This window comes from Malaclemys terrapin, chromosome 1, assembly GCF_027887155.1.
Source record: "Malaclemys terrapin pileata isolate rMalTer1 chromosome 1, rMalTer1.hap1, whole genome shotgun sequence".
Taxonomy (NCBI): domain Eukaryota; kingdom Metazoa; phylum Chordata; order Testudines; family Emydidae; genus Malaclemys; species Malaclemys terrapin.
This window is the reverse complement of record NC_071505.1, coordinates 37,998,794-38,142,972: the sequence shown is the minus strand read 5'-3', so window position 1 is coordinate 38,142,972 and position 144,179 is coordinate 37,998,794. Positions and strand designations below refer to the sequence as shown.

At 44.5% G+C, this 144,179-nt stretch overlaps 2 protein-coding genes across 12 annotated transcripts in view; both read left to right on the top strand.

The window, feature by feature from the left end:
• Positions 1-52,066, top strand: part of TTLL8 (tubulin tyrosine ligase like 8) — a 60,444-nt gene extending 8,378 nt beyond the window's left edge. For 6 of the 8 annotated variants that reach the window (XM_054022005.1, XM_054022020.1, XM_054022039.1 and 3 more), the window contains 10 exons: positions 4,885-4,952; positions 6,609-6,737; positions 21,060-21,174; positions 30,137-30,259; positions 33,456-33,645; positions 40,703-40,851; positions 41,578-41,824; positions 42,768-43,203; positions 49,730-50,228; positions 51,552-52,066. In XM_054022005.1, coding sequence (XP_053877980.1) covers positions 4,885-4,952; positions 6,609-6,737; positions 21,060-21,174; positions 30,137-30,259; positions 33,456-33,645; positions 40,703-40,851; positions 41,578-41,824; positions 42,768-43,203; positions 49,730-50,228; positions 51,552-51,760 — 2,165 coding nt within the window. In that variant the 3' untranslated portion in view covers positions 51,761-52,066. Of the gene's footprint in view, positions 1-4,884; positions 4,953-5,117; positions 5,222-6,608; positions 6,738-21,059; positions 21,175-30,136; positions 30,260-33,455; positions 33,646-40,702; positions 40,852-41,577; positions 41,825-42,767; positions 43,204-49,729; positions 50,229-51,551 lie in introns of those variants that run through there. The other 2 variants (XM_054022029.1, XM_054022047.1) reach the window with 2 other exon arrangements.
• Positions 52,067-79,061: 26,995 nt separating this feature from the next.
• On the top strand, positions 79,062-143,163 carry IL17REL (interleukin 17 receptor E like). 4 transcript variants are annotated; one of them, XM_054021911.1, is made up of 18 exons: positions 79,062-79,237; positions 104,957-104,984; positions 112,958-113,107; positions 114,695-114,804; positions 116,083-116,197; positions 119,226-119,270; positions 122,408-122,547; positions 122,733-122,804; positions 123,734-123,788; positions 125,573-125,736; positions 128,196-128,240; positions 129,953-130,010; positions 130,381-130,526; positions 135,691-135,756; positions 137,057-137,114; positions 138,329-138,445; positions 141,335-141,389; positions 142,181-143,163. In XM_054021911.1, the coding sequence occupies exons 1-18, from the start codon at positions 79,136-79,138 to the stop codon at positions 142,218-142,220; spliced, it is 1,566 nt and encodes a 521-aa protein (XP_053877886.1). In that variant the 5' UTR covers positions 79,062-79,135; the 3' UTR covers positions 142,221-143,163. The 4 variants fall into 4 exon arrangements, with proteins under 4 accessions (XP_053877886.1, XP_053877879.1, XP_053877893.1 ...); XM_054021904.1 differs by having other exon boundaries at positions 128,193-128,240; XM_054021918.1 differs by having other exon boundaries at positions 79,183-79,237; positions 112,974-113,107; positions 128,193-128,240.
• Positions 143,164-144,179: the final 1,016 nt, after the last annotated feature.

Sequence of the window (144,179 nt, the reverse complement as noted above, 5' to 3'; positions counted from 1 at the left end):
ATACAAGAAAGTTATTATAAAAGCATTCATATAGTAGTAGTAGGCATCCTTCAATCTCGAGAGACCCTGGGTATGTGCCCCGAGAGGTAAAGAATGTACTTAATTCGTTTTATGGCAACTGTGGCTGAAGTGACCCACTCGAGAGAGACAATCTCTGCTGCATCTGTCACATTTAAAGATGATGTTTCATCCCTTTGGGCTCTGCCTTCTGCGAGCTCTTTTCTCTGCTAAGCTGGACTGCTTCCTCTTGTAACTCGGGAGACCTTTATAGAGCTTTTCTTTCCTAAGGCTGCTGTACTGAGTGTGACCTTCTCAGTAATCCACATCCATGTCCATTTCTTTGAGGTCTCGCTTGCACACATCATTGAAACGCAATTTTGGGCATCCTTGGGTCTTTTTCCAGATGTCAGTTCGCCGTAGAGGATGTCCTTTGGGATGCGCCCATCATTTATTCGGCACATGCCCAAACTAGCAGTGGCATCTCTGAGGAGTGTTTGCATGCTGGGTATGCTGGCCTGCTTGAGCACCTCAGTGTTGGTGGCTCTATCCCTCCCGGAGAGTCCAAAGATTCAATGAAGGCAACGCATAGGAAAGCTGTTGAGCCTCTTTTCCTGATGAGCGTATAGTGTCCATGTCTTGCTCCCATACAAAAGTGTACTGATAACACATGCACGATACACACAGTTCTGTGTGTATTCTGTCAGTTTGCTGTTTTGTCATGCCCTCTTGCTCAGTCTAGATAGTGTTGCGGCAGTTTTTCTGATGTGGATTTTGAGTTCTGTTTCAGGTGAGAGGTTGGCTGCGATAGTGGCCCTCCGATATATGAACTTGTTCACCGTTTCGAGTTCATAGTGGTTGATCTTAAGAACATAAGAACAGCGATACTGGGTCAGATCAAAGGTCCATCCAGCCCAGTATCCTGTCTGCCGACAGTGGCTAATGCCAGGTTTCCCAGAGGGAGTGAACCTAACAGGTAATGATCAAGTGATCTCTCTCCTGCCATCGATTTCCACCCTCTGACGAACAGAGGCTAGGGCCACCATTCCTTACCTATCCTGGCTAATAGCCATTAATGGACTTAACTTCCGTGAATTTATCTAGTTCTCTTTAAACCCTGTTATAGTCCTAGCCTTCACAACCTCCTCAGGCAAGGAGTTCCACACATTGACTGTGCACTGTGTGAAGAAGAACTTCCTTTTATTTGTTTTAAACCTGCTGCCCATTAATTTCATTTGGTGGCCCCTAGTTCTTATATTATGGGAACAAGTAAATAACTTTTCCTTATTCACTTTCTCCACACCACTCATGATTTTATATACCTCTATCATATCCCCCCTTAGTCTCCTCTTTTCCAAGCTGAAAAGTCTTAGTCTCTTTAATCTCTCCTCATATGGGACCCATTCCAAACCCCTAATCATTTTAAAAAGCAATAGAGAGTCCTGTGGCACCTTTAAGACTAACAGAAGTATTGGAGCATAAGCTTTCGTGAGTGAATACCCACATGCGTCTGACGCATGTGGGTATTCACTCACGAAAGCTTATGCTCCAATACTTCTGTTAGTCTTAAAGGTACCACAGGACTCTCTGTTGCTTTTTACAGATCCAGACTAACACGGCTACCCCTCTAATACTAATCATTTTAGTTGCCCTTCCCTAAACCTTTTCTAATGCCAGTATATCTTTTTTGAGATGAGGAGACCATATCTGTATGCAGTATTCAAGATGTGGGCATACCATGGGTTTATATAAGGGCTATAAGATATGCTCCATCTTATTCTCTATCCCTTCTTAATGATTCCTAACATCCTGTTTGCTTTTTTGACTGCCACTGCACACTGTGTGGACGTCTTCAGAGAACTATCCACGATGACTCCAAGATCTCTTTCCTGATTAGTTGTAGCTAAATTAGCCCCCATCATATTGTATGTATAGTTGGGGTTATTTTTTTCCCAAAGTGCATAACTTGACATTTATCCATTTCATTTGACATTTTGTTGCCCAATCCCTTAGTTTTGTGAGATCTCTTTGAAGTTCCCTTATAATGGGAAGTGAAGGGCAGTCTTAATTATTGCTGCTGTTACTGGTGCCACCTATAATATTCTGTGCCAGGAACCATGCCTCTTCATTGGTTGTTTGAGATTGGACTATTTGAGATATTAATGTAGAGAAAGTACTATCTGTTGGCCAGAGCAAAAGACAGATTCCTGGGTTCTGTTCCTGGCTCTATCACTGACTTGCAATGTTACTATTTACAATTACTAACTGCTTGGGTTTATATATGAACTTCCCCCCCCATAGACATATTATAGCCTAATTGTCCATTATGAAGTATTTTACTCCTACCTCTGAAGCAACTGATATGAAAACTGTTACAGACAGCTTACCTTGCTAAATGGACCACTGGCCTGATCTAGTCTGATCATTTCTATGTTCCCATTACCTTGTGAAGTCACTTAACTGCTATGTGACTCAGTTTCCCCAACTGTATAATAATGATTATTAAATAATTATGCTGACCTGCCTCCAGCAGTGTTGAGGCTTAGTACATTATTATTTGTAAATAGCTTAATGTTTGTTGGATAAAAGGTGCTACAGATGTACAAACTACTTGCACCAGAAAAAGGGATGAGTCATACAATATGATTAATGGGATGTCAGGTCAGACTAAGCCTGATACTGTAATGAGAGTAGATGGTACTACCTGCAGCTCATAATTAAGACTACCCTTCACTTCCCATTATAAGGCCAGGTGTCTGCCTCAGGCTGCATTTTTGGGCGAGAGTTTCAACTAAAATGATTCTGCCATTTCTGAGAACAGGGTTAGGGGAAAAATGGTTTTGCCCATCTTAAAAACTATTCTGGTGACTTTTTCTTTGAGAAGGTCTAGCATCCCTATGGGTTGGAACAGAGACTTGAATTTTGGCAAGATGGTGGCCTTTTGGCAAGGTGCTGTCCCTATGAAAATCTGCCCATATATGGCCAAGTTCTAACCCTTTGAAAAATTGAAGTTCTGACATACTCAGGAGAGACTTCTTAGAAATGATGGGGAGACTGGGAGTAGTTGGTCAAGGAGACTGGGACCTGGGGGGAACAGTGGTGGGAGTAGGGTAGACAAATCCGATAGGGAGCTGACGTGCAGGGGGAGAATTGGAACTGGCTGGACAAAGAAGCTTGAACAAGGAGCCCCAGGGAGCGGGAGACTGAGATTGGATGAAGAGCCCAGGGAGGGAGATTGGCACTGGGAGCCAGTGGGTTCTGTAGTGAATGAGGCTGTTGTCTGTAAGGCCCCTACCTAATTTTTGGAGAAATTGAAAGCTGTCTAATGAATGAGGCAGGAAACGGCAGGAAGAAATAGGATGATCTCATGGTAAAGGCCATTTGAGGGTGAACTGGAGAACTGGATTCTATTCTTGCCCCAACCACAGAGTTCCCATGTGATGCTGAGCAAGTCACCTACACTCAACTTTTCACAGATGGTCACTGATTGTGTGTTCCTCATTTCTGAGTGCCCAACTTGATACACTATTGTCTAACTTGCAGAAGTGCTGAGCACTCGATTGTAGCTGAAGTCAGCGGGAGCTGTGCTATATAATGCTAAATACTCTGAAAAATCAGGTCTCAGGTGTCTGAAATTGGGCATCCAAAGTTAGTGGATACTTGTGACTTTAATTTCTCTGTGCCTCAGTTCCCTATTGATAAAATTGGAATAAATGACCAAGCTTGTGAAGGCCTTACACTCAACTTGATGGCATTTTTGTGTTTGTCTGAAATGTGATAATTTGTGAATGCCACTTCCAATTCCAAAGTTGCAGGGAGTGTTCCAAGCATCAGTGGACAGAAACCTATTGATTTTGAGGAAAGTTAGAAAATGGAAAGAGGGAAAATGGGGGACACCTGGAGCCCCTGCTATCTGGTTAGCACAACCACAGCTTCAAGCAGCTCTGCAGTTGTCTGGAGATCAAACAACTGGTTGATCGCTCCCATTAAAGTCTTCCAGTGTATCTGGGGCAAGGTGGAGGGACGACCCTGGTATGGGTGGAGAGGACAATGGGGAGCACTCAGAACCCATGTTAGGGTGGAGATTGCAGGGAGAGGCAGGGAGTCCCTGTCATAGAGGGAAATAGAAGGGTGGCACACAGGGAGCTTGTGGGGTGGAATAGAGGAATGCAAGAGCCCCAGCATGTATAATAAACTCCACCCACAAAAGCTACAAAGTGTGCAAGTGCAATCCTCTAATAATAGCCCCTCATCTCACAGGAGTGTTGTGAAAATAAAGTAATGTTTGTGAAGCAGTCAGATGTTATAGCGATGAGCACTGTAGAAAAGCCCACAAGGAAATTGATAATTCTTTCTTTAGAGCAGGATTTGAGTAGCATGCAGTACAGAAAGGATGGAGTCACTTAACAATGAGGATAAAACAAAATATTGAATAGCTACTCAGTTGGTGAGCACCATCTATCCTGATCCTCTGGAAAAAATAGTATGTTATCATGTAATTACAGACTGCATCATAATGCATATGCACAATGGGCAGAATTAGGGTTGCATGGGCAGCCTTAATGTGGGCATTTCCTAAATTTTAGTGTTTGATTTTGTAACCTTAATGTTCTGTTTACATGATTTTTTTGTGTAATATTCATATTAAAGAAAAAATAATAATTTATGGGTGCTAATGTTCTCAGCCTACAGATCGTGGGAGATAAAATAAATGTAGAGCATCTTTTATAGGACACATAGCTACTCTCACAAAATCTGTCTGGGACTGGGGGCTCTTGCCTACTTCTAGCCCTCTGTAGATGTGACTCCCTATTGCTCAAAACTTCTGTGGGCCTTAAAACAATATATTTATCTATGTTGTATTATTGTTACATGATTTTTTTAAAGGCAAAAGAAATGTCTTGTGTGAAGAAGTTTCTGGCCTTGACAGTTCAGATGACATTCATGAAGTAATGGTAGGATTACATATGAACTTATTGTTTTTCTTGAAGTATATTTTTAAAAATATGTGTAGGTTAAGTTTTGATTTTTTTTGTCTCATTTAATTCACTTCCTTTTACTGTCCAGCCACAGTGGGCCAAATTCTGCCTGGATTCAATGGAGTTACACAAGGCAAAAATTTGCTTGCTGGATAGCGGAAGGAAATGCCAGCTAAAGTGCATTTACAGTAGGAAGAATTTGGCCCAGTATCAGCATGGGATGTATTTTGTGGTCCAGAAAATTGGTATGCAGTGCCCATCAAATGTATATGCAACCCCTACTGAAGTAATTTATACTGTGTTATACTGTACATCAAATTAACTATGCACTGGCCAGTCTATTACAGATGCTCCCCAACTTACGCAAGCATTCCGTTCCGGAATGCCTTGCGTAACTCGAATTTTGCGTAATTCGGAAACATATACCCGACAATTACGCAAAAAAAAAAAAAAAAACCCCAAAAAAACCTCCTATTTCTAGCTTACAGAACTTTTTCCGTAAGTGCAGTTTTGCGTAAGTCAGGTTTGTGTAATCCGGAGGGTATCTGTAATTGATAACAAAATCTGTGGTCTTGCCATTCAAGGAAGTTGCTTGTCTGATTTATTAGTTAATCATTTAACTTGTATTTACACACCACGCACGCCAACAATTTATTGCACGTACTTAATCCTATAGCATACCAAGTGAAGCCACTGGCAGTCTACGTGGCCATTACTACCTACTCATACCAAAGCTTTACCAAGTTCTTTTGGCCATCTATTATGTTGCACTTTCACTGATCATATAGTTCTGGAAGACAAGGATGACTGTCTCTACAGCAGCTCACACATGTCTCTGTGTGTTCAAGATATTAGTGACGCAACCCCGTGAACAAATGAGCAGACTAGAAAATCACCCCATGAGCCAGTCAGTCACCCAATTAAAAAAATGGGGCTTGAGCAGATGACACAAGGGCCTCCAAAGCAACTGTAATTTTTACTATTTTCTTTGGGACTGGGAGTTTCTCAAAAATATATACATATGTTCTGGAGCCTTACAATTCCATTTGTCCTGCAGGCAGAAGAGCGTATGTGCATATGCACGTCAACAAGCCCTCATTTGTTATTCAGAGGAAGTCACTTTGGAAATGCTCTAAGGAGCAGATAGAATTAAAAGGCTCTGTGACTATACATGTTCTCCCAACTAAGGGTACACCTACACTACAGGGGGGAGTCGATTTAAGATACGCAAATTCAGCTACGTAGCTGAATTCGACGTACCGCAGCCGACTTATCCCGTTGTGAGGACGGCGGCAAAATTGACTTCTGCGGCTTTCTGTCGGCGGCGCTTACTACCACCTCCGCTGGTGGAGTAAGAGCGCCGATTCGGGGATCGATTGTCGCGTCCCAATGGGACGCGATAAATCGATCCCCGAGAGGTCGATTTCTACCCGCCGATTCAGGCGGGTAGTATAGACCTAGCCTAAGTTATCACAGCTATGCTAGTGCACAGCTTCCTGGGCCCACAAAATGGAATCATGGGTATAACTTTGATATACTGCAGAAAATTAGCAGTTGATATTGGATATGTTAATAAAAGTTTCCTGGGTCTTAAATCTGTGGAATCATAATGCAGGTACTTTTTTGTGCCAGTCTAGGTTGGTAAGAAATGAAGAGACATTCTTTTTTTGGACTATAAAAAAGGATGCAATTAATTACCATAACCTACATTGTGATCAGATGCTGAATCATTATGCGAAAACTGGCTCCTTTACAACTAAAGTAAGTAGATAGTTAAAATCACTTGGCCTTTGGTATTATTCCCACAGTGCACGTGGGGAACTTTATTGGTATTAGGTTTCATGAACAGATTATACAAGGTGAAGGGTTAGTGAGTGTTAGTGGTTTTTTAAAATTTATTTTCATATAAATGTGACCAACAGTAACCGATTATAAGAAGTCAAAGCTAAAGGCTTTCCATATATGGGACCAAATTCATCCCAGGTTATTCAGCAGGATGAATTTGGTTTTCTATTGATATGTAACCACAGTGGCATGGCGGATTTTTGGAAATTCTAAAGGAACAATATCCACGTTCTCAGCTCTAAATATATGAGGCCCCAACCCTGCAATCAGATCCACATGTGCAGACCTTTGCACCATGTGAAGCCCTGTTGATATCATTGGTGTTCTATGTGGCATACAAGACTCTGTCTGTGTGGATTCTGTTGCAGAGCCCGAGTGACCTGTCTGGTTTGTTTGTTTGCTAAGTACATTGTATGATAGTGAGCGTTTCAATTGCGGATTGATTTCTGTAGGTGGTGGTGGGGAAGGGTTGAGGGAAAGCTAGTTATTGGCTACTATTTATTATTTGTTTTTGTGATCTTATGTCAAAGGCACCTAGGGCTTTTAAGCTAGGCATGGTACCATTTGTTATAGTAATATTTTTAGCATCTAAATAGATTGTTGTGCTATAATTAATGTAATTCTCAAATCTGTTTAAATTAATGAATGAAACACCAATGAAAGGCTTTACTGTTCTTTTTCGAGTTCTTCCTCATGTCCATTCCATGCTAGGTGTGTGTGCGCCACATGCACAGTTGCTGGAGATTTTTCCCTTGGTGGTATCCATTGGGCCGGTTCTAGCGCCCTCTGATGTTATACACATATGCACTGGTATAATGGGTGCCCCTGGCCCTGTGCCCTCTCAGTTCCTTCTGTGACAGTTGCTGGAATGACCCTTCTTGCTGTAGCAAGGCTTCGTTCCCTATGGTTTGGACTTTCTCTGTTCATATTTTGTATAGTTATTGTAGTTAGTATATATAGTTCTTAGTTAGAGTCAGTGTGGTGTTAGTAGCTGTCTCTGTTGTTGAGGGACTTTTTGCCCCAGGGGCTAGGCATGCTCCAGTCTCCGGGCTTCAAGCTGTGTGCCCTGTGAGGCAAGCCGATGCCAGCGAGAGACCTGCATTCTAGCCATCTAATGTGTCTGGGCAAGTCTGACATTAAAGGGAAGAGCCAGATCTGCAGGGCCTTCAGACCTCGCACGAGAAAGGATAGGGACATTCAGCTGAAGGCCATTCTTGTGGAGGAGACCCTGAGACCAGCCTCAGAGTTCAGCCCCTCTAAATCGGTGCCAAGCACCTTGAAATCCGTGCGGAGTACTCCCCTGGCACTGTGTTCTTCCCAGCACCACTCTCCATTCTTGGTGCTGATGAAAAGGCATAAGAAACAGCCACCCGAGATTGAGCAATAACAGGTCTGTGATGCCCTTAGATGTCCGGGGCTGCACGCGCGCTACACTGACTGGCTCAGCATGTGTCTACCCTACGCCGACACATGCGGGTAACCCGTTGAACCCCATTCGTGATGGGGATCGGGGATTGCAATTAACTTCTTAGAGGGACAAGTGGCGTTCAGTCACCCGAGATTGAGCAATAACAGTGCACTGAGGGGGCATTCTCTGGTACAGAATAGGGACAAGCAGGGAGTGCCTAGCTCAGTGAGACCCATATCGGGCCACTCATCCTCCCCTGAGCCTCTGATTGCACTGCTGACTCTGCCTAGAGAGCTGGGTCCGATACAGAAATCACCACTGACTCCCCAGAGCAGCCATCGGGTCAGGTGTCTGCTGGCCTCTTTGAACCCCAGAGGCTTTCCAGGGGACAAAAGACCTGCTGTCCCTCCTGATCCCACTGATCCCTCAAGTCCCCTCATCAGCCAACGTGACTGGGAACAGAAGGGAACAAGGTGCGCTGAGTTCCACTATGGCACCGAGCACTGCAGTGCCGTCCAGGGGCAAGCCCTCCATGGTCCCGATGCAGTGGTCCCCAGCCCGCCACTGGTCCCCAGTTCCCCGGTATCGCAGAAGCAGATACTGCACCGCAATGGTGTTCAGGGGAAGAATTCTCTTCGGAGTCAAAAGGGGAATCCTTTGCTCCATCAAAAACCTAATGGTACCCAGCCTACACACCAGACTACGGTACCGGCCCTTCTGCCAGCGCCTGGGCGATGTGTGGCAGTACTGGTGTCCTTGGGGGTTTCCCCCATCACCTGCCCCCCCCCTTACCATTGCTCATACTCAGCGGTGTCAGAAAGGCGAGCTACTGTCTCTTCCCATCCCATCTGGTACTGACCCCAGTGCCCATATCCAGGAAATGGCCCAAAGGACCTGGTGGAAATAGAGGAGGAGGAGGGAGACCCATCTCTGGCTCAGGCCTTCTCCTTGTCATCCCCGGACAAGGCAGTCATAGGCCCTAGTAACCCGCTCCCTCAGGATGACTCCAGGGCCCACCAAGAGCTTCTGAAAAGGGTAACTGCGAACTTGGGCTTGGAAGTTGAGGAGTTTAAGGAGTCAGCACACAGCCTAATCAACATCTTGGCTGCAGCTCCTCCCTTCAGAGTGGCCTTGCCTGTTAACGAAGTGGTGATGGGTCTCGGCAGAACACTGTAGCAGACTCCTTCTTCTCTGCCCCCGCACATCAAAAAGGGCAGAGAAGAAATACTATGTCTCAGCCAGTGGGTTTGAGTACTTTTATTCGCACCCCTATTGTGGGGGGTCTCTGGGAATGTCAGTGATGAATGAGCGGGACAGAAATGGACAATTGAATGCTACCCCCAGAAATAAAGAGGTCAAGAGACAGGACTTGTTTGGACATAAGGTTTATTTAATGGGCAATCTCCAGTTACACATCTCCAACTAGCAGGTACTGCTGGGGAGGTACGATTTTAATCTGTGGGACTCATTGTCCAAATTTAAGAATTCCCTACTGCAATAGTCAAGGCAGGAGTTCATGGCCATCTTAGAGGAGGGCAAGACTGTGGCCAGGACCTCCCTTCAGGCGGCTCTGGATGCAGCTGACTCAGCAGCCAGGACTATGGCATTGGCAGTCATCATGAGGCGCTGTTTGTGGCTCCATTCCTCTGGCCTCCATCACGAAATTCAGCAATCCATCCAGGACCCCCTGCCTTTGAGGGCACCTCCCTGGACTCGGAACAGACAGACTCGAAGCTTCAAGGACTCAAGGGCCACTCTTCGCTCCTTGGGCCTTTACATAGTTCCAGCTTCCAGGAAGCACTTTAGGCCTCAGCAGCCCCCCCAGGTTCGTGGCGCCTTCCATGCAGGAGCCCTACAAAAGAAAAGAGAATGGTTTTAAGCAAAGCCAACCCTTCCCTCCTACCTCAGCCTCCCAGTTGGGCTCTCACAGATATCTTGGAACGGCCAGGCAGGCTTTTGAAGGTATGTCCAAGGGCAATATACCAGTCTCAACACCAGATCCACCCCCCCCCCCCTTTGTTTTTGGACCACCTGTCACCCTTCAGCCCAGGATGGTTAAATATAACATCGGACCATTGGGTACTGAGTACAGTAACAATTGCTTACACCATCCAATTTTCATCCACCTCTCCCTCCAACCCTCCACCCTCGTCTCTCTTCAGGGACCTTACTCACAAGCAGCTTCTTGTCCAGGAGGTGCAAGCCCTCCTACATGTGGGGCCATAGAGGAAGTTCCTCGAGACTTGAGAGGGAAGGGGTTTTACTCACAATAATTCTTAGACTGCCCTTGGCCTTCAGAATTACCACTCATCCTGGACCTGCATCGTCTCTACAAATATCTCAAGAAACAGAGGTTCCACCTGCCCTCCCTGGCCTCCATCATTCCCTCCCGGGATCCAGGAGACTGGTATGCCTCCCTCAACTTAAAGAACGCTTATTTCCACATCTCTGTCTTCCATGGGAACAGAAGATTTCTCAGGTTTATAGTGGGTCTACTACCAATTCACCGCTCTTCTCTTCGCCCTGTTGGCAGCCTCACGGGTCTTCACGAACTCCATGGTGGTGGTAGCAGCCTTCCTCAGGCATCAAAGCATACAAGTCTATCCATACCTCGACGACTGGCTGATCAAGGGTCAGTTGCAGGCTTAGGTACAGCACAGCATCAGTACAGTCTGGGCCACCTTCCAGGTCCTGGGTCTGTTGATAAACAAGCAGAAGTCAACCCTTCTGGTTCAGAGAATACTATTTATCGGGGCAGTGCTTGACTTGACCCAGGCCAAAGCCTCCCTACCAGAAGCCCGATTCCAAGCTATGTCGGACCTGATTTTGAAAGTCACGATCCACCCAATAATGATTGTTCGGATCTGCCTCAAACTATTGTGACACATGGTGGCATGTACCTACGTGGTGCAGTACACAAGGCTGTGCCTCAAGCCCCTCCAGATGTGGCTGCCGTCAGTCTATTCCCCAAGTAGACACCACCTGGACTCAATACTCAGGATTCTGTCTCTGGTCCTCACTTTGCTGACCTGGTGGAGAGACCCAGAATCCATAATTGAAGGGATACCCCTTGCTGACCCTCAGCCATTGATAACCCTAGTCTCGGACACATCAGGCCTGGGGTGGGGAGCCCACCACAGCAATCTCAGGACCCAGGACCTCTGGTCCCAGGAAGAACTCTCCCTGCATATAAATGTCAGGGAACTCAGGGCAGTATGCTTGGCTTGCCAGGTGTTCCTTCCCCAGATCTTAAGCAAAGTGGTGCAGGTCCTGATGGACAATAATGCATCAATGTTTTACATCAGAGGTGGGCAAACTATGGCCTGCGGGCCACATCCAGCCCGTGGGACCGTTCTCCCTGGCCTCTGAGCTCCTGGCCCAGGAGGCTAGCTGCTAGCCCCTTCCCTGCTGTTCCCCCTCCTCCGCAGCCTCAGCTCACTGCGCCACCAGCACAATACTCTGGGTGGTGGGGCGGCAAGCTCCTGGAGCAGTGCAGCTGCAGAGCCCGGCCTGACCCGGTGCGTGTGGCTCCAGCCGGGCGGCGTGGCTGCCTATCATGGTGCAGCTGTGCCGCCAGCCACCGGTGCTCCAGGCAGCGCGGTAAGGGGGCAGGGAGCAGGGGAGAGGGGTTGGATAGAAGGCAGGGGAGTTCGGGGGTGGTCAGGGGCCAGGGGCGTGGATAGGGGTCGGGGCGGTCAGAGGGCAGGGAACAGGGGGGTTGAATAGGGGCAGGGGTCCTGGGGGTGGTCAGGGAGAAGGGGTGGTTGGATGGGGCAGAGGTCCCGGAGGGTGGGGAGGAGGCAGTCAGGAAGGAGAAGAGGGGTTGGATAGGACAACAGGAGGCAGTAAGGGGTGGGGGCTCCGGGGGTGGTCAGGGAGCAGGGGGGGTGGATGGGGCAGGGGTCCCGGGGGACAGTCAAGAATGAGAGGAGGGGTTGGATGGGGTGGCTGGGGGCTGTCAGGGGTGGGGGTTCCGGGGGCAGTCAGGGGACAAGGAGAAGGGATGGTTGGATGGGGTAGGGGTCCTGTGGGGGGGGCAGTCAGGAAGGAGATGGGGTGTTGGATGGGGCGTGGTGGGCAGTTAGGGGTGGGGGGAAGTTAGGGGTGGCAGGTCTGGGGGCAGTCAGGGAGAAGGGGTGGTTGGATGGGGCAGGAGTCCCTGGGGGGGCAGTCAGGAAGGAGGGGGGGTTGGATGGGGCGGCGGGGGGCAGTTACGGGCAGGGAGTCCGGGGTTGGTCAGGGGACAGGGAGCAGGGGGGGTGGATGGGGCAGGGGTCCATGGGGGGGCTGTCAGGGAACAGGGGGGGTTGGATGGGGCAGGAGGCCGTCAGGGGCGAGAAGCAGGGGAGGTCGGATGGGGGCAGGGGCCGGGCCACGCCTGCCTGTTTGGGGTGTCACAGCCTCCCCTAACCGGCCCTCCAATTCTGAAACCTGATGCGGCCCTCAGGCCAAAAAGTTTGCCCGCCCTGTTTTACATCAGCAAGCAGGGAGAGGCTCAGTCTACAGCCCTGTGCCAGGAGAACCTCCAGCTGTGGAACTTCTGCATGAAACACACCATTCACCTCAAGGCATCATCTCCTGGGAGCCTGAAATGCACTGGCAGATTGCCTCAGCAGATCCTTTTCCTCTCGCCACAAGTGGTCTCTTTACTCAGTCGTCAGTGTCATCTCCCCAGGGGGACCTGTTCACCGCCAGACAGAACAGGAAATACCATCAGTTCTGTTCGCTGCGCAGGCACAGCATGGGCTCCCTCTCCATTGCCTTCCTGCTCTTGTGAGCAGACCACCTACTGTACGCCTTCCCACCAATTCTCTTGGTTGACAAGATCCTCCTAAAAATCAAACAGGACAAGGTGAGGGTTTTCCTGATAGTACCAGCATGGCCACGCCGGCATTGGTTTGGCATATTTCTGGACCTCTCAGTGGTTGTTCCGCTCATGCTTCCACTCCACCCAGACTTGATTTCACAAGACCACGGCCAGTTGTTTCACCTGAACCTCACCTCTCTGCACCTGACTGCATGGTTGCTGTACAGCTGAATACTGAAGAGCAAGCCTGCTCGGTCAGGTTCAACAGGTCTTGCTAGGTAGTAGAAAGCTTCCCACCAGGGCAACCTACCCGGCCAAGTGGAAACATTTCACATGTTGGGCCTCTGAACGGAATCTGTCTCCATTCGAATCTTCTCTGCAGTCTGTCTTGAACTATCTGCTCCACCTAAATCATCAGGGTCTGGGTTTCTCATCTATTAAGGTTCACTTGGCACCCATCTTAGTCTTCCACGCTCCAGTACAGGGCAGATCAATGTTCTCCCATTAGATGACAGTCAGGTTTCTCAAGGGTCTCTAGGGTTGGGAATCATCAAGAAAGGGATAGATAATAAGACAGAAAATATCATATTGCCTCTATATAAATCCATGGTACGCCCACACCTTGAATACTGTGTGCAGATATGGTCGCTCCATCTCAAAAAAGATATATTGGAATTGGAAAAGGTTCAGAAAAGGGCAACAAAAATGATTAGGGGTATAGAACGGCTTCCATATGAGGAGAGATTAATAAGACTGGGATTTTTCAGCTTAGAAAAGAGGCGACTAAGGGGGGATATGATAGAGGTTTATAAAATTATGACTGGTATAGAGAAAGTAAATAAGGAAGTGTTATTTACTCCTTCTCATAATACAAGAACAAGGGGCCACCATATGAAATTAATAGGTAGCAGATTTAAAACAAACACAAGAAAGTATTTTTTTACGGAATGCACTGTCAACCTCTGGAACTCCTTGCCAGAGGGTGTTGTGAAGGCCAATACTATAACGGAGTTCAAAAGGGAGCTAGATAGATTCATGGAAGATCAATGGCTATTAGGCAGGATGGGCAGGAATGGTTCCTAGCCTCTGTTTGCCAGAAGCTGGGATTGGGTGACAAGGCATGGATCACTTGATGATAACCTGTCTGTTCATTCCCTTTGGGGCACCTACCATTGGCTACTGTCAGAGGACAAGATACTGGGCTTGATGGACCTTTGGTCTGACCCAAATGGTCTGATGACCGTTCTTATGTTCTTATGTTCTCAAAAGACTCTACCCTCAGGTTGGCGAACTAGTCCCCCGACAGGAATTAAACTTGGTCCTGTCAAAGTTCATGGGGCCTCCCTTTGAGCAGTTAGTATCTTGTTCTTTACTGCTTCTCTTTTGGAAGGTCACCTTCCTTGTGGTGATCACCTTGGCCAGAAGGGTCTCTCAGATCAAAGCCCTTATGTCAGAACCCTTTATACAATGTTCTTCAAGGACAAGGTCCAGCTGTGCCCCCATCTGGCCTTTCTACCAAAGGTGGTTCGCAATTCCACAGCAACCAGGATATTTTTCTACCTGTCTTCTTCCCAAAACCTCACAAGAATGCTGAGGAATGTTGGCTTCATATGTTGGATGTTAGGCAGGCGCTCGCCTTTTATATTGAGAGAACTAAGCCCTTCCGCAAGTCCATGCAACTCTTTGTAGCAGTAGCGGAAAGGATGAAAGGGCTACCAATATCATCCCAAAGAATCTTATCCTGGATAACCACCTGTATCTGAGCTTGCTACAAGCAGCGAAGGTTCTGCCTCCGGCTATTGTGACCACTCATTCCACAAGAGCCCAGACTTCTCAGCAGTATTCCTTGCAGTTATCGATTCAGGACATCTGCAGGGCTGCAACTTGGTTGTCGGTGCATACCTTCCCATCCCACTACGCCATCATCCAACAGGCTCGAGATGATGCCGGTTTCAGAAGAGCCGTGTTACAGTCAGCACGCCCATGAACTCCGAGCCCACTTCCGAAAGTACTGCTTGTGAGTCACCTAGCATGGAATGGAGATGAGCAAGCACTCGAAGTAGAAAAAACAGTTGTTCTTTGAGATGTGTTGTTCATGTCCATTCCATGACCCACCCTCCTACCCCTCTGTTGGAGTTACCAGCGAGAAGGAACTCAGAGGGTGCGGGGCTGGCAGCACCCCGTATCATAGAATCATAGATTATAGGACTGGAAGGGACCTCGAGAGGTCATCGAGTCCAGTCCCCTGCCCGCATGGCAGGACCAAATACTGTCTAGACCATCCCTGATAGACATTTATCTAACCTACTCTTAAATATCTCCAGAGACGGAGATTCCACAACCTCCCTAGGCAATTTGTTCCAGTGTTTAACCACCCTGACAGTTAGGAACTTTTTCCTAATGTCCAACCTAGACCTCCCTTGCTGCAGTTTAAACCCATTGTTTCTGGTTCTATCCTTAGAGGCTAAGGTGAACAAGTTCTCTCCCTCCTCCTCATGACACCCTTTTAGATACCTGAAAACTGCTATCATGTCCCCTCTCAGTCTTCTCTTCTCCAAACTAAACAAACCCAGTTCTTTCAGCCTTCCTTCATAGGTCATGTTCTCAAGACCTTTAATCATTCTTGTTGCTCTTCTTTGGACCCTTTCCAATTTCTCCACATCTTTTTTAAAATGCGGCGCCCAGAACTGGACACAATACTCCAGCTGAGGCCTAACCAGAGCAGAGTAGAGCGGAAGAATGACTTCTCGTGTCTTGCTCACAACACACCTGTTAATGCATCCCAGAATCATGTTTGCTTTTTTTGCAACAGCATCACACTGTTGACTCATATTTAGCTTGTGGTCCACTATAACCCCTAGATCCCTTTCTGCCGTACTCCTTCCTAGACAGTCTTTTCCCATTCTGTATGTGTGAAATTGATTTTTCCTTCCTAAGTGGAGCACTTTGCATTTGTCTTTGTTAAACTTCATCCTGTTTAACTCAGACCATTTCTCCAGTTTGTCCAGATCATTTTGAATTATGACCCTGTCCTCCAAAGTAGTTGCAATCCCTCCCAGTTTGGTATCATCCGCAAACTTAATAAGCGTACTTTCTATGCCAATATCTAAGTCGTTGATGAAGATATTGAACAGAGCCGGTCCCAAAACAGATCCCTGCGGAACCCCACTCGTTATGCCTTTCCAGCAGGATTGGGAACCATTAATAACAACTCTCTGAGTACGGTTATCCAGCCAGTTATGCACCCACCTTATAGTAGCCCCATCTAATTTGTATTTGCCTAGTTTATCGATAAGAATATCATGCGAGACCGTATCAAATGCCTTACTAAAGTCTAGGTATACCACATCCACCGCTTCACCCTTATCCACAAGGCTCGTTATTCTATCAAAGAAAGCTATCAGATTGGTTTGACACGATTTGTTCTTCACAAATCCATGCTGGCTGTTCCCTATCACCTTACCACCTTCCAAGTGTTTGCAGATGATTTCCTTAATTACTTGCTCCATTATCTTCCCTGGCACAGAAGTTAAACTAACTGGTCTGTAGTTACCTGGGTTGTTTTTATTTCCCTTTTTATAGATGGGCACTATATTTGCGCTTTTCCAGTCTTCTGGAATCTCTCCCGTCTCCCATGACTTTCCAAAGATAATAGCTAGAGGCTCAGATACCTCCTCTATTAGCTCCTTGAGTATTCTAGGATGCATTTCATCAGGCCCGGGTGACTTGCAGGCATCTAACTTTTCTAAGTGATTTTTAACTTGTTCTTTTTTTATTTTATCCGCTAAACCTACCCCCTTCCCATTAGCATTCACTATGTTAGGCATTGCTTCAGACTTCTCGGTGAAGACCGAAACAAAGAAGTCATTAAGCATCTCTGCCATTTCCAAGTTTCCTGTTACTGTTTCTCCCTCTTCACTAAGCAGTGGGCCTACCCTGTCTTTGGTCTTCCTCTTGCTTCTAATGTATTGATAAAAAGTCTTCTTGTTTCCTTTTATTCCCGTAGCTAGTTTGAGCTCATTTTGTGCCTTTGCCTTTCTAATCTTGCCCCTGCATTCCTGTGTTGTTTGCCTATATTCATCCTTTGTAATCTGTCCTAGTTTCCATTTTTTATATGACTCCTTTTTATTTTTTAGATCGTGCAAGATCTCGTGGTTAAGCCAAGGTGGTCTTTTGCCACATTTTCTATCTTTCCTAACCAGCGGAATAGCTTGCTTTTGGGCCCTTAATAGTGTCCCTTTGAAAAACTGCCAACTCTCCTCAGTTGTTTTTCCCCTCAGTCTTGATTCCCATGGGACCTTACCTATCAGCTCTCTGAGCTTCCCAAAATCTGCCTTCCTGAAATCCATTGTCTCTATTTTGCTGTTCTCCCTTCTACCCTTCGTTAGAATTGCAAACTCTATGATTTCATGATCACTTTCACCCAGGCTGCCTTCTACTTTCACATTCTCAACGAGTTCCTCCCTATTTGTTAAAATCAAGTCTAGAACAGCTTCCCCCCTAGTAGCTTTTTCAACCTTCTGAAATAAAAAGTTGTCTCCAATGCAGTCCAAGAATTTGTTGGATAGTCTGTGCCCCGCTGTGTTATTTTCCCAACATATATCCGGATAGTTGAAGTCCCCCATCACCACCAAATCTTGGGCTTTGGATGATTTTGTTAGTTGCTTGAAAAAAGCCTCATCCACCTCTTCCACCTGGTTAGGTGGCCTGTAGTAGACTCCTAGCATGACATCTCCCTTGTTTTTTGCCCCTTTAAGCCTAACCCAGAGACTCTCAACACTTCCGTCTCCTATGTCCATCTCTACCTCAGTCCAAGTGTGTACATTTTTAATATATAAGGCAACACCTCCTCCCTTTTTCCCCTGTCTATCCTTCCTGAGCAAGCTGTACCCATCCACACCAACATTCCAATCATGTGTATTATCCCCCCAAGTTTCAGTGATGCCAACAATGTCATAGTTGTATTTATTTATTAGCACTTCCAGTTCTTCCTGCTTATTCCCCATACTTCTCGCATTTGTATATAGGCATCTAAGATACTGGTTTGATCTTTCCTCCCAGTTTTGTCCTGACTCTCCTTTCTCTCTGCCAGTATAGCCCACACTCCCTCTTGTTTCCGACCCATCTCCCGGGTCTCCATGTTCCCCACTTACCTGTGGGCTTTGCTCACCTGTCCCCGTCGAACCTAGTTTAAAGCCCTCCTCACTAGGTTAGCCAGTCTGTGTCCGAATAGGGCCTTTCCTCTCCTTGAAAGGTGAACGCCATCTCTGCCTAGCAGTCCTTCCTCAAATAGCATCCCGTGGTCTAGGAAGCCAAAGCCCTCCTGGCGACACCATCTTCGCAGCCAGGCATTCACCTCCATGATGCATCTGTCTCTGCCCGGGCCCCTACCTTTGACAGGAAGAATTGAAGAGAATACCACCTGCGCTCCAAACTCCTTCACCCGTACTCCCAGAGCCCTGTAGTCACTCTTGATCCGCTCAGTGTCACACCGCGCAGTATCATTTGTGCCCACATGGATGAGTAGCATGGGGTAGTAGTCAGAGGGCCGGATAATCCTCGACAATGCCTCCGTAACGTCTCGGATACGGGCCCCCGGCAGGCAGCATACCTCCCGAGATGAAATGTCAGGGCGACAGATGGGCGCCTCCGTCCCCCTCAGCAGAGAGTCTCCGACCACCACTACCCTACGTTTCCTATTCGCAGTGGTGGAAGCAGACCTCCCAGCCTTAGGGGTACGAGGCTTCTCCTCCTTTACTGTAGGGAGTGATTCCTTCTTTCCTGTATCGAGAAGAGCATAACGGTTACCTATAACCACGGCAGGAGGGTTCGGAGCAAGGGTGGAGCACTGCCTGCTGCCAGAAGTAACCAGCTGCCAGTGTCCACCCTGAGCCATCTCCTCCTCCACCAGTGGTGTATCAGCAGTCCTGTGTACTGGGACAGCTACCTCAGCTGTCTCCACATGGACACTGTTGAGGAATTGCTCGTGGATACGGATGCTCCTCAACCTAGCCACCTCCTCCTGTAGCTCTCCCACCTGCTGCCTGAGAGATTCCACCAGCAGGCACCTCTCACATTGGATGGTCCCCCCAGCCTGGATATCAGTAAGTGGAAATTGCAAGTTACAGTCTTTGCAAAACCACACCAGGATCTGGGTAGAGGCATCCATGCTTAGGCACTCTATCTGGCTACAGGCACAGGTGGAGGAGACAGCAGCAGTGCTGGCACAGGTGTTGCGGGTCTTCCTAACCATCGTAAGCCTCCCTCTGTCAAACTCCCGTCTGCAGCCCCCTGTCAGCTGAAAGGGTTGTTTAAGCAAAAAGTTATGAATGTAGTTGCTTTATAGGTATTAAGGGGAATCAAGAGAAAACAGATGGAACTGGCAAGGGACCCTCGCCCCCTTCCTAACTCCCTTGTGAAACTCCCTGTTAGCAGCCCCTGTTCGCAAAGCTCCCTGGTCGCTTGTGCGCTGCTTTATAAAGCCCTGGCCTGTATGAATGCCCCGCCCACTGATGAAGGCTCAGCCACTTACCAGAGGCTTCTAGCTTTCAAACCTTCCAACTGCCAGCCACAGCACACGGTCCTTCAAACAACCAAAACAAACAAACAGACTGACAAACACAAGCGCATATACTATACTAGCATATACTATACGCGTATACTAGCGCATATATGCACAATTCCAGAGAGCGCTAAAGTGGGCCCAACGGATACCACTGAGGGAAAAATCTTCCTCAAGTGTGCATGCGGCGCACACACACCTAACGTGGAATGGACATGAGCAACACATCTCAAAGAACAACAGTTATGGAAGGTTAGTAACCATTTTTTCCCTCACCAATTTTGTTGTGTCTTACAAAAACAAAGGAACTGAATATGTGCAACAAGGTCTAAGGTCTTTATTTAGAATTGGTTTCAGAATTCAAGGTCAAATTTACCATTCCCTGTGTTGCACCCTGACAAAGGGTGATCTCCTAAGTATTGCAGGTGAATGGGTGACAATTGCACTACCCAGCAAAGAGCTGTTCATGTGGCAATAGCAGGGGAAGAAAGAGGATAGATAGGGAGAGGGAGATATCCAGAGGTTAGCTATAATTTTTAAAAGTCCTAACTGGCTTGGGACTTGGTTACTTGAGAGACATCTTCCCACCCCGTGCCATACTGCTACACATACAACCAGCAAAGATGCTAGAGCTTGAGCTCCCTTTTTCTCTGAGGGTAGGTTGGTGGGGGGGGAGGGGGGGAGATGTCCTCCATAAAGGTCCCTCAGCTCTGGAACTTGCCTCCTTCGTCTATCAGAGCTCAGATCTGTTGACCTTCCTGTCAGGCAGGAAAGCTTGCTTTTCCTTCCAGGTATTTAGGCTCCAGTTCAGCAAGATACTTAAACACGTGCTTAAGTCCAACTCCATTAAGGAAAGCACTTAAGTATGTGCTTAAATTTTAAGCAGATGCTTAAATACCATTAAAGTCAATGGGACATAAGTGCTTGCTTAACATTAACCAAGCACTTAAGTGCTTTCCTGATTAGGAATGGTTTGCTGGGCCTCAGGGAGGGGCTCAGTCCCTGCGAGGGCGGCAGTCAGGCAGCCTTCTGCGGCTTGCCTGCGGGAGGTCCGCCAGTCCCGCGGATTCGGTGGCATTTCGGCGGCGGGTATGCCGAATCTGCGGGACCAGCAGACCTCCCGCAGGCATGCCGACGAATCCGCGGGACCGGGGACCTCCCACAGGCATGCCGCCAAAGGCAGCCTGCCTGCCGTGCTTGGGGCGGCAAAAAAGCTAGAGCCGCCCCTGTCTGTAATGGAGTGAGCAACCTATTATTTGTTATGTTGAAGAATGATGTGTGGTTGCAAATGTTAATTGCAATGCAGGATGGGCACCTGTTAAGAAATTACGTCCCTTTATAAACAGAAGGAATAAATACACAATTTTCAATAGAGGTCAAGACAGTGCTATCTGTCCTCTTTATCAGTGTACCAGGGAAAATGCCAAACCATCATCTGATCTCTTCCTTACTCTCTTTAAGATTGGACTTTGTTTGAATCTGAGAAATTTGCCATGGTATGTTCCAGCAAATCCAAATACCTTTTTCCCCCGCTGCTATGGTATTTGCATGGATGATGAGAAACATGATTTTATAGGTAAGTCATTTGAGTAGCTTCTATGTTCAATCGCAGGCATTTCTCTATACTGATAACTTGATCTTGAAAGCAAAGGTCTAAGCAGTGTGGCCTGGATCCAGCAAAGCACTTAAGCACACTCTACTTTAAACATGTCAGGAGTCCAGATGAAGTCACTAGGACAACTCACATGCTTCAAGTTCAAACTTGTGCTTGTGTTTTGCTGGATCAGAGCTAGAATACTCACTACCTGGCATCCATACAGAGCCAAATTCTGCCCTCAGATTACTCCCACTCAGGTCCCAAAGAGCCCCACAGCTTCTCTGAGTGAAACATCTTTGCAGAATAGTTTTAGTTCATACATGTTTTCAAATTAAGGGCTAGTGTCATGCACTAACTTGCCCATGTGGACCCTGCTGGCATGTTCCTTAGTGTATATTAATGGTGGTACTGTTTGAGAAAGGACTACACTAAATGCGCACTAGGGAACTTTTAGTGCACTTCAGCAGTGGCCACACAGGTGAGTTAGTGTACAGCACCCTAGTGTGCACTAGAATTTACACCAGGGGTCGGCAATCTACGGCACACGTGCCGATTTTGCCTGGCACACGGCTGTCAGCCAGGGTCCTGGCAACCGGCCCCGCTCAGCCTGCTGCCGGCTGAGTGAACGGAACCCCAGGCCAGCAGGAGGCTGAGCGGGGCCAGCGGCCGGGACCCTAGACCGGCAGCAGGTGCGCCCTCCGGCTCCCCCCTCACTGCGCTCGGGTTCTGCGGCTCCCGGAAGTGTGAGCCGCCGCAGCTGCCGCTCCCGGAGCTCCCCCCTCCCGCTGCCTCAGCACTCTGCGGGGGAGGGGCTGTGCCCGCGGCAGCCCAGCAGCATGTTTTGCCTCCACGTGGAGCCTGCGTCTGACTGGCATGGGCATGGTAAGGGGAGTCCCGGGGGGCAGTCAGGGAGCAGGGAGAGGGTTGGATGGGTCAGGAGTTCTGGGAGTCCTGTCAGGGGGCAGGGAGTGGTTGGATGGGGCGTGGGAGTCCCGGGGGTCTGTCTGGGGGCGGGGGTGTGGATAAGGGGTGGGACAGTCAGCGGACAGGTAGGGGGTAGGGTGCTAGGGTGCGGGGGTCTCAGGAGGGGGCAGTCGGGACAAGGAACAGGGAGGCTTAGGTAGGGGGTGGGGTTCTGGGGGAGAGTTAGGGACAGGGGTCCCAGGAGGGGGCAGTTAGGGGACAAGGAGCGGGGGGATTGTGATTTGTGAGGGGGGCAGTCAGGGGGTGGGAAGTGGGAGGGAGTGGATGGGGCAGGCCTAGGGCGGGGCTCTCCCCCCCGTCCTCTTTTTTGATTGTTGAAATATGGTAACCCTAGGGGAGCGGGGGGCGCATGGGGGCTGGTGCTCGCATGCATCCGCTGCAGCCTGCAGGAGCCCCCGGGGGGGTGCCAGACCGCAGCGTGGGCAGGAGAGGCGGGGGGCGCGGCTAATCCCCACTAGCGGTGCTGCCGCCTTTGCAGGGCTGCTGCCCCCCTGCACTGCGCCGGCTCCTCCATGGCTGGGGCTCGCTGCCGCTGTAAGCAGGATGCTCTGGTTCTCTGGTGCCTCCGGAAGGCGGCTCCTTCCTGCCGAGCTGCTGCAGTGGCCCAAGCCTGGCAAAGCCAGTGAGTGACTCAGGATGGGGGCCACCAGGGTGGGGTGGGGAGGGCTTGTGGGCAGGGCTGGCTCCAGGCACCAGCCCACCAAGCATGTGCTTGGGGCAGCACCTGGAGGGGGGCGGCGCAGCGCTCCAGCCCAAGAGCGGGGCCGCGACTGGGCTCACCGCCCTCCCCGCGGCGCTCTGGCCGCCGGGGAGAGCGAAGCCGCAGCGGGCTCTCCGCCCTTCTCCCAGTGCTCTGGCCGCCGGGGAGAGCGGAGCCCCGGCCGGGCTCTCCGCCCTCCCCCCAGCGCTCTGGCCGCCGGGGAGAGCGGAGCCGCGGCCGGGCTCAGCGCCCTCCCGTGTCACGCTCCCTTGTCTGGGGCGGCAAAAAAGCCAGAGCCAGCCCTGCTTGCGGGGGGGCTGTGCACCCTCCAGGGGAGTTCAGGGGGTGGGGAGGGAACCTGGTCTGGGGAGTAGCCCCTGAGCATAGCTGGCCCCTGGGCAGGCTGGCCCCTGGGGTCTATAAAGGCTCATTGGGATTTGCCCCTCAATGAACCGATGTGCACGGGGGGGGTCGCAAGGTAGAAGTTTCGCCGAAGGCGCAAAATATCCTTGCACTGGCCCTGCCCCAGGGGGTGCGTGCACCCGAGGTTAAGAACCACTGCACTAAACTGATAAGATCTGCATTTTAATTTAATTTTAAATGAAGCTTCTTAAACATTTAAAAAAACTTGTTTACTTTACATACAACAATAGTTTATAGACTTATAGAGAGAGACCTTCTAAAAACATTAAAATGTATTACTGGTACGCGAAACCTTAAATTAGAGTGAATAAATGAAGACTCGGCTCACCACTTCTGAAAGGTTGCCGACCCCTGATTTACACCCTTGGAGTGCAGACTAAATCACAGTGTAGACAAGCCTTTTGTTTGAAAATATGCATGAACTAAAACTACTCTGCTCCCAGTTACACTGGTGTAAATGCAGTATAGCTGCATTATTCGATAATAGGAGGAACGCAAGGTTGTTTACCCTAAGGTAGATCATTTATTTTCTAAATCTTTATTTTTTCTGAATTTCTCAGAAACTTAAAGTAGATCAATTAATCATTCTTCTGTCAGATTCTAGCAATTAAGGCATAATTTTCATAGCTGAGGAGTTCTGCCCGAAAGCAATTTTTAAACCTTCCTGGTGCATGAAAGAAGAGGATTAATTAAATAATTTCTTAGTTGCTTTTTAAATTGAGCTTCTGTCAATGAAGTTCAAACTAATTTATTGCCTAAATCTAATACTGCTAGAATTTTTTTAAAGTCTTTTAGAGATGTGTGGGTTAGTGACAGGTCAAGTTTATGAGCTGTTTGTTTGAAAACAGGAAACTATCTACTGTTTTGTGAAGGTTCATCATTCTTATTTCACTCCACTGAAAATTTTATGTTGCATGACTGCAATACAAATTGAAAACAAAGTGTCTACAAATTTTCAAGGCATCAGAAACACCCTGCAGGCATTATAAACTGCTCTTGAGAGCCAAATATTTCAAGCGTCATAAATAAGTGATGTAACAAAAATTGTATTTTCAGTTAATGCTACAAAGTAAATTTAAAGTAGTAGTATATTACAGAGTGATCTAAAAGGGATCTCGATATTTGACTATGACTATGGAATGTACAGTGCAGCTGGGAGGAAGTGAAAGGGTTTAAAGGTGGTTCTTGTGCTCCCCACTTTGTGATGCCAGTCAAGTGCCTGGCCTGAAGGCTGCTTTATTATATTTGCTACCAATTGCCCAAAGTGACTGGTAAAACAGTTGGTGTTCATGAAATCCTTGGCCATACCGAACCACAGCTGTGTACCTCCAGAGGATTCCTATATGGTGGGGTGATCTAAGGGCAGACATTTTGGATTGAAGTCGGCCCTGCATTGGTGGTGCAGTATAAAATGGTCGCAGTGCATGGAAGAATCTGAGTTAGGATGTGCATATGACCTGTTCTTTTTACGGAAAATAATTTCGGTCTGGAGTAATGAGTCATTTCATTGAATGTATTACTTCAAAGGCAAATTTCCCGCTCTGTTAATTTTTAATGCCAAGCCTCTTAAAATAGATGACATTATACAATACACCGTAGAAAGAACAGTAAATGTATGTATTTGTGCATATATTTTGTATATGGAAATATGTAAAACCACAAATTATCAAGAACGCTTTTTAGTGAGTTTTCAGACTTTCAAGATGCATTTTAAAATATGAGTCTACCATCTTTTAATGAGCTATTTAAGATGGACGAATGTTGATACTGCGATGGACAAACTTCATAAGATTTTGATGTGTGGTTTGGTTCAGTTCAGATAAAATCCACAAAATCTAGGTGTTGGTGAAAATTTATCTGAACTTTCCAAGCCCTGCCCACACAAACCACATTCTTCAGTAGACACACAGTCCCCAGCCAACCACTGGTCCGGACTTTCCTTTGCCTCGTTATAGGTTGTCTTTGTTGAAGAGGTCTGACAGTCTTCTACTCTGTCTTCTCTTTACATGGCAAACAGGCAGTAGACTACTTTCAGGTTTATTAAGGGGAATAGCCAGTCTCATTATTTGTTTTTGAAGGGACTGCAACTTGGTTCTTTCACTGCTGTGGGGTATTCTGGGACAATGCAGCTATTTTGTTGTTCCCTGGGATTTCATCAGGGTCAGTCAGGTTTCCTGCTAGATCCTCTGTTTGAGGGCTGACCAAGTGGCCTGCTGCCCCCTCAAATTCCTGGTATTGACAATCTTCTGTGGGCTGGCAGCTTGACAAAACCCATCCTATTTTTCTTAAGTAGGACCCAGAAATGTTTTGCTGGTTGCATGTTGCTGTCTCTTTCAACTCTATAGTGCTGTGTGATGGGGACACTTTATAGTCCAATAAATGATAGAATTAGGATTTCTAAATAGCACATTGCACACTGTGGATCCAGCTGTGATGGGTTCCTCCCGGGGTGCCACCTGGAACGGGGGTACCACTGAGCCTCCTGACCCACCAGCCTGGGCTCCCTCTCACACTGTACTGTTGTGACAAACTGCAAAGCCCTTCAGCCTGCATTTTCACCAGCATTCACACAGGTAGGGACACACCCAGCTGCAGTTACACAGAGGCTCTCAAATTACCAGCTTCCCAGCCTCGGACCCCAGAGCAGTACTGTTCTGCCCTGGTCAAATCTGGCCAGTCAGCCTCTTCCTCAATGGGAAGAGAACAATGTGAAGAGAACAATGCATACTTATGACAATCAAGCAGAGATTTTCTGCAACCACTCCAGTCAAAGTTCACTGGTTTAGAGTAAAACATAAAATAAATTTATTAACTACAAAATATAGATTTTAAGTGATTGTAAGTGATAGCAAACAGATCAAAGCAGATTATCTAGCAAATAAACAAAAACGCAACCTAAGCTTGATATACTAGACAGATTGGATATGAATAGCAGATTTTCACCCAAACTGATGGTACAGGCAGACTTGTAGATTCTTCAGGCACAAGCTGCATTAGCTTTACTGCTTGGGTTTCTCAGGTCTTCATACACAGGCTAGAAATCCCTTTAGCCTGGGTCCAGCACTTCCCCCAATTCAGTGTTTGTTCCTCAGGTGTTTCCAGGAGTCTTCTTGTGTTGGGAGTGAAGCACCACAGATGATGTCACTCCCTGCCTTATATAGCTTTAGCATATGGCGGGAATCCTTGGTTTCAAAACTTGGTTCCCAGACTGGTTTGTGGAAAAATACTGACATCCGAAGATGGAGTCCAGAATCATGTGGCTTGGTCATATGTCCTTGTAGAGTCATAGCAGCTATTACTTACAGGCTGGCTTTAGCATTCTCAGGAAGGCTCACCAGGTGGGGGATAAGCTTCTTCTAAGGCCTGTTGTTTTTCCTAATGGCTCATTGTCCTGAATAGGCCCTTCCCAACCAGCTATCTAGACTGAAAACATCTTGTCTAGTGGGCGTCACCCAGGTGTAACTACATTTGAAGTACAGATACAAAAGTCAGTATTTATAACTTCAGAAACGTATACAAAAAAGATACGTGATAATCATATTAAGCAAATCATAACTTTTCCAATTACACCTCACATGACTTATCTTGCATAAAATGCATCATACTTATGCTATAATAATATCATAATAATATCACAATGAAGAATATGGGGTGAAGTGTCGCACCAGCATCAATATTCTTTCACAACATCCACATCTCAGAAAGCCACAGATAAATGTGCTGGAATCATAGAATCATAGGACTGGCAGGGACCTCAAGAGGTCATCTAGCTCAGTCCCCTGCACTCATGGCAGGACTAAGTCTTATCTAGACCATCCCTGATTGGTGTTTGTCTAACCTGCTCTTAAAAATCTCCAATGATGCGGATTCCACAGCCTCCATAAGCAATTTATTCCAGTGCTTAATCACCCTGACAGGAATTTTTTTCTAATGTCCAACCTAAACTGCCCTTGTTGCAATTTAAATCCATTGCATTTTCTCCTATCCTCAGAGGTAAACTAGAACAATCTTTTATGTACTTGAAAACTCTGATCATGTCTCCTCTCAGTCTTCTCTTCTCCAGATTAAACAAACCTAATTTTTTTCAATCTTCCTGCATAGTTCATGTTTTCTAAACCTTTAATCATTTTTGTAGCTCTTCTCTGGACTTTCTCCAACTTGTCCACTTCTTTTCTGAAATGTGGCGCACAGAACTGGGCACAGTACTCCAGTTGAGGCCTAATCAGCGTGGGGTAGAGTGGAAGAATTACTTCTCGTGTTTTGCTTACAACACTCCTGCTAATACATCCCAGAATGATCTTTGCTGTTTTTTGCAGTATGGTTACACTGTTGACTCATATTTAGCATGTGATCCACTATGATCACCAGATCCTTTTCCGCAGTACTCCTTCCTAGGCAGTCATTTCCCATTTTGTTTGTGTGCAACTGATTGTTCTTTCCTAAGTGGAGTACTTCACATTTGTCCTTATTGAATTTCATCCTGTTTACTTCAGACCATTTCTCCAGTTTGACTCAAACATTTTGAATTTTAATCCTATCCTCCAAAGCACTTGCAACTCCTCCCAGCTTGGTATTGTCTACAAACTTTATAAGTGAATTCTCTATGCCATTATCTAAATCATTGATGAAGATATTGAATAGAATTGGATCCAGAATTGATCCCTGCAGGACCCCACTTGTTATGCCCTTTCAGCTTGGCTGTGAACCACTGATAACTACTCTCTGGGAACGGTTTTCCAACCAGTTATGCATCCACCTTATAGTAGCTCCATCTAGGTTGTGTTTTCCTAATTTGTTTATGAGAAGGTCATGTGAGACAATATCGAAAGCTTTACTTAAGTACAGATATACCACATCTACCACTTCCCCTTATCCACAAGGCTTGTTGCCTGTCAAAGAAAGCTGTCAGGTTGGTTTGACGTGATTTGTTCTTGACAAATCATTGCTGACTGTTACTTATCACCTTATTACAGTAAAACCTGTGTTATCTGGCACTTTACCAACTGGAAAGCTCTAGAAACTGGCATTTTTGATATCCATTAAAAGTCTAGTTGGTGCAGGGCTGGCAGGCTCCCTACCTGGCTCCGCGAGGCTCCCCAGAAGCGGCGACATGTCCCTGCTGCTCCTAGATGGAGGAACGGCTATGGGGGCTCCATGCACTGCCCCCGCCCCGAGTGCTGGCTCCGCAGCTCCCATTGGCCTACCATTGGCCTCCCAGGAACTGCGGCCAATGGGAGCTGCAGGGGTAGCGCCTGCGAGCAGAGGCAGCACAGAGAGCTGTCAGGTGCCACGCCTCCGACTAGGAGCAGCAGGGACATATCGCCACTTGTGAGGAGCCGCCCAAGGTGAGCGCCACCCGGATTCAGCTCCCCAAAACCCCTCCCGTGCCCCTGCCCCGAGCCCCCTCCTGCACCAAAACTCTCTCCCAGAGCCTGTGCCCCAACCCCCGGCCCTGAGCCCCCTCCTACACCCAAACTCCCTCCCTCCCTCCAATATAAGTCTCAGTTAACCAGAATTTTTGACTTACCAGCACTCCTCATTTCTCCAACATGCCAGATAATGAAGTTTTTACTGTATCTTCTAGGTGTTTGCAAATAGATTGCTTAATTATTTGCTCCATTATCTTTCCAGGTATTGAAGTTCAACTGACTGGTCTGTAATTCCCCAGGTTATCCTTTCACTTTTTATAGATTGGCATTCTATAGTGGACCTAACACTGGATTACCACTTTGTAACTGGTAAAGATTGATTTTCTGAAGTGATTACAGTAACTCCTCACTTAACGTCATCCCAGTTAACGTTGTTTAGTTGTTACATTGCTGATCAATTAGAGAACATGCTCATTTAAAGTTGTGCAATGCTCCCTTATAACGTTGTTTGGCAGAAGCCTGCTTTGTCCACTGCTTGCAGAAAGAGCAGCCCATTGGAGCTAGCTGGTGGGGGCTTGGAACCAGGGTGGGCCGGCAGCCCCCCCCCATCAGCTCCTCGCGCCCCTAAGTTCCCTGTGCGGCAGCCGCCCAGCAGGCTATCAATTGCTGGGCAGTTCAGCTGTCCCTCCCCGCACTGCTGTGTGCTGCTCTCGCCCTCTGCCTTGGAGCTGCTCCCGGGAGCCTCCTGCTTGCTGTGTGGGGAGGAAAGAAGGGTGCTAATGTCAGGGTGTCCCCCTACGCCCCAGCTCCTGCCTCCCCCTGCTCCTTTACCCCATTTCCACAGAGCGGGGGGGGAGAGGGGGGCGGAACACAACAGGGTTCAGGATGGAGGGAGCTTGCTGGCAGCAGCTGCTGTCTCACCTTGCTGATCTACTTAAAAAGGCAGTGTACTTAGAGTGGGGTCAGCATACTTAAAGGGGTAATGCACGTCTCTCTCTCTCTCTTACACACAAGCTGTGTGCGTCTGTCTCTCTCTGCCATGCTATCTCCCCTCCCTCCATTCTTGCTGCCTTGTAGGGTATGAGGCTACATTAACAATAACGGGTTAACCCTTGAGGGCTCAGCCGAGTGCTAGTTCATCATTTAGCAGTAAGACATCTCCTGGGAAATATCTTGCCCTCTTCCACCCTCTAATTTCCCTGGAACCTAACCCTCCCCCCCATTTACATTCATTCTTATGGGGAAATTGGATTCACTTAACATCATTCCACTTAAAATAGCATTTTTCAGGAACATAACTACAACGTTAAGCGAGGAGTTACTGTACTAGGTTTTCTACTTTTTATAAAAGACTGATGTGTGGCGTGGAAAATAGTATTTATGCTTAGTAATGTTAATGGATTATCCCTTTGTGGGCATTCTGTTTAGTGGATCAGAATCTAAAATAATATGTTATGTGTTTTAGAAGACTTCAGGAATACAGCAGCGTGTAGCATACTCAAATGGGTCATCAGTCTTAATGCTTGTGATAAAACAACACAGAAGTCTAAAGGAAAAATTAATAAAGAAGATGTAGGCCAGAAGAAAGGTATTTCTTAAATATCAGTGTTAACATTACAATTATTGGTGTCGAAAAAGGGCCGAGGAATATCTTGTTCATCTGTAATTAAACTGCATATTTTTAGAGGACAAATATTAGCTTTTTCCTGTAATAACTACAGTGGCCACCATTTAAAAAGTCAATTTTTATCAATAGTTATCCCAATGGTATTTGACAGACCATATTAATTTCTGACATCTGTAGATCTGTGATGGATAGGATCTGTTAAAAGACAGTTTTAAAAGGACTTGTTCTCTACTGGAATCGAGCCATATATTAAAACTTTATGCATCTGAGAGTGCAGGAACATTTTATTTTTGCCTAATGCTTCTTTGTGTCCCTCAAAAGTAGCTTGTAAATTCCCCTTCAATTTTTATATATAGCTAAATTTCCTCCAAAGCCTATGCACTGAAAATAGGTTGTAATTAAGCAAAGTTATTAATAAGGTTTTGTACGAATAGTCTGGGGCTCGATCCTGGTCCATCTGATGTCAGTGGGAGGTTTTTGCCATTGACTTCAGTGAGTTAGATCAGGTGTGATGGCTGGGCTTTCAGGGTTGAATAGACATGTAACTATGGAGTTATGCATCTAACCAGATGTGCATGGTTACTAGGTGTGCCTATGGAACTTTCATACAGGCAGCTGAGCCTGCTGTAAGGTGGCTGTGGACTTTGGGGGAAGTTAAACATTTGGGAGCATTTTGGGAAAGGCTAGGAATTAAATGCCATACAAAGATTTCCACAATGGTGGGGCTGGAGCTGAAAAGTCAGCCATCCCAGGCTATGCGTGGGTGGACACTGGCCTGGGTTGCTCCTTAGTGCCGGTCAGTGCTGCAGAGGCTAAGTGTGGGAAACTGCAGAAAATACATACAGTGGTTGGAGCATTGGCCTACTAAACCCAGGGTTGTGAGTTCAATCCTTGAGGGGGCCATTTAGGGATCTGGGCAAAAATCTGTCCGGGACTGTACTTGGTCCTGCTGTGAAGGCAGGAGACAGGACTCGATGACCTTTCAAGGTCCCTTCCAGTTCTATGAGATAGGTATATCGCCATGTTAAAAAAAAATCTATGGGAAATCAGATGAAAGTGTGGAAAGCTAAAGTGCTGTTTATCTAATAAAAGTATAAGGAGGAAGTACAGACAGAAGAAAAATATGAGAAAACTAGACACAGTCCCAGCCCTGTCATACATTAAGTACACACAAACAGACTGCTTGGGACCTAGTCATGAGGCTAAACATCCATGTCATCCTGTTCATATTGCAAGGCTTCTGCCTTACACTGGAAATGGAAAAGAGGATTGACAGCTGTAAATGCTGTCTTTCACCTGTGGAGTTGAAAATATGAATATACAGTAAGTTGCACATCTGATACACTCCACTAATAGTCATTGAGCCAGTCATTGAGTGGGGGCATCAGGAGTAGCAGATGGGAGAGATACATTTGTAAGTTGCTAGCAATAAAACAGTGCAATAAGATACAACCCTTGCACATATAGCTTATGAGTGATATCAAGTTGCCCTATCTCCTGGGTAACTTTCTTGCATGATTACTCCTGGGGGAATTATGCTCCACTGTGTGTGCGCAGAATTCATGTCCCCCACAGATTTCTTTGCTTCCCCACAGAAAAATGACTTTCTGATAGGGAAGTAAAGGAAAGCTGCAAGAGAAGTCACGCACCGTTCCTTAACTTTGCTGGTACATCCTTTCAGACACCTGGAGCAGTCGGCTGAGAAGTAAATCACCTCAGGGCTGGGGACATCTCAGCCAGTGGCTTCTACCCTGAGCCAGGATCAGCTGCCAGTACTGGCTGGGCTGGAGGCAGGAGAGGACAGGACTTTCCCTTCCCCTGCAAGGAGTGGCTGAGGCTGTGTCAGACCCACCCCCAGAAATCTCCCCCAGCTGCAGGAAGCTCAGCATCCTCCCCTGCTTCCTGCCCCCATTGCTCCTCAGCTGTGGGGGTAGGGATCACTGTATGGGGATCTGCTCCCCCGTCCAACCAACCCCGTGCATCTGGACCTCCCATATCTAGACACCCCCACCAAGCCTGACCCCATACACCCAGAACCACCCAGCCCTCCATACCAACCCCACCCCATTGAATCTCAACCCCTGCATCTGGAGCCCCCTGCCTCCAGACCCCCACCCCTGTACCCAGATCACCCCCGCTCACTGAGCTCCCTGCAGTCAAACCCCCACCCTGATGAGCTCCACCCCCCTGCACCACCCTGAGCCCCCACATCCAGACCTCCACACCACTGACCCCCAATTAGCTGCACCCAGACTCCCACCCCACCAAGCCCCACTCCCCCAGCACCCAGACCCCCCCATTGAGCCCCAACCACTTTCACCTAGCAGCCCCTGCAGAGTCCCGTTGCCTCCTCACCTGGAACCCCCCCCAAAGAGCCTCTGTGCATCCAGATCCCCCCACACCTAGACCTCCCACTGAGCTGCCCGCACCCAGATTGTCCCACACAGAATCCTCTCATCCCACACCTGGATCCCCTATGCCCCTCCACACTTCGATCTTGCCTGGTTGAGTCTGCCTGCCCCACACCTGATGTGCCTCACACAGAGGGGCAGGGCCCAGGGTGTTTCTGGGGCAGGCCCAGGCCTTGTGCTGTGTCAGGGTCGGGTGTAACCTGACCACTGATTCCGTGTCCCCGGCGTGGGGGATGGGGAGGCTGCAAGGTGATCTCCTACATTAGTGCAGCCAGTGGCCTGTGCTCCCCACTGCCATGCTAGAGTCTCTGCATTTATTTATTGACAAATAAAACTTGCAGAATTTTGCAGAATTTTAAAATATTGTCCACAGAATTTTTATTTTTTTGGTGCAGAATGCCCTCAGGAATAATCATGATGGACTAGACTAGAGCACCACTGTCTCTTCTTGGCAGGGGTCCTGTCACCCTCACACTGGGCTTTTAGTCCTGCTTTAAGTGGCAGTCTCAATGTAACTTCAGCTAGGGAGTCATTGCAAACACCTTTGTAACATATTCATTTTTCCTTTCTCATTTTGTTTCTGTTTTACAAAACAATAAAAACTCTCAAACTGAAAAAAGAAATCTATTGCAAGCCAGAAGAAAGCCATCCTCATACGTTGGGGAAGACTTGCTTCTCTCATTGTACGTATGTTCCAGAAATGTACTTACCTCACTGACATGTCCTAAATCATCTGCTTTTTTTAGATCCTGTAGATTCTGATGAAAAGGAAATCAAGCAACTTCCTGGAAAACTAATAGACATGGCTTGCCAGGTTTGTGAAACCTACCTTGGGCAGATGGAACACGAGGACATTGACACAGCAATGGATGCTTCTGCAGTTCTTAGTGAGGAGGAATGGAAAGACTTAATTGAACAGTACTACTGTCTCATTCAGTAAGATTTCACAACTCCAATTAACTGTTTTGAATTAAAGTCCTGATTAAGGGTTAGGTTATAATTCCCTTACTCATAATGAGTAGTACTTTACCCCACAAATAGCCCCATTGTAAGGGGTGTAAGATAATCTTCATTGTGAGTAAATGTATCACATTTTGGCCCTAAATGTAAATTCAGATTAGAAATAGACCCTTAATTCCAATAAGAAATACTATAATCATAGACTCATAGAAGATTAGGGTTGGAAGAGACCTCAGGAAGTCATTCCGTCCAACCCCCGTATGTTGTCAAGTATCAGAGGGGTAGCCGTGTTAGTCTGTATCCACAAAAACAACGAGGAGTCCGGTGGCACCTTAAAAACTAACCGATTTATTTGGGCATAAGCTTTCATGGGTAAAAACCCACTTCTTCAGATGCATGGAGTGAAAATTACAGATACAGGCATAGATGTACTGGCACATGAAGAGGAGGGAATTACCTTACAAGTGGAGAACCAGTGATAACAAGGCCAATTCAGTGAGGGTGGATGTGGTCCACTCCCAATAATTGACGAGGAGGTGTCAATATCAAGAGAGGGAAAATTGCTTTCGTAGTGAGCCAGCCACTCCCAGTCCCTGTTCAAGCCCAAATTAATGGTGTTAAGTTTGCAAATAAATTGTAGCTCTGCAGTTTCTCTTTGAAGTCTGTTTTTGAAGTTTTTTTGTTGAAGGATGACTACTTTTAAATCTGTTATTGAATGTCCAGGGAGATTGAAGTGTTCTCCTACTGGCTTTTGTATGTTACCATTGCTGATGTCTGATTTGTGTCCATTTTTTCTTTTACGTAGAGACTGTCTGGTTTGGCCAATGTACATGGCAGAGGGGCATTGCTGGCCCATGATGGCATATATCACATTAGTAGATGTGCAGGTGAATGAGCCCCTGATGGTGTGACTGTGGGGACAGAGTAGGCAACGGGGTTTGTTACACGGATTGATTCCTGGGTTAGTGTTTCTGTGGTGTGGTGTGTAGTTGCTGGTGAGTATTTGCTTCAGGTTGGGAGGCTGTCTGTAAGTGAGTACTGGCTTACCTCCCAAGGTCTGTGAGAGTGAGGGATCATGTTCCAGGATAGGTTGTAGATGGTTGATGATGTGCTGGAGAGGTTTTAGCTGGGGGCTGTATGTGATGGCCCGTAGTGTTCTGTTGTTTTCTTTGTTGGGCCTGTCCTGTAGTAGGTGACTTCTGGGTACCTGTCTCGCTCTGTCAATCTGTTTCCTCACTTTGCCAGGTGGGTATTGTAGTTTTAAGAATGCTTGATAAAGATCTTGTAGGTGTTTGTCTCTGTCTGAGGGATTGGAGCAAATGCGGTTGTATCTTAGGGCTTGGCTGTAAAATCCTCCTTCACATGGGTCCATATGATGAAGATGTCATCAATGTAGAGCAAGTAGAGGAGGGGTGATAGGGGACGAGAGCTGAGGAAGCATTGTTTTAAGTCAGCCATGGAAATGTTGGCATACTGTGGGGCCATGCAGATACCCATAGCAGTGCCGCTGACTTGAAGGTATAAGTTGTCCCCAAATCTGAAATGGTTGTGGGTGAGGACAAAGTCACAAAGCTCAGCCACCGGGTGTGCCATGGCCTCATCAGGGATACTGTTCCTGACAATTTGTAGTCTATCCTTGTGTGGAATATTGGTGTAAAGAGCTTCTACATCCATGGTGGCCAGGATGTTGTTTTCAGGAAGATCACAAATGCATTGTAGTTTCCTCAGGAAGTCGGTGGTTCTCAAAGATAGCTAGGAGTGCTGGTAGCGTAGGGTCTGAGGAGAGAGTCCAAATAGCCGGATAATCCTGCTGTCAGAGTGCCAATGCCTGAGATGAGTGGCTGGCTCACTACAAAAGCAATTTCCCCTCTCTTGGTATTGACACCTCTTCATCAATTATTGGGAATGGACCACATCCACCCTCATTGAATTGGCCTTGTCAACACTAGTTCTCCACTTGTAAGGTAACTCCCTCCTTTTCATGTGCCAGTATATCTATGCCAGGATTTAAGGTGCCACGGGACTCCTCGTTGTTTTTGTGGATACAGACTAACATGGCTACCCCTCTGATCTTTAGTTCTATTCATCAAAGGAACTCAAGCATTATACAAATATATAGGGTCAGATCATCTGCTGGTGTAAATCAGTGTATACTGATTTTAATGGAGTTACTAAACTTCGCACATGGAAGGCCTAACATAGCACATGGCTTAGCAGTGCACAGCCGTACTACACAACCATTCAGGATGGAAGGACAGGACACTGTTTACATTTGAAACTACAGCGAGAACTTATGTAGGAACATGGAATTATCTGAGGTGCACTCTGGCCAGGACAGTAGGGTTTTATCATGCCTATTTTTACGAAAAGTGCAATGGGATTATTCTATTCAGGTTTTTATGCGGCACTTATACCATAGTATCTGAGTGCCTTCCAGTAAACTAGACGATTATACATCTGTCATGTGATGTTTGTTCTCTCATCCACTCCCAGAGGGAAAAGTGTGCACAGCAGAGTGCCTTGTTTTGATAGTGTGTGTCCTTTTATTTTTTTAAAATAAATATGCCTGTTGCTATGTGTTCATATTAGAGAAGGCAAGGTCAATGAACTGTGCCTTTGATTTGATTTAGAGCAGAAAGTGGAAAGGTTTATGATAGATCTTAGTGCCTGGGGGAGTTCATACCACATTCTTGGACCGTCCCCAGGGAAAGTTCTGTCTCCCACACAGACAAGTTTTACTGTTGAGAATTCCATTGTTCCAGAGGAGTGTAGTTGTGGACCACAGTCTTTGTCCTGAAGTTTTAAATGGTCTTTTAGATATCCTGGGCATGGAATAAGGTCCAGGACCTTGAACCTGATTCATTATTCTATGGGATGCCAGTATAGGGAGTGGAGGACAGGTTTGATATGTTCCCAGTAGCCTGTGTTGCTGAGGATAAATGCTGTGGCATTCTGTACTAGTTTCCTAAATACTGATGTCTTTGTGCCCAGATAGATTGCATTGCTGTAATCCAGCCAAGAGATGATGAAGGCTGAATAACTGAGGCAGGTCTTTGCCCACCAGGATGGGACAGTGTTTCCTAGCCAAGCAAAAGATGGTAGAAAGTGTTACTAGTGTATACTGCTACGTGAGAGCTCTGGGTCAGCAAGGCATCCAAGAGTACAGGCTGAATTGACCAATTGTGGGAGTGTATCTTCAACCAATGTGGACTGCACTGTGGCTGTAAGATCTTCAAAGCTAACAGAATGTTGGGAATCATTAAGAAAGGGATAGATAATAAGACAGAAAATATCATCTTGCCGCTATATAAATCCATGGTACGCCCACATCTTGAATACTGCATGCAGATGTGGTCGCCCCATTCAAAACAGATACATTGGAATTGGAAAAGGTTCAGAAAAGGGCAACAAAATGATTAGGGACATGGAACAGCTTCCATATGAGGAGAGGTTAATAATACTGGGACTTTTCATCTTGGAAAAGAGGCAACTAAGGGGGGATATGATAGAGGTGTATAAAATCATGGTTTGGAGAAAGTAAATAAGTCAGTGTTATTTACTCCTTCTCATAACACAAGAACTAGGGGGTCACCAAATAAAATTAATACGCAGCAGGTTTAAAACAAACAAAAGGAAGTATTTCTTCACACAATGCACAGTCAACCTGTGGAACTCTTTGCCAGAGGATGTTGTGGAGGCCAAGACTATAATAGGGTTAAGAAAAACTAGACAAATTCATGGAGGATACGTCCATCAATGGCTATTAGCCAGGATGGTCAGGGATGAAGTTCCTAGCCTCTGTTTCCAGAAGCTGTGAATGGGTGACAGGGGATGGATCACTTGATGATTACTTGTTCTGTTCATTCCCTCTGAGACACCTGGCATTGGCCGCTGTCGGAAGACAGGATACTGGGCTAGATGGAACTTTGGTCTGACTCAGTAAGGCCGTTATTATGTTTGTCTTATGTTCTAAAAGGCTTTCCTCTGCCCACCAGCATCACCTCTGTCTGTCTTACGTTCAGCTTCATCCAAGAGCTGAACTCAATCAAGCTCTAGTGGTAGCGATGTGGTGAGTCATCGGAAGAGCTCTGTATCATCTACATATTGCCGGCACATGAGTCTGTGTCATCTGACCAGTTCACCTAGTGCTTGCATATAGATTTTGAAAAAGATCAGAGAGAGAATTGATCCCCGTGAAACCCCACAAGTCAGGGGTCTAGTTGTGGAGGTGCAGTTTCCCATCACTACTTTCAGGAAGGACTCAAACCATTTTAGCATATTACCATGGATCCCTGCCACCTGTCTCAGGCAAGATAGTGGAATCTCATGGTCAGCAGTGTTGAATGCTGCACAGAGGCCCAGGAGAATGAGAATAGATGTCTGTCCTCTATCCATTGACATTTCACCCATGAGTGCCACAAAAGTGGGTTCAGTTCTGTGTCCTGGGCTGAATCCAGATTGATCCAGGTCTAGAATGTTACCTTCAATTAAAGGAGCTCATTGTTGGCCTTTTGGTAGCTTCTCTATGAACTGCTCAGGAATGGGTAGATTGATGATGGGTGGTAGTTGGCTAGGACTAAACTATGCGAGGTGGGTTTCTTCAGTGTAGGTTGGACTATTCCATGTTTGAAGGAGGAAGGAAAGATTCCTTCTCTGAATGAGGCATTGGTTCATTCAGTTGGAGTGGCACCAGTTGTTCATGACTTTCTTTCACAAGCCATGAAGGGCATGGGTCAGATTCACAAGTCTTGGGTCAAGACTCCTTTAGGGTGTCCAGAACTTCCTGCTGAGTGAATGTCCTGAATGCTGGGAACGCAAGTGAGCTCTTGGTTAGTGGAAGTAGAGCAGATCCATCCTGTTTGAGAAGACTTCTCGAATGGGTGTGATATTTTCAGTGAAGTAGGATGATAGTTCTTAGAGTGCTTGGTACTTGGCTCTGATAAAGGTTGCAGGCATTCAGGATTGATGTGGCAGTTTATCACCCTGGATAGCTCCTTGGGGTGGGATTTGGCAGCCTCAGTGGAGGCTGATAGGAAGGTTCTCTTGGTCTGTAATACAGCTCAGCATAGGCTTTGAGGAATTCATTATGTGTCACCCTCTCTGAATCAGCCTTTGTTTTCTTCCATTGGCACTCAGTTTTCCACTCTTGTCTTCATCCAGCACAGGGTGTCAGAAAACCAAGGAGGACTGTGTGTTGATGGGGAGAAAGGGACTGTTTGGGGGGCAGCATATTAATGACTGCAGCCAGTATAGAATGGTAATGATTCACCAGGTCCTTGACTTCTCATTCTGTGGGTTGGGTCTTTTAGCAGACTTCAAAATTCATTGGAGTCTATAAGTCATCGTGGTCGGATCAGGATAATTGGTCTTTCTTGTTGTCTGAACAATGGAAGGTCTCTGACCACTGCCTTGATGATGTGATTGTTAGTGTCCAGGAGACTGACATCTTGATTTTAAATCTCATCTATTAGATGATACTTCCAGCAACACAATACTTCCTAAATCATATTGGGTGCATTGTTTTAGTACTGGTTTGGAGGGGTATCCTTACAACCTCTTCTTCCAACAGTATCGAGGGGTCTGAAGACCTACCATCTAAGTACTGATTGAGCCTGACCCTGCTGAGGTAGATGAGGTATGACAGGTTCACAGAGTGGCACAAAGCCGGTTGCCAGGCATAAAAATTATTTACCACCTTTTCCTCCTCTCCCCCAGAATGTGAAGGCTAATATTCTCAGGAGGCTGAAACCACAACTTACTTGTATTCGTAAGATTTGATGTTTTTATATGTTTGTATACAGCAGCTATGATCTTACCCACGCCATCATTTTGATAACTAAGCAATTAATAAATGTAGATTCTGATCCTGCAAGATGCTGACACCTCTCGAGAAGCATCCACCCTTCCTCAACTCACATTTGATTTAAGCACGAGTTGAGTGGAGTGAGCACCGTTCAGAAGGCACTCAGCACCTGGCAGGATCAGAAGAGCATACAGGACCAGAAGTTTTACAGGGAGAAGGAGCTCAGATAACTCAATGCCCATGCACATGGGCCAAGGATTACATAGATTGCATTCTCAGGGACTCTTTTTGTTCTGTCTTTGTATCTAGTACAGAGGGTTCTTGGTTTATGACTGGGCTCCCAAAGCACTACCACAATATCGATAATAAACAACAGTATTACTATTTATTCATTGACCATCCAAAAGTGTGCTGGGTACCATACACATGCACAACAAAGACACGGTCCCTGCCTCGAAGAGTTCATATTCTATGATTTTGACGAGACACAGTTTGTGAAGACATATATTCCTTTATGTTTTATGCTGTCTATGCAATTAAAAGGTCTAGAAAAGAAAGGTGAGACTAGCCTTGACTTTCCCAGTGTTCAGATACTGGGTGCCAGCTCTTCTCATGCTGTCCTGCCTGCCCAGGGCTGTCTGCATGTTGGATCTAACCCCTCTATATGTTATTTAAAGAAAGAATTCCCCCTTCTTTCAGCCTGCAATTAACCTCACTCCTGTGCTTTTCATAGTTCACGTTACCCCATTATTGCAAGTTTTTATAAGCAGATTATTTCCTTAATAACAGAACTTTCCTGACACTAAGGTTCTAATTGACTTTGAAAGTAATCTTAGGCTGATATTCAGAACATAATAGCAATAGAAATAGCATAATAGCAACATAATAGCACAATCTAAATAAAGGAAATGTATGATGTAGTCATATTGCTATTTGACTGTACAATAAATCTGTATCTTGTTATACGGACTTCACACAATTGCTCTCCTAGCCTGGGGGTAGGAGGAGGAGAAGAGACAATACCCAAAATAAATGAGCTCAGTAACCTGTGAGACTTATTTCTGTAAATCCATAATCTAATAACTTCTATCACTGTAGCAAGAAACACTTCACACTGTACTTTAGAAAAACAAAACAATATTGACAACTATATAAGCTAAGTTCATAAAATGCTTCTTCTAAAATAGTTATGCATAAAGTATTACCTTTTAAAATTTTGTTTGTTTGTAGTGAAGGTGCTGTCATTTGTAGTGCACATAATTACATTACACAATGTCAAAAGATTCTGAGCAAAATCATGTCTACAAACCCACAGCAAGACATAGACGGTAACCACAATATCTGGATTATTAAACCAGGAGCAAAATCTCGTGGCAGAGGTAAGAGCTTCTTTTGTTTTTTTTTTAATTTAAAGTGTTTATTATTACCCAAAGTTGTAGGATATCATCTGGAGAGGCATCTTGTAAATGTACTGTGTACATCTGCAGTTCGTTCCACCAGGCCATTCATAACTGCATAAACATTTCCAATCAGAACCTTTCCCATTTTCTATGCAAGAGTCATTTTTACATGGTTTTAAACATCTTACCTCTATTACTTTGTGTATCTTGGGGAAGGAATAGCAGAAGGGAAACTTGTCAAATCCTGCAAAGAACTTTAAGTATGTGCTGAAGTGCAAGCATGTGAGTAGCCTTGTTGTCTTCAATGAAAGTCCTTTCAGTTAAGGTCAGTGGAACTACTCACATGCTTAAAGTTGAGAACATGCTTAAATGCTTTGCTGGATTGGGCCCATAATCACTAGGTTACAGGTAAATCTTTCAGGGGTCAGGTAAAATATATGTCTTTGTTTGTCTGAACAATGAAGGTTTAAAAAACATAATTAATGCAGGCAAACTGGGGGGTTTGTTTGTTTGTTTTTGTTTAATTCTACCATAACAGGTCTTTTCCTGATGATCTATCAATACTCCACTATTGTTCCTGCATGCATAAGTAGGATAAATGGAAATTCTCTTTCATGTATAATCTCTCATTTTCGTACACTGTCAGCTACATACATTATTATTAGACATTAACATGCATATTATTTTAATTTTTTTCTCTTCCAGAAATAGTGTGCAAAAATAGACTGGATGATATTCTGAAGCTAGTAGAAGCAACAGATCAATTTCCAGTAAAGGACCACAAGTGGGTGGTACAGAAGTACATTGAGACACCATTGCTAATTTATGATACTAAATTTGATATTAGACAGTGGTTTCTTGTCACTGACTGGAACCCTCTGACTATATGGTTCTATAAAGAAAGCTATCTGAGATTTTCTACACAACGTTTCTCCTTAGACAATCTAGACAGGTAACCAAGGAAGTATAAACAAATATTTTGCTATACAGAATAGTGAATGAACAGGCTAAAAAATTCTGCAGTACATCAGGTCCCTGAATTTTGACCATGGAATTATGGTAGTGTTAAAATTTCATAAAACCAGTCTATGCTAATGCTTTGACTTTCTGATGATTTTCTGAAGTTGCATTTAGTTACAGTGTGTAAACAGGGGTCATGGTGATATGCTTTAATTAGACTCTTAGTGTCAGTCAGCAGTTGTCATAACTTAAAATAGTGATTCTTACTGTGCCCTCATCCATATGAATATTATAGAAAACATAATTTTAGAGCATTTTAGAATATTAGGGGATGTTTGTTCTTTTATGTATGTTGTAGTCTGTTTATCTAATATTCAAGAAAAGCGATAGGCACACTGTGGGAGTTTTTGGGGGAAATTCTATACAACTTATTAAAATTGAACAAGTGTTAAATATCTCCATGGGGACATATTTTTAGCAAGGGCCATACCAGAGATTGGGAGTGGCAGGATATCTGGTAAATTAATCCCTTGTAGATGCTCTATCAGAATACTTACATGGCACCCATCACAATGCCTAATGACCATTAACAAATGTATCTTCACAACACTCCTTTGAGATAGGGTAGCATTATTATCCCCATTTTATAGACAGGGAACTGGGGCATGGAGAATTTAAGTGACTTGCCCCAAGACACGAAAAGAGAGTGTGACAGAGCTGAGACCTGAACCCAGTTTTCCTGAGGCCCAGGCCAGTGTTTTAACCACAAGACCATCCTTTTGTCTTACATTAGAGGGGAATTAATGAAGGAAACTGAAAATAGGTTTAATAATCAAAACCCTGAGATTTTAATATGAAGATAATTTGTTCTAATGTAATATGTTTCTTGCATTTTTTCAGCTGCCTGCTATAATTGTGGTGTCCTCTCTTCACAGCTCCATTCATCTTTGCAATAATTCTATCCAGAAACATTACAAAAATGCTGCAGACCGGAATCCTCTGTTGCCATGGCACAATATGTGGACAAGCACCAAATTTCAGGAGTACTTACAAAAGAGAGGTCGAGGCAATATGTGGCGAAATGTTATCTATCCGTCCATGAAAAAAGCCATTACCTACACAATGAGGATGGCTCAAGAGAGCGTTGAAGCCCGGAAGAGCAGTTTTGAGCTATATGGGGCAGACTTTATTCTTGGAGAAGACTTTAAACCATGGTTGATTGAAATCAATACTAGCCCAACAATGTTCCCTTCTACACCCGTCACAGCAGAGCTGTGTGCGCAGGTACAAGAAGACACAATTAAGTTAGTTACTGAGAAGAAACGTGACAAAATCTGGGACACTGGAAAATTCGAACTTCTCTGGAGGCAGGTACGAATAATTCTACATCATTCACTAATCAGATGGAATTTAGTTTGGTGATTGTTTTAAAATCTAATTAACTTAGGTGTGTGGAGAAGTAGCTGGAGAATTTTGCCTAGCAGTACCTGTAGAGGAGTGGCACTTGCACTTTGTGGCCATAGCCCCTCCCTTGGCTACATGAGGCAGCACCACCCCGAACCCCCTCAGTTCCTTCTTACCTCCTATGGCGGGAGTCAGAGCTCTGTGTGGTCTTAAATTCACATTCTGTCACTAGTTTAGTGTTTTTTCTAGCTGTGTATACTTTGTAATACCCTTAGTGCTACTTATGTTTAGTGAAGTATTCTCCTGTGATGCCCTCACCATTGTTTAAACATTGTCCGTCATGTGGGGGAACAGTCCCTAAGAGCGATTCCCACACGTGGTGCTTGTTGTGCTTGGATGAGGCTCATGTCAAGAAATGGTATTCAATCAATAGATCGTTTATTAAATTGACTCAAGTTGCAAGCAACCGTTGCCTAAAACAGCACCTGCTTGAACAAGCCATGTGGCCTGTTTCAGCACCAAGGTCCTCATTGGTCAGGGGTCGCCCTCAGGTTCCAAGAATCCTTCTGCCTTGCACTCTGGAGCAGGCACCTCTCCAAAGAGACTGAGGAGCTGTTCCCCATGTAGCGTGCTGAGGAAAAGGTCTCATAAGACCAATTGAGACTGCTCCTGGTCTCATGTGGACTCTCCCGTCTCTCTCAAGAAGAGCGTGGACCGGCATGGGGTTAGTGCCAGTATGCAGGATGACGCGGGTGCCTCTAACCCCTCCCCAGTATCGAGTACGGGGGCTATAGACCCTGTACCATCGATTCCAATTCTGGCCCCACGGCATTCGTTGAGTCCGGTACCGATGAGGGTGGCACCAGCACCAACTGTTTTGACATCGGCAGCATACTATGTGGATACAGATCTCTTCCAACTTTCCATCATGACCTCTCCTTTGGCCCAGGACTTGGTCAGTGTTGCGTCATTTATAGCCCCATTGGCTGGAGGGATTGCTGAACCCTTGGGTTCACCCTTCCTCACTCTGTGGAAGCAGAGCCAATACTGGGCTTGGTACCTGGGACCTCAGCACCAGGAAACTCCATTGCAGTTGGCACCGTGGATGTTACCGTGGCAGCTTTCACTGCCCTTCACTTTGGCACTGTCAGCTGTTTTGTAGTGCTGCTGACTTCAAGGTCAACACCATTTCTGGCACCAGCGTACTCGCTGCTGGTGATACCTCTTCCATCATTCACACTGGTCTCTGACTTATTTTGGGCAACGGAGGAGTCAGACCAGTTACTTGCTCCCTCAGGACTGTCTCCTCCTTTATCCCGGAAACCCAAGGTTCCTTGGCATCGAGGTCGGGATCTTCCTCCTCCCGGTTTCCATCACCCAACCTACATTGGGGACCATTCATGGAGCGGTTGGTATGGGGCTTCTATTGGCCACTAATGCCCGACCCTTTTCAGTAGCTTCCATATAATCCATGGCATGCTCCTCAGTTGCAGAGGTTGCACTCCTCAGCTTGCTCTAAGGCAAGGTTGCCAGGCAAATCAGTGGCAGGTTCAGGCACCAGTGAGTCTTTCCTGTGCAGAGCCCATGGAGCTGTCCCTTCCAGCTCTGCCAGTCCAGGAATGGGAGCCAGCCTTGATGCAGTTAACCACCTCTTCTTCGTCCCCAGATGATTCATCAGTGCCTGGTTCTTCCTGTCCTCCAATACCAGAGGATTTCAAGGCCTGTCAGGACCTTTTGCGGTGCGTGGCTCCTTTCCTGGGCATTTGGGCAGGATTTCTGCGGAGAACTCCCATAAGTTAGTGGATATCCTGCAGCCATCTGCTCCTGGGAGAGTAGCCCTCCCTACTAATGATGCATTCCTAGAGCCTACACAAGTCCCCTGGAGCACACTGGCTTCAATACTGCCTACTGCAAAGTGCACGGTGAAATGCTGTTTCATCCTGGTGCAGGGATTTGAGGGTTTGTACTCCCATGTGGCCTCAAACTCCCTAGTCGTAGCTGGAGTGAATGACAGAGCCCAGCAGAGCAGGTTTAAGTCCACTCTTAAGGACAAGGACTCCAAAGAGATGGATTTAAGGTGCAGGAAGATCTCCACCCTGCAAATGCAGATCACGAACCAGCAGACATTGTCCAAGTATGACTTTGTAAATTGGACAGATATGTCTAAGTTAGTGGGCCAGCTGCCTGAAACCTCCAGAGAGCAATTTTGGGAGTTTGTCAGCGAAGGCTGTTTAGTGGCCAAGATGTCGTTTGCAGTCTGTATTGAACATTGTGGATACTTTGGGCAGAGTTTTGTCCTCTCCGGTGACCATGAGAAGGGCGTCCTGGCTGCAGAATTTGGGCATTGCTTCTGATGTGCAGCAAAGTATAGAGGATTTGCCCTTCTGTGCTGGGTGTTGTTTTCAGACAACATGGACAAGTCCCTGCACTCCTTCAAGGATTATAGGGCCACCCTATGTTCCTTGGGGGTGTATACACCATCAGTGCAGACAGCAAGAGTACTGTTCACAATGCACCTTTTGGCAGCCTTTTTTCTCTCAAGACAGTTGGATTACCCCAGAAAGGGGCATAGATCCCAGAGGAGGAGGCATTTGAGTCTGGGTTTCGACCAGTCAACACACCCTCCCTTGGCACTCCCCAAGCGCCCATTTTGACTCCTTGGAGCAGAGCAGAGGTCCAGTCATTACTCCCTTTACTCTGCCTCTGTTTGGGGACAGGCTAGCTCGCTTTTACAATGTTTGGGGCTAGATTACAAGCTGGGTCCTAGCATCATCAAATTGAGCTAAGCTATTCAGTTCCTCTCCACTCCTCCCCCACCCCCATCTGCCCTTCCCACCCCTCTTCAGGGCCCCCTCTTATGAGATACTGCTCCTCAAGCAGTCTTCTCTTTACTGGCTATGGGAGTGCTGCTGGAAGTTCCTCTGGAACACCAGGGTCAGAGCTTCTATTCCTGGTACCTCCTGGTTTCCAAATCCAAGGGAGGAGTAAAACCTATTCTCGACTTCCGCAACCTCAACAAATATATCAGATACTTGAGGTTCCATATGGTTGCCCTTTCACCTATCCTCCCCACATTGACTCAGAACAACTGGCTTGCTGCTCTGGACCTTCAGGATACTTACATCCATGTGGCGATTCTCCTGAGCCACAGAAGATTTCTCTGCTTTGTTGTGGTGAACCACCATTTTCAGTACAGTCTTTCCCTGGGCATCACACTGCACCTACTCAACTGCCTGGGTCTCATCATAAACACAGGAAAGTCAACAATGGTCCCCACTCAGAAAATCAATTTCATTGGGGCCCTAATAGACTCTACGAGTTCAAGGGTATTCCTGCCCATCAACCGTTTCTAGACAATTTGTAGCCTTTCTCTCAGTCTGCAGTCCCAGCCTTCCATGACAGTTCACATGTGCCTGAGGCTCTTAGGCCACATGTCTGCATGTATACAGGTGGTTCAATTCACAAGGTTGTGCCAAAACAGGCTCAGAACTGTTTTCCTTCCATCCCTTCACCCCTGGACAGGTTAGTGCTCCTCCCTCAGTCAATCCTGGACTCCTTGCAGTGGTGGATGGTTCAGGGGAATGATGTCAAGGCATTTCCTTGATCTGGCCCTTACCAACCAGGACTGCTGTCACGGATCTAGAATCATCTTGCAGACCATCTCAGCAGGAATTTTTCCCTGAACCATGAGTGGTCGCTGAAGCCCAGTGTTCTGCAAGTCATCTTTGGAGTTCAGCCAATGCTGGCTAGTATCCAAAACATCTTGGAGTATTTGCTGCATCTTCAATCATCGTACCTTAATGCTTAGCTCTTTAAGGGTGCGCCTGGTGGCAATCTTAGCTTTTCATGCTCCCATTCTTGGAAGATGGTGGCGAGGTTCTTGAAAGAAATCCTTTGTCTTCATCTGCCCGTGATGAACTAGCTTCTTTGTGACACCTTAACATAGTCAGAGTGGCTCTCATGGGACCTTCGTTCGAGCCTCTGGCATCCTGCTCCTTTCCTCTCATGTCAAAAAACTTCATTCCTCATGGCGATAACATCTGCAAGGAGAGTGTTTGAGTTGCAGGGTTTGATGGCAGAGCCTCTGTACACACAGTTCTCCAAAAACAAAGTGACATTGCAACTGCACCCGAAATTTTTGTCGAAAGTGGTCTTTCAGTTTCATTTAAACCAGGTGACATATTTGCCTGTGTTTTTTCCTAAACTGCATTCATTGCCAGAGGAGCATCATCTTCACACATTGGATGTCAGACGATGGCTGGACAGGACTAAACCCTTTCAGGCTTCCTCTTGTTTGTTTGTGTCATATGCAGACCATATGAAGGGACAGGCAATCTCTTCACAGACGATCTATAAGTGGATAACTTCCTGCATCAAGACTGCATATGAAGTGGCTTCGGCTATGCCCCCTTTATGGGTGTGAGCTCATTCTACAAGAGTGCAATAGCATTCTTAAGTTATGTCTCAATGTTGGATATTTGCAGGCTCATTTATCTCACCATTGAATTTTGGCCTTTGTGGGTTTGAGGTCATTTAAACAAAACACTTCCTTTTCTCAGTGTTAGCCACCTTTAATGAGTAATGGCTATAACTTTATTGCTTCAAACTGATGGGTTAGTTGGTAACTAAACAGTGTGCTAATCTGGTTCAGAGTTCTTACAGTGGAAGGAACAGGATGCTGTATTCTAGAGTCATTGCAACTGACTGAGGCCAATGTTAATCTTCATGTTAATTAGTAAATTATTTTAGTGTTCTTTTTTTATACTGATTGATATATCTAAAGTGAAGAAAAACAGAGCACAATAAATTAGTTATTCAGTTAAAACAAATTAAATAAGATGCTTGCTGCACCAAGGGTGATTATGATGCAAGTTCTGACTTGCTGTGCCCCAGAGGGGAACATACTTGAGGGAGAACAGATGGCAGTTTTACTGTGTGCTGTCTCTGGGACTTGAACCAGTCAGGTATGACTTCAGGCTCTGATCCTGCAAACACTTATGCATATGAGCAATCCCATGTGTATAAAGTTAATCATGTGCATAAGTGTTCACAGGATCATGGCTTTGATCTATGCTGGTTGCAGTGGAGGCTGCAGCAGACGTACAGAATCAGTTAATTCCCTGGCTTCTTAGGCCATCCTCTGTTCACCTCACATAAATCCAGTTTTTGGTATTGCCAATTTTGATTGGTCAGTTTAGTCACAAGGTAATGTTTTATGAAATAGAAAAAAAAACTAAATTTAGAAAAATTCTGATTTCATCACCAAAAATTGAGTTTAAAAGAAACATTCTGGCAGAATTCAGAAAACAAAGAAAGGACTGTTACAAAAGCAATGCAATTAAAACCCTTTTGAATATGCTGACTTTCCCCTCATATTTTTATTTTAAATTTTTTGGCCAGCTCTAATAAATACCTGCTTTCTTAGCATTATTTTCCAGGAAGTATATTACACCTGTACTGGCTTTGTTTCTGGGTACAGTTCAAGATGTTGATTTTGAGCTGTTAAGCTCCTTTTGTGGCTTTTGTAAGTTTTTTGTTTCTTAGAGGGATAGCTCAGTGGTTTGAGCATTGGCCTGTGAGTTCAATCCTTGAGGGGGCCATTTAGGGATCTGGGGGGGGGGGGGGGGAAACTGTCAGGGACAGTACTTGGTCCTGCTAGTGAAGTGACCTTCAAGGTCCCTTCTAGTTCTATGAGATAGGTATATCTCCATATATTTTATTTATTTAGAGACTGTGTTTTACCCAGAAAGTAGAGATCAGCTGGGATGTTCAAGCTAACAATCCCTAGAGTCGGTTACTGTGTTTGGAGCAGGCATTCTTAGGGGCCAATCCTGGAGATGGTCTGTCATTCTTAATTTCAACCTACAAGGCATGCTGTAAGGCTTATGCTTTTACCCCATTTTTTTCTGAACAGTGGGTTGAATGGGGAGGATTTTAATTGTGTTGAAAAGTTTTTCACCTTATTGATCATGATTGTTGTGGTAATATATTATTTCCAATACCGTAGCACCAAGGAGCCCCAATCAAGGGTCAGGGCCCTGTTGTGCTAGGCACCGCAGAGACAAGTATCAAAGAAGAGGGACTCTCACCCAGCAAGTTTACAATGTAGGTTTCAGACAGGGTGCAACAGTTGGGTGATACAGACAAACAAGAGTGACGGGTTTGATAGGCTGAAGTAACCATAAATCGGAGTTTAGTATAAAAGCAGAAGTCTCAGTAGTTTTCCATTATTATTTTGTTCATTTTCCTTGGCCAATGTGTTAGGCCCATTATATAAAGTGGAAAAATAGACAGCATGTAGAAACTAGTAGCTTTAGTAAGTTCTAAATTATGCAGTTTTGGTCACAGTGGTGTGGAATCCTTTGTCACACAAAGTGCTGTATGATCCCATTTTATAAATAGATGTAACCCATGAAGCAGTAGTGTCTTCATTTATAATTTAGTAGTACATGATTCTGTTGAGAAATTTAATTTCTTTTTTGTGTCTCTCAAGCCTCTTTTGGATCTGCCGCCGTTCAGTGTTACAGACCTTTTTGTGGAAGGAGTTGGTATTAAGAGATCAAGGCAGAAAGCTGCTCCCATCACTAATTTGAATTTTCTTGACACATTAGCAAGAATACCACAGACAACTGAGTGTGCCTTACCCAATCATGAAAAACAAGGAGAATCAATAGGAACTGTAAATAACAAGCAAAACATCAAAATTAAAATTGAAAAAGCTACTTTTTGCACTTTACCTAAGCCTCTCAAGAGGCCACCAGGGAAAAGTTGTAAAGTAAGGGATGCACATGTGAAATCCACTGGGCACATAGATTTTCCCAGCTTAGTTTTACAACCTACACAAAGCATCACAGAGATGAAACATGTGCAGTATATAAACAAGGCAAAAGGAATAACAGATTCAAGCTTTCACAGAGTAAATCAGACTGCCTCTACCTTTCAAAATATGAATCCCTTGGACTGGCCTTTACTTCAGCCTTCCAAAATATCAGGTAATATCTGCTGTTTAGCATTATTTCACTATAAATTACATAAAAATACATTTTAGAGGGAAAGTAGAAATTAGGTATACAGCATAAGTTTTTGGATTGCTTAGCTAGCTATTTGTATACTAGTATTGTATTCTAGTTATTTGTCTCTCTAATAGAAATAGCCCCAAACTTTTCAGTCTCTCCTTTGGAAATCTCTCCATGCCTCTAATAAGTTTTGCTGCTTGCCTCTGAATCCCCTGTATTTCTGCTGTATTGTTTTTGAGAGAGTGATCAGAATGGGACACGGTATTCTGGGTGAGGGCATACCATTTGTATATATAATATAATGGCATACTATATTTTGAAGATTATTTTCTAATGCATTTTTTATACAGCATACATCTTGTTTGTTTTTTGGACTGCCGCTGCCTATTGAGCACAAGTTTTTATTAAGCTATCCACAATAATGCCCAACTCATTTTTCTTCTGTACAGAGGTCACAAGTCCTTATTATTTCTGCTAGTGATAGCTGGCTAGTCTCTTTCAACTTCCTATTATCTCTGGATGGCTCAAGGGATTGGTACTGGAGTACAGAGACTTTCACCTCTGTATCACTAGTTCACATGTAATCCAGGTCAGTAGTGACCATAATTTGTGGGTGCTGGTCGTGGCTGCCAGATATGTGGGGACTATGCACCGGTTCCAGTGGACTGATATTCACATTACAAAATCACCATCTTTTAGCACAAACTGGAACCTAATGGGCAGAGAGGTCAAAGACTAAGCAAATATGGATACTGAACTTCAATAGTTCTCCAGGTCAGTTTTGAAACATCATCAGGGCAACAGGAACTGCAGCTGCTGTCATCTGTACCTGTTCTGTGGATAAGAAGAGGATTTCAGTTTAAAGGCCTATAAGCCCTAACATTTCATAAGTTCTAAATTCATTAAAAGGGATCCTCTTCCTACTGATACTGCCAGTGTGTTTTAAAAACATAGCATAAGGATGTGGTATGTGGTGTTCAGTTTGCCAAGAGTTGGATGAATAGGCATATTTCACTGTCAGTTGAACTCTTGCCTACAGGCTTACACACACATCCAACACTTACAGAATGGTCTGCTTGTGGTATCTACACAGTCCTTTTCATGTATTAACAGATTTTGCATTAATATCTAAGGCTCACGGTTTCCATGTAGTCCTGTTTTACTATTGAAAAAGTGCTATATAGTCTAACTGAACACAGTTTTTGAAGAGTTTATTATGATTTTGCATAATAAGGACTTTTAAAATATGGATTTCAGTTGAAATGTGGGTTAATTAATTACTGCTTTATTTTTTTGAAGGTTTGCAGAACAGCAACAAGAAAATTCCATGCTTAGTTTGTGGAGACACTTTCCAGTTGGAGAAAACTTGTAAACACTGCAGCTCCTTTTGTGCAACAGTACTGCAAGGAAGTTCATATTTACCTATGAATGAATGTTCTACCCCCGAAAAGAAGGTGACCAGCAACAAGATAACTGTTCATAGCAATGTCTTCCCTGAAAACATATGAGTCCATTCTGAGTACTCCAGTCTTTTAAAGGCGTTTTTTGAAACAAAAATAGAACTGTACAAGCCTTGCATAAACCGATGTTGAAGAAAAATTATTTACCATGAGCAACTCAAAGATAAAATTTAAAGGTCTTGGGCTGCAAGAGTTGGAGATTTTTGTAAACCATGGCTGTGTCGGAGACTGACTGATTATATTGAAGCCAATTAACAAAGTTTACTATTACAGCAGCTCTGTGGCCAATATGCTGAACCCAACTGTGTGGAAAGTTCAAAGAAATACAGTGAGCTCTCTTTTTATGTCATGCAATACTCCCTCCATTTTTGCATCTGCAGTCCCCTGTATGATGGCCATCTTGTAAACAAGAGTTTCATCAACTGTAAAAACTCTTGTGTGTCAGTGAATGGGAGTGGAAGGGCTTGCCAACCTGTCCACTGGCACATAGTGTAGTGTAAAAAAAACACATTGTGATATCTTTTTCTTGGAGACACCTGGGGAAGAAAGGAAGATTGCTTATGATCAGTACCTTTTTACAAAATATCTTCTTGGGATATCCCCCCGTACTTTGGGCTATGGTCCTTTACTGCTCTTCCATGGTCCACATGTCAATTAAGTCAGACAAGGTGAACCAGTTAAACCAGCCATTTATTTCCCCGCCATTAATACGAGGATAGTAGTGTCAGTGATTCTATATTCTTAGCTTTTCTTCCTGAATTGACCAAGGAATTGACCTCATCTGTGATCCATGGAATAGCCTATCTTCCAACGGTGGGCTGTGGACCCTTTAAAGATGTCTAGCTGACAGACGCCTGTTCTATTAGTCAGGAAAGAACCCACCCTAATTTAGAGCGTCTTGGGGATTCCTCAGGGTGCTTATTGGAGTTTCTTTACAATACCTGTCAGAATCCAGTTCCCATTTTGTCAGGAATAGCCAGTGCAGAATTCCTAATAAGTTATTCCACAACCCGGGGCTTAAAATCAGAATTAGCCTCTACATCTCCGAAGCTCAAGAGGAACAAAGAGTTTCATAGAATCAAAATGTAAAACACACTAGTGATAGAAACTGCCTGTTATACCAATCAATTCATCTTACTGCTACTGCAGGGTTTTTTATTCCAGTACATTTTCTTTTTGTTCAATCTATTTCAAAAGTCAGGAGGGGTTGGTTTCACCACTACTCCCAAGAATAGACCCAGTGGTTTTTGTGATAGTTCTGGCACCTTGTTTGAATGACAAGGGTACATCACACTTGAGTGTGACTGATCTTTAACAACTGGCTTCAGTCGTGACATAGCCTAGCATTACAGAAAGTTAGCACGTTCTGACTCTAGTGGCCGCTCATACAGTTAGGAGCAAGTTGCAAGTGGCTGAATAAATCTATTTCAGTTAATTGTCTGAGACAGAGAATGTGGGGGTAGGCTCACAAGGCCCTGGAAAAATGCTGGCAATCTGATTGTGGTTACACATTCCAGGTTGTGAAATACTGACCTCCTCTAGAGATTTTTTTTTTCCTACCCAAACTATTGAAGATGCCAGATACACCCTTTTCATGCAAAAAAGCAAGCATGAGTGCATAGGAGATGATAAATTAAATCCTATTCTTTCATTAAAACAACTTGTATTTGCCATAAAAGCAGCAGACAGTGGGTGGGACTGCAGGAAAAAGAGAGCCTATGCATAAGACATGCTATAAAAATGTCCAAGACCAAGCAAATCATCAGGGAACCATAATTTGAGCCTATGTGAATGATCCTTATTATACCAAGTACAGACATCTTTTAAGGTCACCTGATATCAGAAGAGACATGCAAACAGACTGCATTAATAAATATGAGAATGGTAATCTTGAATCCCAGTAAACAAAGTATCCTGTATGTCAGTGGTTCTCAAAGCCGCTCCACCACTTGTTCAGGGAAAGCCCCTGGTAGGCCGGGCCGGTTTGTTTACCTGCCGCGTCCACAGGTTCGGCCGATCACGGCTCCTACTGGCCGTGGTTCGCCGCTCCAGGCCAATGGGGGCTGCAGGAAGGGTGGCCAGCACATCGCTTGGCCCGCACCGCTTCCTGCAGCTCCCATTGGCCTGGAGCAGCGAACCGCGGCCAGTGGGAGCCACAATCGGCTGAACCTGCGGACACAGCAGGTAAACAAACCAGCCCGGCCTATTAGGGGCTTTCCCTGAACAAGTGGTGGACCGGCTTTGAGAACCACTGCTGTATGTGACAAGGTGCTGAGTGAGAAGCACTTAATCAGCTCCTGCCACTCCAGCTCCAATCAAGGGGAATGGATTGGGGCTGGTTGGATAGTCCTGTGTCTGCCTCGTAATGGGCAACACCTGCCAGCCTCATTAGCCAGAGCTATAAAGGCTGGGAGGAAGCCAGGGGAAAGGTGGGAGAGGCCAGGCAGGCAGGCACGCACGCACGCACACACACACACACACACACACGCACAGAGGGAGGTGAGAGCCTTCTGGTCTGTTGCTGGCCAGGCCTGTACTTGACAAAGTTGCACTTGCACCTGTACATAGGTGGAAAGTGGTGGTGGGAAAAGAACTGTAAATAAAGAACACTGGTGTTGCATCAAGTTGAGGCGTTCCTGACTGGTTGGAGAGGGCATCAGGGGCTGAAACCAAAGGGGCCCAGCTTGCTCCTCGCTACACTGTAATAAGTAAATGATCAACAAGAATGGTACAAGATATGGTGAGCTGACTAGGATTGACATGTGCACCAAAACCACCTGCTGTATAGCATGCAATGTTTTTATTTGAGGTTAGATGATCACCTTCCACTCAGGCCCCTTTTACACTGTGTAAAAGGGCTGGAGTGGCATAAGAGGTCCTAAAAGCCACATATCCAGCCAGGGAGGATTCCCCCTGCCCAAGCTCTGTGTAAGGCTGCCTTCTGACTTGCCAACCCTTGCTTAGGGGCCAGGGGTGGGCCACAGCACATGGTGCTGCAGAGGTTCCAGGCAGTGCAGTGGATCATAGGACAGCCTTGGGGTGCTGCTGTAATTTAGACAGGCTCCTAGGACTATTTAAGTTATGCTGGGGGGTCTCCATCCCACAAAACAGTCCAGGATTGGGAGGGCACAAAGGTGGCTGAAAACCACCTTTGCGCCCCCTGCCTCTGGGCTGCAAGTCGTACATTGCACCCAGAATATTTCGGGTGTACTGTCATCTCTGCAATGGTGTTTTTATTGATGGACATGCTGTTGTCTAATTTGAAATATGAACACTTGGAAATGCAAAAGGATAAGCCTATTAGCAAGACAAAGGGAAGAAAGATCATATCCATAAGATTGGTTCAGAAACAGATCTCTCTGACAGTTTCCCCACACTCAGTAATGAAAATCCACTGCCCAGATCATAAGGATTCCAGTAAACGCACATTGCCAGTATTATACCAGTAGAGCATCATGTATATCACATGTAAGTCCTGATTTGTGTTTATTGTGGGCTGTGACAAGTTGGGGGCTCTGTACACAGGGCTGGCTCCAGGCACCAGCGCTCTGGCCGCCAGGGAGAGCGGTGCTCTGGCCGCCGGGGAGAGCGGAGCCGCGGCGGGCTCGCCACCCTCCCCCCGGCGCTCTGGCCGCCAGGGAGAGCGGAGCCCCGGCCGGGCTCTCTGCCCTCCTCCCAGCACTCCGGCTGGTCGGGGAGAGCGGCCCGTGGCCGGGCTCGGCACCCTCCCCTGCTGCACTCCCCGCCGGGGGGAGGGTGGGCGGGGGCGGCGGGAGGCTTTTTTGCCTGGGGCGGCAAAAAAGCCAGAGCCGGCCCTGTCTGTACAACTTATGAATTCTGAATGATATGTAATACAACATACAATTACTGTGTTATGAAATGCCTGTATGTATGTAGATCCAGTGTTGCTGACAGGACATGCAGCAGGTATACTCCAGACTGAGGACAATGAGAAGGGACTTAATATTTAATGATTGTGCTTTGACCCCAATGGTTATGTGTAAGAACCACTGATCTGAAGGGAAAAAATATGTTCTCCTCTGTCTGAAGAGAGCCGGTGGGGGAAGAGGAGAGTGGTGGAAAATTACCAAAAGACAGGACCAGTGGTGCCAGGTATTGGAAGTGAGCGTGTATAAATAAGGAGAGCCACATTGGGCAGGTGAGAGGACAGTCACAGAGGATGGGTAAGAAGTCTCCATGATGAAGCAGCAATCCAGCATGTAGCAGCTTCATGAGGCAGGGGACCTTACCTGCTTTCCTGAACACACACGGTCTCCCAAGGGAAGAATAAGGTAGTGAGGGACATTACATCAAAAATGTTTGTTTTCTAAATTATCTGTACTCTCTCGTGCTTCATTTGATTAAGTAAAGGAGCATTAGGTTGTTAGAATCTGTGTGAAGTGTGTGTGAGTGTTTTATATGCTTCAGAATTACCACAGCCCTCCCAAGAGAGCTAAACAGTAAACCACAAAGCTTACATCTTAGGGTGGAACTCTGGGAGAGGTGTGTTTGAGTGCGAGCAAATCTACAGGGACACCACTGCACCCAGGGGCTTGGCAGCAGCACAGTGGATTCTAGCTCTCAGAAAGAAGTGTTAGATGGCAGGTCTGCACCTTGAGACTCCAACAATGGGGCAGTGGCTGGGCTTTGTTCAGGCTACAAAGGCTATAAACTCCTCTGGGGGATCTAGGGATACTGAGGCTTGGATTCCTCTCACAGCAGTTGTCTGATGGGTGGCCAGCAGGGGGTGCCTGACTGGATCTGTGACATGGGTCCCATTCCTGAAGGAGCCATGAGTCCACATTGGCACCAATACATGACTGCTCCTATGTACAGAGAGGAAAATTAAATCTTGCCTTGGGCAGGCTACAGAAAGTGGCTAGCTGACTAAATGCATTGGAATGGTTCAGTTTTTGGTGCTTGTTGAATGGGGCCATAAAACTCCTCAGCCTCTGTTGATGTTGTAGAGGTCAAGTGCCCTGTGCAAGGGAGGTACTGAGCTCTCTTGAAGCCAACCATCATTGAGAAACCTGGCTGCTGAAGCAGAAGTTTCCCCTTTCTTCTCTTATGGAAGGGAACTAAGGCCTTGTCTATACTAATGGCTAAATCTGTACTGCTGCAATTGATTCAGCCGTGTCGATTTTAGTGATCTGGTGAAGACAAGCTAAGTTGATGGCAGAGCGCTCTCCTGTTGACTTCTGTACTCCACCTCCCTGGAAGCCTAAGGTAAGTCGGTGGGAGAGCGTCGCCCATCGACATAGCATGGTGTAGACACTGCTGTTAGGCCTTGTCTACACTACGAGAGTAGTTCGATTTTACTTAAATCGAATTTTTGGAATCGATATTGCAAAGTCGAACGTGTGTGTCCACACTAAGGACAGTAATTCGACTTTGTGAGTCCACACTAACGGGGAAAGCGTCGACATTGGAAGCTGTGCACTGTGGGCAGCTATCCCACAGTTCCCGGAGTCCCCGCTGCCCATTGGAATTCTGGGTGGAGCCGCAAATGCCTTCTGGGTAAAAAAAATGTGTCCAGGGTGCTTTTGGGTAACTGTCGTCATCCGTCCATCACTCCCGCCCTCCCTCCCTGAAAGCGCCGGCGGGAAATCAGTTCGCGCACTTTTCTAGTCAGTGACAGCGCGGACGCCACAGCACTGCGAGCATGGAGCACACTGCGACCATCGCTGCAGTTGTGGCCGCTCTCAACGCCTCGCAGCTTATCATACACCTTTCCCTGAGGCAGATGCAGATAAGTCAGGCGAGGAGGCTACGTCACCGCAGTGATGGCCTGAAGTCTGAGAGTAGCACAGACCTCTCAGAAAGCAGGGGACCCAGCGCCGAGGACATCACGGTCGCAATGGGTCATGTTGATGCCGTGGAACGGCGATTCTGGGCACGGGAAACAAGCACTGAGTGGTGGGACCGCATAGTGCTGCAGGTCTGGGATGAATCCCAGTGGCTGCGAAACTTTCGCATGCGGAAGGGAACTTTCCTGGAACTTTGTGAGTTGCTGTCCCCTGCCCTGAAGCGCAATGACACCCGGATGCGAGTAGCCCTGACTGTCCAGAAGCGAGTGGCCATAGCCCTCTGGAAGCTTGCAACGCCAGACAGCTACCGGTCAGTCGCGAACCAGTTTGGGGTGGGCAAATCTACTGTGGGGGTTGTTGTGATGCAAGTAGCCAAGGCAATCGTTGATGTACTGCTGCCAAAGGTAGTGACCCTGGGAAACGTGGAGGCGATCATAGATGGCTTCGCAGCGATGGGATTCCCAAACTGCGGTGGGGCCATAGATGGAACTCACATCCCTATCCTGGCACCGGACCACCAGGCCAGCCAGTACATTAACAGAAAGGGCTACTTTTCCATGGTGCTGCAAGCACTGGTGGACCACAGGGGACGTTTTACAAACATCTACGTCGGATGGCCGGGCAAGGTTCATGACGCTCGTGTTTTCAGGAACTCTGGTCTGTTTAGACGGCTGCAGCAAGGTATTTACTTCCCGGACCACAAAATAACTGTTGGGGATGTGGAGATGCCTATAGTCATCCTCGGGGACCCAGCCTACCCGCTAATGCCCTGGCTCATGAAGCCCTATACTGGCGCCCTGGACAGTGAAAAAGAACTCTTCAACTACCGGCTGAGCAAGTGCAGAATGGTGGTGGAGTGTGCTTTTGGCCGTCTCAAGGGGAGATGGAGAAGCTTGCTGACTCGCTGTGATCTCAGCGAAACCAATATCCCCATTGTTATAGCAGCTTGCTGTGTGCTCCACAATCTCTGTGAGAGCAAGGGGGAGACCTTTATGGCGGGGTGGGAGGTTGAGGAAAATAGCCTGGCTTCTGATTACGCACAGCCAGACAGCCGGGCGATTAGAAGAGACCAGCGGGACGCGCTGTGCATCCGGGAGGCTTTGAAAGCTAGGTTCCTGAGTGAGCAGGGTAACCTGTGACTGTAAAGTTTGTGTACAGAGAAGCCGAACCTGCCCCCGTTTCTTTACCCAGTTAATGTTGACTATCCTCTCCAGTTACATACCCCCTTCTCCCCCCCTTCCAACACACGTTTCGAAATAAAATCAGTTCTACTTTGTTAATGAACACCGTTTTCTTTACTACTGTTTTCGTGGGAATTTTTTAAAACTGGGACGCGGATTGTGGTGCGGAGCGGGTGTAGTGTAGTGACGCAAAGAAAGCTTCTAAACTCAAGGATTGACAGGCTCCGCTGTGGTGGGCTGGTTCTTTCAACGGAGCCTGTCACCCCTCCTGATCGGGACTGTGTGTATGGGGGGGCTATGTGACTTTGTGGCAGGGGGAGGACGGTTACAGATCTCCTGCTGTGTGGCTCTGTGATCCTGCATAAGGACCGCCGCTTAAGATCTGTAACTGCCCTCCCCCGCCACAAAGTCACAGAGCAACCCACCCCCCACTACAGAACATGAAAACCACCTCCCAGACTGACCAGGGCAACTAGTCACTGCACTGTGTATGTGCCCTGCTGCTGTACCTGCCCCCGCCTATGTACCCTGCCAAAGGTGACTGTCCTGTCCAATTACCATCCCCCTTTCCCCCCCTCCTCCAAAAGAACATGATGGAAACATTAGTTAACAGAAACATATTTTTTATTATCAACTACACATGGAACTGGGAGGTGAAACTTGGACGGGGGCTTGTGTCAGGCGGGAAGGAAAGAACTTGTCAAATTTTGGGGAATGAGAGCCTTCTGCTACTAGAGCTCTCTGCAGGGGTGGAGTGAGAGTTGGCGTGGACTCTGCCGCCTCTCCTTCTGTGCACTTTGGGTGAGGGGGGTATGGGACTTGGTGGCGGGGGAGGGCGGTTAGAGATGGACTGCAGTGGGGCTCTGTCCTCCTGCAGAACATCCACAAGGCGCCGGAGCGTGTCTGTTTGCTCCCTCAGTAGTCCAAGCAGGGTTTGAGTCGCCTGCTGGTCTTCCTGCCGCCACCTCTCCTCCCGATCCATGTTTGCTTGCTGCATTTGGGACAAGTTCTCCCGCCACTGGGTCTGCTGTGCTGCCTGGGCTCGGGAGCAGGCCATAAGCTCTGAGAACATGTCCTCCCGTGTCCTCTTCTTCCTATGCCTAATCCTCGCTAGCCTCTGGGAGTGTGATGCCAGGCTAGGTTGTGAGACAGTCGCAGATGGGGCTGTGGGAATGGGAAAAAGGGAGTGAATTCCTCAGAAAGATAAATGTAGTTGTGAACAAAGAACATAGTCTTTCTCTGTGAACAAGACCATGCACAGCACCTATCACATGCGCACTCAGCACAAGGTCGAATTCTCGGCCTTCGCATTCAGTGCCTGGGGTCTTGCACAGCACATTTGAGAACCGTGTCAGGACAACGGAATTTCTGTTGCAGGCAGACATGGTAAGCCGTAGACTCGTGGCAGCTTAAAACTTTAATATTAGCAATGGCCTCATTTCACATTGAAATCAATGTCGGTCCCTGCTGCCAGCAATCCGGCAAGCAGGAACTCTGCTCCTGTCCCACACCCTCGCGGCTGTCCCCGGGAACGATCCCTTTCGGCTGCCCCTCTCCCGCCTCCACCGCGTGGCTGCAAACCAGCGGTTACAGTTCTGTAAAGGAACGGTAAAGCAGTCCCAACACTAACATTCCCCTACCTCATTCAAAGCAGGTCACCATGAGCGACATCACCCTCATGAGGATCTCTGACAGCGAGAAAGAGAGAATGCTCCGGGAAAGCCTCCAAAGACCAGGGCCGTATGCCGCCCTGCTGTGCAGAGCAATGATTCCCGAGTACTTGCTTGTCTCGTGGCGCGGCAACGTGTCGTACTACGGAGGACCCAATAAGGCCGCTCTCCCCAGGAACCTAATGCAACGGATTTCCAATTACCTCCAGGAGAGCTTCCTTGAGATGTCACAGGAGGATTTCTGCTCCATCCCCGTACATATAGACCGCATTTTACTCTAGCTGCTGTAGCAGTGACTAAACAGTAGAGCGGCTTGGGCAGGACAATCATGCAAAACTGGACATTGCTAGATTTTTTTTTCAATAGTTGCACTGCCCATGACTGAACCGTTAAGCGCCTAGGGCAAACTAATCATGAGAAACCCATTTTTTTAATTGTTAATATTCCTGTTCTGTTAAAAATAAATGTTTAGATGTTTACAACACTTACTGGCTGATCCTTCCCCAGATTCTGTGTCCGGGGTAATGGCTGGGGACGGTTGGTAGGGGATCTCTGTAAGGGTGATGAAGAGATCCTGGCTGTCGGGGAAACCAGCGTTGTGAGTGCTGTCCACTGCCTCGTCCACCTCTTCTCCTTCCTCATCTTCCCCGTCCGCTAACATGTCCGAGGATCCGGCCGTGGACAATATCCCATCCTCAGAGTCCACGGTCACTGGTGGGGTAGTGGTGTCGGCCGCACCTAGGATGGAATGCAGTGCCTCGTAGAAACGGGATGTCTGGGGATGGGATCCGGAGCGTCCGTTTGCCTCTTTGGTCTTCTGGTAGCCTTGTCTCAGCTCCTTGATTTTCACGCGGCACTGCGTTGCATCCCGGCTGTATCCTCTCTCTGACATGTCTTTAGAGATCTTCTCGTAGATCTTTGCATTCCGTTTCTTGGAGCGCAGCTCGGAAAGCACGGACTCATCACCCCACACAGCGATGAGATCCAAGACTTCCCGATCAGTCCATGCTGGGGCCCTCTTTCTATTCTGAGATTGCACGGCCATCACTGCTGGAGAGCTCTGCATCATTGCCAGTGCTGCTGAGCTCGCCACAATGTCCAGACAGGAAATGAGATTCAAACTGGCCAGACAGGAAAAGGAATTCAAATTCAAATTTTCCCGGGGCTTTTCCTGTGTGGCTGTTCAGAGCATCCGAGCTCGTACTGCTGTTCAGAGCGTCAACAGAGTGGTGCACTGTGGGATAGCTCCCGGAGCTATTAGCGTCGATTTCCATCCACACCTAGCCTAATTCGACATGGCCATGTCGAATTTAGCGCTACTCCCCTCGTCGGGGAGGAGTACAGAAGTCGAATTAAAGAGACCTCTATATCGAACTAAATACCTTCGCGGTGTGGACGGGTGCAGGGTTAATTCGATGTAACGGCGCTAACTTCGACATAAACGCCTAGTGTAGACCAGGCCTAAGTCGACCCAAGTTATGTCAGCTTCAGTTACATAACCTATGTAACTGAAGTAGCGTAACTTAGGTCGACTTACAACTTTAGAGTAGACTAGCCCTGAGAGAACACAAAGTGGCCTCTGTCTCCATCGCCTTCTTTAAAGAGAGGCCTTTATTCTTCTTCGAGTGATTGCTCATGTGTATTCCACAATAGGTGTGTGTGCCTGCCACATGCACCGGTGCCGGAAGTTTCCCCCCTAGCAGTACTCATAGGGGAGCGCCCTAGCGACCCCTGGAGTGGCTCCTCCATGGCATGGTATAAGGAGCACTACGCGCTCCCCCCACTCTCAGTTCCTTCTTTCCACTAGTGAAGGTGCTTCGGAACTGCTCTGCTCCAGCTTTGCTGTAGCTCATTCCCAGATCTCTTGTTCGTTCAGTGTATGGTACCTGTAGTTAGTTAGCTTGATTAGTTTAGTTTAGATTAGCTAGTGTGCCCAGGCCGGGGCATGCCCCATGCCCTGGGTTTTAAGTCGTGCAACACTTGTAGGCGACCTATGCCAGTGAGTGACCTGCACGCGGACTGTTTACACTGTTTGGGGGAAACCCATCTCAGCGATCACTGAAAGATTTGCAAGTCGTTTAAGCCTCGAACCAAGAGCGAGGCATTAGGCTCTGGGCTATCCTGATGGAGTCGGCGTTGACCCCGACTCTGGCACGCCGCTCTGAGTTGGCACTGGGCATCGCGGTGTCAGTGTGCGGCGACCCCTTGGCGTCATCTACTAGTTGGCACCACTCCCCATCCATGGGGCACGCCAAGAAGGCTAAGAAGAGACCTTCTCTGCTGCGGCACCGGAGTAAAACGGGGGCAGAGGCTAGACCTGTCAGGACTGAGATCCCCACTTTGAACTTTAGGGTACAAATGTAGGGGCCTGCGTGAAAACTTCTAAGCTTAACTACCAGCTTAGCTCTGGTTCGGCTGCCACCATCAATGGATTTCCTCCCTGGGAAGCCTTGAAAAACCCTCACCAAATCCCTGGTGAAAACAAATCCAAAACCCCTTGGATCTTAAAACAAGGAGAAATTAACCATTCCCCTCCTTCCTCCCACCAACTCCTGGTGAATTAGTTCCAACCCCCCCCCGGGATCTACAACAGGGAGAAATTAACCATCCCCCCTCCTTCCTTCCACCAACTCCTGGTGAATCAAGATCCAAAATTCCTTTGGATCTAAAACAAGGAAAAATCAATCAGGTTCTTAAAAAGAAGGTTTTTAATTAAAGAAAAAGGTAAAAATCATTTCTGTAAAATTAGTATGGAAATTAACCTTACAGGGTAATCAAACTTAAAGAGCTCAGAGGACTCCCCTCTAGTCTTAGGTTCAAAGTACAGCAAACAAAGATAAACACTCTAGTAAAAGGTACATTTACAAGTTGAGAAAACAAAGGAAAACTAACACGCCTTGCCTGGCTATTTACTTACAAGTTTGAAATAGGAGAGACTTGCTTAGAAAGATGTGGAGAACCTGGATTGATGTCTGGTCCCTTTCAGTCCCCGAGAACGAACACACTCCCAAACAAAGAACACAAACAAAAACCTTCCCCCCCCAAGATTTGAAAGTATTTTGTCCCCTTATTGGTTCTTTAGGTCAGATGCCAGCCAGGTTACCTGAGCTTTTTAACCCTTTACAGGGAAAAGGATTTTGGAGTCTTTGGCCAGGAGGGATTTATAGTACTGTACACAGGACAGCTATTACCCTTCCCTTTATAGTTATGACACGCCCCCCAAATCACAGATAGTGTTGGATGTTTGGTTCCACACTGGCTGTGATTTTTCCCTGGAGTTTTAGGAGAAAACAGAGTTAATAAGACACATGTACCTTTAGACATTCTACTGATTATATAAAAACTAACAATATGTTTTATTTCAAAAACAATTGTTAACCAGTTAACTCTGGGAAACTTTCCCGGGAGAGTGCATTAGCCACTTTGTTAGAAGCTTCCGAAATGTGTTGTATTTCAAAATTAAAATTTTGGAGAGCTAAACTCCACCGAAGAAGTTTTTTGTTATTTCCCTTGGCGGTATGAAGCCACTGTAGCGCAGCATGGTTTGTTTGTAGTTGGAAACGCCGTTCCCAAACATATGGGCGTAGCTTTTCCAGCGCATACACAATGGCATAGCATTTTTTTTTGCTGATTGACCAATGGCTTTCCCTCTTAGACAGTTTTTTACTGAGAAATACGACAGGATGGAATTTTTGATTCGGTTCTTTCTGCATTAAAACTGCTCCCACGCCTCGCTCGGACGCATTTGTGGTTACTTGGAACGGTTTGTTAAAGTTTGGGGCCCTTAGCACAGGGTTAGACATGAGTGTTGCCTTAAGCTGGTTAAAGGCCTTTTGACATTTATTAGTTCATTGAACTGCATTTGGCTGTTTTTTTTTGGTTAGGTCTGTTAGCGGGGCGGCGATTTGGCTGTAGTGGGGTACAAATCGCCTATAATATTCAGCCAAGCCTAAGAAGGATTGGACCTGTTTTTTAGACTTTGGAACCGGCCACTTTTGGATAGCATCCACTTTGGCCTGTATGGGATTTATAGCTTTTTGACCCACCTGGTGCCCCAGGTAAGTTACTTTGTTTTGGCCTATTTGACACTTTTTAGCCTTAACAGTTAGCCCTGCCTGCTGGATGCGCTTGAAAACTTTTTTCAGGTGCTTCATGTGCTTTGCCCATGAATTAGAAAAAATGGCCACATTGTCGAGGTAGGCAACTGCAGATTTTTCCAATTCCGCTAGGAGACCATCTACAAGTTTTTGGAAGGTGGCGGGTGCATTTTGCAACCCGAAAGGGAGTACATTGAATTCATACACCCCTGCCTGGGTGACGAAGGCTGACCTTTTCTTAGCGGGTTCATTTAGTGGTACTTGCCAGTACCCCTTGGTTAAGTTTAAAGTAGAGATGAATTGGGCATGTCCCAATTTCTCCAATAGCTCATCTGTGCGTGGCATTGGATAGTTGTTAGGACGAGTTACAGCATTTAGCTTACGGTAGTCCACGCAAAAGTGTATTTTCCCATTTGGTTTGGGAACTAGAACCACTGGAGATGCCCATGCACTCTTAGAGGGGCGGATTATACCCATCTGTAGCATGTCCTGGATTTTCCTTTGTATAGCAGTTTTGGCATGAGGTGACTTCCGGTAGGGTGGGGTTTTAATAGGGTGAGCATTACCTGTGTTAATGGAGTGGTATGCCCGTTCGGTCCATCCTGGAGTGGCTGAGAAAATTGGTGCAAAGCTTGTGCACAGCTTCTTGATCTGCTGTCGCTGCAGACGTTCAAGGGTTATGGAGAGGTTCACCTCTTTTACGCCACCATCCTTTTTTTTTTTTGTAGTAGACACCTTTAGGCCACTTTGCGTCATTTGTTTTCTGGGCTGTAAACTGGCAAACGTTTAATTTTCTGGAATAAAAGGGCTTAAGAGAATTAACATGGTATACCTTAGGCTTTATATTGGAGGTGGGGGAGGCTATGAGATAGTTAACAGCTCCTAGGCGCTCCTGGACCGTGAATGGTCCTTCCCACGACGCTTCCATTTTATGGGCCTGGATTGCCTTTAAGACCATGACTTGGTCTCCTACTTTGAAGGACCGTTCTCTGGAAGGCTTATTATACCAGGCCTTTTGCTTTTTTTGAGCATCCTTTAGGTTTTTTTTAGCAAGGGCCAAAGAATGTCGGAGGGTGTTTTGTAGGTTGCTTACCAAGTCTAGGATGTTTGTTTCTGGAGAAGGCGTAAACCCCTCCCATTGCTGCTTCACCAACTGTAATGGCCCCTTAACCTTACGGCCATACACAAGTTCAAATGGTGAAAACCCTAAACTGGGATGTGGTACAGCCCTGTAGGCAAAAAGCAACTGCTGCAACACGAGGTCCCAATTATTGGAGTGTTCATTTACAAATTTACGTATCATGGCCCCCAAAGTTTCATTAAACCTCTTCACCAGGCCATTGGTTTTATGGTGGTAAGGGGTGGCAACCAAGTGATTTACCCCATGAGCTTTCCACAGGTTTTTCATGGTTCCTGCCAGGAAGTTAGTTCCCGAATCTGTAAGGATGTCGGAGGGCCAACCTACCCTGGCAAAAATGTCTGTTAATGCCTGGCACACACTTTTAGCCCTGGTGTTGCTTAAGGGTACTGCTTCCGGCCATTGGGTAGCAAAATCCATGAAAGTTAGTACGTACTGCTTTTTTTTGGGTGTCTTTTTTGGGAAAGGACCCAGAATATCCACAGCTACGCGCTGAAATGGGACCTCAATTATGGGTAGTGGCTGGAGAGGGGCTTTAACCTGGTCTTGGGGTTTTTCCACTTGTTGGCACACCTTACAAGACCGGACATAATTAGCAACGTTCTTGCCCATTTCCTCCCAGTGGAAGGACTTTTCCAACCGGTCCTTGGTTTTGTTTACCCCAGAATGGCCACTGGGATGATTATGGGCTAAGCTTAAGAGCTTTACCCGATACTTAGTGGGAACTACCAACTGTTTTTGAGGATGCCAGTCTTTCTGGTGCCCACCAGAAAGAGTCTCCTTGTATAAAAGTCCTTGTTTTACAACAAACCGGGATCGGTTAGAAGAGCTGAGAGGCGGTGGGGTGCTCCGCGCCGCCGCCCAAGCTTTCTGAAGGCTGTTATCTGCTTTCTGCTCGGCCTGGAACTGTTCCCTTGATGCTGGAGACATCAGTTTCTCCTTGGACTGTGGACTGGGGCTTGGTCCCTCTGGAAGTGATGCAGGTGCTGGGGCTGTTTCCATTGACTGTGAACCGCTGTCCGCTGGTGCACTATGTGGTAACTCAGGCTCTGGCTGAGCCTCTTGGGTAGGGTTATTTGCTGCTTTTGCCAGTTTAGGCTCGCTGGTGCCCTCTGGCATTGGAGTTGTAGACGGGTTTGCAAGCGCTGGACTCAGGGCTGGCAATGGTTCTGGTGCTGGTTGCGTTGCCAGTTCCGGTTTTGGGACTGGCTTTGGCTGGGTCTTTGGGATTGGATCCACTACGGCTGTTGCAGTTGTTGGCAGAGGATTCAGTTCCACCACCTTTGTTTGGGTCTCCGGTAACACAGACGGGGCCCTGGTGGACGGCTTAGGAACAGGGATGGGGGTGAAAGCTTGCTTAGCCTTTGCTAGTTTTAGTTTATGTTTTCTTTTTTTTTTTTTTTTTTCCATTTTTTTTTTTTAGCTTCATTTTTTTTTGGTGGGCCTTCTTTTTGGCCTTTTTTTTTTTTTTGCTTTGTTTTGAGTTTTGTTAATTGAAGCAGTTTTTGATGTTTTTTTTTTATTTTTTTTTGCTTCTAGTTTGGCCAGTTTTATTTTTTTAGCTACTTTTTTGGTAGTTATTTTTTTGTTTTTTTGTGCTGGGTAACCCCCTCTGCAGTTGTTTGAAACTGGGAAGCTTTCAGCTCTGGCTGCTGCTGAGTTAACAAACTTTCTAACTAGCTACTTCCGAGGATGTAAAAAGAAAAAAAAAAAACAATTCAGCTTGTAAAGTTTTTTTACCAGTTAAGTTTGCTAATTGAATCCTTCTCTTAACAAAGGACCTGTTAAAAAAACTTAACACCTCTGCCTTTAGGCAAGGAGAGATAAGATATGCATCTATCTACTTTTAGCTCGGCTTTTTAAGCAGCTAGAAGAAAAAAAAATCTCACTGGCTTTTGGGTTTAAAATGATCCCACCGCTGCCACCATGTCAGGACTGAGATCCCCACTTTGAACTTTAGGGTACAAATGTAGGGGCCTGCGTGAAAACTTCTAAGCTTAACTACCAGCTTAGCTCTGGTTCGGCTGCCACCATCAATGGATTTCCTCCCTGGGAAGCCTTGAAAAACCCTCACCAAATCCCTAACCCTTCTGCCCATCTAAGTTGGCAGCAACAAGGGCCGGGTTCTGTATCTAGGGTTCCGTTTCAATAACACAGTGCAAAACCGGCTCGAGCCCCCACCCAGTGACCTGGGACAATTATATACCACCCCCTGGGCGCCTCTAAGAGGCAATACTTCCCCTCTCGCAAGCACAGAGTCTGAGTGTAACAGAAAATGTTTAATAACATGAGGTAAACGATATCAGCGTTAAATTGGAAAAACACCACAAACAGGCTTCATGAGCAAAAACTCACCCCAGCAAATTGGGCTGTGTCCTTTCCCTTTGGTTCTTGAAACCAGCAACCCAAGGATCGCCAAAGTCCCAAAAGTCCAACAACCCCCCAAAGTCTCTTGGGTCCAGCAACCCAAGGATCACCAAAGTCCCCAAAGTCCAACAACCCCCCAAAGTCTCTGTCCCTGGTCAGTGCAGCCCCAGAGTTCAAGCGGGGGAAGGCACGCAGGGTGTTAAGGGGCACCTTACGTGATCCAAGGCCGACCGGCTGCCTCTCCGTGGGGTTCCGCCGCAGCCTTCTCCACGAGCCGCTCCACTCCACCAGCTGTCCCATGAGCCGCTCCCGCCATCCACGAACAGCTCTGGCAGCTGCTCCGCTCTGCTCACCGACCTGTGAGCCACTCAGCTCTGCTCCACTTTAGCCATCCCTTGGGCTGCTCCCACAAGGCTCCGCTCTGCTCACTGCTTCTCCAGCCGCTCCGCCCTGCTCACCGACCTGTGAGTCGCTCAGCTCCGCTCCAACCGTCCCCGTGAGGCTCCACTCTGCTAGCTGCTTTGCCAGTCGCTTAGCAATATAGCTTCAGGCTCCCCCACTAGTTAACACAGCCTCAGTGATCTCAGCTCTTTTGTGATTTCAGCTCATAGTAGGGGAGCCCCAGTGCTAGTGCACAATTCACCCAAAGTGAATTCAGCTCAGCAGTCTGTAATTAGATTTCTAATGGAATCAAAGTTAGCTCTGACATTCAACAGTGGAGAGAGGAGGTAGTGCAATTGGTGTTTCAACCCCTCGGGGAGAGGGCCATACCATCAGGTACAAATACCTGTCCCCATCCTCTCTCTCTTCACTGGGTTTTGTAACCCATGCCCCTTGTCAAGCAAGTGCTACTTAGGTAATGGTGATGGACTCACTCAGTCCTTCTGTCATACAACAGGTTCACTGCCCTTGATTCACAGAATCAGGGTAACAAAACTTTATTCTTCCTGCCCCAATAACAAAGAAACTGGGGATCCCACACCAGCCAAAGTAACCACTTTGAGTTGCTGTTGTTTCATGCCAGGCGAGTGGGTGTGCCTATGCAAACAAGATCAGCCCCTGGAGTTCTTTTCCACACTCGCCATAATTCACCACCAGATGTCAGGGTAGAGCTCATCCTGACTCTGCTTACATCCTCCCCTCTAGTCTTAGGTTCAAAGTACAGCAAACAAAGATAAACACTCTAGTAAAAGGTACATTTACAAGTTGAGAAAACAAAGAAAAACTAACACGCCTTGCCTGGCTATTTACTTACAAGTTTGAAATAGGAGAGACTTGCTTAAAAAGATGTGGAGAACCTGGATTAATGTCTGGTCCCTTTCAGTCCCCGAGAACGAACACACTCCCAAACAAAGAACACAAACAAAAACCTTCCCCCCCCAAAATTTAAAAGTATTTTGTCCCCTTATTGGTTCTTTAGGTCAGATGCCAGCCAGGTTACCTGAGCTTTTTAACCCTTTACAGGGAAAAGGATTTTAAAGTCTTTGGCCAGGAGGGATTTATAGTACTGTACACAAAACAGCTATTACCCTTCCCTTTATAGTTATGACAAGACCCATGTTGGGCAGTCCTCGATCCCCATCGGCCTCTAGGCCTCTGACTCAAGTCGAGCGGAGTAACCCGGCACATTTGGAGCAGGCTTCCCCGGATGCCCTGCACGCTGGAGGTCCTGCAGGCAGCCTGGGATGTTATGTCCATGCCAATACCAGGAGCGCCACTAATGTTGGCCCCGTGGTCCAGAGGCAAGCTGCTGCTAGGATCTCCGCAGTCGCCCCCGACTTGGTACCGGTCTTGGTTGAGGGAATGTTCCCGACGCCGTTCGTCACTCGGCAACCATTCCGTGCGTAGTCCACGTGGGTCGCCGTCGACTCCCACCAGGTTGTCTGGTTGGGTTCCGTCTGACAGAGACTCCTGGCACCACTCTGCCTCGTGGAGCGAACACTGATGGGACCGAGGCAGACGTTGCCATAGGTCCTTGTCTTGGAGGGGCTATTGTAGCCAGTCGCGATGCAACATGAACTTTGATGCCATTCTCGTTCATTGTCTCGCTCCAGGACCCACCATGGCACCGCTCCTGCAGCCCCTGGTGTCGATTGCCAGTGATTTGCCATCATGGATCAGCCTGCCGGAGCCGATGGCCAAGCAGCTGTTACCGATGGTACCGGTCCTCCATGTCGAGGTTGCAGACTAGAGGTTAGCACCGCTCCTCCTGGTCCAGGGACAGCGGAAGGTCATACATCAGCCCGGCCTCCCTTCATAGCCGTCCATCGATGGGTCAGGCCAGCCAGGCCGAACAGCCTGCTCCGCCAGTTCCACAGCAGGTGCAGTGGCTCCAAGCCCCGTGGCCGGCACAATGATACCAGTGGGTACCATGGCCCCTGACGCAACCCCCGGTGGGGGCTCGCTCGGTGACCGGAGCCTCAGAACACCCGTTGGCCTCCCTCTCCTGGCTTCCAAGGAAGGAGTTGGTGGGACGAACATCCTTGGTGCTGTGTCTGGAGACCGATCAGGTGGTGGATCCTCTGGTGCCGGTGGACATGCAAAGTACTGCGCCTGCCTCCTCACCCTCCCCTGATGAGGCGATTACGGCCCCTCCTCCCTCAGTCCCGCACGAGGACTCTAAAGCCCACCAAGAACTATTGAAAAGGGTGGCATCAAGCCTCAACCTTCAGACAGAGGAGGTGGAGGAGCCCTCGGACTGCCTGTTTAACATCCTGTCCGCCTTGGCACTGGGCAGGGTGGTCTTGCCTCTCTATGAAGGGGTGGCGAAAATTTCAAATGCCCTGTGGCAAACCCCAGCCTCATTGGCTCCCATCTCTAAGAAAGCGGAACGCAAGTATTTTGTGCTCACCAAGGGGCATGAATACCTATATACCCTCTCTGCCCCTAACTCCCTGGTGGTCGAGTCGGTCAACCATAGGGAGTGGGAGGGCCAACCAGCCCCTACTCAGAAAAATAAAGATTCAAGGAGGCTGGATTCATTTGGAAGGAAAATGTGTTCATCCTCGAGTTTCCAGTTACGGGTGGCGAACCATCAGGCTCTCCTGGGCCGGTATGAGTTCAATCTGTGGGGCTCTTTGCCCAGGTTCGAGGACTCCTTCAAGTGTGACAGGAAGGAGTTCAAAGCACTGGTGGAGGAGGGTATAGCAGCTGCCAGGGCAAACCTTCAGGCAGCATCGGATGCAGCAGACATGGCCGTGCGGTCCATGGCCTCTCTGGAGTTCATGAGAAGCGTGTCATGGCTCCTGCTCTCCGGGCTGTCCAGTGAGGCACAGACCTCCTTGCAGGGCCTCCCGTTTGATGGCAAAGCTCTGTTTGCAGAACAGATGGATATAAAACTGCGTGGCCTGAAAGACTCCCGCACAAAGCTTCAGACTCTGGGCCTCTATGTTCCGGCTCCAGCTAGACCTAAGTTGAAGCCGCAGCAGGCTCCCGCCCAGGCCACCCACTCTAAATATGAGCCCCCTTATAAAAAGTCACGGGATTATAAGAAGCGCCCACAGAGGCAATCTCTGCCTGCCCCTCAGCCTGGGTCTTCCAAGGGCAAACAGACAGGGAAATGGTGGTTTTGACGGGACGCCTGGGGGTGCCCTACTAGTTCTCATCAGGGATCCACCCACAATAAAGCTTCCCTTCTCCAACCGGTTGTGTGCTTTTCTCTTGGAGTGGTCGCAGCTGACCTCGGACCGATGAGTCTGCAACACCATCTCCCGGGGTTACTCCCTCCAGTTTACCTCCACCCCGCCTAACCACCCTCCGCCCCTGTCTCTCCTGGGAGACCCTTCTCATGAGGCTCTGCTCGAGCAGGAGGTGGGGTGACTCCTTGGCCTAGGAGCGGTGGAAATGGTGCCAGCGGAGTTCAAACGCAAGGGGTACTGCTCCCGCTATTTCCTTATCCCAAAGGCCAAAGGGGGGCTCAGGCCCATCCTGAACCTGTGAGGCCTGAACCAGTACATGGTGAAGCTTAAGTTCCACATGGTCTCCCTGGCCTCCATCATTCCTTCCCTGTAGCCCGGGGACCGGTACGCCGCCCTCGATCTGCAGGATGAGTACTTCCACATCCATATATTTGAGGGGCACAGATGCTTCCTCCGTTTCATGCTTGGTCAGGAACACTACCAATTCACAGTCCTCCCGTTTGGCCTGTCCACTGCCCCCAAGGTATTTACAAAGTGTATGTTGGTGGTGGCTGCCTACCTCAGGTAGCGTGGGGTCCAGATCTTCCCCTATCTGGATGACTGGCTGGTTAAGGGCAGCTCCCCATAGCAGGTGCGGGATCACGTGGTGCTCCTTCAGGCCATGAGTGCCACTTTGGGCCTGTTGATAAACGACACCAAGTCCATATTTGTCCCGGCACAATGCATAGAGTTTATCTGGGCGGTCCTGGACGCCACGTCGGCCAGAGCCTCCCTCCCACTGGACAGGTTCGAGACCCTGAAAGGGCTCATCGACACGGTCACAAGGTTTCCAGTGACAACAGCCAGAGCGTGCCTCCAGCTCTTGGGTCACATGTCAGCGTTCACATATGTGGTCCGCCACACCAGCCTCAAGATGAAGCCCCTCCAGCTCTGGTTGGCCTCGGTGTTCAACCAGGCCAGAGACAAGAGGGACAAAGTCCTCACTGTGCCCGAACCGGTGATTGCCTCCCTACGATGGTGGTCCTCCCCCAGGAACATGCTCCACAGGGTCCCGTTCAGAAGCAGACCCCTGTCGATGGAACTGGTGTCCAGTGCATCGGACCTGGGGTGGGGAGCCCATGTGTGGGACGTTCAGACCCAAGGTCTGTGGTCTGTGCATAACCTGGCCCTCCACATAAACGTCAAGGAGCTCAGGGTGCTGCGGCTGGTGTGCATGGGCTTCTGGTCGCACCTGGAGAGCCGGGTGGTCAGGGTTCTCACGGACAACATGGCCTCGATGTTTTACATCAACAGGCAAGGCAGGGCCCAATCCTCTGCCAGGAAGCCCTCAGGTTGTGGGACTTCTGTATAGCCCACAACATTTACCCACAGGCCTGCCACCTACCGGTTGCTCGGAACTCACGGGCAGATAGCTTGAGCAGGGACATCTCCTCTCAGCACGAGTGGTCTCTTCACGCAGGGGTGGTGTACAGACTTTTCCAAGAGTGGGGAACTCCCCAGGTGGACCTGTTTGCCACCCAGCAGAACCATCGCTGTCCCTGGTTCTGCTCTGGGGGTGGGGGAAGAGGCTGGGGGGGGCGCTATCTCCGATGCCTTCCTCCTGTCCTGGTTGGGCCGGTTTCTCTATGCCTTCCCCCCATTCCCACTGATAGACAAGGTCCTGGAAAAGATAAAGACGGACAGGGCCCGGGTCCTCCTGATTGCCCAGGCATGGCCCAGGCAGCATTGGTATGGGACCCTAAGAAGCCTGGTGGTCACCCCGCCATGGCCATTGCTGTCCTGCTTGGATCTGCTCTCCCAGGACCAGGGCTGCCTCCTCCACCCCAACCTAGCAGCACTCCACCTCACTGAGTGGCTGCTCAATGGTTAGACCGGGAGGAGAGGACGTGCTCAGAAGGGGTTCAGCGCGTCCTCTTGGAAAGCAGACAACCCTCCACGCGCCGAGCCTACTTAGCAAAGTGGTCGTGGTTTTCCTGATGGGCGGATGAGCGTTTTCCCCCATGGCTGCCCCGATCCAGCTCATTTTGGACTACCTCCTTCACCTTAGAGCCCAGAGCCTGGTGCCCTCGTCTGTCAAGGTGCACTTGGCGGCCATATCAGCATTCCACCCACTGGTGCAGGGCCCCATGGTATTCTCCCATGCTATGACTGGCTGATTCCTTAAGGGATTGGATTGTCTTTTCCCGTACATCAGGCCCCCAGTCCCATAGTGGGACCTGAACCTAGTGCTGGCCCGCCTCATGGGCCCCCCGTTTGAGCCGCTAGCTACGCGCTCCTGGTCGCACCTCTCGTGGAAGGTAGCCTTCCTGGTGCGATCATGTCAGCTAGGCGGGTCTCGGAACTCAGGGCCCTGACCTCTGAGCCCCGGTATAAGGATAAGGTCCAGCTCCGCCCACATCCTTTATTCCTCCTGAAGGTGGTCTCTGACTACCACATGGGTCAGAACATTTTCCTGCTGGTCCTCTGCCCCAAGATCCATGCGTCCAGTGAGGAGTGCTGCCTCCACATGCTCTATGTGAGATGGGCTCTGGCCTTTTACCTGTAGTGGACTAAACCGTTCAGAGAGTCCTCACAGCTGTTCATCGCCTTGGCTGAACACATGAAAGGTCGGCCAATCTCCATTCAGCGACTTTCCAACTGGATCACTTCATTCATCCGGACCTGTTATGACCTGGCAGGAATCCCCCTGCCGTCAATTGTGAGGGCACACTCACGAGGGCGCAGGCCTCGTCTGCTGCCTTTTTGGCCCATGTCCCCATTCAGGACATTTGTAGGGCCGCCACGTGGTCTTCAGTTCACATTTTCACCTCGCATTATGCGATCATCTCCCAAACAAGGGAGGACGCCGGGTTCAGCAGGGCGGTGCTCTGTCCTGAGAATTTGTGAACTCCTACCCACCTCCAACAGATATAGCTTGGAATCACCTATTGTGGAATACACTTGAGCAATCATTTGAAGAAGAAAAGACAGTTACCTTTTCCGTAACTGGTGTTCTTTGAGATGTGTTGCTCATGTCTATTCCACATCCCGCCGTCCTTCCCCTCTGTCGGAGTTGTCTGGCAAGAAGGAACTGAGGGTGTAGCTCCCCATATACCGCGCCATGGAGACGCCACTCCAGGGATCACTAGGAGCACTCTCCTATGGGAACTGCTAGGGGAAAAACTTCCAGCACCAGGGCCCATGGCGAGCACACACACCTACTGTGGAATAGCCATGAGCAACACATCTCGAAGAACACCAGTTACGGAAAAGGTAACTGTTTTTCTCAAAGAGGTTTCCCAGTGTCGGGAATTGTCCTTGAGCTTTTCTTGGTCAAACCTAGAGTCCTGCAGCCTACCAGACCTGCAAGTGACAACATTTGTCTATCTTAAGTACTTGTTGGCACTCATCACCATAGTATCTGAGCATTTTCAATCTTTAATGTCTATATCCTCACAACAGCCCTGTCAGGTAGGGTAGTACTATTAGTCCTCTTTTTTTCAGAAATAGATAACTGAGGCACAGAGAGACTAATTGACTTCCCCAAGGTCACACAGGACGTCTGTGGCAGAGCAGGGAATTGAATCCAGTCTCCCAATTCCCAGGCTAGTGCCACTGGACCATTCTTCCTCTGAGGAAGCAGCCCTCACTATTTATCACTTGCACCAAAGGTCATCCCACACCCAGTGCTGGTCATGCCCTATATTTTTGAGCTGGGATAGGTATCTTACTAGAACAGAGGCTTTTTCTCTCAAAGCTCGACCTCCCCTTTGGGTATGAAGGCCTGGTAATGTACAGCATGAATGGCTGTAGCTGAGCACTAGTAAATCTGACAAAATGAATCCCAGCTCTAAAGCTCAGCCTGAATGTTGGTGGATGTCAGCCGTCTCAACCACTAAGCTCTCCTATTGGGGCACATGGTAGGAAAATAAGGAAGGATATATGTGGTCTCAATAGTGTGTGTGTGTGGGGGGAACCTGAGGTGTTATGCACCTTAACCAGTGGCCCAAAACAGGATGCAAGGACTTGGAAACCCTATTGAACAGGCTTCCTTATGGGGGGGCATCTCAGCTGTGGTCCTTGTAGATACGTGGGCAGGTATTGACTTCAGATCTGCCAGTTTAGTCAGCTTTGTAGGGAAATCGAATCTTTTGCATGTGGTGTCGCTGTCCTGCTGCTCCCCTGTAGTGAAGATACACTTAGCATCAGAAAAGTTTTCCAAATAGTGCCACTGTCATCCTGATCTTTACCCTGCTTTCATTCAGGTGATTGAGCAGATGAGGGAACATGATGAGTCAATTTTGTTTTGAAAGACATTGACAAGTTGTGCTGAGGCTTTCTACACAGGGGAGGAGGATGTCAGGGTATCAGTGTTGAGACCAGTAACTCATGACATAAATGCCAAATGCTGGGGAGCAGGCATCTTTCTTGGCACAGAAAGGTCTGTGGTTGCTCTCACAGATTTTGATGCAAGGGTCTGTGGTAATTATCAAAGATATTACCACACCCTTGGAGCTGACTAGGACACACCACTATGGATGGTCTCTGGATAAGTCTCTCTGTTCTGAACCAGGATGGAGAGGGAGCCCCAGAGGTCTCAGTGGGGAGCAGCCTTGTCATGTGATTCTCTCACCAGTGTGGTGCCTCCTGCTGGTTGTCTGGGGGATTAGCTCGCTCAGCCAGTGCTCCCTCTCCTGGTGGTGCGTCACCTGTCATCGTCAGCATCTGCAAAGAGGATTACCAACTGTCTAATCGCACAAACCCAAACACCATTTCCCCGCCCCCTGTCCCGCCTCTTCTCCAAGGCCCTGCCCCTGACCCCATGAGAGCAACCACGCTCCTTCTTCGAGGCCCCACCTCCCGCTCACTCCAGTCCCTTCCCTCCATTACTTGCTCTCCCCCCACCCTCACTCACTTTCACCAGGCTGGGGCAGGGGGTTGAGATGTGGGAGGGGGTGCAGGCTATGGGCTTGGGGGGTGGGGTTGAGGGGTTCAAAGTGTGGGAGGGGGCTCTGGGCTGAGCCTGAGGCAGGGTGTTGGGATGCAGGAGGGGTTGCAGGCTCTCTGAAGGAGTTTGGGTGTGGAATGCAGGCTCTGGGCTGGGGCAGGGGGTTGGGATGCAGGAAGAGGTGAGGGGGGCAGCGCTTACCTCGGGCGGCTCCCGAAAGCGACTGGCACATCCCTCTAGCAGTGGTTCCTAGACAGGGACGTCAGGGGTCTCAGTGCACTGCCCCTGCCTGCAGGCTCCACCCCTGCAGCTCCCATTGGCTGTGGTTCTTGGCCAATGTGAACTGCAGAGTTGGTGCTCGAGGCGGGGGCAGTGAGTGGAGGTCCCCCCCACTTCTGGGAGCGGTGTGAGATCAGGGCAGGCAGGGAGTCTGCCTTAGCCCCGCTGCATCGTCAGACTTTTAGCACCTTAAAATCTCCTGGTTTGGTGTCAGTAGACTCCAGGAGATAAGGCCTGATTCCAGAAGACTCCCGGTGAAACCAGGAGTATTGGCAACCCATCTGCAGACCCACCTCGATCCAACTGCAGCATCCTTTTCATAACTCAACCTTCTGGCCGTGCCACCATCTGTGTTTTCCCCCTTCTGGGGGTGGAATATCTCAGTTCTATAGTCTAGCCACTTCCCCAAGTGGTGAATGGGGGGGACGCAGGCCTGCCTACTACTCGAGGTCCCAGCCCAGGGACCCTGCGGATCACAACCTCCTGCTGTGCCCCTTTAACCTCTGTCTCAGTTGCTTACATTCCTGGCCCACTTCCCCATGGCCCCAGCACCTTCTTTGCCCTTTTCTCAGGGCCTCAAGCCTGCAAATCCAGCAGCCAACCAGAAGCGCTCTCTAGGTCCCCCGGTCCCTGCTAGCAGCCACTCTGTCCAAGATATTGCCCTCTTGCAGTCCTCTCTCTTGGATTCCCTGCAGAAACTAATCCTGTTCTGCCCTGCAGCTCCCTTTTAGGTAAGCCTGGAGCTGGGGGGTTCATCACTGGTGAGTTGGAAGGCAGCAAGTACTCTCTCAGTGCCTCCTGCCAATGTGTGCATCTCTTATAGAGGCAGTACATGATCTGGTTACTCAGACCACAGTATTACTAACTTCACTCACCAGTCTCTAGAGTATACCTGGGACTTGGCCCTTAGCAGAGCCCCTCACTCTCTGGGGAGCAATACAGGATACCTCAGTGATGAAGCTACCTGACTTAGTGTAGAGGGAAGATGGTTCTGCACAGATAGAGGTGGTGCTGGTACTGTGTCCTGGTGCTCAGATATCAAAGCAGACTCAGGTTTATGTTTTGAGGATTTCTCATTCGAGTACCCCAAGCCAGCCTTTTGTCAGACTATGGGAGTCTCTGGAGGCATTCCCTATGAAGCCCTATGAAGCTTGGGGAGACATCTGCAGGCAGATCTGACACTCCTGCACAGCAAGCCCAACTCCAAGATTGAGGTGCAATGAATGTGATGTGACTGACATCATTCTGCTGCCATGGAGCTGACGAGCTGTGGAAGGGTGTACACGTGGTACTCCATCTACAGGTAGTAGCAGATGTGTCCTCCCTGTGCACCAAGGAGTGCAAGTGAGGCATTGCACCAATCCTTGGCACAATTCTTCCTCGAGTTCCCACTAGAGTGGTTCTTCTTACCCTCACTGCAGGGCAGTGCCTAGAAAGGTGTTCCTGAACCCTTTGTTAAACTGAAGCAGTATTTATGCATCATGACTCACCTAAGATCTGCTTTCAGAGTTGGGAAAGTGGGTGCACCTCCTAATTTTGTGTAAAACCTGAAATGTTGAACACAGACCATAGAACAAAGGGTTTCTACTAAGGGCAAATAGTACTTACAATAAATTCAAAGCTCACATTTATTTGGTGGGAAAAAAGTCTTGTCTTTCCCAATGAAGGGAAGCAAAAGTCAGTCTTGTGATGCTATTGCTCCATTGTGCTACATCACTTGAGGAATCAGACTATTGGAGGGATTGCCTAACTACCCTGTTTTCTCTGATTTCTACACATTGGAAATCTCTGCTCATCGAAAACTCAAGAATAGAATAGCAAAGGGTGTAGCAGGTCAGGATGACATTGCATTAACAATGACCTTGCACAGTGTCATCCCCCATCTGTCTGTCAGCAGCTGATGTTAGTCCTTAATTTTCATGAATATCATATTTACTTACACGCACATTTCTACAAGGAACAAATGTGCCAAGACCCATTCAAATGTAAGATACTGAAATCCAGAAGGAAGGTGTTTGCTGTGATTATCCAGGTCTGAAAGTGTATTTCACTAGCTTTCACCAAAGAACATAAGTTTCTAATGAGTAAAGTGAGTAAAGCTTACTTCATAGACAACCAGCACATTTCACTACGTTAGAAATACTTTGAAATGTTGACTTGTAGGAGGAGGCGGAGTTTAGCTCAGAGGTACTGTGGGTAGGACTCATTCATATCACAGTATTTAAGTTTTGGCATGAGAGAAAGAGTTGTCAGAGTTGAAGGTCTATTTCTAAAGGATAAATTGAAGAGTGGGGGTGGTTGTTTTTTTTTAAATTTAAGATGCTAGCAGTTGATCTTCAGATTCTTCTTGTAATAATTTTGGGGACTTCTGATTGCCAGATAATCCCCAGGATTGAAAAATGTGGACTCTCATGTTCTCAGGTAAACTATAATTTGTTTGTAGCTGCTATCTATGAATGTAATACTTATATGCCACTACAATATTTATAAATGACATTTGTATTTGTGTGGTTTGTCTTTGAGTATTTATAGCATCAAAACAGGAATTAAAATGTTCAAGCCTTCCTTAGACATCACTTTTATACTGCTGTAATTTTGGTATGAGTAAAACAATACAATATGACAAAGATGACAGTATATAAGAATACATCAGAAAGAAACTTTATCTTAAAGCAACTTCCAGGGTGGTATTTTTTTATCTCTTATGTATTTGGAGGTTAGAAATAAAAAGTATTTTATTTGTGGCCATTATTTTGGGGATTAAATTCTTACTATAACTGTGTAAGTTTTATAAGAACTGAGGGTGGTGCGATTTTCAAGTGTCAAAATATCTTAGGAGCACAAATCCCATTAACTTGTACTGAATTGGAAAGCTTGAAGATGAAGAGTAAAACCTTTTTGCTAGGAGGTGCAAATGTAACTCCTAATTTTAATGAGCTACATGTGTGCACAGAAGAGAGAATGTACCATGTCATTTCTTTAAGGGAATTGAATTTTGTATTGTTTTCATATATTTCCACATGGGGGCAGTATAGAGATGTCCTCATTTACAATTTCAGAGTAACAGCCGTGTTAGTCTGTATCCGCAAAAAGAAGAACAGGAGTACTTGTGGCACCTTAGAGACTAACAAATTTATTAGAGCATAAGCTTTCGTGGACTACAGCCCACTGTAGTCCACGAAAGCTTATGCTCTAATAAATTTGTTAGTCTCTAAGGTGCCACAAGTACTCCTGTTCTTCTTTTTGCTCATTTACAATGATTCCTGAAAACTAATAATAGAAACAATAAAACAAATCACTGAATAATTTATTATTTAAAGTTTAAACTAAAAAAAGATTAAAAAATAAGGATGCTGTGATTTTTCAATCTTAATAGAAGACAAGCTTGACATGAAATATTTAGCTGCTGTTAAGAAGTGGAGCTGATGGTATGAAATGACAGTTTGGCTATATGTACAGAGTTCTGCTTGAGAATGTCATGGGATTGTGAAGCCCTTAGGGGTTGGATTGAGACATATCCTAAAAAGCTGCTTCAATGTGGCTGAACTGTACAGATACTACAAAAGCACAGGCTTCTGTATATTACATATATGCCACAGTACTTTGTTTTAAATTTTGAGAGGCTGACTATACAGTAGAATATATCAATGCTACAGAGATAAGCAACATAGAAATGCCTGGAAGATGAAATATTTTATTAAGAGTAAAATAATAAAATGGTGTATTTACATTTGTGTGTGTTTGTGTTCATGAATTCAGATCATATATGATCTCTATGTGCTTAAATATTATTTTACCATTGTGTTTTATTGTTCTGGAAAGAGAAAACCCCTTGTTATATTTTGTCCATTTGTTCATGAAGTTTTATATATTTAAAGCCTATAAAATATTTTAAAAATCATATGAGAGGCCTGATTTTCCTTTACACTAAGGGTTGTTTACACTTCTCTGGCAGAATAAACATACCTTAAAGTGGGTATAAATTACACTGGTATTTTGCACTCACTTTAAGACTTTTACCCTGCCCCAGTGTAAATGAGAATCAGAGCCATGGTGTGTAGAATAATAATAGCACTTCGTCTTCAAAATATCATCCAAAAGTTTTCTAATTCTGAAGGCTAGGATAACTTTTAAAATACACAGTATACTTTTGTTCATTATGCATACTAAAATAGCTTCCTCTGATATAACAGAACCAACTGTAAAGTAACTTGAAATGCTTAAAAAATATGACTGCGTACATGTTCTGCATGTAATTTTTCTGCTGTATTTAGTAGAATCCTGAATTCATCAATTAATTTCAACAGAAAGATGTTTTCTTTCTGTGAAAGATAATTATCCAAATTATAGGACAAATTGGCCCAGGCTTTCCCCTACAGTGTAAAGCTTATGTAGCATTTTCAACCTGCTGCAGGGAGTTTTTGTTGGAGGATGCACACTGATGTTGGAAAGTTTCCTGAGCATCTTGTTAGACCAAATCCTCTTGCTCTTTTCATTTGAATGTTTTTTCTGCCCCAAACACACTTTCACTGGCATTGCCTTAAATGGGAGCAAGTTCCCTCCTGTGGAAACCTGAGTAAACTGGCTTTACATGGGACATTTACCAGGGGATAGAATACACCCTTGAATCTATGAGCAGGCCCAAGGTTCAGCACAGCTCCTCCCTCCATGGCTGCTAATCATGGGTGGCGGGTGACCCCCATGCTTTCTGCCCAAGGCCCTGCCCCCCCTCCCCCCGACATACACCGGAGCCTTGAAACCCCCTTCCCACCATGTAAAACGAGAAGCCCTGACTCTGAGAGCCCCCCCACGACCGGAGGAACCTCAGCCCGCCGGCCCCAGCCACATCAGGCTGAACTGCTGCCGCCACCCCCACCCCAAGCACCAGGCTGAGCCGCTGACCCCCAGTGCCGGGCAAGGCCAACCCGCCAGAGTTGGGCCAGGCCGAAATGCTGTCCTCCTAGCGCCAGCTCCTCCTGCCCCCGAAGGCTCCACCTCCTCGCCAAGCCACCGGCCCCAGCACCCAGCCAAGCCTGCTCATTCTGCCAGCTGCTGGCTCTTCGCGTCCCTCCTCACTCCCCCTTCCCGAGGAGGAGGGATGTGGCAAGCAGCAGGGACGGGGTGTGGGTGTGGTGTGGTGTGGAGTGGAGGAGGCGGTGGGGGTCTCCGGGAAGGGCCGCAACCACCGCAGCCCAGGTGTCCGGCAGTGGGTCGGCGGCAGCGCCAGGGAAGGCAAGGCCTTCCATGGCCTATTATACCTGCTACCCATGCTGCTAATTATTCCACAAACTAGTGGAACTTGGCCTTTGAGGCTAGCAATTTGCAGGATCAGGCCCCTAATTAGACACCATCAATTAAAAATCCACATTTCAGTCTGAACATTTTTTAATCTGCTATTGTTAGAAGTAGCATCCATAAAATCATGGAAATACAGGGCTGGAAGGGACTTTGAGAAGTCATTAAGTCCAGCCCCGGGCTGAGGCTGGACCAAGGAAACCTAGAATATCCCTGATAGGTGTTTGTCCAACCTGTTCTTAAAAACCTTCAAAGATGGGGATTCCATGACATCCCTTGGAAGCCTATTCCAGAGCTTAACTACCCTGATAGTCAGAAAGTTTTTTCTCATATCTAACCTAATTCTCCCTTGCTGCAGATTAAGCCCGTTACTTCTTGTCCTACCTTCAATGGACATGGAGAACAATTGATCACCATCCTTCTTTATAAGAGCATTTAACATATCTGAAGATTGTTATCAGATCTCCCTTCAGTTTTTTATTCTCAAGACTAAACCTGCCCAGCTTGTTTAACCTTTCCTCATAGGTCAGGTTTTCTGCTCTCTGGACACTCTCTAATTTGTCCACATTTCCTAAAGTGTGGTGCTCATAACTGGATGCAGTACTCCAGCTGAGGCCTCACCAATGCCACATAGAGCAGGACAATTACTTCCAGTGTGTCACATACCAAACTCCCATTAAAACACCCTAAAACGATATTAGCTTTTTTTTGCAGCTGCATCATATTGTTGACTCATATTCAATTTGTGATCCACTACAACACCCAGATATTTTTCAGCAGTACTATTACCTAACCAGTTATTCCCCATTTTGTAGATGTGCATTTGATTTTTCCTTCCTAAGTGAAGTACTTTGCACTTGTCTTTATTGAAGTTCATCCTGTTGAATACTGACCAATTCGCCAAGATGACTAGAACTAAGATTACAGAAAAATATTGTTTTTTCTTATGTGCATTTGACACCACTTATTATGATTAGTTTCACTGTTTCCCTGGGATGGATAGTTTCTTCCCCTGATGTTTGTGTGGATCTTTCACAAGCAACAGGGAAGTGAAAAGCATTTTAAAAATAAGAAAATGCAATTGCAAAACCACAAAAATTGGCAGGGGGATTCAGAGACCTGAAACTACTTTTCAGTAGTTTTGGAAGTTGACTAGATTTCAGTGTGACTATATCTTTGAAATATTTCTAAGTTGTTCTGAGATCCTTTGGGAGATGTGGCAAAAGAGCAAAGTATTGTTTTTACTTATTAAGAGGGATATGACAATTATCTGTTTTGAGGTAAGTGATGCTGAAAATACACTATAATGGCAGTTTAGGATTTTGATTTTATTACCATTTAATTAATCACTATTAATTTACAATAGATATAAGGCACCACCCATTGTTGGATATATTCCATGTTTCATAATTACTGTGTTATATTAAAAATGCTGTATGCCATCTGGATCCCAGAAATATAAATGTAAAAGGACATTACATATTCTTCAAATGTGATGTGATAGATCTGCACAGCAGGGGATTATAACTCCCAGTACTCTCCTTCCCACTGCACAGCCCCTTTCTCTGGGCTAAGCAGGGACCATGTTTCCCATCAGCCCCTTCACCACAGCACATCCCCTTTCCCTGTCCAGGGAAGGGAAAAGGTCCCTGTGCGGGAAGTGGCTAGGTTCTGTTTGGGAGTGGGAGCCAGATGACAACAGGGAGCTGCAGAGAAGTCCCAGGAACTGTGGACAGAGCTGCATGTGGAACAGGCTATGAGTGCCGGACATCACAGCTGGGTGCAGCGCTATATGGGACTTATGGTGGAACTGCAGTGGCTGGGCAGGGACCCAGGGACCCAAATAGGAACTGCGATTGCTCACTTTGAACTGTAACTGTTAAAGCCCGTGTTCCTGGAATATTTGTAACCTTTCCCCAGGGGTGCTGGAACAATTTTTATAGTGGGGATGCTGAGAGCCATTGAACCAAACTGAAAACTTTGGATATAATGGAAACCACTTCAAGCCAGGGGCTGCTGCAGCACCCCCCCGCACCCAGAGTTCCAGCACCTATGCCTTTCCCCTTTCCTGCCAGTCCTTCCCCTTAGCCATGTGTCTGAGTGGTTATTGGGACCCACCAGGGCTAGCGCCTACAAGGCCTAGCTGCTGAAGCACCTACAGTGCTTGCCTCTGAGACATAGAAAACCTGGCACACTCCTGGCATCCTACTCCTGGCAGAGTAATTATAGTTCCATGAACTCTTAAAAAACATCATGAAAATGTTCAGCTGTGGGCTTCGTGCTGGACAAAGGAACAAATAGGCTTTTGTAGTATATTATGATTCATCTTTCCTCCCTTGTTTAAAATAGTTCGGCTTCTCAGTTCACATGACTTTCTGGCACTTAAAGGATAAACACGATGGCCTTGCCCTGCATGTGTATGATAATTGCTTATATTGTTATCTAATATGCTTCAACTGTGAAAGTCATAGGGGAATCCCAGACTATGATTGTAATTGTGTCCACGCCTCAGTAATCTTGCAATGGACACCGCCTGTAAACTGCACACAGAGAATTAGACTTTTGCCAAATTCTGCTCCACGGCTAGTAAGAATCAGGAACGTTACATTAAAAAGATACTAAAAACTGAAAATCTTGAAATCATGTTTGTGTTGTCTTAAGTGAATTGCAGTGATGTGTCCAAAGTTCACAGGGAGAAGGGATAAAGGAGGAAGCTTTAAATTCCACTCTGGGATTTCCCTGCAATGATAAAGGTTAAGTGATAGCCAATGAATCAGGAGTGAGTTATTTATTTATCTGATACTGCTACAACTTGTTAACCTCATGCAAAGTTCACTTTAGTAACACTGTGTGCCTTCCTGGAGCACCATGGATCAGCCCCTCTAATCAAATCAGTGTTGTACAAATACCATAATACAGCCCTCGAGCCAGATCTTCAGATGGTATAAATTGGCATAACTCCATTGTTTGCTACAGTAAGTAATCAACATTTAATAAAAAGCCTTTAAACCCCCTAACCATTAAAAGGAATGGAAATGAGAAGCGAGGGTAACGTACATAAAGGATTACATTCCCTGAGAGTTCAGTTGTTCTCTGACAAAAATCTACACTTTTGAAAATTAATCTTAGACATTAAAAATGTAGACCAGAAATCAGAGGCATGGTTTTATGAGGGGAGACTTATGGCAGCATGAAATGAAAGGAATATGGGGACTATTTAGTGCATACTTTTTTGTGTGTAGAGTCTGATATTTGGAGGAGTCGTTTCACTTAAAATACTTTCTCTGGTGAAACCTGCCGGGATGCAGCATGGTCCAGGAGATGGGACAGTGGATTAGGAGTGGGGAGGCCTGGGATCAGTTCCCAGCACTGCTACTAACTTATGCGGCTGTGGGCAAATCACCGTGCCTCTTGGGGGCTGAGTTTCCACATTTGTAATAAAAGGATATTATGGCTTACGCACCTTGCTTTGAGATGTACAGCTGAAAAGCGCTAAGTAAGTGTTGAGTATTATTCAAGTATTCACTGACCAAAGACTCATATATATGGTGCTCAGTCAAAATGTGTCATTGTACTAAACACACCTTACCTCAGTGGTTTGTATTAGTTTCCTCGGTTTCCTTTCTTGTGGTGACTCATCATTTCTGTCTGAAAGCTCAGTGTTTTGATGTTTAGTGGGTTTAGGTGACTTGGTTCTCCAGCCATGTCATAAAATCCACCCCTTCCAGGGTCCAAGATAGTCCAGTGAAACAATCTTTGTCCTAACTGAACCACATTGATCAGCCTCATTGTGCACTGACCTGGGCCTCTACTCCTTCCAGGTAGTGGGGCCCCAATGTAATGAACTGGCTGGTCCAGCCACCAGAATGCAAGAAAACTCAGTGAGCAGACAGAAGGCCCAATTCTGAGTTCTGGCCATATGCTTGGCTAGCCACATCCCTGCCTCTTCCACAGGCGCTGTTGTCAGCTCTCCCAATTTCATCACGAGTAGCAGGAGTTTGGCCTCTGCTGCAGCCAGTCTGGTGATGACAACACGAGAAGCTCTAACCTTCACAACATTTCCAGCCTTTCTCAGCAGCGCTGATTTCTTGTCTTCCCCATTTTCCCGCTGCCTGGTGAAAAACAGTCAATCACAGCTGCTGCAGAAGACAGGCAGAGCTCTCCCCTAATCCCCAGGAATTGAGAGAGGTATTTGGGCAGGGAGAGGGAAACAGAGCAGCTGATACCATTTTTGCAGTAGGGGAGAGGAAGGAGCAGAAAGAGCCCAGAAGCTGAGGGCTGCTCAGTTGCTCTTGCCCCTCTTGTGAAAAATGAGTCAGCTGTTCCCTGCTTCTCCCCCTGCCCATCCTTTATCTTGCAACCTCTCCGACCTGAGAAGGAGGAGAAGAGCTGTCCCCGCAGCTGTTCCTGGAAGCTGGGAAGACTTTGGAGGTGACGAATCTCAACAGCTGCAGGAGGTGCACTGGGGGCAAGAGGGAGATGTGGGGCTGGGCACAGAATTGATGTATGTCTGGGCGTGGGTGGGCAGAGTTCATGTGGGACTTGGGGCTGGGCATCTCAGGGTTGGGGCAGAATTAATTGTTTGTTGGTTTTGGGCGAAGCTGGAAGTTGTGCCCCATCAGGTGACATGCAGCATTGCCAACTCATGATGTTTTCGGGAGTGGTGGGATTTCAAAGGGTTCTGCAGCCCATCTTGTGATGACATAAGAATCTTCAGCCCCCTAGTGAAGTTCAGCCCTGCTGGAAGCTGACAAAAATCTCTCTCTTCTCCTTGCTGTTCTCATGGAAAGAGAAGGAGGATGGTGAGCAAAGAACCCAGCAGCTCAAGACAGCTCTGCTCTCTCCTTCCCCCTCCCCTCCTGTGAGAAACCTGGATGGGACAGTGCCTACTCCCTTGCAGCATCCAACTTGGGAATAGCCAGAGTCAGTGCCAGCCCCAGGCCAAATGGTGCCCCAGGCGAGGAGCATCTTTGGCGCTCCCCCTCCATTTATTAAACTTTTGAATATCTTATTTTTATTGCATTTGTAGCCCATTTCATGACTTTTCTGCATGATTTGCATGCATGATTTATCCCTGTCATATAAGATGATAAATTTGCACACTAGGATCTGTAAATCTGTATTCATGCTATATATAAGCAAATAAAATAAATGTTTCCACTAAGCTCATAGAAACTTTTTAATTTTAAGAATAACTGAAATGTACTAACATCAAGAAATTGAACTGTGCACCAACATTGGGTGGACCGGTATTAAATAGTGTTACAGTAGGTGACAGCCTTAGAATGTTAACCCTAGTCCTGTAGTTCAAAAGGTCGCTTTTCTCGCCTTTGCCCTCACGAGCTGAAGCTCAGCGTCAGAGAGATCCAAAGATTGGCCAATGGCATTTTCAAGCGATAAAATAGCAAGAAAATGTCAGTCTGTTGTTGGCCGTCGTCGATGTTTTCATGAGCCTGAGCTTTGAAAAGCTGCACTCACCACTCGTGACTGTGACCAGCAGCACGAGCAGGATCCTCAGAGCTATCCACACTTAAGGAAGTGTTGCTAACAACAAAAACAGCACCCTGAGCCCGGTGCCCCCCAAGCCCAGCATCCCAGGTGGTCGGCCGGGTCACCTGCCCCTAAATCCCCCCCTGGCCAGAGCGTGGTGAAGAGCTCCTGGAGCTGCTCTCCCCAGCTTGGGAAAGAGGAAGAGGAGGTGACTGTGCTGCAGCACCCCCAGGCCTGGGAGAGGGGGATGGAGAACTCCAAGAGGAGCAGTGGTGATGCCAAACTGAGTGGGCTGGCGGCTGATGGAGATGGGAGGGAAGGTTGCCAACAGTCCCTTGGTATAAGGGATGTCCCTTATTTAAATAAAAAAGTGTCTGCCCCTTGCTAAATCAGTATGGAGTACCTTTTATCCTGTATTTCAACCTGGTGCACAGGGTCGCAACACCACTCAAATTTGGCCTGGCCACCCCTCCATGCCAGATGGAGAGGCAGCTGGACAAAATCTGAGTGGCTTTGCTGATGGAGGGGTAGCCAGACCAAATTTGAATGGCATTGTGACCTGGTGCACAGGGTTGCGATGCCACTCAAATTTGACCCAGCTTCCCCTCCTGGCATCTGCGTGGAACATAAACAGGAGCTGCAGCGGCTGCCAGGCACAGCACCCAGACCTGGGGAGAAAGAATCCCTAGGGGAGATGGGGAGAAGAAGGGACTTGTACCCAAAGGCTCAAGTCAAGACTGGGGACATCTGAGGCTTGTCCAGTATTTTTGAAATACAATGTTGCCAACCTTAGTGAAGAGCTGAACTGAAATGGAGGCTGAATTGAGAAAGTGCGGGCGGGGGAAGGGGGAGTGCTGAACTGATGGTGGGGCCTGGTGGGGACTGAGCTGATGGGGATGGGGAATTGTGAGTAGAGCTGCTGGTGGGGGCTGGACTGACAGGGGGTGGGGCTGATGGGGGCAGGAGAGGCTGAACTGATGAGGAGGCTGGGTGGGGACAGAATTGAAGGGGAACCTGGGGGACAGGATTAATTCCTGGTTAGGGAATGGGGAGATGTGGGGGTGAGAGCTCCTGCAGCAGGGGCAAAAATCACCTTACCTAATGCTTTTGGGATAGTGGGTGACACTAACTGTTGCACACACACACTGAAGATGGGCAGGGAGAGTTCAAAAATCTTAAGACAGACCAAAAAACCCTCACAATAGAGCTTTTTTTAAAAAAAGTTCATGATTTTTTGGACCAATCTCATAATTTTGGGGGTTCGGACTCATGGTTTTTGATCTCTTGAGGTTGACAATGCTGAGCATTATACACATTGGTGTAATTCGATCTCAGTTGTGTCTTCTAGCTGGAGCTGCTGCAATGGGGGTCAGAATAGCTTGATTCTATACATTTGTAAGCATTAGTAACTCTGTAATGCTTTCCTACATGCACATTGGAGGTGGGGAGTTTCAAAAATCATAAGACAGGCCAAAAAACACCTCTCTTGATTTTGGGACCAATCTCAAGATTTTGTGAAGTCTGACTCATGAGTTTTAAATGTTGAGGCTGGCAGCCCTCAATGGATCAAGACAAAATTCAATCCCTGATGTCAATAGGGAAGTCAAAGGGGGGGTTATCTCTTCATTGAAAGTCACTTGATCTCTGGGAACTACAAGTCCCAGGATGCCATGCTACTAGGGTCCAGGCAGTGCAGGACCAGGTACCTGTCATTAAGGGCTTGTACACTCCAGCGTACGCAATCACACATAGAGCTGTTCATGTCAAAAGAGCCTGCACACAATTTTATACATCAGCTTTGAGAAAGATAATATCTTTTAGTATTAGAACTGGATGGAAAATTATTGTGTTTCTCATGAAACATTTTTTGTTTTTTTCTCAGCATTTACCCAGCTTTTGTCAAAAAAATTTAAAATGTTTTAGGGTTTTGATTCTTGACGAAACCCCAATTTTTTTATGAATATGGATGTGTGTGTGTGATTTTCTGTTGGAAAACTGTCTTGTTGGAAAATTTGTATGTTTTTGCCCTTGATCCTCTTCAGTGATGGAAACTTCAGTGATGCTGGGTGGACTCAGCTGTCTGCTTGTGTGTATCTAATTGCAGAATCAAGGCTTTAAATATGAAAAAAACCCTGTAGTCTCTCCATAATCGAGTACATTGCACTTACATAAAGTTATGGCTAAAACATATGCCCTGGAATGCTGAGGAAATTCCAAACTGGGTTGGAACTTTGTGGCTAAAACCGATCACTGAACTGATACAATAATATGTGTTGGAACATTCCATTTAACCACTCCATTGAGATTATGAGATTATGGTTCTGACCTTGGATTTACACCAGTGTGAATCCATTGGGCCAAATTCTCTAGTCATCTCTGAAGAGGGATTTAAAAGGGACTGGAAAGTCATCTTCAGGGATCATCTGGGCGTATCCTTAGAGTAGAATGATGAAATGGTCATTCAAGCCATATTTAAGTCTGCTTCATGCTGCTGGAACATTTTAAGGCAGACATAAGAGGTCTGAGGATTTGGCTGACTATAGTCTGACCTTTCACCATATAGGTAATAGTACTCACCTTTTGAGCTGTGTAGGAGACATACTCACTCAAGATATGCATGGCTAAAAACAACAAAAAATCCTCTCAGTCCCCTTAATCATCTAGAGCTTAAGTCATACTCTGCAAATGATCTGCAATTGTCTAATTTGAAGGAAAAGGTTTCTGCCTAGTTGCCTTGAACTCTCTGTGATAAACTTCAACTAGGTGAGGAAAACTGATTATTTGGAGTTGCTGCTACTTGCCTTCCCTTTTCCAGAAAGTATGAATCACACAGGCAATATTACACAGCACTTTCTGTACATTCATTGTCTTTTCTTGGAAAAACATTGAGGAAGTAGAATTTATTTCACTAAATACTTTATACTCTCTTCAATTTTGTTTTCCCCTTTCATCCCTAAACATGCAAACTTCCTTGATTTTTTTCCCAGCTTCTTCCCCTCCCTGATCTGCTGTTCTCCCTCTTGTTATTGCAGTTACGTCTTTCTCCAGACTCAATTAATTATTTGCAACAGTTTTTAATTTTAACATCTCTGTTTTGAAACGTTTATGCATTTTATAGCCTTTGTTTTAATATTTCTCATTATATCCTACTGTGCATTCATTGCTTCCTTGTTTTACCCAAGCAGTAGGTGCCCTGTATTTTGTAAAATATTTCTGAATAGTAACTGGGAAAATGTGCATATTCAAAAGATCATATGTCGCCACAAGCTTTGTGTTCAGAGGTAGGAGACAGAGGAAGGTTTTAAATTGTCACTAAAACATTCCAGCTAATCAATAGGTAGATTTAGACTCCAATTCATGTGACTTATGTCTCTTCAGCTTTTAGCTCAATTATTTTCACAACAGATCTTTACGGTAGTCCTAAATATCATCCATTGGGTAGAGCCAGTGCTCCACATATACACTAAAACTGAATAGTGGGGCATTCACCCAACCTTGATAGTTAGGGCCTCCCTTATGTTGAGCAGTTGCCTGTTGTGTATTTCTCTAGATGTTTAAAATAACAATGAGGCACCAATCTTAATGCTCAAGGCACCTATGACACTGAATTAAAATACAAAAGATGAATGTGTCAAAAAGAAAAATAACCAGCAGCCCCACAAACAAAATGCTAATCAACAAGTAACCATGAAACAAATATAAGACAAATTCTCCACTTTCTCTCTGCCTGTCCCTCAAATGATATTCACTTCTTTAAGACAGGTTTCAGAGGAGCAGCCGTGTTAGTCTGTATCCACAAAAAGAACAGGAGTACTTGTGGCACCTTAGAGACTAACAAATTTATTAGAGCATAAGCTTTCGTGGATTACAGCCCACTTCTTCGGACGCATCCTGTTCTTTTCACTTCTTTAAGAGCTTTCTTGGAGAGAGTGCCTTGCTGTGTGCCATGAAGGTCAACAAATGCAGGTTATAGTGGATCAAGGAGAGAGTACATTCCTAACAAAAGAGACCAATATGGAGAATATTCTGCAGAAACCCTGCCATACTGAGATGGGTCTAGCTCAAATTGCCTCTGTAGATCATTTTTAGAGATCAAAATCATACTTCACCTGGAAACCCCCAGGCAGCCAGTTCAGAGCAGGAAACACTGTTTGAATAAGCTATTAGCAGGACATTTGTTTAACAAGTTGGCTGCCACCTTCTGCACAAGCATTAGCTTCCCAATAGATTTAAAGTGCAGTCACAAGTAGAACCAATGGGATTAAATGCAGAGTAAATTACCACTCAACGTGAGTAAGAGAGGCAGAATCTTGCTCGTAGGGTTAGTCTGAGATTTTACTTCGTGTGTTGTGTAAGGGACAACTCTTTGTTATGACATCCTAGGAACAGCCCTGAGAAGGAGCTGTGCTTCAAAAAGTTGCACCTCCTTCCCTGTTGCTGGGTGGAAGTAATTTACTGTAGGTCTTCACAGAATGTAGATTATGTCCCCCATCATGCTGGCTCCACCCCTTCTCTTTCCATTTGCACATGGTGGGGAGTAGCAGTCCTGCTCAGCCTACTGTGTAACCCCACTTCTGGATCAGTGCTCCTGGCAAGCCATGTGCTTACACCCCCTTTCTATTTCCCTGTGCAGCAACGTAAAAGGAAGTGGCAACTTTGTCCTTAATAATCTTGAATAGTGTTTAGTTTGTAAAAGCACTTCAGGGGAAAAACAAATCCAATACTTAATGCAGTTCCTAGTAGAAAGAATTGTAGTAGTAAGTGATGGTTCAAAGGTTATATAAGTTAGGTGATATTTTTCCCTGTTTGAGGGCTCAGAAGACCTATAATATTGAGCCATGAATAGCGTATGGATGTACTGTGCAAATTTCCCTGCATAGCTCCACCAATGTATCTCAGCCCTGACATGCAGCATCCCTGGTATTTATGTCGAGAAATTGCCAAATTTAGGTGTGGTTTTGTGATAAGCACCAGCAGAGTTGGGATGAGATCAGCAAATTCATTTTCCCTGGTGAAAATAGGGTTTGAAGTTAGGTCTCCAAACATAAATGCCTAGAGCACTGATCCATTTCACCATCTCTAACTTCCTGAATTTACTATGTTCTTCTCTCTGAAGTCATCCACTGTTTAATTGACTTAATAATAATTTGTCTTAATACAGGTTTTAGGTTCTTTGGTTAACAAAAATATAGGGAAAGTATTAAAGTTTGCTTTCCATTCCGGGCTATAGTCTAAAGGCCTGGAGCTGATTTAATCTCAGTTTACAACTGATTGCAAACTTTGATTTTACGATTAACATGTCACAATCTACCAGCCACTGCTGGTGCAATACTAAATGCACATACAGAATTTGCCTTGGAAATGCCATTAGTAACAGTGTTCTCACAGGTCAGTTAAAGTCACAGAGGCAAAAAGCTAGTTCTGCATTTGGGGCCTGATCCAAAGAAAGAATTCCACTGATGTCAGTGGTTTTTGGATTAATCATCTATGGAAGCATGAGTGAAAACAACATGATGTTTGGTTTTTACAAAGGCCAAATTGTACTGTATAGTAGTGCTTGGCGCCCATTTGTGTGGTACAGAGACGGTTGTAACATCAGAGTACTAGATATCTTCCATATCAGACAATTTCAGTCACTCATAGTGGAAAGTATAGCCAGTAATGCTGTATTAAAGTGCACTGGTCTCATCGTATACCCCTTTATCTTCAACCACCCTTCCAGAGGACATGCGTCCATGCTGATGATGGGTTCTGCTCGATAACGATCCAAAGCAGTGCAGACTGACACATGTTCACTTTCATCATCTGAGTCAGATGCCACCAGCAAAAGGTTGATTTTCTTTTTTGATTGTTCAGTTTCTGTAGTTTCTGCCTCAGAGTGTTGCTCTTTTAAGACTTCTGAAAGCATGCTCCACACCTTGTTCCTCTCAGATTTTGGAAGGCACTTCAGATTCTTAAACCTTGGGTCAAGTGCTGTAGCTATCTTTAGAAATCTCACATTGGTACCTTCTTTGCATTTTGTCAAATCTGCAGTGAAAGTGTTCTTGAAACGATCAACATGTGCTGGGTCATCATCCGAGACTGCTCTAATATGAAATACATGGCAGAATGTGGGCAAAACAGAGCAGGAGACATAGTATTCTCCCTCAAGGAGTTCAGTCAAAATTTAATTAACGCATTATTTTTTTAACACGTGTCATCAGCATGGAAGCATGTCCTCTGGAATGATAGCTGAAGCTTGAAGGGTATACGAATGTTTAGCATATCTGGCACGTAAATACCTTGCACTGCCAGCTACAAAAGTGCCATGTGAATGCCTGTTCTCACTTTCAGGTGACATTGTAAACAAGAAGCGGGCACCATTATCTCCTGCAAATGTAAACAAACTTGTTTGTCTTAGCGATTGGCAAAATAAGAAGTAGGACTGAGTGGACTTGTAGGCTCTAAAGTTTTACATTGTTTTGTTTTTGAGTGCAGTTATGTAACAAAAAAAAATCTACCTTTGTAAGTTGAACTTTCACGATAAAGAGATTGCACTACAGTACTTGTATGAGGTGAATTGAAAAATACTAGTTCTTTTGTTTGTCATTTTTACAGTGCAAATATTTGTAATCAAAAGTAAATATAAACGGAGCACTGTACAGTTTGTATTCTATATTGTAATTTAAATCAATATATTTGAGAATGTAGAAAAACATCCAAAAATAGTAAATAAATTTCAATTGGTATTCTATTGCTTAACAGCACGATTAAAACTGCGATTAATCGCGATTAATTTTAATTAATCGACAGACCTAGTTACTATATAAAGAACAAGATCAATTGTAGCTGAGAAGCTTTTGGTGCAGCTCTGGGGAGGAAGGAAAAACTTAAAGGTGTCTTTTGTGCTCCCCACATTCTGGGACCACTGCACTTGGCCAATGTGCAGACTTAGAATAGCCCAAAGGTTGTATAAAGCTGCTCCAAAGGGCTGTCATAGGAATTGGATATTGCCAGAATGGAGGGAAGCCTTTTTTTCTGGACACACCTTCTGGACTGACAGTCTGCATTGGGGTAGTAGTGTGATAACTGCTATGGTGGCTCTATTCTACCCAAAGATCTGCCAATATAGGAAAGAACTTCTATGTCCAGACCACCTGACTTTAGGGCTGTTTGCACCAGTGCAGTGCAGGTTTTCAACCTTCTTTCATTTGCAGACCCCTAAAAAATTTCAAATGGAGGTGCAGATCCCTTTGGAAATCTTAGACATAGTTCCTGACTCCCAGGGGTCTGCAGACCACAGGCTGAAAACCATTGTTCTATGGTAATGACAACCTTTTGTGGACCCCTTAGATATAGTCTGTGGACCTCCAAGGGTCAGTGGACCAGAGGTTGAAAGCCACCACACTAATGGATCAATGTAAAGTGACCAGAGAATGGCCCAAGATCAAGCCTGTTATCTTTTAAAAATTATTATTTTTTAACAAGTTTTGAAGTCTGCCTCTGACACACACACAACTATCCCACTGATCTGAAGTTGCTAAGAATTCTAGTATGCCACCTTCACCTGGACACACCTGCTGGCAAAAGAAAGCTGGTCAAAGTTACATGAAACTGAGGGCCAGCTCTTCAGAGGTGTTTAGGCTCCTGACATCCATTGATTTCAATAGAAGATAGGAGCCTAAATACCTTTGAGGATCTGAGCCTGAGTCTTACTTTGACTCTTTGCCATTGTCACATGTCAGAGGGCGCATTCTACTGCCTCAACTCTTCTTCTCTTGTCCCCAATTCCTCTGGTCGTTCAGAGAAATAGGGGACATTTCTGCCTCTTCTTTTCTCTGCCAGTTTCATTCAAAAATAAACCAAAAATTGCAAGCATTCTCCTCCTGATCCCGCTTTGTTGGCTGTGCTTCCTCCCTACCCCAAACAAAACTAAAGGGTGTTTCACTTGTCAACATAGCCTCAGTTCTCTGAGAACCTGCTGTGTTAGCTAAAAAGGAGTCTATTGGCTCCTGCCCTCTGTTCAGGAGTCTGGATTTGGATGTATCTGTTTAGATAACCTCTAGCTACAATAGGGCAATTGCATGAATGGGGGAAACCCTAGAGAACCAGGAAACCCCCTAACTGTTTCTGTATTGCGTAAGTATATTCTGCTTAGGCTTTTTGCCAAGGCAATATGAATCAGTGATTTTATAGATAAAAGAACACTATAATGCACAGGTACTTCCTTTTTCAGAAAGTGCTTTTGAAAGAGGAAGTAGAATTCAGATTCCTGGATTAATGTGTTTTTTTTATTGGCTTCAGTTTAGATATTTCCTGAAAACAAAGACATAGAAAGTGGAAGATGAACTTTGTTAATGTATGTGAGTTCTTCTTTGGCAATGGTCTCTATGACTCTTTGGCAAAATGAGTATGAAGGGGAAAAAACCCAGCTCCCATATAATGAAAAAAAAATCATGTATGAAAACAAGAAATTGCAGTCAAGTGCTCACTGTAACTGTCTGATATTTGTGAAAATCTGTTTCATTAGCTAAGGATTTTCTGCAAGAGCTCCATGTCTGAGGAGCTCTGCATCTGCAGGGAACCCTACTGAAGTCAATGGTTCTCTGTGCAGGTGAAAGGATCTGCCTGCATAGTTCTCATCAAAGGTTCAAGGCCATAACATAATCATGACTGTGTGGTTTGTGTGATCTAGGTACCATTAATAGGAGGCCTGAGGCATTTAACCACTCTGAGGATGAAAATCTGGCCCCAATGAAGTCAATGGGATTTTTGCTATCAACTTCAGTGGAGCCAGGATTTCACCAGGGAGATTTTGCACTATAACCTTCTCAATAATCTTACACCCCCCCCCACACACACACACAAAAAGGAAGCATAAATCATGGATAATAGTTAACTATTTTAGTGATGGTTTCTTGGGCAATATTGACAGGTGTCAGGGAAGTCTCCAGAGCTGCTTAACCACAGTCTTGTCAATAGCCTGACCCTAAAATGGGAGGTTAGAAACAGGGTGGTAATTTGCAAGATTGTCAGCAGCAAGAGAGATTGCTTCCCCAGTGAGCAGTTGCTCAGCCCTTGAACAGCAGTTGCCTTAAACATCTTGCTGAGAACTCTGAGCAAGGAAGCCAACATCCCAGCTGATCCACTTAATTTTTACACCTATCGGGCTTGAGTCAATTTTTTAGGTAGTCAGTTGCAATTCTTCAAGTACATCCAGAACTTTAATTAGTGAAACTTGTCCTTCTACATAGAGCTGCAGAGTCCAGTAAAGAAATGGATTAAAAATAGATATATGTAACAGCAGCTAAAATTAGAGAGTGAACTTTATATAGGATGACTTGTTTCATTTCTGCTTTTTTAAAGTTTACTATTGCATTGCATTAGTTCGGAGAAAGTAATTGTTTCCTTTCTACTGATTATACTGTGCTGGGAAATACAAATAAGGAAATTGGATGATATTGTTTAAGCATTTTCCTTATGCAAAAATGCTTTCTAAGTAGAAATGATTTTACTGGCAGCAGACATGGTTTTGTACATAAGATCTCACACGGTCCAATATGTGCATTCATTTAATTCTCCCATGACCTGGGTTTCAAAGGTCCGGGGCAGCCACAAATCCCAGTGATGTCAGTCACTCGAAATATTTTGACTTAGATATATTCCAGTCGTGTAACAATTGTGTAAAGTAAGACTGGATTTTCTTTATTAGGTGACATTGAAGTATTATATAAAGGTGGTACCTGCCTTTGCATGTAATTTACACTGCGTAGGCCCAGGATAGCCAACAGAAACTTGTGAGAAGTGTCAGTGTGAGAAATTTTGAATAAATTATTAGCCCATGAAAATTCGTGGCCACCTGTTTCTTTTTATTATTGATGAAAGTGTATCTGAAACACCACCATTCAGGGCATGTCTGGTTTTATGGTTCACTTTTGACACACTGCCATAGCAAAGGTGATGGCCTACCTCAAGCCGGTAGCGGAGCTAATAGGGGAGCTGCTTCCCCCCCACCCCCTACAGTGGCCTTTAGGTGTATGTGTGGCACCTTTTTCATACAGATCTTGAGAGTGAGCTTGCCTCAGACTCATCCAGTAGCGACGGCTCCTGTCCGGTGGGGCTGGGCCCAACTCCCCGCTCAGGGCATTGTGACATACTGCACGGGGTCAAGTGGTGCTGTGACCCTGTGTGACATGTTGCAAATCCATTCATGACAGAGGGGTGGCTGAGCCAAACCCTAATGGCACTGCAATGGAAATATTGGGGGGACGGATCTATTTTCTGCTTCCCCAATTGATTCTGCCCCTCCCCCCAATATCTTGTGGAGGCAAGAGTAGGCGCCAGCTATGTTATGCATGCGTGTTGCGGGGATGAGGGGCAAAGTCGAGTGTGGGACCCAGAGGAGGGGATGGAGTGGCCACAGTGGCGCATGAGATAGGGATGGCCACAATGTAGTGTTGCCAACAGTCCCATATTACAGGGGGCAACCCTTATTTAAATAGAAAATTGCCTGTCCCGTACTATACAGGATGCCTTTTATCGTGTATTTCAACAGCAAGGGGCCAGCACTCACGGGTGCATCTTTCTACTCTCCTCCGGACTCTGGCCCTTTAGTGCTGAGCAGTGAAAGTAGACAGGATCATGCTCTCAGGCCAGGGTCAGGTGGGAAGTGGAAAGATGCACCTGTGAGTACTGATCCCTGCTGGACAGGGCCCCCTGCTGACTCCAGCCCTTGAGTGCTGCCTGTCTGCTTTCCCGGCGCAGGCTCTGCAGGCAGGGAAAGTGGACAGGGCTGTGTGCCCTGGAGCTGTGCTGAAGGGCCAGGGTCAGAAAGGGGCTCTGTCTGGCAGGGGGTCAGTACTTCTGGGGTGTAGCCTCCCCACTCGCAGAGTCTCTGCCAACATCCCCAGCAGAGGAGCATAACTGCTGGTTGGTGGCTGACTGCTGCAGCTGCAGCAGTTGGGGAATGAGGTGGGCAGGGAGCCTGGTCCTTGCAGCTGAGACCACCTCTTCAGAGACCTGTCTACTTCTCCTGCTGGACAGAGCCTCCTCCAGCCTTTCAGCATCGCCCCATCAGGTCTTTGTGCCTCCCTGATAACGGTATCATGCCCCCCTCAGGGGCCACAACCCATAGTTTGGGAACCTCTGGCTATAGCAAGGTAATATTTGGAAATCATATTACACTGCTCTACAGCCAAAATTCTTCTGAAATAAATGTGGTCAAACTTTACTAATTCTGGGTCACTGAGAACGAAAATGATGCTTAAAATTGTTGATTGGCTCTAGTTTTCAAGATATGCTATTGCGTCAGTACATATGACCCTTGACTTGGGAATGGCGGGGGATAAGTGAGTTATAAAGGGAAGGGATCTCAATTTAAAAGAGAAATGACTAAAATACATCTTTGACTGGATCTATGAATAAATCTATGACTGGGTTTGGACAGTATTTGCTTTTTAGGCAAAACAATGAATGATGCAATCTGAAGCTGGTATTGCATCATACATGATATGAATTGCATCATGTTATTCCTAGAAGTCATGGATGATGCAATCATAACGAAACTTACATCACTCTGCTGAACAAATTGCCCTATATCAGCTCTAGAAATCATACAGTGTTGTGCTCTCTTATTTGTCAGTGTTTGATTTTGCAAAGGGACACATTTCTGTTTAGCCAAAGTGAGCAGAGATGCCTCGTACTTGTGTGAACAGGGCAGATAACTTCTGCAATGTTTGTGGTGAAGTGACTTTTGCATCACAAAAGCGCAGTATAACCACTAAGGTTAAGAAAGCCTATCACCTTTATTTTGGCTGCAAAATTGGAGATCAGGACAAGAGGTGAGCCCCACACATATGCTGCAACACTTGTGCAACAAATCTTCGCCAGTGGTTGAACAGGAAAAGGAAATCTATGCCTTTTGCAGTGCCAATGATTTGGAGAGAGCCAACAGATCATACCAGCAATTGTTACTTCTGCATGGTGCCTCCAGTTGGGAAAGGTGTGTCAAAGAAGAAAAAGTGGACTGTGCATTATCCAAACATTCCATCAGCTATATGCCCAGCACCCACGGAGAAGGACTGCCGGTTCCTGATGCACCAGAATCATTCTCACTTGAGTCAGATGAGGAAGAGGCTGAAACTTCTGGTCCTGAACCATCAATGTCACAGGACCCACATTTTCTCCCATCCTCCTCCTCTGAACCACACCTCATAACACAAGGTGAACTGAATGACCTTGTCAGGGATTTTTTGCCTTTTGTTTCATAATAAATTTTATTTATTTGCTGATTTTTAAAGTGTTACATAAACAGGACAGGTGAAATATTATCATGTAAAGCAACCATAAACACATGAATAGACCTAGGTTTACAATTTATGATTAAAACTCTACTATCTACACAATATACATAGACATAAAATGTAAAAACTTAAATATCTTAGAAACAGTAGCCAATCAGTTGTTTTAATTGTCATATTTGAATTCAGCACATCAAAACACATAATAAATAGCACATTTTATCTCTGAAGCAGACGACTTCTCAAAAATTGTAGACCAGTGTTATTAGTGGCTAACATTAGCCGCAGCACATTTTTACATGGTCAGGAAATCATTCGATGCAATTATGAGTGAAGTAGTGGGAACACTGGACAGTTCTCTTAGACTTAAAGAGAAAAAATGAAGAGACTGTGTAGATGTAAAAGTCAGTGGGAAGAAAAATACAACTGGGCCATTTGTACTTTGTGCTGGTGTGAATTCACTCTCGGGCATGGAGCTGAAACTGACCTGAAGCAGCACGCAGTAGCCAATGAACATAAGAAAAACACACAGGCCAAAGGTATGACAAATATTAGCAAATTCTTTGCTCTCTTCAAACACTGAAAGTTGAATTGCAGCATGGGAAATTGCAACAGTTTACTGCACCACACAGTTAAACACAGCCTATGTTACAACAGCAAGGGGACTGTGATAATAAGCTTGCCAGTGATTCAAATCAAGTTTTGTAATTCAAATATTGCAAACCAATTGTGTTGTGGAAGAACCAAAGCAGAGCTATTAGTGACCAATATTTTGGCCCCAAAGTCTGTGGGGGGTTGTTTATGGGATTTATTACCATCGCCACTAGAACAGCGTGTGTATTTCTCTGTAGTGACTGATGCTTCAAATAAGGGGAACAGGAAGATGTTTCCAATGTGCCTACAATATTTCACCATATCAGATGGCATTCAGTGCAAGCTGCTTGATTTTTATGAAGACAGTGATGAATCCACAAAAGGCATTCATCATGCTATAACGAACTGCCCAGAGAAACACCATCTTAACGTTAATTGTCTTACTGCATACTCTGCTGATAATGCAAATGTGAACTATGGCAAACACAGTTCAGTGTATAAGTTGTTATGTACTGAAAATGACTGCATTTTGAGGGCGAAATGCCCCGCACACATAGTCCACAATACTTGCAAACATGCGAATGATCAGCTGCCAGTTGACATAGGAACAATTGTGTTGAAAATTTACAACCATTTTTCTATGTCCGCAATACACAGAAAAGAACTCTGAAGCTTTTTTGAGTTTGTTGACATTGAATAGAAAGAAGTACTGCAACATGTGAGTACAAGATAGCTATTCCTTAACTCAGCAGTCGATCAATTTTTTGAGAAACTGGCCAGCAATTACAGCCTACTTCAAGTCACTAGGGGAGTCTTATCCAGTAGCATTAAAGAACATTTTCACAGAAGATGGTGAGTATACCTGTAATATGGAAAGGTACATGTGTTTTTCCCACAACGCGGCTTGTGTCTTTGATGTATATGTGAGAAAGTTGGAGGAATCAAAGTTATGCATTACTGACATGTACGCAGAGATGTGCCAATTTAAGTTGAAGATGCTAAGTCTGAAACAGGATTGGGTTTTTTTGGATTCCAAGCCAAACAACTGATGAAAAAGCTACTCCCACAACAAAACGCAAAGTTAAAGAAGACTTCATTAAGTTTTATGACTCTGTGCTTTTGTACAGTGATAAATGGTTTGATTTCTCTACTGACAATGCAGTGATGAAGCTGAAACCCATTAGCCTCTTCGAGAAGTTTAGTTTCTCAGATCTTGAGGATGTAACAGACGCAATCAAAATGAGGGAAATTGTAAACATGGACCAGCGCTATGAGGAATTCTGCACTAGTCAAGATGTGATCGAAACATCAAGAAATGACATTTCCAAATTGATCAGTGAAAAATGGGTGTATGTGTTTCAGAAGTGTGGAAAAGGAAACTTGTTCAAAATTGTGTTGTTTGTACTTAGTGTGCCATAATCAACCGCATTTGTAGAGAGGATTTTTTCATTAATAGGGAATAAATGGTTTGACGTACAAAACAGATGCATTGTAGGTTTAATTAAATGCGAACTCCAAATTTGCATAAACTTCCAGTTATCCTGCAAAGATTTCTTCATCTTTGTACAACAAGATCAGGAGTTGCTGAATGCTGCAAAAAGCAGCAAGAAATACAACTGGCGAATGTAGGCGCATATTGCTCATTATTAATTAATTATTATTAATAATGATGATGATATAATAATGATAATATTGGGACGAGGCAGGAGGTGGGGGTGCTAAGACAGTCCCTTATTTCAAAACAGTCCCTTATTTTTGAAATATGATGTTGGCAATCCTACCATCAGAGAGCAGGTGGGACTCCCCAGCCTAGCCCAGTCCCACCCTACAGTCACTGTGGGTCCCAGCGGAGACACCTGGCCCAGGGAGGGGCAGGAGCTCATGTGCCGGCTGCCAGGATGGTGTATAGGAAGGGACGGGATAGGGCACCAGCACTCGGGAGGTGGGGACACTGGGCTCCAGCCACAGAGTAACTGCCATAGAAGCAGCAGTAGGAATTACTGGGATTCCGTTCCCCAGCCTGGAGCCTCCCTCCCTCCCTCCAGGGCTCAGTAGCTCACCTCCCTTCCCCTCCTATTCCCCCATTTGCTCAGAGATTCTGCCCTGCTCACCGCATTATTTCCCATTCAAATCTCCTATTTTTAGGTGCTTATAACTTCCTCAAATGATTTCTTCTAAATTTCATACAAATCTTTTAAGCTGTTTTGGGGTATTGGTTTTCTCTTGTAAAGAGGTTTCTCAGATGCTCCTCAGTGGTGCTCAGATAACTAAAAATGGTTTTGTTTTAGAGCATTAAACTTGCTATTTTCTTAGTCTCAGTCCTGCAAACACTTTTATGCATGAGCTTAACATTAGATACATGAATGTTGTCAGTAGGGTCAATGGACTACTATCTGCATAAAGTTAAGCATGCATATAGATTTGCAGGACAGGAGCCATAATCCCAACTGAAGATTTGTTCAATTATCTTTGCCATGTATTTTAAAAAAACATTAAAAAAATTTACAAGCAGAGCTCGGAAATCTCATCCTGCAATTTTGGAATCACTTCCACCCACTTTTGCATGTATTTAGTTTCAAGCTTTTTCTTTTTTCTGTGAAGTGGGTGTAAAATTCTATCAGATCAGAATTCTCTGTTCACACCAGTGGTAGCATTTAACACCTTCTTTGTACTGGCTTTCCCCAGAAGTAGATGACTATACCTGGAGGAAGGCAGTGGAAAATCAGGCCCCCTCTCCCTACTGTTCTATACCCAAATCCTGCAAACACTTACCCACTTGAGTAATCCCATTTGTGGGACTGGGGCCTGAATACTCTTAAATAAAAAAGCAAGTCTTATTGACTTGGAGGTGACTGATTTGAATGTTTGTCTTGTCATATACATAAGTCCTCTTTAAAAATTATTTGACTAATATTAATATTATCAATTATTATATCTACAGCTCCAAAAGTGTATGGAAGGTAGCTAGCACAAATAGGATTAGATCCCTGCACAATCTGCTTGTATTGGAAATGCAAACAGTCTAATACACTTTTGGACACAATAAATATCATTGCCAGCTTATCAACTCATAGTTGTATAAGAACATAAGAACGACCATAGTGGTCAGATCAATGGTCCATCTAGCCCAGTATCCTGTCTTCTGGCAGTGGCCAGTGCCAGGTGCTTCAGGGGGAATGAACAGAACAGGGCAATTTCAAATGATCCATCTCTTATCGTACAGTCCCAGCTTCTGGCAGTTGGAGAGTTAGGGACACCCGGAGCATGGGGTTGTGCCCCCGACCATCTTGGCTAATAGCCATTGATGGATGTAAGATTCCAGCGTCTCAGGGTCAGAGCATGTCCTTTGGTAGTGCTGGGAACTCAGCACCCACACCAGATCTGTGAGCATCATGGCTTGCGGCGGGGCAACTAAATGAGCAATAGCTCAGGCCTCTTGGATGTAGGGGTTAGCGCTCATCCAGCACTGAGTGTGGGGCCCAAGATATGGGGACCCGGGCCCACCCTGCTCCACCATGTCCCAGCCCAGGGACCTTGAAGGGATGGGTGATTCTGTCGCTAGGTTGGCTTGGAAATGTTAGATTGCTGCCTCGCCTCCCGGCAACACAACAGGACCAATGTCTGATTCCCCTGGGCTGCTTCCTACTGGCATTTGGTTGGGTTGCTCTGTGGCCACTGTGGCCTGGTTCCCAGTGACCCTGATGAGTGGCTCATTCTCTGCTTCGTCTTTGGGTTCCTCAGTCTTCCGGGGTAGTGGCTGGCCTTGTCTCCAGGGTAGCTCAGGAGAGTCGTCACCCGCCAAGCTGGTTGTGAGCTCCATGGGCAATTCGACTTCCTGGGAAAGATATCTGGCTCCAACTGAGCTGCAGAGCTCTGTTCTTATACTTCCTGCCCTGCCGCCACTCTCTGTGAGGGGGAAGGGGGAGGGGGCGTTAGGGCAGCCCAACAAAGTGAGTTAACTCCCTCTGTGTTGGTATGAGGCTGCTCCACCTCATCACAATGGACCTAGCCTCCATGAACGCATCTAATTCTTTTTTGAACCCAGTTATACTTTTGGCCTTCTAGCATCCACAGGTTAACTATGTGTTGCATGAAGAAGTACTTTGTTTTCTTTGTTATTAAATCTGCTGCCTATTAATTTATTGGGTGGCCTAGAGTTCTTGTGTTATGTGAAGGGATATAGTTTGGTGGAATTGTTATAATATAGTTCTTGTAAAGAACTTTAATACAAAGATTGTAAATTGATCAAATAGGCCTCATTGACTCTGCGGGGGTTGACTCAGGCCCTTATGCCTTAGCATTGTGCATGTTTCTATTGTTGTGTTGTTGAAGGTAAGTCATGCTTCAATTTTAAAAATGATTTACCTAATGTGCGAATATGGAACTATTTGTTAAACTATGTTTATATTTACATGTACACTAACTCTAAAGCATCTTTTTTCTTCAAAACAGTATTTTTAATCATCCTTATTTTTATTTGCAGGGCTTTCATTGTAAAAGCAAACCTTCCAGTAAGTATAAGCAATTCCAGTTTGTGTTATTCTTAAATTATGGACAAAAAAAAAAGGTCTCTACAAGTAATAAATCCCCTCCAAGGCCACATCAGGGCAGTGTGATCATTTGACATGGTATTTAAAACCAGTTTTACAGAATCTTTCCCTAAAGCCACTTCAAGCCGGGGGTGCAGTAGCACCCCCAGAAACCCTAGTTCTAACACCTATGGGATTAGGTATCTGATTCCCTGAAGAATGAATTCTGTAGCCCTCACAAAAGGAAGTGCAGGAGCTGATAGAAGAAATGGGGGTTTTGACCCTGTACTCTGCCTTGGCTAAAGCAAGCCATATTATCCTTTCTTTGGGCAGGCTGAGGAAGTCCTTTAGCATGATGTTTTGGCCTTAAAGGGAAGGACACTTGTAACATTTATTTAGTTTGTTTGTTCCCAGAATTAGAATTGGGTCCGGATTGTGCTAGATACTATACAAACACAGAGGTAGATACTGTCCCTGATCTAAAGGCCCAGTTCTGCAAGGAATTCCATTTGGATGTGAGGGTCCAGCCAAGCAGAGCCAGTAGCCGGATCAGGGCCTATATCACACTTTTGTCTGAAAATTTGTACCCACTATCATTATTATAAGACACACAAGGATGGCTAGAAGTGAAAGAGATTAGAAAATAACTTCTCTTTGTCCTCATTGTATTTCATTTGTGCATCTGACAGCACTTTATGTACTGTCATTTCCACTGTTCCCCCGTCTAGTCAATCAGTTATTATTATTATATATTATTTATATTGTAAAAGCACCTAAAATGGCCCCAATCAGGTATTAGAGCTCTAAGGTACAACACACTGTACTCATAAATAACCAAAAGATGAGCTCTGTCTCACTGAGGTTGCAATCTTGAGCACCAATTTTGCAAAAAATCAACCATGCACTTAATTATAAGTATGTGAGAGATCCTATTATCTTCAGTGGGACTTCTCACATGAGTAAAATTAAGCAGACGTGTAAATGTTCTCAAGATTGAGGTCTTGGTTTCCTCTTTTTTTGGGGTGGGTCTTTTGTCAGCAGCTCGAGAGAGAAAATATAGTTTATAAATAAGAAAATGTGATAGTAAAATCCCCATAAAAATTGGGGCTCAAGAGGACTTAGGAACAAGTGTAATGGATGAAATTACTTTTAATTCATTTTTTAAAAACTGATTAGATTTCAACTTGATGATGTCAATTCAATAACAATGCTTATAAAATTGGATTTTTGTCAGAAAAAGGGTTAGGCATCTGTGCATCACTATGTAATCCAATATTCCGGAACGTTCAAAATGGTGTGATATCTTGGTCCTACACCATTTACCATTTTTTTCATTGATTTGGAAGAAAACATAAAACAATCACTGATAAAGTGAGGTTAATTACCATTGGAACAGTTTCCCAAAGGTTGTGGAGGATTCTCCATCACTGGCAATTTTGACATCAAGATTGGAAGTTTTTCTAAAAGCTATGTTCTATTATTTTGGGGAAGTTCTAAGGCCTGTGTTATACAGGAGGTCAGATTAGATGATCACAATGGTCCCTTCTAACCTTGGAATCTATGAATCCATGAAAACATAAGTGCAAAATTTTCAGAATTTTACTACACGGTGATATCTATTTTAAACAGACATTGTCAACTTGAAAATCTAGTTAACTTCAGAACTGCTGTATGAAGCAAGTATGTTTTACTATTCATTAACCACAAGTTGAACTTCAATTGTCTTCATGTGGGAGTATAACAAGTTGATTTGGAAGTGTGTTGAATCATCATAATAAATGGATCCAGAAGATGTTGGGGCAAATTTACAAGTGCTATGCAAAATGGCTTTATGGGTTCATATGCCTGTGAAGCAATTTTAGTATACCTTTAGGTATATTTGGAGATATACTGCAAGTATACTAAATACTTTAGAACACTTATAAGGGCAAAATTTCAGGTTAAAAATAATTAGAACTATGCTAGGATGTCAGATTGTATCTGTGATTCATTTACCTTGTATGTCCTCTGATTAAGGTTATTGTCTAATTTGAGCTTCTTGCCCCAGGCTTTAAATGATTGAAATAATATGTCCATTCCTTATTCACCTCACAACCATAGTTTCTTCATTCCAAGTTTACAAAGGGTTGAGTTGTTCCAAGCTGCCAGATATCAGACATTTCTTGTTTGCTTGCTCCATCATCATATAACAAAGAATCAGCTGTGGCTGGGCTGGTGGCAAAACCACATGGAAATTATGTTCATGCTGAAAAGCAAGCCCTTGCAGATGTTTGACAGACCACCAAATTACCAGTGTCCATAATTAGCAATATTTCTATTAACAAAACACTAGGATAGAGGGTTTATAACCATAATTATAGTTATATTTCATATTCAGCCCAAATGTAGGTCGCACCTGCACTGTGGAGAAAAGTATATCTGACAGCTGTCCTGTAGTGTAGGTCAAATTACTAATTAGGAATGTAAAGAAGTGTGTGTACTCCCTAATGGTAACTGTCTAATGCAGGGTTTCTCAAACAGGGGTCGCCGCTTGTGTAGGGAAAGCCCCTGGTGGGCCGGGCCGGTTTGTTTACCTGCCCCGTCCGCAGGTCCGGCCGATCGCGGCTCCCACTGGCCGCGGTTCGCTGCTCCGGGTAAATGGGAGCTGCTGGAAGCAGCGGCCAGTAAGTCCCTCAGGCCGCGCCACTTCCAGCAGCTCCCATTGGCCCGGAGCAGCAAACCGCGGCCAGTGGGAGCCGCGATCGGCCGGACCTGCGGACAGGGCAGATAAACAAACCGGCCTGGCCCACCATGGGCTTTCCCTACACAAGTGGCGACCCCTGTTTGAGAAACCCTGGTCTAATGAGGGGAAAATAACAGAGATTATAAAGATAGCGCTTATGATGTTGAAGAATTAGTCAGAAATAAATAGGGCAGATACTTGCAGTCTCATAGTTTTGATATCAGGAGTGTCTGAGAACATTTACAGGGAGGGAATTCGACTTTTCTTCTGTCATTTCTTCCCTCTACTGACCATTTATTCTGAAACAAAATATATGTAGTCATGCAAAATCCATGCTATGAAGTATTTAAAATTATTATTTATTTGTTTACAAACAGTTTTATGATATCCTCAAAATGCCTTAAAGAACTGAAAAAAACTAACGTGAAGGGATCACTTCTCTTTACACAGCATTTTGCTTTTCCTACCACTTCTTGGGATAAATGTAATAGCCATTATTAGGGACAGCTGTAATGGAGTGGGATCTGAGAGTAATCGTGGGGGTAATTTACTGTAAAATAAAGTTGGATTTTGGCCTCTACACTACAGTTATCTCCCTTACAGCCATAAAATATGACTCTTTAATTACTATTAATGGTCAAGATCTTAGTTTTAGGTCTGATCTGAAGGAACATCTTCAGCAATATTGATCCCTAAAACCACTCTTGGGCAATTGTCAAATGCTGAGCCAAAGAGAAGAATGCATATCAGCTATGCATTGCTTGAAATTCTCCCATTCATCTGTGGAATAGGCCTTTAACCCTGGGATTTAAATTCTGGGGTCTAATAATATCAAACCTCAAGATGGTATAGCAAAAGGCCAAATTAAATTAAACTCAGAAGGAGATATTGTTGAATCCACCCAAAGGGAATATTTGTAAGACATATGAATTTTCAAGATAAAGATTCTTCTGAGTTTGTTTCATTTAATATACTATGCATAGATATTCCCTAAAATTAACTATAATAAAATATGAGAAAAAGCAATATTGTACATGGGACAGCAAGCATGTAGCATTTCCTGGAGACTTAAAGCAGATGTTATTGCTTCTGGTTGCCATTTATATTCATAGAATCATAGAATCATAGAAATGTAGGGCTGGAAGGGTCTTTGAGATGTCATCAAGTTCAGTCCCTGGCTCTCCGGCAGGACCAAGTAAACCTAGTCTATCCTTGATAGGTGTTTGTCCAACTTGTTTTTAAAACCTTCAAAGACGGGGACTCCACGACCTCCCTTGGAAGCCTATTCCAGAGTTTAACTACCCTTATAGTTAGAAAGTTTTTCCTAACATCTAATCTAAATCTCCCTTTACTTCTTGTTCTACCTTCAGTGGACATGGAGAACAATTGATCACCGTCCTCTTTATAACAGCCCTGAACATATTGGGAGACTATTATCAGGTTGCCCCTCAATCTTCTTTTCTCAAGACTAAATATGTCCAGTTTTTTTCAACATTTCCTCATAGCTGAGGTTTTCTAAACCTTTTATAATTTTTGTTGCTCTCCTCTGGGCTCTTTCCAATTTGGCCACATCTTTCCTAAATTGTGGTGCCCAGAACTGGACACAATACTCCAGCAGGGGCCTCACCAGTGCCACATAAAGCAGGACAATTATCTTCTGTGTCTTACATATAACACTCCTGTTAATATACCCCGGAGTCATATTAGCCTTTTTTGCAGCTGCATCACATTGAGGACTCATATTGTTTGTGGTTCACTATAACCCCCAAATCCTTTTCAGCAGTACTACCACCTAGACAGTTATTCCCCATTTTGTTGTTGTGCATTTGATTTTTCCTTCCTCAGTGACGTAATTTGCACTTGTCTTTATTGGATTTCTTCTTGTTGAATTCAGATGAATTCTCCAATTTGTCAAGATCATTTTGAATGCTTGCAAGCCCTCCCAGCTTGGTATCATCTTCAGATTTTATAAGCAAACACTCTACTCCATTATGCATTAATGAAAATATTGACTAGTACTGGTCTTAGGACTGACTCCCAATCAGGAACCCCACTAGATATGCCCTCCCAATTTGAGAGCAAACCATTGAAAACTACTCTATGAGTATGGTCTTTCAATCAGTTGTGCATCTACCTTATAATAAATTAATCTAGACCACATTTCCCTAGTTTGCTTAGGAGGATGTCTTGTGGAGCCATGTCAAAAGCCTTACAAAAATCAAGTTATATCACATCCTACTGCTTTCCCCCTATACACTAGGGCAGTAATCCTATCAAAGAAGGAAATGAAGTTGGTTTGGCATGATTTGTTCTTGACAAATCCATGGTGATATTCCTTATAACTAAGGCTAAGATTTTGTCATGGATATTTTTAGTAAAAATCACAGACAGGTCATGGGGGGCGGTCCCCATGCCCTGCCATGGCAGCAGGGAGCTGCAGATTTCCCCCTGACCCCCTGCGACAGCGAGGCGCTACGGGACTCCCCCTGCCCTGCTGCAGCCGCAGGGATCTGTGGGGGTCCCCCTACCCCAAGGCAGCAGAGGGGAGCTGCCAGTGTCCCCCTGCTGCCACCATGGTGGGGAGCTGCGGGGGTCCCTCAGCTCCGCCGTGGCAGTGGGGAGCTGTGGAGGTCACCCTGCCCTGTCACAGTGGCGGGGACTTGTCAGGGTCCCCCTGCCCTGCATCATCATCTGGGATGCTGCGGGGATCCTCCTGCCCCACCACAGCAGTGGGGTGCTGCAGGGAGTGGCAGGGGCCCCCTGCCCTGCGGTGGTGGTGGGGAGCTGTCCGGGTCCCCCTATCCCGTGGCAGTGGCTGGGAGCTGCCAGTGTCCTCCTGCCCCGCAGCTGTGGCCGGGAAGCTGCGGGGGTCCCTCTGCCACCTCTACTGGTGGGGACCTGTGGGATCCCCTTTTCCCTGGCAGTGGCTAGGAGCTGTGGGGTTCCCCCCCTGCCTGCAGCAGCTGGGAGCTGCAGGTACCCCCACTGCCCATGGCATCCGAGAGCTTGGGGGCCTGCTGCATTAGGCGGCGAGGGTACCGCACAGCTCCCTGTCACTGCAGGAGGCGGAGGGACCCTGTAGCTCCCAGTCGCCAGGGCTGAAGTCACGTGACTTCCACAACCTCTGTGATAACACTGTAGCCTTACTTATAACCCTCCAGGAACCTACAAATTAATTATTTGAGTCATTGTTTAATAATTTGCTCATATGAAAAGAGTGCAGCCTGGTTACTCTGTGCTGGCATGACAGATTATGAACAATCACATGTCAGATGATGCTGTCCAAGAAAAGATCTCTGGATTTTGCAGCAAATTTTTCTAATTGAAGAGCTGGCAACTAAAGCTGAATGCCATCTAGGATTCATATAGTTAAATATTAGGTAGCTCTGAAATTATGTGAACTAGGGTAAAAGGGCCTGATTTTCCACTGGTTTTACATTAGTGTATCTCCATTGAGTTCAGTGGAGTTCCAAGTGCATAAAATCAGAGTAAAGGAGTGGAGAATCAGGGCCATAGTGTTATGTATTGTGGTTACATTTGATATATACTCCTCTTCTATTTGGGGTCAAATTCAGACCCAATGTAAATGGGTACGACTCCACTGAAATCAACAGAGATGCACACATTTGCATCACGTGTCTTGTAGATCCATGATGATGGGCTTCCCCCTGCCAACAGCAGCTGCTGAAACTCCCGCTTAAAGGGAGAACCCCACAGATTAGTGGGGACTGTGCTCAGGAGATAATAATGCCTCTGAGTATTAATAGATCAGTGATTCTCTGCGTCATTGGTGGGAAGATGACGTGCCCATGTCTTTTTCCCTCCACCCCTCACCTCCCTCTGTAGGGTCAGTGTTATGGACATGGTTCATTCACCTTCCATGTGAGCAAATAAACATCCATGTGTGGAAGCTATTCTTGGCCACATACCCAAAGGGCAAATTTTAGCCCTTAGATTGTAAACTTTTTGGGGAAGGCACCTTGTCTTTTATTTGTATGGCCGGTGCCATGCACTCCTATAGTTCTGCAGAAATGATTAATATTACTAATCATTGCATTGTTATGTACTAACACAGCTAAAATGAAGTGGTGCTGCAGCATATTTGGCAAAGCCAATGTATTGCAATGGAGATTTCAGCAAATACAGCCCAGCAACTCATTCAAACAACCTCTAGGCGGGTATGTGTTAAAATTCCTCACTTCAGAACACTACTCACGTAATTGCAGATCTATATCAAAGCCTGATTAATCAGATATTCTTCACCCATGATTGCAAGACAACATCCTTTAGACAGAAAAGCATAACAAATACATGAGGGGTGAAATCAACTCCGCCTGCAGAAATCCTGACTAATCATGCTCTATGTGGTGGAGGCTAGGGGGGCTGGAGAGGTGGGAAAGAGCTGCTGAAGCCCAGCAAGTTGCATGGGATTTTGGGGCCACACGACCACCACTCAACCCCTCTTGGCTTTCCATGATAGTCTCACATAGGATTGTCAGGAGACCCAAGCAGTGATGTGTAGGAGATGCACAACTCTGAGAAGGAAAATAAAGGAAGAAATAGTCAATATGTCTTGGATGTAGAAATGTACCACTATCTACATCATGAACAAAACCTCAGCCATGATAAATATGCCCCACACTTATCACTGATTGTGAGCTTCGTGGTCCGAAGGGCAGAGAAAATCCTATAGGTATGAAATGTTTGCCCATGAATAGGAAAGCAATGGTGCCCCCTTGTGTAAAAATGACATTTAGCAGCCGCCCAGACAGTCCACCAGCCCCCATGGAATTAAATACTAAACCCAAGAGTGCCTCTAATCACAAAATAATACACTTAATGGTTGTGAGAAAGCCTAAAAGCACTGACAGTGCAGTCATGATTGGTGACTACAACTGTGGCTAGGAACTCCTTTTCCTCTCCTGAGTTGGGCAATTTGTCACTGAACTGTGACTGGTGGATATTTCCTTCCGAAGCTGCGACACCACTCAAATGTACAACCAATTAAAATGTTTTGCTATTCAGGCCTTTGATCTTCTGTCTCACTCATGATTCTTCTTATAGAAACATTGGGGTGAAATCCAGGCTCCATTGAAGTCTCCACAAAATTTTCCATTGACTTCAGTAGGCCCAGGATTTCACCTTTGGATTTTTTTGGCCATGTTTGTGATCTTCTTTAAAATGCCACATGGCCAGTCGGATTTATATATATATGTATTTTTAACATTCACAGCTGGTATTTTTAACAGTTTCTGCCGTGATGCTCCTGCCTCTTTATCTTCTACCGTATTGAAAAGCATGAAACTCTCAACAGCGATGAAGTGTGTACAGGGAAGCCAATGCTCTCTTCACTTAAGCATTAAAGCGACCCTGAATCTTGATGGTAGGCCTGCAGATTTGTTACTAAACCATTTTTGGGTTTGTTTTGCTGTTTGTTTATGGTCCTTCAGCCAGATTTTGTTCCATATTGCAGTGTTCATATCCAAGCTGAGTTGAATTAACTATATCAGTAAGATTTTATGAAACAGCGTATTTACTGCTTTACTAAAATCCAAAAGTGAAATCTTGGCCCTATGGAAGTCAATGGTAATTTTGCCATTGACTTCATTGGAACAAGGATTGCACCCCAAGTATATTACAATTAATGCTTTCCCTTCTTCCACTAAAGCAGGGATTGGCAACCTCCCCATCAGGGAAATCTGCTGGCGGGCCGGGATGGTTTGTTTACCTGCAGCATCCGCAGGTTCGGCTGATCGCAGGTGCCACTGGCTGTGGTTTGCCGTTCCAGGCCAATGGGGGCTGTGGGAAGCGGTGGCCAGCACATCCCTCGGCCCACGCCGCTTCCCGCAGCCCCCATTGGCCTGCAGCTATAATATTAGGGCCTAAAGTTGTAATTCTGTCTAAAAATAAAGTAAGAGTAATCAAGCTTTTTGGCATGAGCTATTCTTTGTAAGCCCTTGCTGTTCATGTGGACAATTCTCTGACCTTCTAGATGTTTCATGATTTTTTTCTCTCATGACTTGCTCCTTTATTTCCCCATGGTTAAGGATGCATTCCAACCAGAACATTGGTCCAAGCCCTCTGAGCTTTGGAGTGGTGTGCATTCAGATCCAGATATGGACCCTGACCTGACAAAGACTTATTCACATGCTTAACTTTGCAAACTGTGAGTCGCCTGATTAAAGTCAAGTGTGTAAATTTAAGCACCTCTGTAACTTTCCAGAGTCAAGACCTTGGATTTGAATTCTGTGGCCCAGGCCTTTTTGTGCTAGGGATGGGAGTTAAACTTATGGGATAGTAATTGCCAGGATCACTCTTCTTTACTTTTTTGAAGTAAATTTACTTTCTCCAGTCCTCCAAGACAATACTGCCCTATTTTTATGACTATTAAAATAATTGTCAATGATGTATTAATTTGCTAATTCTCTTAATATTCCAGGCTGTATATTGTCAAGTCTGGCAGATTCATATATGTTATTTTTTTTAGTATTCCCTAACCTATTCTTTATCACTAGCTATTCTGATAAGTTTTTCCTCAGTTCATAGTTGCTGAGATGTCTTTTCTTTATTTTTCTTAGTGAAGCAGGTATAAAAAAGGAATTCAGTATCATAGCTATTTTGAGGTATCATTAATCTAATTCCCCTCCTCTTTTATTAATGCATTTATTTAGGTATGACTCCTGAAAAATCTTGTGATTAACTTAAAGTTAATGGGACTACTCATGTGCTTAAGGTTAAGCATGTGCATAAAGGTTTGCAGGATCAGTGCTTTAATTCCTAGCAATTGTTACCCCCTATGAAAATAAGGACATATATATGTATGACCTTATTTTGACATTCAGATAAAGCTCTGTATCTTGCAAATGGAAGGAAACCCTATGAATGCACTGCAAGTTTTGTAGTTTAGTTTTTGTTTTGGTAAGATGTTGAAGCATCAGCCTTTTAAAACATATTTAAAAATTAATTTCAGAAAATATTCGTGGTCTGGAAATCTGTTCTCTCTCAGTGGAGATGCAGCACTCTCAGTGTGTGAATGTGAGATTTTCTAGAAAAACAAGCAACAAGCTTCTTGGAAGGAAGGTAGGCTCCCTCTTTTTGATTTGCTTAGCATAAAAATATTGTGAGCCTTTGGAGGAAAAAAAAACAAGAATACATTCAATGCCTCTCTTTTCTTCATCCCACAATTGACTTTGCCAAACTGTGTACATGATGATTATACTTCTATGATGTTACCTTAAAAACTACTGACTGGAGAGTATGACTCAAATTGCAACACTTTTTATAACATATAGACTCCCTTCTTTACCACCTTTAATAATTGCTTCATTTATCATTTTGCAAGAGGTAGTGCGCTTTACAGAGGCTGGTTTGAAAACATGAGCTTTCATTTTGTGCCAGTGCGTGCCATTTTGAACCTGCAATTGCTTATGGAACACGTCACTTAGACATCTAAGTATGTGTGTATTAGTTATTTACCTTAAAATGGTCAGGTGGTATCAATTTCAACTGCAAAATAAATTGCAGGGCCAGACTGAATCCAGAAGTAGTATCTTTGAAAAATCTGACCTACTATGTGGAAAACAAGATGATTTTTTTATTTTAATGACTGGTAGCTTATAGCTTTTTATTAATATCACAAACATGTTCTTTCTTGTGCATGTGTATATGCTGTGAAAGGACCATATTGCCTCATGATAAGTGAAATGAGGTCTCTTTCATCAAAATAGTGTTTCGCTCCTCTCACTGTAATATTATCCACTGATCAAACACGCCTAAGTGCAGCATTCAGTTGGCCAGGAACTGCCTATAACATTGAAATTGAGGTAAATTTTCTGTCACTTCCCAACAGCTTTTCTTGGCTTACATCCAGTAAATAGAACTGGAGACCTCAATTGATCCTTACTTCCCTCAATTCCATGCCACAGACTGAAAATGAATAACTCCTGGATGAAATTAATGTAATTATTGTAATTTTTTACCTCTAATACATGTGTAAGAGAGTCTGAAATCTGAGAAACAACTAATGACCTTTTAGAGGCCTCTGAAGGAAAGGTCAGATTTCACACTACAATTTGTTCTGCCAGCAATGACTTAACCAGATGTATATATCCAATATCAAAATCTAGCTCAGTTTGGATCAGAAATTATGACACTCTTGGAAATCTCTTCTGAAAATAATGTCTGGGGTTTTTTTTTTACATTATTCTCAATCATATGATCTCTAAGAATGTATAGTGTTGTTGTAAACAGAAGCCAGTTTGAACAAAAGTGACCCATTGCTTAGACCTGTGATATCGTGTATCTTATATGTTCTGGAAGTTATGGAAAAACTTGATTTTAAATGCATGTTTTAAACAGGTGCATGTGCAGTTTAATTGCTTTGAAGTCAATGTAGCACAACACATCTATGTGACCATGAAAACAATACCAAATTACTGTGAAGTCAAGTTGAGTCAGGAGTACTATGTTGAAGGTAGGAAATGATCTTTAAAGTGACGTTTCAGAAAATAACACTTATATAACTTATACCAGATCTTCTGCTGGTATAAATCTGCCTAGTCCCATCTGAGTCAGTGTGCCTGGGATGATTTACACCAGCTGAGCATCCATTCAGCCCTATATTTTAATGATTTTGTTAGGTGTACACAAAATGGAGTCTCAAAGTTCACACACAAAAGTGTGTTTGCAAAACTGCAATCACAAAAGTATCTGCAAGAACTGCAGTTGTGCTAGTTAAATTGTCTTTGAATGTTAGGGTGACCAGATGTCCTGATTTTATAGGGACAGTCCTGATTTTTGGAGCTTTTTCTTATATAGGTTCCTCTTACCCCCAGTCCCGATTTTTCACACTTGCTGTCTGGTCACCCTACTGAATGTGCAGTTACCCTATTTCATGTTCAGTCCTGAGGGCGCTGTTACACAACTGCTCTGCCCCTTGACCTGGGGCTCTAGTACCTTTTGAAAGTTTGGCTCAAAGAGTAATTTTTAACATTAGATGTAAACAGTTTATTAAAAAATATATTCAAAGATTAGAATAAGCCCTTTTGGGAGATTGTACGTAGAAATTCAGAAGAAATGCACAGGGCTTTCTAGGGAAGCTTTTTGTTTTCAATTAATGTTCTGATCTACTACTTGTTTCTGTATATACAGGTATGATAGTAATAGTTCCAAACTATTTAAAGCACAGTGCATGCTACTTGTCTATAAAACTGATAGATGACATTTCACAGATTTTATTATATCCTGTTATGTGTTGCCATAAATTAGGTCTGTCAATTAATCGCAGTTAACTCATGCGATTAACTCAAAAAAATTAATCGCTATTAAAAATACTAATCACAATTAATCGCAGTTTTAATCGCACTCTTAAACAAAAGAATACCAATTGAAATTTATTAACTATTTTGGATGTTTTTCTACATTTTCAAATATATGGATTTAAATTACAACACAGAATACAAAATGTACACTGCTCACTTTATATTATTTTTATTACAAATATTTGCACTGTAAAAATGATAAAAAAATAGTATTTTTCAATTCAAGTAGAAGTACCTCATACAAGTACCATAATGCAATCTCTTTATCTGAACATGCAATTTACAAATCTAGATTTTTTTTGTTACATAACTGCACTCAAAAACAAAACAATGTTAAACTTTAGAGCCTACAGGTCCACTCAGTCCTACTTCTTATTCAGGCAATCGCTAAGACAAACAAGTTAGTTTACATTTACGGGAGATAATGCTGCGGTGTCTTACTTACAATATCACCTGAAAGTGAGAACAGGTGTTCACATGGCACTTTTGTATCCAGCATTGCAAGGAATTTATGTGCCAGATATGCTACACATTTGTATGCCCCTTCATGCCTTCAGCTACCATTCCAGAGGATATGCTTCTATGCTGATGACACGTGTTAAAAAAACAATGCGTTAATTAAATGTTGACTGAACACCTTGGGGGAGAATAGTATGTCTCCTGCTCTGTGTTTTACCAGCATTCTGCCATGTATTTTATATTAGAGTAGTCTCGGATGATGACCCAGCACATGTTGTTCGTTTTAAGAACACTTTCACTGCAGATTTGACAAAATGCAAAGAAGGCACCAATGTGAGATTTCTAAAGATAGCTACAGTACTTGCATGAGGTGAATTGAAAAATACTATTTCTTTTGTTTTTTACAACACAAATATTTGTAATAAAAATAAATATAAAGTGAGCATTGTACACTTTGTAATCTGTATCAGAGCGGTAGCCGTGTTAGTCTGAATCTGTAAAAAGCAACAGAGGGTCCTGTGGCACCTTTGAGACTAACAGAAGTACTGGGAGCATAAGCTTTCCCGGGTAAGAACCTCACTTCTTCAGGTGAGGTTCTTACCCACGAAAGCTTATGCTCCCAGTACTTCTGTTAGTCTCAAAGGTGCCACAGGACCCTCTTTTGTATTCTGTGTTGTAATTGAAATCAATATATTTGAAAATGTAGAAAACATCCAAAAATATTGAAATAAATGGTATTCTATTATGGTTTATCAGTGCGATTAATCGTGCTATTAATCACAATTAATTTTTTTAATCGCTTGACAGCTCTACCATATATATAAAACCTTGGGATGTTTAGCAAACATTTCAATTTCATGTTACATTACCTCACTTTTTATTGCATGAGAAATATAGTGTGTGAACATAAATGAAAAACAGTTATTAGATAGCCCTATTTGATACCACATTACATGGAAGAAGGAACAAAGATATACACTGGAAAATTGCTCCTGGCATTGTATGAGAAAAAGACAGCAAAAGACTTCTCCAGTTTTGATTTAGCCAAAAAAGCTAAGTCTAGGAAGCAACCTTGGAGATGTATAAAGCTAGCTAAGTGCATGTTTAAATCAATCCTTAAGACTCTAATTTCTGACCGCATATTATCTGCCAGGGTCTAAACTGACCTTTATGTCGGGCAAACTACCTAGGAAATAAATAATGTATTTCTTATAACAATAAGCCTAAGAGGAAATCAGCATGAAAAATGTTCACAAATATTTACATTAGACAAATTATGTTGGGAAACTATTGGTGTTTTTTTCAAGGGAGGAATGACTTACATTAATTGCAGGTAACAATGGATAAAAAAATGTGGTGTAATAGCCCAGACTGCAAATTTGTTTAAGGTTCTCATGAACATTTGTAGTGAGAAAAGGTCAAAACTGGCAAGATAACTTCCTTAATACTAGTGTGAAGTGATCAGTGGGTGAGAAGGAAGGAAGCATTTTGTGTGCCATTATCTTTTATGACTTTGTACTGGACATACACGTTCTTCCTTCAAAAACAAACAAACCAACAAACAGAACAAGGAGATGAGCCTCAAGTGCATTAGAGCAATTTCCTTTTAGGAGGTGCGCAGAACTATGGTGATGAAAGACATAAATTACCCAGATAGAGAGGCTTCTTGTAGATGTATAGTTATCTCAGCACTGCTGAAAACTCTTGTTCTATATTTTGCAGATTGCAGGAACAATGATGTGGGAAAACATATTCCAGTCTGTTTTGGTGAGCTGAGCATCATTGGACATGCATCATATTGTCATTGTGCTTGTACAGTTGCATACAGTCAAGCAATGCAAGATGGATAAATATTTTACTGCTGCCAAGTATTCCAATGGACCATTCCCTGTTATATTTCTATACTTGTATATCTATAATATCTTCTGCATTTCCAACTGCTATCAACAAAAGTTATAGAACTGGTAGAGCATGGGGTATTCTGCCAAATGTAAGGTTTTGGGAATATTGATTTGGAAACCGTAGATAGATAAAAAAGTGGGGTTAACACTTGGTTTAATATTAAATCTTACACACTCTGTCATTCTCACACACACAGGTTTGGCCTCCAGGTATACACTCAGAGACCTCTGCTGCAGCCTTTAACCAGCATGGGAGTATTCCTACTGACATCAGTTACATTTATAGTGACTATTGCTGGAGTACGCACATGTGTACGGACTACAGGAAAGGTCCCTTTCTACTTAAAGGGATATAGCCAATTTAAAAAAAAACATGCTGAATATTTTTCTACCTGTTATTGTTACAAGTAACACTTAGGATGGTTATAACTGGAAGAGATTAGGGAAAAACCCAGCATTTTCTGTGATTTTTCAGTTTGAACATTTGACAGAACTTTGTATACAGCTAGGTTCACAATTTCCTCTATATTGTCAATTAGTCAATTTCTCCTGTTATTGGGGTGGATCTTTCACACAGCAAGAGGGGAAAGAAAGACATTTTTAAAATGAGCACCCGCAACTCCCTGTAAAGTCTTATGGTAGATCCACATGGCAAGGGATCTCTTGCATGTTTATCTACCACAGTTAGTATATTAAATTGTTCTATACTTTCAGTGTGGTTAATGCATGTTTATAAAATAATTATTTCCCCCATGGCATAACCCTGTGTCAAGTGCTATATGATCATGTAAACAAAGAACTTACCATATAATGCCATTACCAACGAAAAGGGCGGCAAGAGTTTAGCATATGCTTGCTCCTTAAAGGGCAATGGAAAGTTAGTCATATGTGCACAGTGAATAAAGTTGAATGAAAACCACATGTGCCAACAATGCCCATTTGCTTCAAAGTGTAACTTTATAGAGAGAGAGCTTAAAGGGGCAGTGTCAAGGCTGATAGGCTTAAAAAACACCCTACTGAGGGTAGACCTGCTTTTAAATTTTTATCCTTTGAAGTGTGTCTATTCATTTCCACCTCCGTAGCCCTCCACCACCCACCACCACCAAAAACTGCATGTCCTTCCTTCTCACTATTTTCAATAGGTGGTCAGCGTCTTGTAGAATATGTGGTGGATAGTGTGGAGTTTATCAATGCCATTCCTCAAATGAATGAATGGACACAAATGATTGGAAGACCAAAGCTACAACTTTAGGCTGAACAATGTAACACAATGAATAATGAAAAGCAGCAGGCAGGATGTCCTTGTTAAATTCCAATATAACTGGTTCCTGATGCAACAGCAAAGTCCCTATGCCCCGACTATAGCTAAGCGAAATTTGGAATGTCTGTCCATCCAGAAAGCCAAAAGTCAACATTTGGTTTTGTCCTTGTGACAAAAAGTAGAAATTTTGAAATTTTTTGCAGAACAGAAATTCTGAAAAATTGTGATCTGTATCAAATTGTGAAAGTATCAAAACTGTTTCATTCTAACATTTTTGATCAAAAGAAAACATTTTTGACATTCCCCAAATTGAAATGTTTTGTTTTAGTTTATTGAACTGAAGAAGCACATAGTGGCGCATTGCCTTATGGCAGTTGTTGTTTGGGAGCCTGGTGCCCCATTCTTTCCTATAGGCTAGGTTCCCTGGCCATCCCTCCCATGATCACCTAGAGTCATGTGACTCCTCTGATGTACCAGGCAGCTCAGTCAGAGGGAAATCTGCATTGCATTATGGGAGATGAAATCCTCTGGGGAGCCCAGCCCATCAGAGAGATAGCGATCAGAAATATAACTCTCATAAGGCAGTGTGCTGATAGGGAAATGTAGTTCAATGTTTTGTTGAACTGATTTGAAACTAAATGTTTCAGATCAGTTCAACAAAACAAAATATTCTGATTTGGGTCAAACTGACCCAAATAAAAATATTTCATTTATATTTTCCTGACAATTTTTTTTAATTAAAATTTTCTCATGGGAAAATTTGGATTTTGTGAAAACTGCATTTTTCTGTTACCTAATTTTTCTAATGGAAAATTCCCAACCTGCTCTAGTGCCAACTACAGGCTGCAAAGGTTCTACAGAGGAATCTAAGCCCTATTTCAGTTGATTGTTTGGTTCCTTAGATGATAGTACAGTCTGTAACACATTCTAGTGCCAGAACTGAGCCATTGTGCAAAATCATCATCCCACAAGCCATGTAGCAGACTGATGCTGCTACAACAAATATTTCTCTTCTCAATGGAATGTGCAGCTTTGACAAAGACCACAAGGGGTATACTTAGGAGTTAGTCAAAGAAAATTTTAGACTGAGTATCCGGAAAAAGTTCATTGTGCCGCCACTCTGCTCACTATGCTCCCACTCATATGCTAATATTCGCAAATATACATTAAAAAACAGACTTCTGTGCCTCTTGGACCATAGTTGCAAGGGCAGGGAAGATTTCTAGTTAGACCACCATAGAAGACCACACAGCTAGACTGAAATTAATCTTCCCAACAGCCAGCTCTCCTGTCCTGTGGAGGTTTGGCAATAAAAGATTTTGTTCCGAGAGTCAAACATGTTTTTGGCCTAAGAGAAAGCTGCACGTCTTTTTTAAAATTAATATTTTCTAGCCACATAATCAGTTTCAGGAGAGATAGGCAGGGGGAACAACACATGACTAGATTCTTCAAGTTCTAGAATTTACAGATGGAAATGCTGTTAAGGTACAGTTAACTGCTATCTTGGCCTGATAACTGTTAATGTCAGTTAAAAAAATTAAACTGGATGGCTCTGAACTTCAATCTCATGAAAATCATTAAGTAGCATAAAAGAAGAGGATATTTATGTGGACCTAAATATATATTGAATGAATATGTATCAATATGAGGGGGAATACTCATACAAAAAATCAGTGTTGATTGACAACGTAACTAGGAACTGATGTATAATAACTTAATGTGTTTATTTTTTCTTATCTCAGCTGGGAAGTTGGATTATAATGTGGACAGGGCGAGGAAAACCATATCTGTGAATGTATCAGACTTTCTTCAAGACCAAGACTATTATGTTCGTTTATGTCACAAATGGTTTACCTGTGAAGACGTGGGGTCATTTGCTTTGGTGAGTAAGAATTTATTACAGGCTGGGGCTATTTTCTTCTTGAATTTAGTGGGACTACTCACATGAGTAATGTTGCTCATATGTATGTATTTGTACGATCTGGCCTAATATTTTTATATGTAGTTTCATTGAAAGCCAGCTACTGGATAGAATTACTGGACTCACCATTTTCTATTTAATTTCAGATAAAAGGGAAGGAGTCTTTGAAGTCAACTTCCTTGCAATATTCCCAGTTACTGCCTTGTCTCTGCATTGAGGTAAAATATTTTGATAACCTTCAGCATCTATCCCAGCCTTAAATAAAGGAGATCACTAAAAGTGCATCATTCCTGCCAATCTCTTTACAGCAAATTCTGTAGTATGAATGGCCAGATTCTGAGCCATGATAAGCAAATCAATGAGAGTTGTGGGTGCTTAGCAACTGTGGCTATTGGAGTCTATGTCTCTGAGCCTGCAGACACTTATATTCATAGATTCCAAGGCCAGAAAGGACTACTGAGATCATCTCATCTGACCTCCTGTATAACACAGGCCAGAAAACTTTCCCCAAATAACTCCTATAGCAGATATTTTAGAAGAAACATCCGATCTTAATTGCAAGTGCTGAAGAATCCGTCACTACTCTTGGTAAATTGGCCAGTGGTTAATTATCCTCATGTTAAAAATATGTGCCTTATTCCCAGTCTGCAATTGTATAGTTTCAACTTGCACACATGCTTAAATAATGAAGCCAGTGGGACTACTCACATGCATATGTGTTTGCAGGATCAGGATATAAGTGTTCAATTGGTTACCAGCAAAAAGGTCTAGGGTCTATCCTAAACTCATTGAAGTCAATGGCCAAACACCCGTTGACTTCAACTTGAGTAGGTTTGAGGCCCAAAATGTATAAATCAACAGTGTTACATATTAGAAATGATATTGTGTCATTTCAGGAATTTAAAAGAGTTTGCCACTAATAAAACTTAAATTGGAATGTCAAGTAAATGAAATGAAAATCAAACATAAACTTTCGATTATGGAAAATCTGAAAGAAAACCAGAATAATCCAACAGCTGTTGTGACACATCTCTGTGGCTGGATTGTTTGGATGTGTTCTGACTTTGAATATGTGGGTTGAACTGCCTCAAAAATAGCAGATTTGAGAATATAATTGACTAGCTAATGGCAATTCTTTGGGTTGCAGGGTTGGTCGGCGATCCCAGATGCAAGGAGGACACAACTTTGCCCTTTTAAAAATGGCAAGTAGATTGTAACTATTGCGTGGCTGAGTATTTATTAGTCAGTTCCTGACATGTACCATCTCCTTAAATGTGCTTGTATATAAAATGACACTGCTTGGATTGCTGCATTTTAAGAAGTGACAGTTTTTATTTGTAATACAGAAAATAATTCTTAAAATGAGGTATTACTATGTATATTTTTCATCAGATTTTTTTCTAATATGCCAAATTGTACTCTCAGTTTACACCAATATAAATGCTAGGTAACTCTATTGATATCAAATGGTGTAAATGGGAGCAGAAATTGGCCCTATTAGTATAATTTTTGTTTCTTAATTCAAGCACAAGGAGACCAGAATGAAACAACAGCTTGGAGCTCAGCTTTGGGAAGGGTTCATGAAGAAAGTAGACTTTAAGGAAGTATTTGAAGGCAGGGGTCTGGCAGACAAGAAGGAGGAGGCTGTTGCCAAAGGAAAAGGGTGGATAAAGGAAGGGGAAGAACTGAGTGTGGGAGTGGTTAATAGGGAGGATCAGAGGAAACCTGAGTGGGAGTAGGAGATGACATGAAGGAAAGCGTGTAGAGGTTTAAAGGTTAGAGTAAGGAGCTTGAATCTGGTGCATTAATAAATAGGAAGCCGATAATAAATGTAAGATTATTTGCAGACTGTGAGCCTGATTACAAACCTCTTCCTTGGGTGAGCAGTTACTCACACAGGTAGTTCCATTGAAGTCACAATCTGGCTTGGGGGAGTGGTAACAACTGAAAGTGAAATAGGTTTTCAGTGTTTTGTGTGGTGAAGGGTTTCTGTCCTGCAGGAAAATTCTCATACTTCAACATATGCTTTTATCTCAAACCAGGACAAAAAGTCAGAATACACAAACTCTTGGCAGAACAAATAGTTCTGAAAGGTTTTGATTAGGAAATATCAAAATGTTTTGTTCTAAGTCAATTCAGCATTAAACTGTGTGCACCTCAGCCACTGCTGCACCTCATGGGAAGTTGTAGTTTGGGTACCACATGCCCCCATTCTCCCCTATAGGCTGGGCTTCTCAACCAAACTACATCTCCAGTGATGCTGGGTAGTACTTGTGTTCACCTTTTTGTGAACATTCAAATGACTTAGTTTTACTGGTGCACCTTACTTGCAGAAAAGTAATTTCCTTTTATTATTAGGTATTAGACAAATCCGAATTTCCAAATTGCTTGCATGAGTATTTGCAGAATTACAATTTTAAATCTGCATGCTGGAAATTCTTCCACATTCATCCAAACAGGGAACAAAACCAATCACAATTAATTAAGACAGCTCCAGTTTTCAACAGTGAGTATTCAGTACACCGTTTGCAAACCATAAAATACAGAAACAAACCTCAAAACCAAAAAATAAGTTGAATAAATCTGTGAAATTGCAGTCCGCTTGTGATGTTCGGGGAAGAGAAAAAGAAGCTAATTATGCAGATCGGTTTACTTGTGGGAATTATTCACTTAGTTCTAATAATTATTCAGAACCCTAGAACTCCACCTCCTAGTTTGAGTTTATTTGCTCTCTCTATATAGTGAGTCTAATTTGCCACTACCATGCCCTCTCGCATAGTCTCTTACAGTTACAAAGTCAGTGAAAAATGCTACCATTCTGATTGAGCCAAGGTTGCATGGATGGAAATGATTACCCAAGAGGCCGGGGAATAGAGAATCTGGCCCTTAGGTTTTATTTTAAGTGCTGATGCATGAATCTTTGGTTTCAGTATCAATTAGATTAATTTCATTAACCTCAAATAATGTTTCTACTGTTTGTGCACAGATACAAAGGCACTGTGGGATAACATTGTATATAATCCAGCCACACAAACACTAGCCTGGGAACCAGCCTGTCCTGTGCACGTCACTGTTAACCTGTGCAGGTTAACAAAGTCGAATGACCAATGTGTAGATCTACAAAACTCATCAACTACAGCTCCAGAGAAAGTAAGCTTTATATAGTATCTTTAGGACTGTAAGACTAAGGGTAATATCCTAAATCCAATGCGTAACATAAGTAGCTAGGATATGGAATAAGGGCAGTTGCAAATACTTGGTTTTGGTCTATCCTATCTACACAGGTTCTTATACACCACACAGCTTGTTATTGTATAATAACAGCATGAGTTATTCAGAGAACTGAATACATGCTGTTGATAAAATGGTTCATGGTAGAAATTCTTGTGAACCTAGAATTTTTTGCTAAAAGAACAAGTTTTTTGTTTCCTAAAATAACTGTGGCTTGATTTTCATGTACAGTAAAGCCCCTTTACATCACACTGGCAGTGTCATGGCACCTTAGCATTAGCGCAATTACATTTGTCCCCACTTTAAGGTCCCGTTCCACTCCCAGACTGGTGTAAAGCACCTTAGTGTAAACAAGAATCAGGCTCATTGGTTTTTGTGGGTATTGAAATTGTGGGCCGCGTCAGCCTTTCTGAAAAGTTATTTTCCGAACTAAGAGATAATTTATAACATAGCAGGTGTTGCCAACTCTTGTGCTTTAATCACGAGTCTTGTGATCGTGAGTGCTTTTCCTAAAGCCCCAGATTCTGGATTCATATGGTTAGATGAGAATCTCAGCTTTCATTTTTTTTAAAAAGTAAGGTTCTATCTCTGATGGTTGTGGAGAAAAGCTTGAAAATGTGACACCCAAAGACTGTAACACCAGAAGGCAAATAAAAAGAACTGCAAATTCTTAATTTTTAAAAGTCTCCTAATTGTTAAGCCAATTGTATGATTATTTGGGGACCAATTCATGATTTTTTAATATTTGGAGTTGGCAATACTGAAACTGGAAGGCTGAAAGGATTTGAACTCCTGGCCAGGTGGTTAGTGACTACTCAGCCTTTACCATTGTCCTGATGTCAAGCTTTTAATAAAGCCCTGATCCACAAACACATGCATGCTTAATGTCACACATGTCAGTAGTCCAAGTGGGACTTCTTGTGTGCTTACAACTAAGTACATGCATAAGTCTTTGCAGAATCAAGGCCTAAGTTTGCTATTCTTGATAATTGTCATGTAAAATTACCCAGCATTCAAACAGACAATGGATTTGCCACCAGAAGATGAATACTAAAATAAAAATGCCCTTGTGAATTTTGTATTTTCACTTAACTCTTTTCCCATTGTTGCTATTGGGCTAATTTTAATGTTCAAATGCAGGGTTCATTTTCCCCCTTTTTTCCTTTCTCTTTTCTTTATAAAGGGATTTGAGCTGAGTTGTGGACATGGTCTGAGTATAGAAGTGCAGCCAATGACATTCTTCACATTGTCCTTGAACTGTCTACAGCATAGAAACCAAACTTAGGTCATAAACTGCAAGCCAGGGGGGAGGGATAGCTCAGTGGTTTGAGCATTGGCCTGCTAAACCCAGGGTTGTGAGCTCAATCCTTGAGGGAGCCACTTGGGGGTCTGGGGCAAAATCAGTACTTGGTCCTGCTAGTGATGGCAGGGGGCTGGACTCAATGACCTTTTAAGGTCCCTTCCAGTTCTAGGAGATGGGATATCTCCATTATTATTATTATTATTATGTTACTTGGGCACAAAACCCTTACTACATGAGCACTTCCATTGGTTTCAATAGGATTACTCACATGAGTAAGGATCACTCACTCACTTGAATGAGCCTTTGAAGGATGTGGCCCTTGAAAAATAACTGAGGCCCTGATTCAGAAAAGTATCCCTTTTCTGGAAGGGCACTTAAGCACATGCTGAACTTTAATCATGTGCTGAAGTCCTAATTGAAGTCAGTGGGACTTCATCACATGCTTGAAGTTCAACAGATGATTATGTGCTTTCTTGAATGGGGATGGGCTTAAACACAGGGTCCATACAGAAGAGCATTTAAACATGTGCGTAAGTGTTTTGCTGAATAGGGATGGCCTGCTGAATCAAGGCCTGAAACAACAAGAGCTGTGTAATCGGTTTGTTATTGAATTAAAGAAAGCAAGTCATTACCAAATCAATTAGGTTTAGATTTAATTGGTCATATTCTCCTATTGTTTGCACCAAATCCCATTGACATCATAGGGAGTCCTGTTTAATTATGAGGGTAGAGTATGACCATAGTATAAAACATACTATAAAAAATTTAACTACATTTCACTTCAAAATTAATTAATTGTTTGTAATGTGTTTTGAAAATGAGAAGTGCTAACCATGTGCTAGGTATTACCAGATTAAATCCTGGTACCTTTATTCAGTGAAAACTCCTATTGAAGGTAGTGATTGGCCCATTATAATTATTAAATTACTTTATGTGATTAACTGATTGACACATTTTAAAAAAAGAAAACACCTTCAGGTCCTTTTCTAATGCATCAATTGTACAAGTGGTTTGTTCTTTCTGTTGATACTGGTTCGTAAACCTGACTAATTCTGTGCACTCTCTTTTCAAGCAGGTAAAATATTCCCGCGTAGACACTCATCCAAGACTTTGCATGAAGGTAAATTGCTTTTTTTTGTAGATTAACCATTTACACCATTCCTCCTCATTGTGCAGGTATCAACTACAAAAGATGCATCACTAATAATCTTTTAGAAGGATACTCTTTACCTTATAACCCATGAAAAGACAATAGGAATAAGAAATATTAGAATATTAGAAATATTTAGAAATATTTAAAATCTAATATTAGAAATATTAGAATAGGAGGATGTGTTATGGAAGTCAATAAAAATGTCAGATATGAAAAATGGCTCATATGGGACCATATTGTGGCATCAATTTTTTTATTTTAATGGGCTTTAAAGCTGATGGCATAACATGGCTAATAGAGATGTGCTTTCACAATATGGCAAATTTGAGAATGAGAAGACATAGATAAAAAGCAATGTATATTACCATTCATTTGCTCTGTTTTCCTTGCTGCTAAGGAGAAGGACTTCAGTACCTATTCCTGCCACCAAAACTGAAAATAAAATTCAGGGCCTGATTCTCCATTGCCTTGTGTAGTCATGGACACCTGGGCAAAGTGGGTGTGCAGCTCTGTGCTTTTGTTTGGGTAGTATTTTACACAGACTTTGCACAGATGTAAATCGCTAGGCAAGGTGGAAGGCAGTGGAAAATCAGGCATACAGAATTCAAGACTCATCTCATTCATGCTGGTGCAAATTGGCAGTAACTCTGTGGGAATCAGTGGAGATACACCAATATCAAAGTAATGGAAGTGAGGTCAGAATCAGGCCCTCAAAGCCAGTATTCCAAGTGTTCAACTGCAGATGAGAGAAATAGCCCTTGAGACACTCAAAATACCAAAACTTCAGACTCAGTGTCTCTCCAACCCGCATAAGAATTTCATAGGAAAAGCTGAACCAAATTACATTAAATCACATGACTATTTGCCTAGTGTTCACCTGAGTCCACAACCAAGTATGGCTTTGTTGGATTCTATATCTGCACAGGAAAAGTTTACAGACCTTATCGTGGACCTGGTCTGACTTTTGAGTTTGCAGTGAAATATAAAATGAGGTGTGGTTGGATGTGTTTCCGGTATCATCACGAACATTTACCATATGCAGCTTTAATGATAGTCACATGATTATGCAGAAGACTTGAAAATATAGTATCAAGGCCATAAAACAGAATAATAAAACTAACAGCCAATAAAAGAAATATGACTCAAGATAAAAACAAAACAATATTCATTAAGGGGAAGAAATCAGGACAGTTACTGTTCCCTAAGAGATAGCAGTGGTTACTGCACAGCTTTAAACTGACAATGCAAAAAAGCAGAATAGAACATTTTATGCCCTCATGCTGCAAGCACTTAAGCATGTGCTTATCTTTATGCACTTGAGTAATGGTAAATTCTTTGAATATTTGTGTTATGCATCCCTGGACCAAATCGTGCTGCTGTTATTCAGGCAAAATAGCCAATAAAGTAAGTTTTTGGCTCATTATTATTATTTTTAAAATGCTTTTAAGCAACTGATTTTTTTGTCAGTGGGACTGCATAGCAATGTAAAGTTAAACATGTGCATAAATGTTTGCAGAATTAGGGCCTTCGTGAGTATCAGAGCTTGGAGCATAACATGGGAGGTAAGCTGTGAATAATTCTTTTGCTGCTTTCTGGAATTCAGTGACTGGCTTTAGCTGGATCTGTAGGCACAAGTTCAAACTGCAAAATTCTCTTCTAACAGCTTTCTTTATTTTCAGTTTACAACCAAGCAAGGCTCTTGGGTTAGATGCCCATTTGCTCGTGGGAATTTCCCAGGTAAATAACTTATTTTATTAAATTAAAATGACAAATTAATAATTATATTAAATTAAATTAACCACTAGACTACAACCTCTCTCATCAAGTAAAGCTTTTTGGTCTTGTTATATCCTCTGAATTGCATCAATAATATTTAACAGTGCAGGTTTTCCATTTGTAAACTCCCACAGTAAATCAAGTATTTGTAAAGATAGATAATAACCTGTTAAAATCAAGATAGCTATTGATATAACAGTTGACGGTATTCAAGCTGATAAAAATGGTTTTATTTTAGCACAGCATGGTAGCTAGTGCCATAGTCTCTCATACGTCATTCATTATGTGAGTGATTACATTTAAAAATAACAGCCTTTCTCCCCACTTTCAGCTTGGAAAATGAGAATTGCTGCCGGGGCAGAACAGATACAAGTCTCCTTCATGTCACAAACCAAAGCACAATTTTCAGTGCTGGTGTGTAACAAGGCACAGCTGTCTTCATGTGACTCTGTTGGGATACGCCACTCAGTCTCAGCGGTTGGTATGCGTTATTGATCAGAAGTTGCTATCAATAAGGCAGCTTCGGCATGTTTAATTTGAATTTATTGCCATCCATGGCTCTGGACAAAACTAGCAAAAAGCCAGGCACACACACTTTGGAACAATATCCACAATTAAAGCATTTAGTCCTAGTTCTGATCTCACCCTGATCAGGAGTAACTCCACTGAAATTACACACCAGCGGAAGTGACTTTTGAGTGCTGGACTTTGCAATTTGAATGTTCTTTAATGTAGTTTTTTGTTGTTGTACTAGTTATAAATATGTGCACTTCATAGGCCCAATTCATTTCCACTGGTGCAGGGATGTTCCAGAGCTATACCTCCCTGTGCCAGCTTGATTTGCTGTGCTGCAGGCGGTTCACACAAGACAGGGACATACAGTGGATCTCACATCTGATCTCCCTTGAGGTTTCTGGTAGGGAGGGCAGCTTTATGCTCTGCTGGGCTTTTCGTAGGACACCTGGGGGAATAGACTGCCTTGTGGATGCAGAACCACTGTACAGCCTAGCCTTGAACTCTATGGACACTGTTGGCTATTTTTTGGGAAGTGTTGGACAGTCATAGATCCCCCAGGGAAGGGGAAGTTCTTGCCCTGTCTGACACCAATGCAAGCCCTATGTGAATTTGGACATGTATCTAGCTAAAGATAATGGATACCATGGGACTTTTTGAGCCTTATTTTCTAGAAGAATTAGCAAGCACTGTGGCCTGATTCTCACTTACTCTAAGACCCCTTTAAACAGTGTAAAGGAAAGTTAAAATGGACATATATTATGCCCACACCCTAGCTAAGGCCCCTTTCTCTGCCAGTTTGGTGTAAAGATACCTTAGTGTCACTGAGAGTCATGCACTGCATGTTATACAAGTACAGTGAGAGAGAACTGTGGGATTGTCCTCAAGTCAACAATATTTGTATAGAGCTGGTTGTAACTCAGAATTTCTGTTCTGTGGGAAATTCTGACATTTTGAAAAAAGGTTTTGTTCTGATTTGGAATGAAAATGAGACATTTTGAAATTTCTTGCAGGAAGGAAATTCTGAACAGTTTCAGTTAGAAACAACATTCAGTTGTTCTGAAACAAAACTGAGCAACTGGCTGCCCCTGACTCCCTGGGCTGCCCCCGACTCCTGGGGATTCCCTGGGCTGCCCCTCACTCCTGGAATGCAGATTCTAGAAGCCATGAGCGCTCCAGCTTGAGCAGAGGACTAGACCCAAGGGTATATTTACACTGCAGCTGGCTCTACCCTGCTAGAGCCAGGGTTCCCAGGACTTCCAGGGTCCCAGCTCCGCAGCAGCTCACCAGAAAACCAGGCAGGTGTTGGCGGAAGTTCATTGAAACCAGAATGTTTCTGCGAAACATTTCGGTTTTGAAGAATCGGCATTTTCCAATGGAAAAAACATTTTGTTGGAAAATTCCTGGCTAGCTCTATTTGTTAACATGTTACACTCAGTTATTGTGGCAGCAAGCCATTGTTTATGGTTATGGAAATAATAGCTTGTGGTTAATTTATCAGCAGATATAGGGAAAATGCTCGTGGTCTTGTGACAGGCACTCCACATAGTTTGCTCATATTCCTACCAGACTAGAGCACTCAATGAGTGTTTCTAAACCTGCTCTCTATGGAATGCCTAGTTTCACATTAGTATCTGGCTATATTCAAATAGGAAAATATTCTCTTTATCAGTGAATTTTCTGTTATCTAAAGTCCATTATTTTATTATTACATTACTAAGGCACTATCTTGGTAGCTAAGCATTGATCCCGGATGCATTTGGCCATATATGTATTCATTTCTGCATTGGTATGGGGAGGCTGGTAGTGATCCCTATATTTAAATTTCCATTGTAAAGGATTCTTGCGACCATTTTTGAGAAGCTCTCATCGCCTTCCTTTCTAGCAGGCCTTTGTTATTCTGCAGGGAGAATGCCCTTGGCTAGCAAAGTGCCTCTTCCTGTCCCATGGCATTCTGATCAGCTTTTGCTGAGATTAAAAATTGCCATTTCTCCTCTCTCCATTACATTCCTCAGGAAGGTTTTGGCAGCAGATCAAAATAGTAATTATACACAAACATTCTATGGCTGGCTTCATGTTGCTGCCAGCACAGCGTCAGCAGCAGACGCTGTCCTGGGAGCTCATAGAGCAGATGTTCTGGCTGGGGGAGAGGAGAGAGCTGGACTAGTCTGGGCACCCTCTCTGGGGGCACCACATGGGAGAGGAATCAGGCTGGACTTGCCTGGGACCCAGAGGCCCATCTTTGCCCCTTTGGCAACCCACATAGGGCTTGAGCTCCCCCAACTCCTCAGGAGGATGGAGGAGAGAGTGAGACCAGGTTCCCCCAACCAGGCCCTGAACCCAGTATCTGGGCCCAGTGGCCCATCTCACCTCTGGGGCACCACATGGGGTGAAACTCCCCCAACTCCCAAGGGTGTGTGTGCATGTGTAAAGAGAACTGGCCCAAGTTCCTCCCTTCCCCTCTAACCAACCACATAACTCAGCAATCTATTCCCTCCTCTGGTATAACAGCTTTCTGTTAATGTAATTTTAGGGTTTCCTAAAGGATAAGGCAAGGTAAAAACAAATTCTATTTTAAAATTGTGGATTAAGAGAATATTATTTAGATTGCACGGGTCAAGTCAAGCACTTGAAAGTTGGGAAATATCCGATTGGCAGTTGCGTGTAACTTTAATTTATTCCCCTTGTGCGTAAGCATTTTATGACACAGTCTGTAATTACATCCTGATGTACTGTTTTTTTGACATGATCCCTTACTCATTCAGTGCCCAGGATGGGAAACACCAGGGGGCAGAATTAAGGTTGTGTGGACAAACATAAAGCTGGCTTTTCCTAATTTTCTGGTGTTTGACTTTGCAACCAAAACAGCGTTCTTTGAACGTATTTTTGTTGCTGTTTCTAATATAGCTACATATGCATTTGAGCTAAACAGAATAGCTGTAAGGGGAAAACAGAAGTCTGGGATTTGTAAAGCAGAAGAATAAATAAGCACTACATATAGGAGACCACTTGACTTCAGTGGGATTTTTGCCTGAATAAGGACAGCAAGATTCAGACTTACTGGTTTTAATGGCCTCCTGAGTTTAGATGACTGAAAATTCATGGGTAAGAGGAATGATTAAGTAGGATTGGATCTGAGCCAGATATTATTGTGAAACTGGACATATCACACAGAGTGCCAGTCTGTTCAGAAATATCCATTGTTTCCATAGTCCTGTGGTACAGATTGATCTGTTCTCTTTAGTGACGATACAATGGGAACTCACGTAGATTCCACATGGTTCCCGCTCCAAGACTATGAGCAATTTCCATCAGGGTCTCATGATGACTTAACACTGAGCCATTGTTCCCATAAACAATTGTTCCTAGCCTCAATATTAATGTCTTCACAATAATGTTGGGTTAAGGCAACATTTACCTAAATTATCCCTGTCTTCAACAGGAGTTTTGCTGAGAAAGGAAAAGCAGTGCAGGGCCCATCGTTCCAGAGAACTAGTCATTTTCTTTTTTGTGCACAAGCCACAAATAACAATATTTTAAGCAGCAGAACAATTTTTTAGGGCAACTTTACCCTCAGGGTAATCCTGTTCTCAGAGCACAGCCTGAGTAGCTGGCTGTGGGATGGGGAGATCTGGAGCACACGGGATTCTCCCCTCTGGCCCAGCTAGGCAACGGAGTACAAGTAGAAGTCTTCGATGGCTCCTGCCATAGCCTCCCATCTTTAGCAGGCTCTATGACTGGCATTCTCCCCTTCTGGGCGTGTGGGGGAAATGGAAAGTGGATCATTACCCAGTCTCCCTTCCTGGTGCACCCTCAAATCCACCTTATGCACTTAGACACAGTACTGTGCTCCATAATGTGCTGGGATATGGGCCCTCTTCATGCAGGACTGAGATCCCCACTTTGAACTTTAGGGTACAAATGTAGGGGCCTGCATGAAAAACTTCTAAGCTTAACTACCAGCTTAGCTCTGGTTCGGCTGCCACCATCAAAGGATTCCCTCCCTGGGAAGCCTTGAAAAACCCTCACCAAATCCCTGGTGAAAACAAATCCAAAACCCCTTGGATCTTAAAACAAGGAGAAATTAACCATTCCCCTCCTTCCTCCCACCAACTCCTGGTGAATCAGTTCCAACCCGCCCCTGGGATCTACAACAGGGAGAAATTAACCATCCCCCCTCCTTCCTCCCACCAACTCCTGGTGAATCAGTTCCAACCCGCCCCTGGGATCTACAACAGGGAGAAATTAACCATCCCCCCTCCTTCCTCCCACCAACTCCTGGTGAATCAAGATCCAAAACCCCTTTGGATCTAAAACAAGGAAAAATCAATCAGGTTCTTAAAAAGAAGGTTTTTAATTAAAGAAAAAGGTAAAAAATCATCTCTGTAAAATCAGTATGGAAATTAACCTTACAGGGTAATCAAACTTAAAGAGCTCAGAGGACTCCCCTCTAGTCTCAGGTTCAAAGTACAGCAAACAAAGATAAACACTCTAGTAAAAGGTACATTTACAAGTTGAGAAAAACAAAGGAAAACTAACACGCCTTGCCTGGCTATTTACTTACAAGTTTGAAATAGGAGAGGCTTGTTTAGAAAGATGTGGAGAACCTGGATTGATGTCTGGTCCCTCTCATTCCCGGAGAACGAACACACTCCCAAACAAAGAACACAAACAAAAGCCTTCCCCCCCCAAGATTTGAAAGTATCTTGTCCCCTTATTAGTCCTTTAGGTCAGATGCCAGCCAGGTTACCTGAGCTTCTTAACCCTTTACAGGGAAAAGGATTTTGGAGTCTCTGGCCAGGAGGGATTTATAGTACTGTACACAGGACAGCTATTACCCTTCCCTTTATAGTTATGACAGGCCCTCTTCATGGGTTCCCCAAATCCTGCACCTTCTACGCAGCAGAACCAAACTGGCTGCACTGTGCTCAGGGCATTCCATACCCATGGAGGAGGGAAGTCCTTAAAAATAAAAGAGCCTTCAATAATGAAAACAATCTGACATAAATTTTAAGGTGGTCAAATATGTAACATTACTGACAAAAAAACCAAAGAGCTGGAGGGAGACAATGCATTTTGATTGCCCAAGAACTGTGAAGTTAACAGCTTTCCACTTTGTTTTCATCAGGGTGACTCTCATCCCACATCTGTCAATATTTCAGGTGAAATATGTGGCTCACAAGTTTGCATTCAGGTAGGTCTGCTGATTTGTAGACATACTATGCGCTAAATAAACAAGCTGGTGTGGAAATAAGAAACTAAGGGCAGTGTTGCAGCTGCCTCCTCCCAGCCAAATCTGGCCGTGACCCAGTTGTAGGTTACAAAGAGCATTATTAATAGTTTGAATGTGCTGCTATTGTCCCTTGCCGAGCTTGTATTCATTATTTAAGTTAGAGGACCATTCTTGATCTCTTATTTTTGTAGATGGCAAACAGTGGAATATTAAGGGCTGTTAAATTAACCCCTCCATCTATATTACCTGTTATGATGGAAAGATTACAGTCAGAAGGGTGGAGGGAAGTAACAAATAAATGTATTAACATTTTCTAAAAAACAAGTCTAAGGATTTTAGTGCATTCAGGCATATGTATACAATAGTAAACAAGGAGACATACAGCATACAGCAGACGTGCACCGATACACATTTAAATGACTATTATTGAAACAGAGCGGGGCAAATAATGTACGAAAATGCCAGCATGTATCTGTATAACTGAGTTTTACTAACAGATATGTTAATAGAAAATGATTTTGAAACTCAAAGGTTTAATTCCACGTGGAAAGTGAGTGTTAAATTTGTTTTTTGTGAGTATCTGAACCAGAAACTTAAGAAATATTTTTATTATTATTGTATAGCACCCAAAAGTATGCTAGACACACTGTAAAAAAAAAAACAACTTTTTGGAAAAACAAACATCCGGAATCAGATGGACCTGGGGGGTGGGGGGAGGTAGAAAGTTCTTCTGGTGCTCTGCCTCTGGCAGCTGGCCTGGAAGGCTATTGTCACTTTCTGCCTTTAGTCAGAAAGTGAAAGTGACAAGGGCCATCTAGAAAGTGAGCCAGGGAACCTTTATTTTCCATCAGACAATCATCCCAACAGAAAATTCCCTAGTAGCTATATCTTCTATAACCCTGAAAGTGACTAAGAGTGACACAAGTATACCTCTACCCCTATATAACGCGACCCGATATAACACGAATTCGGATATAACGCAGTAAAGCAGTGCTCCCGGGGGGCAGGGTTGCGCACTCCGGCAGATCAAAGCAAGTTCGATATAATGCGGTTTCACCTATAACGCGGTAAGATTTTTTGGCTCCCGAGGACTGCGTTATATCGGGGTAGAGGTGTATAAGCTAAACTATTAAACAGATTTTTAAAAAAACATCTGCATTCATTTCAGTAAACTAACAAGCCAATGTTTATTTTGTCAAAACAAATGATCATTAACCATATTGTTGAGAGGGAAATAACCATTTTTTCTTTCTTTTAAAAGGGCTGGAGGACAGATGTAGATTATTCTGTTCCACTACAGATCTGTGATATCCAATGCAGTAAGTACTAATAATGTGTCACATGAAAGATTGAAATAGATGAGATGGGTTTGGCAGCAGAATCAGGGTCTCCTGGGACTGACACAACAATCCCCATCCTTCTGGGCTGCAGATTTCAGGGTCAAATCCTGCTCTCTTTACCCAGTAAGTAAGAGGAAGGGTGATGTTGTGACTAAGACACGGAATTGGAGTTCAGTAAACCTTCAAGGATAAATTCCCAGCACTGCCAAAGACTTTCTGTGTGACTCTGGGCAAGTCATTTAATCCCTCTGTGACTCAGTTCCCCATTTGTACAAAGGGGATAATAGCACTTCCCTACCTCATGGAGGTGTTGCGAGGATAAATTCATTAATGGTTTGAAAAGTTCTCAGATACAATGATGGGCTCAACTGTGTGTAAGTTTAAGACCTAGCAATAAGCAGTAGTGAGTTCAGATCAGGGCTCACAGGAGGGATAGCCCTGAGACAGAGATTTTGGATCTAAGGCACAAGGCACAACAGGAGACGCGCTGAACTGAGAACTCTAAGTGCAGTCAAGCTGGGAAGAAGGCTCCAATTACACTTTGTCATCTTATTGTTCAGTTGCTGTAATAAAATCATATCACAGGAAGGGGGTGAGGGTTGAGACCATACACGGCCTATGGAGTGTTAAAAGCAGATGGGAAAATCACCTGCTCACAAGACCCTTTGAAAACATAGCTTTAGATATATAATTCCTAGTGCACATTTTTGCTTATACCATAAAAGCACTTCACAGTTCACTTTAAGAAGCCTGACTCTAAAAACGTTGGGGCCTGTAATTGTATTCTGGCAGCAGAGCTCTGAGGGAGTGCTTGTATGGGACTTGGTAATTAATTTTCTTTGAAAAATACAATACCGCATAAAGTCAAACACTTAACCTTAGGTTTTAAGCCAATCTCTATCTATTAGAGATCAAGATGAGATCTAATGTTAAATGCAGATTATCCCACATTTGCCTACTGCAGTGTTCACATACCTTCCTCTGAAGCAATTGACACTGGCTACTTCAGAGGCAAGATACTGGACTTGATGGACAGTATGGCAGTTCCTAGTTCCAGCTATTTGTTTGGAAGCCTCAAGAAATGCACTTTGTGGTCTGCAGCAAGTGTTATGTTTTTAGTGAATAGAGTCACTATTTAGAAATTCTTTATTCTCAGATGTGCATTTTACATAACAATAAATACATTTTCCCAGCATTATCTTCCCGGAGTCAAGAAGATGATGAAAACTCCATAAGGATCATGTTGCTGACAGCAATCATTTTAATCCTGGTGACAATGATGGCTCTCCTTGGACATAAAATTTTAACAGGTACATAATCAAGGGAATGTTAATTGGAGAATCAGTCCATATTTTCTTGACAATCTGGAATATAGATTTAAAAACTAATAGACATTAATGGTATATAGTGGAAGGATAGTAAAAATCCTTCCCTAGCATCCACAATGAACTTTTTCTCATTATCCATGCCCCGACACCTCACCGGATCATTCACACTGTACTCTGGACTCCTGTCCCAGATAAAACCCTGGGAGAAGAGGCATGTTTTGCAGCATCTGCTGAGGGTCTCTAGATCTGGGCTCTGGTGAACTAAGGGAGAGGAAGTTAATGCCAAAGCTCAGGGCCTGCAATTGACAATGTCCTCTTGCTAACCCCTTTCTTCTTAAACAAGGGGACTGCTAGCTGAAGTCTCCACAATGGTCATGGGTGCCAGGGTATTGCACAGGGAGGGAGGCAGTCTCTCAAGCAGATAGCTTAAACAAAACTTGCTCCCAAGTAGGTACCAAGAAGTATATGTCTGCAAAACATCAAGACAATTAGACTTCATTTACTCCAAGCCAGATTCTGATATCCTTAATCACCTTGAATAGTGCCTTACTCCAAGAGTTGACCCATTGATTTCAATGGTACTATTTGTGAAGCAAGATGCTAATCAGCATTTTATTATTATTTATTATGGTAGTGCCTAGGGATCAACCAATATTAGGCCCCATTGTGCTAGGCACAGTACAAATATGGTGTAATAGACAATCCCTGCTCTAAAGAACTTATAGTCTGTGCTTGTCTGCTGGGCCCAGAATCAGCGTTCCACTGTATCAACCAGCCCCACTGCCGCCATGATGTCCCAGTTGCCACAGCCCATGCTTTCAGGAATGTCTGTGTCCATGTCCTCTTCACAATTGTCCACATACTGCAGGATAATGCGTGAGGTGTTTAATGCTCACAACAGCAGCGGTAAATTGAGTGGGCTCCATGCTTGCCGTGCTATGGGCTCTGCTTGGGTAACCCAGGCAAAAAGGTGCAAAATGATTCTCTGCCGTTGCTTTCACGGAGGGAGGGAGAAAGGAAGGGAGGGAAGACTGACGACATGTACCCAAAACCACCTGCTACAATGTTTTTGCCCCATCAGGCATTGGGAGCTTAACCCAGAATTCCAATGAGCAGCGGAGACTGTGGGAACTGTGGGAAAGCTACCCACAGTGCACTGCTCCGGGAGTCGATGCTAGCCATGGTATTGAGAACGCACTCCGCCGACTTAATGCGCCTAGTGGGGACATACACAATTGACTGTATAAAATCGAACTAATTTCTTAGTGTAGACATACCCTAAGGCAATGTCTACACTTAAAAGCTTACAGCGTCACAGCTATTCCGATATGGCTGTGCTGCTGTAAGAGTGCTCGTGCAGCCACTCTATGCCAACGGGAGTGAGCTCTCCCATCCACATAATAAAACCGGCTCCACAAGTGGTGGGAGAGCGTCTCCTGCAGACATAGTGCTGTGCACACGAGCGCTTATGCCAGCAAAACTTATGTTGCTCGGGGGTGTGTGTGTGTTTTTTCATGCCCCTGAGTGACAAAGTTTTGCCAACATAAGTGCTAGTGTAGACATGGCCTAACTAGATAAGACAGACAAAGGGTAGGGGAAAGGGAAATACCATACACATAGAGTAATCAGTGTGATGGCCTGCTAGTTCCACAATATTTCTCTCTCTCTCTCTCTCTCACGGGTGGGGGATGGGGTTTAGTTGAAGGGAGTTAGCCAAACAGCACAAGGGAAGGGAGAGGGGACAGTGAAAGGAAGAGGTGACTGAGGGGGACAGGGCAGGAAAGACAATGAGGAGAGAGAGAGAAAGAAAAGGGTGTGAGGGGCAGGGGAGGAATGAGGCAGAGATGACGAGACTAGGAGAAAGCAGGACGGGGTTGGAGAAAACAGCCGGTCAATACAGGGCAGAGAAAGTGTAGTCAAAACTGTAGAAAACACTTTGAGCATGAGTTTAAGTATCAAAATCTGGCCCTCAGCATTCACACTTCATCTCACTTTTTTACTGGGTAAGAGTAGGATTTGTCCTACATTGTAACTGTGTGGTTTTCATACAGAGGGTGTCTGTTGTAATGATTGGTATAAGTACGGTTGGAGCTATGTAAGGGGTGCAAAACCGTACAAAGAAATAAATAACTTTACTCATGGTAGATACCGCAAACTCCCCCATTAACACTGCGCCTGTCCAGCTGGTAACAGTCAGCGGCAGTGCTATTTTTCATTTGTGACTCATGTTGCTAGCGTGACTATCAAACCCTTTCCCCATCAGATCACTGGGCAAATATTTGTAAATGATTTTTCATGGTTTGCTCTGGCATGGGATTGAGAAAAAAAGATCATCTTTATAGTTATATGCCAGATACGTCACATGTGTCTTTACAATAAAATTATCATGTACATCTGTAAAAACGTCGTCCAGCATCAGTCTTCTCAAAATGGTTTAACATTATTTCCAATGTATTTTGCTGCCAGAAATTCAGCATCCAATGACTAAAAAACCCTTATATCAGAGGTAAAATTAGTTCATGCTCATGAAGATTAATCTACTTCCAAATTCAAGGCAAGGTTTCCAACTGGCATATTTAATACATTATATTTTTTTCATCTGTCACTGAAATTTGCATTCAGCATGACTTTCCCTCTGAAGCAACAGAGCTTAAGGAACTGGGCAGTCATACCCTCATTTTTAAAAGCATTGGCTAAGACACAAGACTTCTCTAATTTATACCTTCTTTTCCATTTGATCGCTGTTTTCTTCCCCCTCCCCCTGTAATTTAAGAGATATGAATATTTCCAATCAGCTACTTGGGATATGAAATAAATGTATGAATTAAAGTAAAAATAAAATGGCATCTTACATTATGATTTATTTCTCAGTTTTTCACAGAAAGAAGCATGAAGGCAGAAGTCCAGTACAGATCATAAGGCAGAGGTAGTCAACAATTCTTTTCAATGTACAGCATGTCAGTTTTTTAATGTTTGTGAGAGATGAGGGATTGACAACCCCGAAGAAGCCTTGGTAAAACCCTCTGTCCACAGAGCAGAGGCAATGGCTTTGTAATATCTGTACTGGAATTAGTATTGTAGATCCCATTACACCTGGAAGTGGTCCTGACTTTCTCTGTCATTGATAAAATTCATGCCCCTGCTGGAAACACGTGTTTCTCTTTGGGTTCCTGCCTGCACCGCATGGTGTCAGAACTGACTGGGTACCATTGCTGGGAAAGGAGAGAATAAATGAATACAGGAAGAGAAAGAGGGAAAGGTAGACGTCTCCATAATAAGAGTAGAAGGAAGCTCTGGAGCAGCCCCCAGAAGAGGCGAGATGAACAGAGACAGAGAGAGAGAGAGCACCTCAAGCTCTCAAACTGAAAAGGCCCAACCCAAAGAGGGAGGCAAAGGAGGGCAGGGGGAGAGAGGGAAACAGTCAGGGAAGGGAAAACATATACTTTAACCTTGATATGGAGGGATCACTGCTCAGCTAACAGGGTGCTCCCATCCTTACACCATGCCAATCGCTGCCTTTCCACAAGGAAAGTGATGCCACTTAGTATGAAGTGTAATAATTTCTTTATTTTGGACACCTGTGCACTGCTTGGACTCAAGCAACCAAGTCCCTGAGTTGCTGAGAAGGGCTTAGAACTGTGTAAATCCTAATGCTATACTGTTGCAACAGACTCTGTTCCAAATGAGGGGGAAATGCCAATCTCCTGTCCTGTTTAGTTTTTCCACTAGAGTGAAGAGTACCTCTTCCTTGCATTGATGATGGCGGCTGGTGAATTTAGCAGAACTCTTTCAAGATCCTCAACATCCTTCTCAATATCAGGTTGACTTTACATGTTACTTGCAAACCCTTGTACACACGAGTAGTCCGTTCTCATGCAAACAGACTTTGGTAGGATTATTCACAAGTGTAAAAGGCTTTACAAGCTCAGAGTGTAACATTTTAACTTCTTCAAATGAGGGAGTATCACATAGTCTGTTTGCCTATATCTCAAGAACAGAAAAGGTTGGTTAGATCATGTGGGTAGAGAATCTGGCCCACATTTTCCTGTGAAATGAATGGTTTATTTAAGATGCCAGAAGTGGGCAGGTTTCGCACTCCAGTTGCTGTAGTATGGGTACTTCAAGATTTACACATTCTTCCTTTTAAATCTTCCTTTTAAAACCATAAACCTGAATTACTAAGAGGTATGGAATGGAAGAGATTTTATATAAACCTCTAGTGAACTGAACCATAGCTTTCTTTATTTTCTGAAGCCTTTCTGATAATGTTAGAGCATTGTGGCAAATCTTGCCATAGACAGACTTGTATCCCTGAAATTCTTCTCAGGTCTATCTAATAACTGCATTCAGTATTTTATATATTGTATTTCTTTGAGCCAAAGGCATTTTTCCTTTTGTTTTATTTTCTGGAAAAAATGGAAACATCTTCATAGCTTTGTTAAATAATTAAAATGACAATGTACATTTCCTCTCTAAGGAACTAGATCCTCCTCCCATTAAGTTAATGGGAAAACCCCCATTGACTTCAAAGAGAAGCAGATCAGGCTTCTGGTTTCTTGGTTGTTTAAAACTCTTACATGAAATATAGTTCTTAAGAAAAGTATTTTGTCAACATAATGAATTGAAGTGTTTTTGTCTTGTATTATAATGCCAATATTTATACTTGCAACTGAAAATAATACCACACACTATACAAAATGTTTAGTGTTTGTCGTTTATTTCTTTTAAAACTCTCCAAACTCCTGTCAAACATTCTTAATTCCTTTTGTGTAATAAGGCAGTGACGTTAACTGAGACATAAACAATGGTGATGCCTGAAACCCACGTGGGATTGATTATAGGAGGTTGGGAGCAGGGGAGGGAAGGAGGGAGCGGAACAAGAGGTTGATCAATAAAATATATTTTCCATCTGCATGCCTTTTTGCTTTAGGATCCTCGGGGGGCAATTTAAAAAAAGAAAAGAAAGCAGTGTGTCAATTGAAGACATGTTTGCAGAGCTGAAACATATGGTTCGTTAGGAGCCTGAGGGAGGAAAAATAATGCTCGGCTCCTTTGATGTTAAAGCCTATTACACTGAATGTGCATTTTACTGAGATGGAAGCGGGGTTGGGGGTGGGGAAGGCCTGCCTTATGCAGGACTGAAGCTCAAGGAGCAGGGGGGCACAGATCGCCTCTCTAAACCCTTCAGTTATCTGAAAGTGTGGAGCTTACACCATGAAATGGATTTCTAATTGAAGCACTGGTTAATTTACATATCTCTTTTTCCCTATAACCATATATGCACTTCTATCACAATCAATGCAGAACAGTGGAGATAGTACCCTCTTGATATTTTACAGTTCTTTGCTCATATTGGACCAAATCCTGGCTCCTCCCACTTCTAAGTGGTGTGTCACAATCTGGAGATATGGGGTTAGTATTCTCTTCATCTGTCCCCAGCAGAGAACCACTACCCAAAGTTCACTAGGACAGAAGGACTGAGTCTAATGTGCTTTGTTGCAATAAAATCTTAGGGTCAGATTGGAGGTTATCTTCTTTCACCCTTGCTCAAATTGAAATTGCATTGGGGTTTCTCAATATGAGTAAATGTGGTGGAATTTTGCCCCTTTGCTCTCAGTTATGCTTGTGCAAAACTGCACTGAATTTACTGGAATTAAGCTGGATTTACATGTGTGTAACTACCGAACATGTAGCCTCCAGTTACTAGTTTCTGAGA

What these genes read in the sequence shown, in the direction of transcription:
- IL17REL (XM_054021904.1), top strand. Translation starts at nt 79,136, where the DNA reads ATGCTAGCAGTTGATCTTCAGATTCTTCTTGTAATAATTTTGGGGACT. An exon ending in TTGTAAAAGCAAACCTTCCA is followed by an intron (nt 104,985 to 112,957) that starts GTAAGTATAAGC and finishes TAACATTCACAG; the next exon opens with CTGGTATTTTTAACAGTTTC. An exon ending in ACATATTCCAGTCTGTTTTG is followed by an intron (nt 119,271 to 122,407) that starts GTGAGCTGAGCA and finishes TTCTTATCTCAG; the next exon opens with CTGGGAAGTTGGATTATAAT.